Source organism: Astatotilapia calliptera, chromosome 4 (genome assembly GCF_900246225.1).
Source record: "Astatotilapia calliptera chromosome 4, fAstCal1.2, whole genome shotgun sequence".
NCBI lineage: Eukaryota > Metazoa > Chordata > Actinopteri > Cichliformes > Cichlidae > Astatotilapia > Astatotilapia calliptera.
The window spans coordinates 11,966,685-12,104,693 of NC_039305.1; the positions used below are offsets into that span (position 1 = coordinate 11,966,685).

Sequence of the window (138,009 nt, forward strand, 5' to 3'; positions counted from 1 at the left end):
GCCCGTCGGCCTATCATAGGAAGGAAAAATATATGTCAATGCTTTTGCATTCTTTCGGAAATGTAGCTGGGTAATTACATCATTGGCATCGGTCAGCAGGTGTGAATGTGATAGGCTAAGGACTTCTTTCCGCCTGTGTTGTGATAGACTGGTGATTCACCCAAGGTGTACTCTCCCTTTTGCGCATTGTACACCCCCACCGGCCCAATGCATACCTGAATTGGATAAGGGGATAAGAAAATGAATAAATGACTGATAAAGTCCCCTTTGAATGAAACCCTAAAATGATGAGAATAAAACCAAGCTCGCATCAGACTTCAACTGACAGCCCATTTTTTTTTAAGTTGTTAAGCAGTTGTTTTAATTTAAAGATTGAGGACAATCCAGGAGGTGTAGAGAGACACACAGAGAGAGCAAGATAGGAAAAATATAATTTAAAACTCTATTTAGTGCAAGTTCTGGCTTATGACCTGCCCTAAATCCTGACTAAAATTTCTCAAATAGACCATTGCAATATACAAAGCAACTGATTCTCACTGTGTTATTTCTGCCCTAAAAAGTTAAAGTGAGATTTAACTTGAATGCTGGCTACAGAGTTTGAGCTAATGGGTTACCACAGAAACAATGCTTTAGTCACTAATGGATGCAAAATAATGCCACACTTGAATTATCTGTCACCTGTGCATGGCTTGTTGGAGCTCACTTTGTCTGCAACCTTATGACCTGTCACTCTTTGGGCAGAAAAAATTCATTTTCCCATTGATGACAGCTGGATCTGCTAATGACTAACATCCGCCTCCCTCAGGATTGCTTCTTTATCAGAGGCCAAAGTGTGAGCAAAACAATATTCCACTAACTCTGGTCTTCCGCTGTTTAATAGAGGACCCATATTAGGTTTGTAATGTAGTTTGTACCCAAAAGAACATTTTGGCTATAATGCCAGGTGTTATTTCTATCATCTGGAATATGCACTTATAGGCGAATTTTAAATCAAGTTGATTTGACCACGGGGAAAAACATAGACGGAAAGGAAATGAAAGCAACTGTTTCATAACATGGTGACAAAACAATATCTGACTGTTCTTATGTGCTAAGAACTGTCCTCCGGCAAATTCATGCAAAACATAGAACTTTGTCAGAAACAGGAAAACACTGGGGAAAGAGACTTGTTTTAGAAATCAATTTGAATAAAAGTCAGACCAGTTTAGCGTGAACAGGGCTCAAGTGAAGGCAAAACTGCTGTGCTTATTTTCATTTAACCCGTACCATGTCTCACAGAGATACGTTAGTCTTTTTTTAGAGAAATAGAAACAGGAACCCAAAAATAAATAAGCTGCTTATGTTTAACACATTGTGAATTATATATGTAGGGGATGTTACTGAATTATAGAGTTTTTGATGCTGTGCCATGCTCCAGTAAAAGTGGAATGATTGCTCAAAAGGAAAATTTGGGAATTGTCTCATCTACATTACTTAAAATATCAATTGTGTTTGGTTAGAAGTGCAAATTCCTTCTGCAGACAAGCAATAAAGCGGAGTGTTTTACATACTATGGGCAGGTGTGCTATAAAATTTTGATTATTTCAGTTTAACTATTAAAAAAAAGAAATGAATTATTTGGCTGACTTTTATCTGTAAAGCAATCTTTTGTGGGTTTTTGCATTTAGAGAGACTTGCAACTGGATGTAATAGTCTGAAGATCTTCAAATAAAATATGCTTACACACAAAGAGAATGCAGATTTTAAAGTAACCAAATTTAAAAATTAAGATTCTAACTCTCTTTCCAATTTATTGAATTTCACAATTTAAGCCATTTTTTTACACTGCATGTCAGTGACAGATAAGGCCTACTGCAGTATGAAAAATATCAACGTAGGACAGAGTCAGGCTAAAATTAAACACATGTTAGGATTCAGTCACACAGGTCAACAACATCTGCTAACTAAGGAAAAATGTGTTTTGAGTGGTTGGGAGTGGTTGTAAGAGGTCGCTTGTTGTTGACAGGTGAAAATGACTACAAAGGGCTACATGGTGTTACACTGAAACCGTCCTTGCAACTGCTTTGCTCACTAGCAGGTTGCTGTGGTTGGTCCAATAATTTCTATGGAAAATGTCAACATGGCTACAGACACTCACTAACTGCTCACTAAGCAGTGATCCAGTGAAATTGTGAAAATAGTATAATACAAACTAGAAATGATGACTATCAACTAGAGATGGACCGATCCGATATTACGTATCGGTATCGGTCCGATACTGACCTAAATTACTGGATCGGATATCGGAGAAAAAAAAAAAATGTTATCCGATCCATTAAATATCACGAAAGCACCTCACAAAACTTGCAACACGCGTAACTCACCTCAGAACGTTAGCACGTCGGAACAGTATGCATCACGTGATAGAGCGGCTGTGGCATTTGTGACCTGTCGGTGGTCTGGATAGCATGTGGAGCTTCGCTAGCAACCTGGCATTTCATCTCCGACAAAGTTATCCCCGAGAGAAGTAAAGCAAGTGTGTAAGTCCATCTCTGAATGTTTGTAAAGCATTCCTGCGTTAAGCTTAACAAGCGACTGCCTCTTCTTGCTGCTACTTCAATCATGAAACTGCTTAATGATCAGCTGATCGGCTTTTCTGTCGCGACTCCGTCTCTCTGGTTTGTTTTTGGCCCACTTTGCACCAGAAAGAGGAAACCATCGGCTGAACAACAGCAGCACGTTTAAGCTTGATCAGCTGTTGTTAGAATTTATTTAATATTACTTTCTACTCGAGGATCTTTTGTAGCTGACGGCTGGTAACTGTGCAGGGGCGGATCTAGCAAAGTTTAGCCAGGGGGGCCGATAGGGCATTAACAGGGAAAAGGGGGCACAAAGACATACTTTTCTTTCTTATTCTCATTTAAAATGTCTAGCTTTTAATAAATAATTATCTGACACCCAAAGTTTTAATTTGATGTAAAATGAATAGAAGTCAATTACTGTATATAGTAACTATTAAGTCTAATATACCCTAGTAAGCTATAGTACTTTCTCCTTTGGGAAGGTACCATCTGTGCAGTCTGCAATTTTGTTGAAGAAAGATGTTGAATCTATTTAATATTTCTTGAAAAATAATTGATTTCTGTGCATTTTTTTTCACACTGCATCAAATTAAGGTTGATTACGTCGATTAAGCATCATGAGGTGGAGTGTGAGGGGTGGTTCCCTATTTTTTATTTATTTATTTTTGTTGTTCCTGGGAGTTGGAACCCTATTAGTTAGGTTGCTTAATATTTACGCTAAGTACTCTTTAAAATACCAGAATAGGGAGGATGGTGTAGGTTTAAGTTTATTAGATTGATCAGTATTGCTGAACTATGAAATTTTTTTTTTTTTGCATACAGGTATAACAGAATAGCTTTAGTGTAGTTGTTGTTTTAAACTTGAGTATGAACTTATACAAAATGCAGCAAGATATTTAAAAAAAAACAGTTTTGTTGATTAAAAAACACTATATCGGATTCATATCGGTATCGGCAGATATCCAAATTTATGATATCGGAATCGGTATCGGACATAAAAAAGTGGTATCGTGCCATCTCTACTATCAACCAGCAGCCACTTGCCAACTGGTCAAGGAATATATGTTTCCCTAGCAACCAGAGGTTGGAAGGCTATGACCTTAAGTTGAGCTAACTGGATAATGGACAGGTGGTGAAAATAAGCTTGCTTAGGAGGGAAATGCTTTGTTCCTGCTGCCACCACAGGAAAAGAGAGCTCTAAGAGCATACAGTAATCAGCTCGCTATGAAGTAAGTAGCCATTGATGCCACCTTTCAGAATCAACACATGAGATTTAAGATCATGCTTCGTTTACCATCAAAAAAAGCTTCCACGTGAACGCCAATTTGTTTCTTAACATTGCTTCAATAAGTAGTGATTATGTGATAAAATTAAACGTCACTGGTTTATATTTGCTCTTACATCAGCTGCACTGAACCGATCACAGATGGATACCAGTATATGACATCTGCAACTAGTTTAAAAACATGACTTCAACGTTGTCTGCATCATTATTCAGTTGACTTTGATTAAGTTTAAAAGCTTAATTGTGTTAAGGAGCAGGAGCTGCTTTCATTTCCTCCCAAAAGTAAAACAAGTGGGAACTTGATTGATTGTATTGATTGGGGTTTCGGGTAAATATCGGGCATATTTCAATTTCAATATATGTAGAAATGAAGATTCTTACGCTAAAGGAAAAACAAAAAAAAAAGTGTGAGATAGACCTCCTGTGGAGAAACTGCAGATCTAAATGCTTGAACAGTGCTCGCTGTAGCTATCTATGTGAAAGCTAAAGGTAACAGGGTTCATTTTCACGTACTGCTCAGTTATATTGGGCTAATAAGCAATAAGATTACCGTGCTCCAGTAATAGTTTGTGCACATCCACTGATGTCATTAAGCACTGTGATAAATGAAAAGCTGCAGTCAGTCATTTGGACTGAATAACTTCATACTGTACATATGAAAATGGATTTCTCAAAAAATCAAGCAAACACTATATTGGTCTGACTGAGAATATCACCATTTAATGCTGAAGAACATGTCTGTTATTCCACTTTGGATGTGGGGAGTCTATTTAAAAATGGGACCCCCTCAAGTAAAAAGGCTGACGCGCCTTATTAACATAAAAGTTTTCTGAAAACAAAAACAAGAAATTCTGCATAGCTGTTTATCTCTGCTGCCTCAGACTAATGGGCTGTTTTTTCTGCTCTGATTTGAGCTGTTTCAGTGAGAACACAACCTGCTGCTTTTCATCATTATCTTTATTACATGTCACTGCCTCTTTTTTGGCGTCTTTTTTTCTGCCATTAACTGTAAAAAAAAAATCATCTTCACAAGTAGACATACACAAATTAAGCTGGGGTACATAGCTTACAAAAACTTTTGCTTTTACGTGGGATGAAATCTGGCTTTACATACAGTGGGGCAAAAAAGTATTTAGTCAGCCACCGATTGTGCAAGTTCCCCCACCTAAAATGATGACAGAGGTCAGTAATTTGCACCAGAGGTACACTTCAACTGTGAGAGACAGAATGTGAAAAAAAAATCCATGAATCCACATGGTAGGATTTGTAAAGAATTTATTCGTAAATCAGGGTGGAAAATAAGTATTTGGTCAATAACAAAAATACAACTCAATACTTTGTAACATAACCTTTGTTGGCAATAACAGAGGTCAAACGTTTACTATAGGTCTTTACCAGGTTTGCACACACAGTAGCTGGTATTTTGGCCCATTCCTCCATGCAGATCTTCTCGAGAGCCCTTGCATGCCTGCTTTCTATGCTTCTGCACAGCTCAGCATAGTTTTCCATCTTCTAGTCTGTTAAGCATCAGAATAAACTCTTACACTTAAAACATCCAATTCGTGAACCTGTAAAGTGTAAAAACGTCACCAAGTGTTTGAGTTTTTGAAAGTTTACAATCCAAAAAGGGGGGACTGGACGAAACTACAAGCATGGGGAAAACATGCAAAATACTTTCTTGCCCCACTGTATATAATTGCCAAGTAAACAAGTCTGTGTAATGTTTTGCTTGCTTGCCACCTTCTTTTACAATTGACTGATTCTCTGGCCTGCCAGTCACTTTGCTCCTTATATAAGGTTTTTGGTGATTTTCTCCGCCCTGGCTTTCGCTCCTGTTTATGTGAATATCTCTCTTCTGGCTGCAAAGGGCTGCCGGCCGGAGCAGAGAGGGGAGGCATGCAGGCTTAGAGCCACAGTCAGACCTCAAGTGAAAAGCCTGGCTCCCACACTCCATCCCACAAACTTTTCCATAATGTGAAACCATCGCTCATTCTCTCAACTCTGTCGTCATTCCAAACCGAGGAGATCAGCGCTGTTACCACCCAGTATGATACTGGCAGCAAATGAGCTTTAAGAAAGGAAGAAAGGCAGATCACTATTGTCGAATGAAAACCAGGGAAGTGTAATTTTGGTTATTTTTCTATTTAAATATAATTTTGCAGATTTATGGCCCCTCTGTTGTCCACATTGAGTGTCATGAAGCCCAGTTGAGAGTGGTTTTGAAGCACCTTCAGCTTTCAGCACTACCTGCTGTGGCCAGCCAGGCATGGCACAGGTGGTGCCGTGACCCAGTCCAACGCAAGCTGGCAGAAATCCCTCAGACGTAGACAGTGTAGGAAAAATCATCTCCAGCCAACAACGCAGGGTTGATAAGAGAAGGATTCATTAAGGAAATGCACCAAACTTTGACTCTGGGAGGGGCAGTGAGAGGGGATCTAAGTTCTGGTATCATTTTTAAATTATAGTGATAATAGTAACAGATTAGCCACTTGAAAGTGACCTTAAAATTTTCCAAAAACTAAATCCATGATTTCAGACAGAGGTAGACAAAAGCAGTGTTACAATTTCTGGCTGGTGACGATCAGTTTTGCCAGGCGAAATGACAACTTTTCATCAGCTTTAAAACTTCTAATAAAGAATCAATTGTAACTCTAAAAGTTGGAAATATGCTAACCATCATTTTTACTGCCGATTTTAAATTGTCATTGCTTAAACAAACATTAAATAGGTCCATTTGATGGCTGTGTGTTGAAAAAAAAAGATGAATTTAGATAATAATGTCTAAAGAATGATAAGGACAAAAATTATAGTCAATCTGACTCATTCCTCTTTACCTCTTAATTTTAATGGAACAAGCAAGATGTGTGCTTTTATTAACAAGCTTAGTAATTAACGTTCACTGAATGAACAGCTCCTTTTGTGCTGGACTGAAATCCTAATCTTGCTGATATTAGTCTGCACCGTGATTTAAAATCTCATCCTTTTTTCCAATCCAGTCCAGAAGCTGCTGCTGTATACTACAAAGAACCAGGGGTCCAGATGAAAATATTGGATTTAACCCTGTCATCTTGCATTTGTATTTTGGAGAAGAAAATCAACAGAGTGTAACATTTTTGTACGTATAGGTTTGCTTTTCTCTTATGTCTGCGGTCACACTGCTTAAAAAACATGCTGCGAAATCTAAAGTTTCACAGGCTTGGTGTTTTTCAGCTGCTAAGCTGTTTGGATGATCACTTTGGTAATTGGCAGGTCTTCCCACCTTCACCCTCACTGAAGTCTAACACTGTTGCTTGCACTGACTGAGCTGACCAGCCTGTGGAAAAACAGAGATCGCCCATGAGAGGAAGAATCTGACATTTGAAGCAGCTGGCAGCAGAGTGCGGAGAAGAAGAACAGAGGACTGTCAACTACCTTGTGAGAGTCCAGGAAAGCTGAGGAAAACTCTGATGGATCAGTAAGATGAAAGGAGGGAAGAAACTAGAAAAGAAGGGATTTCCACAGCTGGCAGTGAGATGAAATGTAAAAGCGCTTTTTTTGGTTTCTTAGATGTTAAAAGACTGTTGAACTGTGACAGTGCAGCTGGTCCAGGCTTAACAGCGGAGGTATAACAAACTGCAAAGCTCATACGCTTCGGACTAACCGGCCTACTTGGCCATACCCAGTGCATTTAATTTAAATTTCATGCTGTTTAAAGAGTGCAGCCAGACACTTTAATTCAATTCAGTTTTATTTATATAGCGCCAATTCACGACAACAGTTGCCTCAAGGCGCTTTGCACATTATTCCATGCAAATGTCCACTTCAAATTTAATCAAGGCCACATATGAATTACTTGGATGTTTGCTATCCCTCTGGATCTTATCACACACAAAAATGTAATGCAATTAAATTAATCTTTATTGCATTAAATTGTTAACAGCTGCATGCCAGCACTGTGGGGTATGGATATATTGAACCAGAGCTGACATGAGAGACATGAAATCATGCCCGGTTTTAACATGCTTGTTGATTTTTTTTTTTTTTCAACAAATGTTGTGATCCAGAAATGTTTTAAACACGAATAATCTCAACTTACTTTTAGTATGATAATAATAATAAACAATTACAGAGAATGAGGTCAGGTCAGTGTTTTCCTTTAAAGGCTGCAGAAGAGTTTTGCAATTTGTCAGCATCTTAAAGACATAACAGCCTGAAACTTTGACTCACACGTGACAACTTCTGAGACTGACATCTGGAAAAAAAAAAAGTGAAATTAAACATGAAATATAACTATCAAGGTTGTATAGTTTGATTTGGGGTTTTTTGCGTGGATGCTAACTGAACATTAACTGAAACCTTCTTAATGCTGTTTTGGAAAAGACTTAAACCCTTGTCTGTGCCCTTACTTTACTTATATCTGCACAAGCCCAGTTTCTCAGTGTGAAGAAAAGATTATTATTTCAACAAACTGGCCAATGAGAAATAATAAAATATAAAAATGTATATTTTTAAAAAGCCTGTTTGTTCATATATACAGTGAGCATCCTGTTGGGTAAAAATCAAAGATGAAAATGGCTTCTCCTCGTGTTGAGATATGAACCCGCAACATCTGGTATAACAATTCACCTCACTGTAAAATCTCAAATTCTGTTTCTGTTGTCAGGACCGTTCCAAAACATTCAGTCTGTCAGTTCTCAGCTTCAAACCAGACTTTGACATCTCTTCCTCGTCCGCATCCAGAAACAAAGGTAAACGGAGAAAGATGAGAAAGCGATATGTGTTTCTGTCCGTGTGTGCGTGTGCATCATCATCGCCATCATTAGCTGCATCCCCGGTGGATGTCTTCGGGCGCAGCGGTCAGTCTCTACCAGCGATAGAGTGCCTGATAAAGAGAAAACATCAAGCACAAACCGCCGTCTGAGGCTTCAGAGTGATGAAGGGCAGAAAATGGCACAAAAAATAAATAATTTCTAAATGAATCAGTTTATAAAAATAATACAAGTGTAATAAATCAGAGCATTCAATTAAATTAAAAATGTGACAGAAATAGATCATTTTTTTTATTAATATGCTTCCCTATTTATTTATTTATATTTAATTTTCCACTTTTTTTGCCCCATAACAGCTGAGAGAAGAGGAAGAAGACAGGTGGATGAATGGATAATCGATTGATTGGCTTTATTAATCTCTTTGAATTTTATATTTAGCATTTTTCTTAATGCAAATCAATCCGGAGGCTCAACATCCAAGAGAAATGCTTGCTTCTAGAGACCTGAGGCAGCTGGCTAAGCTATCTATCTAAAACTTATACAACTGCTCAGTACTGTTTGCAAGCAAATAAATTAATACTGAAATACATTCATACATTAATATTATAAAAGAAAAAAGTGTTCTATTTTATAAATTAACACCTACACTTCTTTTTAATAATTTTTTATTTTAACTGTCTGACTCTTTCATACACAGCAAAGTAAATCTGGATATACACTAAAAAAGGAAGCAGATGTACTCTTCTTATGCAGTGCATTATCTATCATTACTGACCTATGTCATCAAGCTGCTCTTTCGTCAAGCACCATGACAACCGCACATAATAACCGGCTCACCATTAGATGACTTTTTGCACAGGTTTCACGGGGTCGTGTAACCTGTGCAGCAGTTAGGAATAAGCAAGTTGAAACTTAACCTTTAACCGCAAAAAATAAATAAATAAAAGTTTCATCAAAAAGAGCTGATTTCACTTACGCATTAATCTCTTGGTGATATCAGTGACTTAGCGGGCTGGACTTCTTAAGGAAAGTTTATCTGATTTTTGTTTGACTATACATCATGGAAAAGGCATCAAGCGTGGAGCTGTTGGATCCCGAAGACAAGAATCATCACTCAAATTCTGACACTGATACAGGCAGTGAGTAAACCATAGGACATGGAAAAGATATCAGTTCGTCTTGTAAAGCTGAGCATGATGGATTGTGCATCGCTGTACAATATAATGCTCAGGAAAATAATACCTGGAACGATATTAAATAACATGAACCCACAAACCCACATACAGCTGCTGAACCATGGCACACAACTTTTTTTTTCTCTCTGTCTTTTTTTTAAGCAAAAATTTTGTCTTTGTCTTCACACGAATCTGCCGGCCTCCTGTTTTAAAAAGCTGCTGAGTGTCTAATGAAAGCACGGTCATAATGAATTCAAGTGAATCTAATTGTCTAAGAGGTTAAGTGTTCCTTTTTAAAAGAGGCCTGACAGGATGTCTGATGTGTCCAGCAATAACTGCACTCATGCAGTGAGAGAAGTAAATAAAGAGACAAATTACTGACAAGGGAGTGTCTCACAAGCTTGTTTTCACAATTGAATCAGCCTTGTTTTCTTTTCCATAAAGCCCATCATTTATTTTCTCACTATATTCTCAATCCTGACTAATGAAAATGAGAAAAAGTAACGCTTCTGCCACAGATTTCCTTTCTAATCATTTTCTCCAACAAAACTATGGATCCAAGGGGCCTCTTCCATCAGCTGACATAGCACAAGAGGCAGGGTCCAGTCCATCACAGGCGCTCACAATGTAGAATCACCAATTAACCTAGCATGCCTGTTTTTGCACTGTGGCAGGAAATCAGTGGCAGAATAGGGAAAAACATGCAAACTCTGCACAGGCAGTGGAGAAAGTGCTAACCACTGCACTACTGTCCCGCCCTCACATTCCTTCCATAATATGAAAATAAACAGTCTTGTCTTGAACCAAATCCTTGGGCAATCTGCATAATTACAAATACACTTTATATAAATATATTGGCAGGCTGTTTTTCAGTGTAACACTGTCCCCCAGAGGGCACTGGAGGTTTTGTAGCATGAAGATTCATTTGTCAGGTTCAGGATATTCATTCAAGAGACAGTTTTGAATTTAATGGAAATCCATTTATTACTTTATTAGCCTTATATAACCTTAGGTGATATTTATAGTTGCACAGTTCATGACAAGTGAAGTAGCACAGTGGTGAATGTAAATAATTTAAACCGTCTCCGTTTTTAAGAAACACCACGTTTCGTCACCACGTTTTTGTCTGGAGCTTTGGGTGTTATTACACAAGTTGTTTTGATTATGTGTTATGGATGGAAAAACGTAGCATGAAGATTCTCTTTCCGTCTCGGACTTTTGAGGGTTCCACTCAACCCCAGCTCAGTTTGTCGAGATCAACCTGTGCAGCATGGAGGGCCACTAAAATCCTGAAGGAATAGCCGTGGTCGTAGGAAAACTATCTTATGGCACCCTCAGGTAATGACCATCTCACCAAAATGCTGCTTCAGCTGCTCGAGGAAAATGAAGGTTAAGACTGTGTGAGGGATGAGGCGGATAGCTGCAGGAACAAGACCCTGGACACAAATCAAAGCACTATTTCAGTGTCTTAATACTCTGTAGGTTACTACAGCACATAATTAGAAAGAGCTGTATAAAACATCATGTCTGCGTGAATGTGACATCCACCTTGTAGAACGCATTCGGCCCCAGCTTTGCTGTTTCTGTTAAGCAGTGAGACACACTCTGCAACAAGGAGACAAAACACACAAGAGACATGCCAAGCTGTGTCATTTTCCCCATAACCAATGAATAAAACATACATAACATCAGAGTGATGAGGGCGGGAGAACTCAGAGACCTAAATAAGCCAAACTCTCCTGCAAAACCAGATAACAGGAAAAGTCATTTTAAAGACACTCACCCCATACTGAACTTCTGAATTCATTAATCTTGTTTTAACAACATCCAGTGGTTGACAGAGGATTGTAGCAGAGCCACCCTGCGCAAGAACAGAGGGCTTATTTCAGAAAATCATGTGATGTTTGTCTTGCTATGCTATGACAGATGTGAGTCACTTACTGCAAACACACTCGCCAGGAAGTGAGTGAAGATGTTGTCAGTCAAGTAACCAGTAGCCAGAACCAACTCTTTGGACTGGTCGTAGCAGGCGAGCTGCAGGAGCAAAACACACATGTGCTGCGTAAGTTGGCTCGCATTTATGGCTTTCTGTTTTGTTTCTTTATTTTTTAAAGAAGTGTATAATTTCCAAGAAAATACTTAAAAAAAATATCAGTGAAATAGACCTAAAACCCAAAATGTAGTTTTGGTTTAAATGCTGCAGGCTAATCTGTGTCCTTCCTGCCACAGAACAAGAGCAAACTACACAGTGGATATACAGTTGTGGTCAGAAGTTCGTGGGTACTCAACATGGGCATAAATGTCATGGTGATTTAGGGCCTTTAATGATTTCTTTGAAGTTTTCTTTCTCCAGGGTGGAATGATTGTGCATAGATCTTTAAAGACATTAAAAAACAAGAATTGGATGCACAAGTTTTAATTTATTAGGATTTCCTCCAATCCATGCAGGGTCAAAAGTATACACACAGGCTCAAACATTTACATACGCTCACTTAAATCTTAATAAGTGACGCTGAAGGCCCTACAATGTTTTTACTAACTTAACAACACCAAGGCCTGTTAACATCTCGTTAGTGATCATGATTGTCTCCAACTGGTAGTTTCTCTTTGCCAGAGAAAAAGGAATTTCTTTGACAGCACTTACTGGTCTGAGCAGTATTCAGAATTTTGGCATTTTGCATGATAATTACATGCAGTATAACTTTTAGGATTATACTGACTGATTTTAAAATTTAAAAAATACCAACATTTAAATGTATAGATTTTTTTAATTGAACTTTATGCGTAGCCTCTAAAATATATTTCCCTACATAACAAGCTAAGAAAAACTGAATAAACACAGTTTAATCAGCTGACTATCTGCATATTTAGCCATTACAGATTTATTTATGGCAATAATTGTTGGGCATAAAAATTATAACATTAAGGCCATTATGGTTCTGTCTTACAGTTTGCTGTTACTGCTCAAAAATTCACAGTTTCACTATATTTGCAGTCACTGTTGTCTTGTAGGGCAGTTTATGACTTTACCTGTCCAACAGACACCAGTGCACCTCTCGAAGAAGCCATTGAAGCACCAGAAAACAGTTTCCTCAGCCCCTCTAAAAAGCACATTTCAGAAGGATGAACATTGTAAAGAAATCTTTAGTCAGTATTTGTTCTCTTGAGTTTAAGGATTGTGGATTTTAAACTTGTGACAGAACATACAAAGGAAATAAAAATAAAGCTTTAATGGTACGTTTAATGGTAGAAGCTTTTATGGACTTTACCTTCCTTACAGACACGTAAGAGCCCATCAAACACATGAGCATAACTGTAAAAAGGGAAAAAACTATCTTACAATATGGTTATTTGGAAAGAACTATAATTGTCTGTAATTATGATTCAGGATGTATTCCCATTTTTCGTGCACTTACTTTCTTCTGAACTCTGCTGCCATCTTGACGTCATTCTGCATTCTGTAAAGATGAGAGATTTCAAAGCCGGTTGTCTGTCAGCACGTGCAGCCTTAACACTGATTGTCTTGCTTCTGCACTCTGGGAAAATTGACCATCTAAAATTGGAAGGCTTTTATGCCACCACAACTTTTTTTTTTGTGTAGTTTGTACTTTCCCCAGCTATCTTCCTTTCACTTCACAACATTTCTACAGGTACCTACTTTGGATGTTATGTTAGAAACCCCTTAACCCCTTAACTTGTGTTTAGAAATATATATACACTCACAGACACTTTGTTAGATAGTACCACGTTTGACCCCTTTTGCATTCAGAACTGCCTTCATGGCATTGACAAGATAGCACCATGTCAGTTGCTGCAGATTTGTCAGTTGCACATCTATGATCTGCATCTCCTGTTCCACCACATCCCAAATGAGCCCTGGAGGCCTTTTTGATACAGTGCGTGCTGGACATGTTCAGCAACAATATTCAGGCTGCCTGTGGCATTTAAATGATGCTCAGCTGGTAATAGGGATCCCAACGTTTGCACCACAAGCAGCAGCATGATGATACCAGGATGAATCAATGTTTTCCTGTTGTTTATGACAAATTCTGACCCTACTATCCAAATGTCAAAGCGGAAAAAGTCATCAGACCAGACATTTTTCCAACCTTCTGTTGCCCATTTTTTTTCTTTTATTTATTTTCAATTTTCATAACAATCAAAACACAAAATAGCATACACTGGACATGGTTACATCTGTGCAATCAGTAAGGAGAAATACAAAGACAGAAAAGTATCCAAGTACTAAGAACAAAATAAATAAGGGGTTGTGTAAAACTTAGCAGACGCACAAAAGAGAAAGGGCAACTGTCTGTTAGATTCTGTCCTTTGTTTTCTCTGCAACCTCAATCCACTCTTGCTGAAACTTTCCTTGACAGTTATTATTCCTTACCATCAGTGATTCACAGGAAGCAGTGTCTTTAACCATTCTATGAACTCTGGTTTAGTGTGGCTCCTCCAAAGGCAAAGAATAACCTAAGAAGCACAGGGTAAAACAGCCCAAGCTCCCAGTCGGCACAACTGAGGCAACTCTGGTAAAGGCCTATGTAGCGACTATCCAATACAATGAATTACTTGAAGATCAACAGTCCCTGAAATACTCCGACTAGCCTATCTGGCAGCAACAACCATACCACCTTCAAAGTCGCTTCTGTCACCATTCTTCCTCATTTTGATGTTCTCTTTGAACTTCAGCAGGTCATCTTGATCACGTCTACATGTCTAAATGCACTGAGTTCCTCTCATGTAATTGGCTGATGAGATATTTGTGATGAGCAGTTGGACAGGTGTACCTAATGAAGTGATCCGTGTTCGTGTATCCTTTGTTACTTTTTGGTATTTTTCTTTTTCTATTATTATTTGTTTTTTGGTCATCAAGCACTCGCACAAAAGTACGGTGGACAGAAACCGCAAAACCCCAAAAGTTATAAACAACATTTTTAAAATGCTCAAGATAATAAAACGGCCACTTAAATGGACCAGAACAAACTAAAAATAAATGTAGGCTTTTATTAGTAATATGTTTCATGATTCAGTTTCAATTTAATCTCCATTTAAATGTATATTAAATATTCATAGAATTATTATAACTATTAAAGCATTTTGACAACAAAATGAATCACTTTTATCTCACGGCTGGAATGACAGCAAATTTAGACCTTAAACAGCAATGTAGTGGATGCACTGAACTATAAAATATAAACTATGACTTTTATGTGGTGAACCACAAAAATACATTCGATTCTACATGTGAAGTGCAAACAGATACAAAGACATAAACACTGTATCTCACCTTACATTCACCAGGTCAGTTGGGGTCCCAATGAAACCACCTGTAAAACCTGATGAAGGAAAAACAACATCTTTAAATGCAATTTTAAGTATAAAATGAAACAACATCTTTAAATAAAATGTAAGCTATTTTCCACCATTTACCTCCAAAGGCACCCAGGAGGACTTTCTGGTGGAAAGGCATAGGACCTTTATTTTTTCTCTTCATCTTATCCCTGACGGTCTCGTAAATGGCAAATCGTGACAAAGAATATGTCATCTGGACGAATGAATAAATAAAAACAGCTATGTCAAAGAGAGGAAGAGTGTGCGGCTGATAAAGGTTTTATGGAAATGAGTGTTGTTTTTGACCTGCCGGCAGAGGGAAGCAGTGAGCCCGCTGTAGAGAGCCAGAAAACCCTCTCTTCTCACTACGTTAAGAGTCATCCCAATCATCCTCATCCTCACTTCCTGCTGTGTTTGCAAGTGGACCTGGAAGCAACCATAAGGAAGCAGCACTAAGAGTCAGTGGCACTTTTAGTGAGAATTGGCCTTAGATATATGTAAGGTTCCTGTCTTTAAAACCGTTAATATCTAGTCTGAAAATATATCTCACGCTCTAATATTACCAGCACCATTCAGTCCGCATCCTAAATTAAAGAAAACCAATGCAATAAGTGGATAATAGCTGCAAGAAATAAAAAACTGTGCCACTAAACATACACTACAAATGTTACTATCATTTAAAGCACCTTAAGGAATCAAAGCAAGCCTAATGATTGCCAATATAAAGGCAATTTGGCTGCATAATAGCCAAGTGAAATTCTAAGAAACTGCTAAAATGAATATTGCTACAACACATTATTCCAAATTTTATCATCAGCAAGTAAATAGAAAACCAAAATAGCCAAAATAGACACATCAGTGAGGCCTATCTGGATCTATTTTGTCTCTGCCGAATGGAAGGATTGTGCTCTGGTGTTAATTCAAATTCGATAAGCTCTATAATTTACCTTTATCAAATCCAGTGGATGGGTTACACAGGCTGCTGCACTGGACGAGACCCCACCAAAATACCAACGAGAGACACGGTTCTCCTGCATGCTGTCAGTGAGGCAAACTCTAGAGGGGGAAAAAACCAAAGGGTCGACTTCTCAGAGGCTCAAAGGACAACTTTGCCCGAGGGTGCTCCTTTCATCGTTTTTCCCCTCAGCACTTCTGGTGATGCGTGGCCACAATTCATCTTAAAAGTCGACGGGAGTCATCTCAATGTAAATCTGTATTTTTGTTTCTTTTGAAGCAGTGGACAGACAAATATAATGAGTGTCCCTCTGTACTTACTCCATGTTTGTGTGCCAAGAAGAAGAGGGGTGCAGCTGGTTCATGGGAGAAAGTGTACGTGACCAATATAAAAATAGTAAGCGGGCTTGACCGCTGCTGTAGTTTTGAAATTGTGGCCGACACACTGACATGGAGCAAAGGTCTCGAAGTTTAAACAAATATTTGTCAAGGATAGATTTGTCTAATTATAGCATTCAGACTTCAGGTCATAAGCACAAAAGGTTACAAGGTTACAACATTTTGAACAATGGGTCAGTGATGCACAGCAACATTATTTATTATTTTCATACTTTTCTGAAAGTTTCTACAGCTAATGCAACCGTCTGGGTTGTTGAACATGACATGATTTTAAATGAGTGCTATGAATGACCAGCCTGGCACAGCAGCACTTGGGCTGACTCAGAGGGGGGGCACTCATGACAGATGATACAAACAGCAACTGGATACCCACTCCAAGTTGGAGCAAAGGTAAGATGTGAGCAGACACAGGCAGGAATGGGTAATGACAGCTAGCAATAGTCAGAACTGAGATTTAGGTTTCTGTCTAATGCTTTAACATGAGTTGTTGTTGTTGGGCCTCTTTTAGGGAGCTGTTTGATCAGATTGGGGGTGGTTGCAATTTGGCCTACCGTCTGTGAAATAAATGAGATGGGCAAAACGATAACTGCAAGGTCCAGAATAAAAATGAAGTTGAATGAACAACAGGCTTAACCTTCATGGTTGATAGGATTTATTGCAGGCCTGCTCCATTATTTTCTGCTGGCTGTAGCTACACCGGTTGAGATTGCAATCAAGTCAGACTGCAGACATTAATCTACTGCACATGAATCCAAATCTTTAAGGGTACACTGAGATTAAATAACAAGAACCAACTAGGAGTTAGGTCTATATGGATGTTATATTGCATTGATGCTGGATGTCTGCAGTTGGTGGACCGTAGGCTGACCTCAGTCACTTGAAGTGTAGGAGAGTGATATGCTGCTGCCCTCTGCTTTATGCTAAATTGCTGCATTAAATTGCATACAGCTGGATTTTGTTTTTATCATAAAGTGAGTTAAAATGAAACCTGCGACTGATTTGATGTGGTGACTTCCTTCAGCAGTCCAGGCCAGGCTTGCAATGCTATGACCCAGCCAGAAGCCATCATCACTAACACAGCAAAGTATCATTTTCATTCTCCAGGACAATTTTCTACGACTCTCATCAGGACTAAAGGGTTTTCCCTCCTCACTGTAGGAAAACTGGATGACAAGCCATTTCTTTTACATGTTCTTCACAGAGTTTTTAATCACTTATGTTGCGTTGCTCTTTCTCATGTTTCATCTGTACACATCTGTCTTCATTCTTCCTGCTCTCCATCTGTGCTTTGCATTTGTTCTTGTGACAGATGTAAAAACAGACTGTATTCTCTCTAAGATTTAGATGTGTCACGATAGATTAAGTCCGAGTGTTGACATAAAAACTAAACATGTTAAATTATCAAAGCACTAAAATTTACATTTAGGTTTAACCTTAAAAAAAAAAACTAAAAGCAAAACTCCATCATGATTTGGCACACATACCTTCATCGGGGAATGAAACAGAGTTAATGAAATCACTCGATCCTTCTACTTTCCAGTGGTGTTTCACCATTAGGGATTTCCCATTAATTATATTCCCCCAATGATAAGCTTCTTCCACCCAGGATCAAAGTGGAATATTCCACCAGTGAAACGATATAAGAGCAATCTTCAACACCTGGACCGATACAGGAGCCCAAAAGGATCAATAAGCCCAGAATATTCACCAATCCAACAGGAGTGAAATACTCCACTGTTTATCCTCAGCACTCTTTGTGCTAAAAACACATCAGTTCCCAGGTCCTGAATCCTTCCTGATGCTTCAGTTACAAAAAATTGCTGAGACTACTTGATTAAAACAACTAGCCAACATATCTACTGGGAAAAAGCACTATAAAAAACTGTTATATTAACATTATACTGCCATGATAGCAGGTATGAAATTGAGCCCCTTCAATGTTCTCTACATACTTCTTGACATGTATGTCCTTGCAACCTCTAGTGTCCATAAGTACAAAGCACCTGACTCCTCACCTTCTCCTATAACTATAATTAATCAGAAATTGTTTATATTCTTCAGGTTTTTCTTTTTACAGTCAGCAGTCTGCAGGTGATTTTGTGCAGGGTTAGCAGTTTATGTTCCTTATGTGAACCCCATTGAAGAGACAGATTCTCCAAGAGGAAAAGCAGTCCAACACTAGTTTTAAAATAACTGTGTATAATTTTTCTTCTTTACATGCTGACTTTTGCAGACAAAATAAGATTGTCTACCTACAGCAACTAAATGCATGTAGACATTAAATGGGCAGAATGAAAAGCAGATTTAAAGGACTTTGAAAGTGACATAGCTCGTAATGACAGCTGGGCTGGACCGAGTACTTAACTGCTGATCTGCTGGGGTTTTCTCACACGACCATCTCTAAGGTCTCTTCTGACATCTCAGTGTGAGATGTCAGAAGAGAATGAGTGTCTCCTTTCATCTGATAGGACAGCAACAATAATTTAAACAACCACTTGTTACAACCAAGGTATGCAGAAGAGCATCTGTGAACAAATCAGACCTTGATGCACATGGGTTACAGCAGCACAAGACCACACTGGTTGCCACTTATGCCAGCTAAGAGCAGGGAACTAAAAGTAGAGTTTGCACAGATTCATGAAAACCGTTTTTTGTTCCGAAGGCAAAAGGGGTTCAGAGGAAGGTATACCTAATTAAGTGTCCAGTTAGAGTAAATGGCGTAAATTACTTTCTCTCCAAATCATACATCATCACAGATACTGAAGCTTTTTTCCCTCTTTTAGGAAAACCTACTCATTTCTGTTCATTTCAACACTAAGGTTTACTCAGAAACAAAATGACATGCAAGTGCTGTTATCCAGTGTTATTAAGACCTCTGGTGGACAACCGCAGTAAAGCATTATCTAGTGAAATTCACTGTTCCACTATAAATGTTCAGTCAACACAGCACACATGAAATCTTGATTACACTCATCAAGTTTTCCATAAATTCAGCCACACGACCAATAACACATAAGAGCAAAATAATTATTTCAACTTTAATCACATTATTAACATTTCAATGAGATTTATCTGGACTCAACCCTGCCATTCTCTGAACTACACACAGTATCTGGTGCTCCTCAACATCAGTCATCTGTATCAACCTGGAAACCACAAGATTTAACCTTGTGAGAAGATTAAACACAAAGAATTACAAAGTAATTTCAGCCTCTTTCAGACATGCGCTCCTTCCCATTGATCTGACAGCATCTTGGTGTGGTGATGGTTTCGTGTCCATCAGCACCCTGATCACGCCTCTGGACGCAATAAATTTCAACCGTAGCAACTATGCATGCATCTTTGGCGAGTTACTCAGCTCACAGGAGAATGCAATTAAAAGCAGAAACGTTTACATCGTTTCTAATTTGGAATATGATTCAAGCATTCTTCCTAATTCAGAAGAAAGCTTTTTAGAGCATGCATGTGGGGGGGTAGGGTACAGCTCTCTCTGCAACACCACGCAGCACATGCAGCTCTTTGTAACAATGACAGAGAGAGAAGTTCTCTCAGTCTGTCGCAGGAAGGTCAGATAGAAACCAGAGGAACATTAATGTGATCAATGACCGCCGATTGACACAATGCCATTACTGCAATGTTATTCATTACATGTCTGAAAAAGGCGTTACTCTGCATCCAACCAATCTCCTTAGCTTGTTTGTGACACGTGTATCAGACAAGCGAACCACCAAACAGTGCGGCGGCACATCTGCGAAGGCTGCGTGCTGGAGAGTTCAGTCTCAGCTGTGCCGTCCCGACCTGACGTTGTAAGGGGACGGCGTTAATGTCAGAAGGCATTTGTTTCCATTTCTCTTACGATCCACGTCTTTGTCGTACAAAAAAAAAAAAAAAAAGGGAGGAAAGAAAACAAATAAAAAGAAATAAACTCAAGGATGAAGTGCATGAGTAGTAAAATGATGGCGAACAGTGGGCATAAGGGCAGACGAGATCTACTCCAACTCCACGGTGCCACCTGCTGCCTCCAGGGCTGCTTTTAATTTCTCTGCCTCTTCTTTGGATACGTTGGCCCGGATTTCCTGTGGAAGAGACTCCACTAGTTTCTTAGCCTGTTTCAAATAAAGAGGGCGGAGAAAAAAAAAAAAAACAATTAGTGAAATTAACAAATTTGTGCTTTGAGAAGCTTTAACACTGCAGACAAAGCAAATTACACTATACACAATGTTTGCTTGTAGTTACTGCTCACAATAAAAAGAAAGAAATTAGGAACACTTGATCACCACAATACAACAAATTCATATCAATCTGTCAAGTTAGAAACTGTTGGGAATGCATTTCACCCACTTTGGTGCAAATAAAGGGACAACAGGTTCACTGCAAAGCCAACACCACAGACAACCTCTGTGAGCAAAGGACCCACTAAAAGACGTCAACCCATGCTACCCACGTGCCCTCTGACAGTTTGTTTAGAGGAATGCACATGACGAGCTTGCTGGAGGTCATGTAGTAGGACTGACAATTCTTTGCTCAGAGGAGCAGACACTGATGCCCTTGATATCCTTCTACAGCCCTGTTCAGCCTTCCTTGTGTAACAGCCCACCTGCATCACCTCACCACTCTTGAGAACATGCTGGGAGACATAGCAAACCTACTCATAACAGCACGAATGGATGTGTCATCCTGGATGAGCTGGACTGCATGTACTGTTTTATGCTACCAGCAGTGAGATTTTCATTTGCACCAAAGCAGCTGAAACTGATTCACAAAATAAATTGGACTGATTTTGCAGACTATTATGTAATAATATATGCATATTATTACCTCCAAAGCGTCATCTCATAAACATTTTATATCTCACATTCTAACACCGGCCCACTGCTTTTTGCCAAAAGCTACAATAAGCCCGCTTAAATAGCTCCAACAGTGAGACTTACCTGCACCAGATTCAAGCCCTGGATGCAGTTTTTCACTTCCTTTATAAGCTTTACTTTTTCAGCAGCTTTCAATTCTGTCAATTTTACTGTAAAGTGAGTCTTCTCCTTCTTTGCTGGTGCCACCTCCTCCTCTGCAGCCTAGTTGCAAAAGGAACACAATCGAGGTCATTTAACTGTGCGCACGGAGCCTCGTTGGCCACATCAACTATGAGTGGCTTTAAATTCTTAAGCTAGACATCTGAAAAAGAACAATAATGATGTATGTTGCTACTTAAGCCATTAATGATTTATAAGGCAGTCTTCAGAACTTCCCTTTAAAAACAATTATCAATACCTGAGCTGCAGGAGCAGCTAATGTCGCCATCGCCCCCATCGGCATCATTCCGACACTCTCAATGTTCAGAGTTTTCTGTGGTAAAGACAAACAAGTTATCACTCAACATTTAACACAAACGGACAGCAAGAAGCTCAGACAAAGTGCACTGTGGTTTTAGGTTTCCCACAAACCTTGAGGAGTTCGTTGAGATCGGACACCTCTAACAAGGTGAGGCTGGCTATGTCACTGACAAGCTGCTGGATTTTGGGGGAATACTGTTTGGGGGCTCCATCTAGAGGAGGGGTGGCGATGGCATCTGAAGACGAGGCTGGACTGGTTTTCAGAAGTCTGAGAGCACATAAGGCTGGTGTCTGCCGTTGAAGCTGTTGCCTGGGAAAGTGAAAAGCGGTTAGCTAAACGGCAGACTGTATCCACATATTCAGTATGGTGTGGATCACACCTGGCATCATCCACTGCCATATTTTGACTTTGTCTACTGCTTTACAAAACAATCCTTCTTACATTTAGAGTGCAGACTGCCTAACTTATGCATAATTAATGGTCTCAATTTGCAAACCACCAAATAACCCCTCAAGCTTCTCACTGTGTAAAGACAGTAGCTATTACTATGAGATGGGTTTGCTTTCTTATTTCACCTGGAGGACACTTTTATGCTTATTGCTTTGCAGTTTAACAGCTCAAACAAATTATGGTAATTTGGCAAGCAAAAACCCTGAAATTCCAGTTTTGCATCAGCAAATAATGCTATACAAAAACACCACACCACAAAGGATTTGGCAGGATTCTGCAGGTACTGGCTAGCTTTGGTTGGAGAGTCACGCATCCCTGGTAAGAATAGTAAGAAGAGATTTGTTGTATGTTATATGCGAGATGGCACAAATGGTAAATGGCCTGCATTTGTATAGCGCTTTACTCAGTCCCTAAGGACCCCAAAGCGCTTTACACTACATTCAGTCATTCACACACAGGCAACGGCAAGCTACATTGTAGCCGCAGCTGCCCTGGGGCGCACTGACAGAGGCGAGGCTGCCGGACACTGGCGCCACCGGACCCTCTGACCACTACCATTAGGCAAACATGGGGTTAGTATCTTGCCCAAGGATATTTGGCATGCAGCCAGGTGGCAGCCTGGGATCGAACCACCGACCTTCTGATTAGTGGCTGACCTGCTCTGCCACCTGAGCTACAGCCACCCACAAGCGGTTGCTCAGGGCGGGCAGGACTGGTTGACATTACGGCAAGTACCTGTGAGCTAAGAAAGCAACCATTATATTCTGGCAGTAAGGACAGATTTCAGGAATATTGTAGGTTTATTACAAAAGTACACTCTGCAACACGAATATCCAACTTGAAAACCTTTGGAACACGATCAAGTTTCATGTAAGCAGAATGTACAATAATAATATCAACTGAATTATAACCCTCACAGATGCAATTTATTTACCCGTTCTGTGTTACACCTTCCCTGTTGAGGTTACAATTGCATTATATAACAAAGGTTATATATCAGCTCAATCTTCTTTGTTACCCATCATCGTTTAGCAACCTCGCTATTCTATGAATGCAGGACTGTAATCAAAGAAAGTATGCAGACCTAGAAATGCACTGTGGAAGGGGGGCAGGAAGCTCAGTCCTGTTAGTAAAACTGACAGCACGGTGGTTCTTCATGCCTTCTCAAACATCTCAGACTTGGAATTTCACAATAACAGACGTGGACAGCTCAGCTGAGCAGTTGCTCTTCATTGATTGCATGGAGACCAGTTGGATGAGGGATGTGCAGACGATGCACTTATAGTGTCTGATGGTTACAACAAATTGTCAGGCATGTGGACAACCCACCCCCAAAGCTTCCCATTCTACTTGTGATTACAAAATTTAAGTCCCTTTACCCCCAAACAAACCCCTGGGTACTTGCAGGCAAAAAAATATTTTTAATAAATACAAAAATAAAAAAAAAATAGTTGTGCAAAGGGCAGTCAGCCTCCATGTAACCAGGGCGACACTGGAGGAAACTACAGCTTTGGCTGAGAGGTCCTGATAAGGATGAAGAGAGAGAAGCGCTCCAGGACAAGCCATGGTGGCTTACATCATAAAATCTCCAGCTGACAGTCTGGACATGTCTGTTTTAAGACACAACTGCCTCTTTTACACACATGGCATTGAAAGTCTCAAGACTCCCGAAAAACCCCAGTTAAAACTCTAGTCAGTTTTAACAGGGTAATGTAGCCTATCAAGCTATAAAAAATGTTTTAAAAAAATCACCCAGAGTATTTTTACTACTGTCAAATACCAGAAAAGTCCCATTTGACCAGTGTAGGTAAGAAAAAAAAAAGGTCAAAGCCATGCTTCTCTTAGATTTTTTTTTAAGACGAAGCCATGAAGGTATACTGCGTTTTGTGTCATTAGTCGGACAGCAGGGCTCAATTGGTCACGTTGTTCAAGTTGAAGCCTGCGATGGAACCCTTAACGTCGGCTAACCTACTTAGCACACAGCCGCAAACCACTAAACTCATTTCTGTGCTCACACAACGCGCATCGTCTGTCTTTAGACGAATTAAAAAGACAACATCGTGTTCTCCATCCAAATTAAGCGGCAGCAGTGGCCGGCTCTCTGCCCTTGAAGCCGCAGACACTCGGATACAGGTGTACTCCGCCTGTTACGTACCGATGCGTGCTGGCTGCGACTCGCAGCGCGGTGCGGAGGCAGCGGCTGGTGCAGAACATGCCGACGGTAAATGGAGCCGGTGGTCCTCTCTCTGAGAAACAGACAAATTTATCACACACACGTCTCCTTCCAGCGGATCCTCTGCCTCAAAAGCACATGGCGTCCCCTCTACTCCTGACCTACCCACAATGCATTGCGTGAACTGTTAAAAAACCTCAATTCAACTGCTACGGGAGCCCACAAGGGACAATGAATGTGCGTGAGAGAGCGACAGAAAGAAAGTAAGTTTGAAAAAAAAATAATAATAATAAGAATAAGAATAAGAATAATAAGAATAAGAATAAGAATAAGAATAATAATAATAATAATATGTCCAGTCTCATCTTTCCATCTCTAGCATTATCACTTCAATGACATGCAATGACTCATAGTGCTCCATTATCTGTTTTTCCATCCAGGTGTCTTTACTGCATTGGCAGTGTGGTTGGGATCATTCTAATGCTCAAAAATTAAGCTGTTACAGTCACATGCTTTCCAGGTGGAATTGCATAGTGGATCAACATCTGAAGGGATTTTGCTGTGTTCAGAATTCATCAGCTTTGACATTATCCACAACACCACTGGCTCAGATTCAGCCCGAAACCATGTCAGATCCAGATCCGAGGTCCTGTGTTTGGACTTTCTTAACAAGGCTTAACAAAAGAAAAGAAAAAAATAGTAAATGAGTGAAAAGTCAGAATTGGAGAATTATTGGTCAAGACCACTTTAAAAATGTAAAGTGGACTGGCTCCTTGCAAGCAAAGTAGACTCAAGACTATAGCTGTCCTATTATTTGCTGTGCATGTGCATATGTCCTACCTGTAGTGTACCAATGCTGGGCACTTGGACACTGGGAAGGAGCATGAAGGAAATCCTCTTAACCAGGTAATCTCTCCACCCATCTGCTGCTACTGTCTTCCACCAACATGCCATTCCCTCCACTGGCCTTTATCGCCAGTGCAAATAAAAGGTAAGAAGCATCCGCTAAGAGAACAATGCAATGCATGGGAGTGCAATGCTAGATAAAAGAGGCACACATCTTTTCTTTTCTTTTTCCTTCAGGCCATGCTGCTGTCTCCTCAGGCTGAAAGGAACTGGGAGAGTGTTTGTTCAGTGCTCGAAGATGTGTTGGAGAGCCAGTCACACAGGCAGTTATTTGCTTTAGAGCTTGGTTCTGGAACTGGCCAGCATATCATACGGTTTGCTCAGAAGATGCCCTTTGTCATTTGGCAGCCATCAGACATCAAAGAGGATTCTCTAGAGAGGTTTGTGCCTTTCAGAAAGTGCTTGCCATGTTGACGTGTCAGTATAGTTATGTGTGACAGAAAGATTTACGAACATATTCCAGTTAAATCAATGATCTATTTAAACAAGTGATTTGTTGAAGTCTATGGATTTGACATTAAATCTAAAATGAAGCTCGTACACACCTTGTTGGCAGTATCAAGGCATATATTGCTGCAACCCAAGCAAAGACGGTGCTACCACCTGTTCACCTGGATGCCAGTGATCCGTGGGAGAAATGGGCAGGACTGAGTCACAACTCCTGTGACGTTATTATTTCCATTAATTTACTGCAATACAGCTCCTTCAAAACAGCCCAGGTAGGCCTGGTTGCTTATAAATCAACTGAAGAGCTTGAGATATATCCCCACAGTATTTTATTTACTTATCATTTTCTCAGGGAGTGTTCAGTGGAGCAGGACAGATCCTCAAACAAAACGGCCTTTTGATAACATATGGGGTATGTAATGATAGTTAATTACACTACAAATAAACCTGAACCTACTAACTGATGTCAAATTAAAACATTTCTCAGGTGTATGCTGTTAATGGCATCATCACACCAAGTTGTAATGAAAAGCTGGATGAGGAGCTACGAAAAATGTGAGTAGCAGCTATTTGGTAATATGTGTATGTGGTTGGCTGTTAGGATAAGATATGGACCATGTTTGGTTCTGCTGCATACAGGAATCCAGACTGGGGTCTTCCAGATATCGACGTGCTCAGACAGCTGGCCTATGGGAACGGGATGCGTATGGAGCGGATAGTAAGTCATGTATCTCGGCTTAGAGGCGATTCCACCTCCCAGCAGCATGTCTTTTACACTTGTAATGTTTCCTTCTTTTAGATTGAGATGGAAGAATACTACAAATGCCTCATCTTCAGAAAACTCTAAAGAAGCCAAAATACCAAAAGGACTTTAAATTATTAGTTCACATCAGTTATGAGTGTAAGTCTATAGTCTTTATATTTGTAACACAATTCTGCAATCTGATAATGGATATAGTTGAATAAAAGCTTTAAAAAATAAAAAAACCCTCCTCTGTGTGTGGTTACAAAATACAAGTCGAGGCACGTGGACAGTAAGAACCAGATATTTATTAAATATAATTTTAAAATTACTTCAAAGTCAGATCAGTATGTTGGAATAAAGAAGTTCACAGATGCCAACTGAAGAGTTACAGAAACCACTGATTGGGTGTGTGATACATACATGCAGCACATCATGTTTGCTCTGCAAGCTTTTCTTCACTTCTGGATACTCAAGCAGACTTTTGAAAGAGTGCCCACATGTACTCCCGATGCAGGCATCTGTATATGTGAAAATTACAACTAATAGAATGTAGGCTGGGACTCCTGGAGGAAACTTGCACTTTATTACAGGTTAAATTCATATGCTTCAATTTTGTGATGGCACTTGATGTTCGGCAACACCAGTCGCTTTAACAGAAGGGATGCAAGATGCTATTAGAACTGCTGGACTGCTTTTAGTATGAATATTTTTTTGTTACTAATTGTGGATTTTTAATGATTTAGTTAATTAAGTATAATTGATGAAGACAAAACAACCACCCAGCTAATTTTCTAAACAGTTTCCCGTAACGTGCTAATCCCTGCATCGTCTCTGAAACTATATTAACACACAGTTGAAGCAGCACACAACAAATAAATGCCCCCCCCCCCCCATTAAAAAAAGAAGACTCTAATTTGTAATTATAAGAAGGGATGATATGAAAACTACTGCCTATGCATTAGTGAGATTTTTTCCAGGTGTCTGACTGTGCTGTCACTCTTCAGACATACCAACAGCATCTTAAACAGTGAATACAGATGTTTCTCAGTCACTTCTTAAACTGTTAAAACACGTTGAAATAATTTGCTTCCATTCCAGAAAAGAACTGAAATTTCAACATGCAAATTTGGATTTAGAAAAATGTGAGACAAAGGATGGTTGCATCTTCTTCTCTCTCTCTCTTTTTTTTTTTATTTTTTTTTAAATCTCCTAAATGGTCATATTTTCTGTAACTTTAATACCACTGACTATTTCTGCTCTTCAGTTATTCATTTAATAAGGAGATACTACATACATATCAGCTGGAAAGGAGGAGGAAGAGGGTGAAGGTTCTTGGTTATGGCGCTTCCCATTGCAGCTTCACCCCTCCTGATTTTTATACTTCAGCGGGGGAGAGGCAAGGAGAGCAACAGTTCTGCAACATCATCACAATATTTCACGTTGCCACAAAAATCACAGCGAGGTGGAAAGTGGGAATTATGTGTGTGTTTCCAGAGGGTATCCTCAGAGTCCAGAGAGGGAAGAAAGAGACCAAACAGGGAGAGGAGCTGTAGTGTGTTAGACCCAGCAGCGTGAGGCCCTTCAGTCGAAGGAGATGAGCTGTGCCTCTGCGCTGCCCGGCACGGCTTGAGGTGCCTGCTGCTGCGGCTGCTGCGGCTGTTGCTGCTGCTGCGGGGGGCCACCAGGGGGAGCAACCTAGCAGCATGAATGCACAAGTAAAAATAGGAAGATTAGCCAGGACTGACATTTAAATAACCTAAATAAAAATACCAAAGATAAAAATAAAGAAAGCTTTCATGCGTTAACTGTGAATGACAGTTGAACCAATTAACTTTTAGTCTGTCAGAAGCTTCAAATACATAAATATACAACTGACCTGCTGATACATGGGCTGCTGGCCTGGCATGTACTGCTGTTGGGGGGGCATATTGGGGTCCTGTCCCGGCAATGCTGAAATCATGTTCTGCATATTGTATGGCTGGTAACCCATATAACCCATACCGTTAGTGGGGGGTGCCTGGGACATGGGGGGCATACTCTGCGCCTGAGAGGCCACATTCTGCACAAAACACAGAGAACAGTGAGATGCATTCATCTTTAAACGTTTTTGTGGCATTTCATGTATTAATCAGAAAATTTAAGTGGAGCTTTGTCAGACCTGGTAACCCTGCGTAGGTGTGGGCTGATAGGTGGAGTAGGGTGGACTAGTTGTGGGTGGAGCCTGACCAGGCGGAGGAGCGGGCTGCCCATTAGTTCCTGGAGGTGGGTACATGTATGCATTAACCATATTGGGATCTGAAAGAAAGGGGGGGAGGAAACACAAAACATTGTAGTGAACGATTAAGATTTTAGATCATATCGCTAATTGTAACACCAGATGACCAAAGTTGGTAGATTTCTTGTCTTTTCAGCTGATCCTTTTTCTTGTGAACCTCCTCACCTGTGGTAGGACCAGGCATAGCCTGGTACTGTGCTGGTGCAGTCTGCCCTGGCTGATTCATATAGATGTTGTGCATAGGTGAACCCTCCACAGAACCAGCGGGGCTGAAAGTGCCTGGGTAGCTGGGCGGAGCACCGGGTTGGTATACCACCCCTCCCGCGACATTGGGGGGCAAAGACTGCATCTACATAACAGCAAATAAAGACAGCATTAAAATTTCACCAAAAGATTACAATGAACTTAAAAAAGTTCAAAAACATAAAAAGTCTCCTGCTGAAATCTAAAAAAATGTTTCATTAGCTGAAATTTATTCTTTAGGTTCATATATTTCTGCTATTATTGAGACATTTGGTTTCTGCAATATCAAGTGAATTTACTGACTAGATTATCCTTGGGTTGAGTTCAGTCTGAGGCCAGATGGAGTATAAAATGTGTACCTGGGCATAGGGAAGAGAGAAAGCAGGCATCTGGGCCCTCATCTGGATGGTGTGCTTCTGCTGCTCCAAACGCATCTGCCTCTCTTTCTCCTGCTCCTGGAGGCGCTGAATGGCCAACTGTCTTTGCATCTCCAGGTACTCCTGCGGTCCAAAGAAATACCTGTGAGCATGGTAATGGCCTATTATATCTGAACTCTCATTGAACAGATTCAGTTCAGTACCTGTTTCTTCTGCCTCATGATCTCCAGTTTTTGTGCCAGCTGGATCTGCCTCTGTCTTTCCGCTTCCTCTGCAGCGCGACGCAGTTTCTCTCTGTGTTCGTCCCGGAGTGCGTTGAGAGCGGCCCGAGCATCACGAACCTGAGCTAGCTTGTCCTGCAGCCCTTCATAATACACTGACAAGACACAGATCATCACAGTTCAGAGCCTGGACACGTGGAGAGAGAAATCTATAAACATGGACACAATTACACAAGGCCAACGCTTACATCGCTTCTCATCTAGCTGGTTGAGGATGTCCAAAAGCTGTGGGTGCATGTTGTTGATGGACTGGAAGAGTGAGAGCACGGCGCTGTCGTTAGTGATGCTTCGCCCACGCATGTGGTTGCTCTTCATGCGGTTCAGGAAGGTGGTGACAGCATTCTGCAGAGCCTTCAGAAACTGCTCATGGTTCTCCTCTGATTCGCCATTCTGGTACTGCTGCTGAAAGAGGGGATGAACAGGGCAAACCATGAGCAGGGGCTCATTTGTGTTTAGCTTGATTTTGGTTTTTTAGAGCTCACAACTTCAGCATACCTCCACTATGTTGACAGGCTGGACAGGGACGTGACTTTCCACGGGCTGACTGATTGCCGGAAGTGGCTCAGCCAATGTCACAGGGGCAGGGGCTGAGGGGGTGGGACTCTTGCGAGCCTCTTCCTGTTTTTTCTCCCAATATGTTCTGTTCAGGTAACGGGCCAGCTGGAATGATGTCATATTTCCTTATTAGCTTTAAAAGCACGGTGTAGCATTTCCATTAATCAGCAATACTGCTAACATTTGAGAAGAGCAATATACCACATGTACCTCAGGATCTACATCTTCAGCTGATGGAGCAGAGGAGTTCTGCAATGTGTTTCATAATAGTCAAAAAAGAATGCATTTTAAAATTTGCTTAACAATAATAAAAATCTTTCAAACATGCTTTTAAAATCATGAAAACATGTTTTGTAGAGTATAAGTGATTTTGCTGGAAACAGCCTTACCACAGGGGAAGTGTAGAGGGTACTGACTGGGGGAGCTGAGGAAGTCACTGGGGTGGGATCGGTTTTGGGATACATCGAGTACGAGTTCTTATGTCTCTGCAATTGAGCATTCAGCTGTGTGTCAGCTTTTATTCTATATACTAGCTGAAAACAAACACATCCATACCCAAAAATGAGCATTTCAGCTTAGCAACCCACCATTCGCTCCTTCTCCTCAGCCTCACTTTGAGAAAGAGCTATGGCCAGCTGCAGCTCCTCCTCCTCCTGCAGGGCAGCCTCATCTCTCTTGGGGGGCATCTGGTGAGAAAGAAGAGCAGGAGAAATATATAGCAGGAGAGTCCAACAGCGAAAGCTTGGCTGCAACTGGATCATCTAAATTACAACAAATCTACAATAGAATAGCTGAAAAAGAAAACACTAAAGGTTTCATAATGACCACAAATAAAGCCCAGACATTCAGCTTGATTGAAATGCTGTAGAATTACATTAAGAGAGCTCTGCCTGCAAATCTCAGTGAACCAAAGCAACACTGTAGGAAAGATTGGGACAAATTTCCTCCACAGCAATATGGGAATTAAAGTCAGCTAGAAAACACTGATTTCAAGTGATTGCTGGTAAAGGTGGTTCTTTAAGCTAATGAATGATGGGGTGTACATGACTATTTATTTCCAGTGTGACAATTTTAGCAACTTTTTCCAAAAAGGCTAGAAAGCTGTCTAAAATGTAAAAAAACAACAACAATATAATAACTCGAAAATCATTTAAGTCCTATATTTAACAGGTAACAAAACAAAAACAAAAAATCTAGAAAGACAGTGATTGATATAAAGAGTTTCAAATTATTACCTGTGACTGCTGGGACAGTGGGCTGGTCAGGTACTCAGGTGGCAGTTCAGCAGAGCCTGAGGAAGGGGCTTTTCCTTCAGCTTTCCTAAGTGGAGGAGAGAGGGAGGGGTGGCTGCTAAGGAAGAGGGATCAGGGAGGACAAATAACCTTGTAAATCAGAGTTTCAAGCATGCTGCTTGAAACAACAGTAGCACTCCAAAGAGAGAACAATACAACAAAACATCATGGGAAACACTTTCAAGTTACTCCCATTTGGATTTCGGATCTCCATCCAAACACACACACTGACAAACAATGCTTCCAAGTATGGTACACACCTTTGTTTTTAGTTTGTCGTTCTTATTCACTAAAGTTCTGTTATTTTTGTGTTTAAGTATTTTTCCCCAGTTAACATACAGAAAGCTGCTACATTAGAGAAACAGTAAACAACAACCCTTATCATCAATACATCTGGCTCATCAGCTCTTTGTTCTGTGTATAAATAACAGGAAACAGTGAAGACGCATATCACGATTTCTTGAAGTCGAAGCTGAAATGTCCTAATGTCTGATTTATTACTTCTAGTTGATTACGTCGATTAAGCATCACGAGGCGGAGGGTGGGTGGTTCCCTATTTTTATTTTTTTTTTTTTTTACTGGGAGCTGACAACCCTATTAGTTAGGTTGTTTAATATTTCTGCTAAGTACTCTTTAAAATACCAGAATAGGGAGGATCGTGTAGGTTCAGGTTTATTAGATTGATCAGTATTGCTGAACTATGAAATATTTTGGGTGCAGTGTATTTTTTGCATACAGGTATAACAGAATAGCTTTAGTGTTTTGTTTTTTTAAAACGTGAGTATGAACTTATACAAAATGCAGCAAGATATAAAAAAAAACAACAACCTGTTTTATTGATTGAAAAATACACACTATCGGATTCATACCGGTATCGGCAGATATCCAAATTTATGATATCAGTATCGGACATAAAAAAAGTGGCATCGTGCCATCTCTAATTACTTCAACATTATTTATTGTTGTATGTGCGATGATGTTCATACAAATTTTGTCCAGATTGCCCCCCCCAATTGTGGAAGAGATAGTGAAAATACAGATATATATACACACACATACATATACTATCATCATTATAATAATATTATCATCATCATCATCATCAGAATGTCTGTTTTCTGCTGCAGGAAAAACGGCCTCAAACCACAACTGTTGATATGCTCACTTTGCTTTGTTGCAGCCGCCACATGCTCTTTTAAAGGATCCCACACACATACTCACTCATTCACTAGCTCACGTGTGTGTACACACATACACATTAGCGCTACCTCAATCAAGAAATATAATACTGTCAGAACTTGTTTTATTGCTACTAATTTAAGAAAGTTTTATAATAAGGAAATAACATTTTAATTTATAAGGCATAAATTAAAATGTTATTTACAACATAAAACAAGGCGTTTTATGTTGTTTGCATAACTTATTTGATAATACAGTATTATTTATTATTTTCTTTTGCACTTAAACATTTTTCTTAAGGAATGCTGTCCAATTCCTGTGTGATGTGGGATTCTAGGTGTTCTTTGCTGCTTTCAATCAGTGAAAGGTATGGAGTGCAGGCATATTCTTCAACTACTGTCTTGCAAAGCCTTCCCTGAAAAAGACGTCATTTGGCTAGGAGCGTATGTTGTTCTAAAAAAACGTTCAGTGCCGATAATGCCTTTCCAGATGTGCAGGCTGCCAGGTCCCCAGTACCATCAAGAATGCAACTGACCACTGATAGCAAACCACCTCCTCTTCAGTCCAGAGGATATAATATTCATGTTTTCCAAAAAGAATTTCAAATTTCAATTCATCTGACAACAGAACACTTTTCCACTTTGCTTCAGTCCATTTTAAAAGCCAGCGCTTTTCTTACTTTCTTCTGATGCCAAAAGAAGGAAACTGAACTGCTTTCTGAGCTGTTCATTCTGATAGACATCAGTTAAAAACGTATTAAACAAGCTCTTGTTGACACTGTTTATTAATCATCTCCATTTTATTTTGAGCCTGGTTTTGTATTGCTATTAACTGTATTTTAATTTTCTATCATATTTCATTATAATTATTCTGTTTGCACAGCACTTTGTGACAACATGTCTTGTGAAAAGCCTTATAAACTTTACTTACTTACTAGACAGGCTCACAAACATAGTCTACATGTTTTCACAATCCATGTATTTCTTTTCTTTTTAGAAAAAAAACTTAACTACTCATGTTGCAGCATACTAAGTACTTCCTGATTTTAGCTTGACACGTCCAGCTAAAATCTTTCTGCATTGTCCTGTGAATTACCAGCTGCGAGTGAGACAATTTAACGACTGCTTGGAGCAGTTGACTACACAGCATGTTTCACCCAGTGTTACCAGCAGTCTTTCAGTATCAGCTGCCAAACATGTGCAAACATGCCTCAGAACACGTTACACAGTCGCAGACATCATTTGCATACGTTTACATAGTTTATTTTTAAAACCGGCATTATCTTCATATATCTACATACCATTTTTTCATTAGAAGTCTTTCCGTGTTTTTCTTTAATGGTATTTGTTCCAACTTCTCAAAACACACTCTCACTCATTAGTACATTTTCATCACTACCCTTAATCAACTTAACGTGCTGCACATCCTTTCCAGCTTTATCTTTTTGTCTAGGTAGTCGATAAAAATTATTTTCTCGTTCCTTAGCGCCCAGCCTCACATACAGCTCACTCTAAGCCTTTTCCACCTCTGCTGTACCCCTAACATCCTAGTACTCTTGTCTACTTTACTCATCTCCCCTACTATCCCACTTTTCTTTTGCTTCCCTCCTCCTTTGAATATTTTCCTGCACTTCCTCATTCCACCACACATCTATTTGCCCTCTTTCCTCTCTCCATAACACATTCTCTGCATTTTACCTCAGCACCACAGCTGCACATATTTAACCTATCATTTTTTACAAGTCATATCACAGCTACATATCATTTTTACCTTGAATAAAATCAATCACGTGTTCATTGTGTTTAATCTGTTGCACCCTAGATAATTGTGAGACATAAACACTTGTACTATCCAGGGCCACCATGTTACACACAGCCTGTTCTTCACACTAATTCTAACATTTTAATCACCACATCTGTGGACTCACTTGTTAAGCAGCTCGAAGCAGGGCTCGCACACACGCACTTCCTTCTCGATCCCAAACTTTGGAATAGTGGAGTACTTAGACGAACACTTGCCGCAGAAAATCTGACCACAGGCTCGACAGTGGTGCTGGGAAAGCACAGGACACAAAATGAGGTTGATTTCCACACATGCGCCGTGAGAAGGTACCGCATACACGCAGACACACACTCACACACTCACAGCATCAAATGAATGAAGGAAACCATAAAACCTCCAAGTGGCCTAGTTACAAGCAGGCCCGGCCTACCTTTCTTGTCATAACGCCAAACTGGACTCTGCACCGGTGGCACTCCTCAGCGTCAACCCAGTCAGGGGCCTAGATAAACAAAGCAGACATCACATTACTCAACTACTTCTCAATGTAAGGGGCACATGCCACAAAAACATAACTCTCTTCACACATCAGTAAAACAAGAAACACAAAATATCTTACTCTCTCAGCAGCAAACATGGCGTCACTCTCCTTGAACTCGGGGAAAACGTGACCTGCAGACAAACAAAAGCAGAAAATCTTTTTACAACAGCTACAAAAAAAAAAAAAATCACAAAGAGGCAATAACTTCTAGCTGCTGATGTACCTTTTGACAATGAAATTTGAATCAATAAAATCAGTTTTTTATCATTACAAATCATCTGAACTGGTATCACCCAGTTTTAAGTGGCCTGTTAGAAAACATTTTCTGGGTCAGTAAGCTTTCAGAGATCCTTTGGTTTCATTTCAGATGTGAGCACTCGGCTCGTTCAAGCTTACCTTCCACTTTCATGATCTGATAGGTGTCTTGAACCACTTTATATTTGGGTTCATTGCGGAAGGCGTGAGCCCAGGCCTGGATCAGGTAAAGGATCTTGTTTCTGACATTTGGTTCCGTCTGTTTCTGGAAGTCAAGGAATTTACACACAATTAAAGCAAAAAGGTCTACTTTCCCTGTTTCTGAATTCTACTGTCAAATAACACACTGAATTCATCAACACTGTGAGGTGGGAAGTCCCTTGTTTTCATCTGAAAAAAAAAAAAAAAAAAAGACTCCTGTCACAAGGCAATGACATCACCAGGAAGTTGAAACCAGCATGAGGTATACAGCCTGTGTCACATGATACAGTTAGGATCCAATCAAATATTGCTAGCTCATGCTGTAATCCAGTCAGCTGAAAGAGTGAGCAGTCATAGGAGAGGGGGAAAGCTTATGAAGCCTCCAGCCAAAATATATAATTGAAGCACTGTAAAGACGCTAAACCTGTTTTTTAAAAAGTTCATTTAGTATCAACTACTTTAATATCAGACCACTGTGTGGCTGCTCACTTTAACATCACTCTAACATGTACACCTTTGGGAATCTGGAGCCTGTGTTTGAATAAAGGTTTGAATAAAGACTAAAACTCTTCATTGATTAAGCCAAAGCAACCACTCCGCCTGACCTCTGCCAACAAATTAAGCTTCACAGTAAGAAGACAACACAGGCCATCTCTGAATGGCATTGAAAAGAGTGTGGTGGGAACTGAGCAGACAGGGAGTAGATAAAATGAATGTCACCTTAAGTAGCTCCTTCAGTTCCTCCATGGTTTGCTTACTCGCCACCTCATCGTGCACCGTCTGGCCACAGTTCTTCACCACTGACTCCAAGACCTGAAGGGTGAGGCTGCATTATTCTCAACAACCCAACGCAAAAGATGCCAAGTCTACTATTGCCCACAGTTAGGTGACAAAGCAAGAGAACACACCAACCAAAGCAAAAATCAAACTATGTTTACAGGCAACAGAGATTTTGTATTTTTGATTGTATACTTTCCACACGTCTTACCTCAAGTGCATAAATCGCCACGTGTGGATTTTTGTCATTCAGCTTCTTTTTAATGGCCCCAATGGCATATTTAGCTCTGCAAGGAAAAAAAACACAGATATCGCTTAATGCAGAATCATTGGCATAAATTCAATAAGCAAACTCTCAAGTATGTTTATTTCAAAAACATTGAAGACAATAGTCGAAGCTGTATTAAATCTTCAGCTGCTGGAGGATGTGACTGTAGAGGGGAAGAAGACAGAATCACTCACTGTGTGTCTCCCTGTCGAATGAGATCACAGATCTGCAGGATGGATTCCCAGTCAGTCTCCAGAAGCAGTTGACTGGTGGCTTTATCTGCATGAGTACAGAAAGCTTTAACATGCATGTCTGTCAAATGGCATCTACAACAGCAGCTCCACAAAACTGCACCGGCAGTTACACATGAACAAACGCTTCTTCCACATGCTTTAATCTTTATAGAAACATCTGTACTCCTGCTATTAACGTAGGACTCCAGATCGATCTTTGTATGATATCAAACTATTACCACACAAAAGGTTTGAGGTGTCAAACCTTAATGATATAATAGAGATCTACTTATTTATTATATCATCATCAGCAGGGATAACTAAAAATATTTTATTGCTACAGATGCTTCCGTGAGTTCAGCTGTCAGAAAGAAAATAGCCTTGCATATGATTCAGGTGTGCCAAAGCGCTGCAGTCCTGGGTCTGACATTTGTTATGCCCTGCGGAACTGTGGGGAAAACAGGAAAGCACTGATAGCACGAAGTGATAATCCTGTTTGGCATATGATTGCGATGCATTTAGTAGATGAAACCTGGTCTTGATTTGCATTTCTAAATACAAGTGGAACCTAATCCAACTTTCAGCACAACAAACGACCTGTTTGCAAATCATAAAATAAAAAAAACTGCCCAATTTTTAGGAACCAAATATCATCTTATTACATGTCAAACTGAAGGATGTGTGCTGTGAATTCAGCAATCACCCACACATAATGGTGGTTTAATTGAGTTAAATATATTTAAAAAGATTAAATGTTTTAAATACACATGACATCTGCTATAAAACTGCGAATCTGATCATAGGTTTAGAGGTGTGCATTACTCAGTTCAGACTTTTTTTTTAATTTTTTTTATCTGCTTCTATACTTTGAACGTCAGGTAAAATTTATGCTTCAACAACAACAATGATTCTGACTACAGGCAGGGGGTAAACAACTGCAGAGGTGGTGCAGGTGTAGTATCTCTGCATCAAGTTCAAGAAAAAAAAAGGAGATGAGTGTGCTTTTTAGAAGGGACAAAGACTAGCTTCTGCCCCTGCAAATCAGTAGAACAACTGTGGAAGTGGTCACCAGCTTTAGTGTACATCTCACTGAAAACCCTATCTGGTGTCACAACATTTCCGTCCTGGTTAAGACACCAACACCAACGCTTCCACTTTTTCAGGAGGTTGCAGTACGAGGAACTTGTTAGCTCAGTCTTAAACCTATTCTGCAGATTTGTGGGGAAAGAGTGTCCTGAGGACGGCAGAGAAAACGCCTCTGCTGAGGGCCTCCCCATCACTACAGACATTTACGCCAGCAGATACAGGAAAAGGGCCTCCTCTATCTTGAAAGACCCCACTCACCAAGCACATGCAGTGTTTGTTCCCCTCCCCTCAGGCAGGAGGCCACAGAGTATCAAGAGCAGAACCACCATGCTTTTAGACTGCTTCTGTGTCTACTTCTCCTAGCCAATCGTAACAAAGACACCAATTGTGCATTTGCAATATCCTCCATACCCTTAAAAAATGATTATTCATTCTCTATGACACTGTAAATATGTTTTCTCTTCCTTGTTTCTGTATATTGTTCTCTTGTGTGTTCTCATTGTTGCTGGCGTTAAACAGGGACCTGAGTGCTAAATTTAGTTTCAACTCATGTGAATACACACGTTTGAAATGGAATAAAAACCCTTGAATCCTTGAGAAAAACAAGTTGGGACTGCAAAGATAAGTTCGGCAGGAATTATATTTAATGGATTCAAATTCTGAAACCATTTCCATCACTGGTAAGAAGAATCAAACACACGATTTATAACCTATTTGATGGTTTTAATACAAACACTTTGATATTTAGGCCTCAAATATCAAATTATTACTGGTTACATTGGCAGAGTAGGCAAAACTCTCCAGCTGAACTAAAGAGACCTAAAATGTCTGAAAATTGTTTAATAGTAATCAATATGCACAGCTGCGTATTCATTTGACACTTCACAAAATAATTTGACATTTACTGGGTGTATACATTTTTCATCCAGGTTCGCTAGTTAACCTGCTCATCTTTGTAGCCCAAGAAACTTGTTGTTGCATAACTGGAAATTCACTTGGGACTCGTTTTAAACCAAGGTAACTGTTGAAACATGCTATGACAGAGACGCCTTGTTTTCTATGATTAGTCATGGAGTAAAAGCAACTATTAGCCACCTGACGTTAGCGTAGGTCTATACGTGGATCACAAAGTATCCCAGTCGCTAATTATAGACATGTGTCAGCGAACTAATCAACCTGTTGTGGTCTTTAAAAAAAAAAACTCAGGACAACAGAGCGCCTCACGAATACCAGCGTTGTGTTTGTCTGCCTGGTTTCCTTGGATATGGGGTAGTTAATGTGTGAAGTAACAGCTAATCGTATATTACCGTGTATGAAACGCACAGGAACACAACAACAGCTTTGGTTAGCTTAACTAAAAGCAAGGCGATAACACTGGACCAGACTTTGAGTTAAAACTGTTCGCTTCAGCTAACTTCTTAGCATTTCTTGGCCTTCGAACAATAGCAGCGAATTTGTTAGCAGGCTAGGAAAAAAAAAGCTAGCTGGCCTGGGAGCCACAGCCCGATCGACTGTCAAAACAATACGCTGGAAAACATCGCACTCTGCCTTATAGTTGCTTATTTTACTCTCAACTTACGCATGTGCTGTTAACTTACCGAGAAGCCTTTCAAATGTGCCTCCACCTTTTCCCATGTTAAAGTCAGAGTCTCAGAGTGGCTGTCGAGATGACTTATTTAATTAGCGGATCCCGATACTTTCACAACGGAGGTTAGCTGTTAGCCACGGAGCACAGCTGTACAGCAGGTACAGCCTCCTCTGACTTCCCACTTCCGTCGCAGAAACAGCGACACGCATGAAATGTCTCCCTCTCGCGGCGAGTATGCGCAATTACGGGTGCATTTTATTATTATTTTTAATTTATTGAATTTATTTATTGATTTATTGATTGATTTATTGTTAAGCGAAACCTTGACATGATGATTGCCGCTTTAGAAATCTAAATAAAAATATGCATTATCAGCAAGTCATTGATGAGATGTGTGGTAGGAGTGACAGATTGGTTTAAGGTGAGGGTGGAATTACAGTAGAGACTGGTTCTGAGGCAATACTGACAGGGCAGCTCATGTTGAGCAGTTTATAGACAAGGCTGACATGATTTAGACACGTGCAGAGGACCGATAGTGGCTATATAAGACAAAGGATACTGAATATGGAGATGCTAGGCAGAGGGAAAAGAGAAGATTCTTCGCTAAAGAAAGCAGCCAAAAGAACAAGAAGAACTAGAAAGTGCATTTTCTGAAGAAACTGCAGTGTGAATGCTTGAATCTGAATGTATGCACTGAAATGAATTAATTGCTGAATTTTGAGTTAAAAATGTTGAATGATAAAAAAAAACAACCCCGAATTTAACGTGAAAACAAAAGTGCTGAACTGCTAAAAGCTGAAGGTTACACAGAAGAAGAAGTTGGAAAAAAGCTGAAAATGTTTTAATTGTAAATTAGAAAAATCTAAGAAATGAGAAAAGAAACTTTAGAGTCAGAAAACACCTGAATGAATATTAAAAGTTCATATTCTTTGAATCACTGAATGACTAAAATGTGAGCCCTCCACTTGGATCCACACAGTTTTAAAAGGTTTACATCTCTGAGCTTTTGAAAGACACGGTGTTGGAAAGAGAAGAACGATGGATACGTTTTGAGGGTAAAATGATGGCTGTAGAGCAAACACTGTGGACACAGCAGCAGCTGAAAGAGAAGTGTTTAAGATGAATCTTGGCAGAGTGAGAGAGAGCTCGTTAAGCAGGCAGGCGTGAGCCTGGTTGCTATAGTGACTGCACCCAATGGCTCCATACACGGACACAGACATGCGCCTCACTTTTGCTGCTTAAAATGAACAGAAAAGTCAGCCCCAAACAAATCGCTCCCAAATGAAAAGTACAAGTCGTATTGACGAAATTCTTTCACCGTGAGCGACAGCAATGTCTAGTCTACTGAATTCTCAGTTTTCATGCCTGTGGAGTTTATTATATGGACGTGGTGACAGTGTAAAGACACCCTGTACTTCTGATTTTCAAACGAACCTTCTGAGCCATTTTAACATTAGAGTCTATGGAAGAGTTGGAGGGAGGAGGCTGTGCATTGGTGACATTTATGAAAGAACCATAACACCTAGTACAATAGTAAACACATTGGATGAAAGAGGACAGCGATGGCTACGTTTTGAGGGTAAAATCATACCTGTATAGTAAACGCTACGGACACAGCAGCAGTTTTAAAAAAGATTTTAAGATTAATTTTTTTGCTCCTCTCACTCTAGCAGTTGAGCTGTCTCACTCTAGCCCCAACATTCCGTCCCATACACACCCATTATAAACTCTGAAACGGGTGAAAAGAAATCATGAAACTTAAACTGGAACTGAAGAAAAAGTATAATAGATATTGAAAAGATAAATACAAGTTGGATAGTTGAACGTCTTGTCTTCGTTTTAAAGTTTGAATGGTGGCTCTATGTCAATGTATGTGGAAGTAGATACAGTTTAAAGAAGAGTAAGTTGAATGAGAATTTGAAGCGTCTCTCCATTGAAATACATGGGAAATTTTTGTTGAAAAAAGTTGAATAATTTTAAAAATATAAATGTTAAAAATGAGAAAAATAGAAGCAGTCATGTCCAAAAGAAGAGGAATCTAACGGTGTTTGAATGGTTTTTCTAAGTTGAACGGTTTTGAAGGAGATAGAGTACAAAAAACGTACGGAATAGATAATAAAATAGTTTAAAGATTAGAAGAACAATACTGTGAATGCTTTTCAAGCATTCACACTAATTATGCTCTTTGATAAAGCAAATTGAACTTTCATAAGTGTAAAGTGATGTGTATTAGTTGGTGCTCAAGGCACAATAACATCCAAAAATGTAATTAAACACCCATGGCAGTTTTGATTTTCATGATCATCTTTCTGCACTCCAGGACATTTTGACATGCAGTAAATCACTTAAAAGCATGATCAAAATCCTCCAGTTTTATGTAACGGTCTAACACAGACAAACAGTGAGTTATTTCTTGATACCTTCTATCTGAGTAAGAGTTTGCATGTAGGAATCTGACTTTGGCAGCAGGGTGATGATGATGATGTGATGATCACAGCAGCAACATCTTGGGTTCAAATCCACAGGCCAACTGGGGCCTTCCTATGTGGAACTGGTGACCTGTCCAGAGTGCACCTAAGACAGATGGGCTCCAGCCAGCCAGAACTTGAATCGAATAAATGGAGGAACGATGAATAGAATCTGACTTTAAGAAAGTGGTTTTAAATTATGTTAAAACTTGAACATACATATGCGATTATGAAAATATCTTTAGGAAAAACGTTTCTTTTTTCTTCAATTCATTAGGCTACATTTATTTTAAGGTTATGTTGACTTTGGAAACAACCAAATCCCAATATCATTTTTGTTTGTTTGTCTTTATTTCACATTTTCTGCACATGTACCCTTGATTTTTACAGCCTAAGGAAAGAGAAAAGAACTATACCCCACTTCACACATACTACAGCACTCACACCAAAAGACTTCACAGACAATTATCAGTGTTTGTATTTACTCAGGGAACTCTAGAGCTCTAGAAAGCAGATCTGAGATGAACTGGACACACATCAGTGTTGCCCAAAGTCTCAAATGCATCAGTGAAGTGTGCAGTTATCGCCTCCTTGTAAATGATACACTCATTAATTCACTTTCATGTAATCAACTTCTGTGTTAACTCTTTGTTACTGTCATTGTTAAGAACTGCATTGACACCATACCTCGAAGCCACTTTGAAGCACTCCATTCATTATTTACAATGTAACTAGTGCACTCGTCTCCCTCTGTTGTCTTCTTTGTAAGCATACAGTAAAATGCCACAGACTTACAGTATTCACATCATTACTCTACCAGCACTGGTAAAGGCCTACTTAGGTCATGTGTGAGTCACTACCTGGCACTTGGAACACTAGTGGCTATTGTTATTGTGGTGCTGTAATGCTCTATAGAGTGGCATTGTGTTGCTCTGTCTTCTGCTGTCACAGACAGAAAGCAAAGGAACTGATAGATTAATGCATGCCCGCACAACTACGATTATATTTACAGTCACCTACAGTGCAATCAATCAGGTTTAAGAACAAGGATAATATCTCATGAATAAAGATGGTGCTTGGAATTGTACTACATGAACACATGCAAAGACAGATAGTGATTCAGGCTCAATCTGGTTTTTGCTTGTTATCATACAGTTATCTGCTGGAGCAATGTGTGATTTTATTAGAAGAAATAGCAGGATCTTTATGAAGTGAAAAAAGGATCATGTATTTTTCTTTGTTCCCGCCGTATAGAGTAACTCAGATAAGGAAAATGAGATGGAAGACAGGACAACACACACACACACACACTGAAAAATATGGCACCACATGCTAATGCACACACATCTCCATTGTTCTATTGTTCTTCTCCATTCAGCAGAACCCCTCGTAGTGTTTACATAAATGACTCAAAGGTTTTTCCTTGTAAAACAAGTATTTTGAGGAGCTTTAATATATGTAATGGTACAAATGTAAACACACACCATTTTTCCTCCACAGAGCATACAACGTTTATTGTATTTAACTGGCAGACAGAGAAAGAGTGTTATTGAAGGGTATCAGGTATGACATAATAAAACAAGTTCAGTTTTCAGCCTCCTGTGACTTTTCTCAAGACAACAAAAGAAAAGTGACACTTAATAAAAAATAATTATATGAATCAATGTCAAGAGGAGAAAAGACAGGTTTGACATCATTCGGGGTGGATTTGTGGAAGGCCTTCAGACATTTTAGACATAACCTTTGACTTGTGTGGCAGGTGCCCTGCGTGGACTGCTCTCTCCACTGCTGAAAGTGGGAGAGCCTGGGATTCCGGGAGGACTTGACCCCGCATAGAGCAGTGACCCCCCAATTAGAAGCAAGGCTGATGCCCCCCAGCCGATGTAAAGGGCAGGGCCGAGCTCACGCTTGTGTGGAGCTGCCACATGTGGATCATAGAAATCCCTGATGATGGAGTGGGCAGTCCAGCAGACGGGCACAAGGTAAAGAAACCCCGCGATGGCAAAAAGGGAGCCAGAAATGCGAGCAATGCGGGCTTTAAGGCTGTTTACGCCGATGCATTTAGTGCACTTGACTCCTAGGACCCCCAGAGCCAGAGCCAGGCCACAGAGCAGGATGGACAACACAGTGAGGCCGCGGGCGGCCTGCATGTCGCTGGGCAGAGCCAGCAAGCTATCGTACACCTTACACTGGATCTCACCTGTGCTCTGCACTATGCAATTCATCCAAAGGCCTTCCCAAATGATCTGAGCTGTCACTATGTTGTTACCGATGAAGGCGGTGACCCGCCACAGGGGGATGGCACAAACTACTAACCCACCCACCCAGCCCACGATGGAAAGGATCAGACCCAGCAACTGCATGCCCGTGGTAGCCATGGCGAAAGACAGATGGACTTGTCTCTGATATATTAGTCTCTGCACAGGCCAAACTTATAGTCCCACAAAGAAATGTGACAGTCTATATTGCTCGAAATGCCGTGGTCCACTCCGCCGTCTGTGGATGATGGCGTCGATGAGGTCAGTTTGATGTGGATTGATATCCTAAAATTAACAAAACATAAAATAGTCGCACCAGCCGGGTTATTCTCTTAGTAATCAAACAAGCAGTGCAAGAAAACTCTCAGAGACACACTGGATATTACATCACATGCTGTTGTTATTTACCACAACAACCACTAGCATAACATTAGTAAAGTATGAAAAGACTATTGGAGCATATAGTTATCATAAATATTTGGAATCAGGCTGGGAGGCCTGTTGGATTCCAGTAAGAACTGCAGAGAATAGCTTTCTTTGACATGACTGTGGGTGTCGAGCTACGCCTTGCCGGGTGGTGGATTATCTCAGAAAAACATGAGGAGACTCGGAACACAAGCAGCTTTCATGAAAGCCTGTAGAGTGGGCCAGGAGAACCTGTGTCTTCTGTTTGTTACAGCTACAATTTTACTAACACTGTTTATACGATCCATTCATAACAAGATCGATACATATGCAGCAGGACATTGAGGACCAATGGGATGCATTTTACTATTTAGTTCAGTTATTTAGTTTGAGTTTTGACTCCAGTAAAACTAATTCTTAAAGATTATTGTGATGTTTGGTGCAGATGACAGTGGATAAACCATATTAAAATAACAGAGGGCCCTGGAATATTCCCAGATCTCATTACTAAAATGTCCATTTCATTCCTAGGAAGTTTTGCAGATAACACAATGGAAGAAAAGCCACTTCCAGTACATACATGTGTTGGAAACTAACAAACTAACAAAGCACATCGCATAAATTTGCTCTTAAGCCATAGTGAAGACATTTCTGACATTTGGAAATGTCCAAACAATATTAATGAAATGGTTATTATGAGGAATATTTACCTGAAATAGAGGTCGCTGAACTTTCACTGCTCCTCCCGGAGATGATTCACAGTTTACGGTTTGCCTGAAGCTCCGTAGGTTTTGTAGTTGAGCTGTGAATGCCTGAAGTTGTGAATGACAGCCCTGAGAATTCAGTTCAGTCAACAGGAAGGCCAGAGAGCAGGGGAGGCTCTCTGTCTCTCAGCTCCAACACCCAGGACAGGACTGGAGATGGGGCTGCCCTGCGAGATGCCAGTGTGTCTGTGTGGCGGTGGGCTGAAGCACGCACTTCTGTGCACGACTGTGTCGGTGTGTGAATGCGTGAATGTGTTTGAGTGTGTCTCCCAGTGCCTGGTGTACGGGCACAATGCCCTGCTGTTTTACTGTGCCCTCCCCCCCGCTTTCCCTGCTTCTCGTCAACCTCTGTCCCAACCCTGCAGCCCCGCGCATCCATCCAACTCAGCAATCCTCTTTTTTCTACTTTCACTCACTTGTTCATTTATGACAGCCATCTATTATTTACTGCCACACTTTTTTCTTTTTTCAGTCTGTTTATGCGTTTCATTGAAGTTTTCAAGTGTACTGACGTAGTCCTTTTGCACCATCTTGTTCAGTAGCCTGCTCTGACAGGGAAAATGTGGCTCATTGTTCAATAGCTTTGTAAATAAATAAACACATTAATCACGCTAGATAAATATTAAGGAGATAACAAGAACCAACAAGTAACTCTTTTTAAACTGGAATGAGGTTTAGATGTTGCAAAAACTTGAGCAGATGACTAGAGGAGCTGCATTTCTGCCTCCATGCATGCGACCAGGACTGAAGAATGGATGGAGCCGATCTGTGAACTTATCCGTGAAGGTCTGAATGTGGACTCCAGAGTCTGCGCAGTAGAAGGACACACGACCTTCGTTGTAATCCAGAAACACTCCAAACTTCTTGGGTCGTTGGTCTAGAGCCAACTGGGTGACAGGAGAGGTGTTTGCAATGTACTGGCCTCCAGCTTTCAGGCTTAAGGTCCAGAAACCATTTGCAGGGCACACTGTGAACTTGCCTTTCCTGTTTACGGACTGTCTGGCAACACCTAGGGCCCATTCTATCTTCTCCCCAACCTCCACTTCCCAGTAGCACCTCCCGCCAGTGAAGCTTTCTTTGGCCAGAACATTTCCCACTCTGTCAAACCTCTTGGGGTTCTCCGGTACTTCCTGAAGCTTATCCGTGTGCCTCACCTGCTTTCTGTCATCTGAGACCCAAAGGAAAGGGTTTGCTGTTTTAGCACTTAGGTTAACATCCACTAAAAAGAAAAAAGAGCAAAGAAAGGAGAAAAAGAGCAAAAAGTCAAGAATTAGTCAAACAGTGCTCGTTCATTTTCAGCTATTCACAACAGCTGAAAATTCATGCAGTTAAATTTTGAACTCAAAATGAAGCTGAATTATGGTTATATTTTTGATATTATCCACAAAAATAATCTTCAATCCCTAATCATTTTTGTAAAGTTGATAAAATGTATTTCTGCACAGCGAGAACCTTACCTGAGTATTTCTCGATTCTCTTAAGTTCTAAAAATGAACAACAGGGGGAAAAAAAAGAATGTCAATGAATTTATCTTTTAAGATTGATATGATGCACGCAAGATTAAAACAGCACCACCCACCAGCTTTGGAGAGTCTGTTGACTTCTAACTTTATTTGTTCCAACACGTCTGACAGTGCTCTTCTGGTGACTCCAATACAAGGATCAGTTTCTATGGTAACCTTGGACCAGTCCTTCATCTCACAGGGCTAAATAGCATTCGCAGTGTTGGAAAGATTTTACAATTATGCTTCAAATCACATCATCATCATCATGCATTTGGCAGTAGATGGAGATAACTTACCTTGGCAGGTCGCTTCAAGTCGTCACTCTGATCACCAGAGATCTGAGGGTCCGGTTCTTTGGTCTCCTTCCTCAGCTCCTCAATCTCCTGTTCGATCTCTTTGACCAGTGTTTCTACCTTGCTCTCCTCTTCTCTCTGCCTCTCCTCAATTGCAGCAACAACAGCTTTATGGCTCTTCTCCATAGCATTTACAAGTGCAGAGAAGATCTTCTGACTCTCTCGCACCTCTCTGAGGTAAGAGTTCTGATTGGACAGCAACATCATTTAATGATGTACAGATCAAAGGAAAATAAAGAAAAAATATAAATTATGTTATACATGTTTAAATTTTATAGATATTTCCACTCACCTTTTGTAGCCCGAGAGAGTATTTCAGTCTTTCTATCTTCTGCACCCTTTCCTGAATCATTTGGTTAACATCTATAACCTGTGAATGTGCAAACGATTTGCATCAGCACACAAAAATACACTAGATTTATTAGATTAGATTACCTGTTATTAGATAACAGACAAAAGAGTACCGTTTCCTCATCTGGTGGTTTCTGTGGTCGAGACTTCCTGTAGTTTTCAGATATGTCTGCCAGTATGTGGTTGACACTGAGATCAGGCTTGTCTGTGAACAGTCTCCTGCAGTGAGGGCAGTATTTCAACTGATGTCGTGTCCAGTATTTGGACAGGCAGGACAAGCAAAAGCTGTGTCCACATGGTATGGTTACGGGGCTGGTGAAGATGTCCCTACACAGACAGCACAAGAAGTGCTTTTCAGGGAGCAAGCAGATGGTAGAGGCCATGATCTGAAAAAGAAATTATGTCAGAAAAAGTAAGAAACAGAGCTTTTTCCTGCTGTGCATATCGAAGTCTTTTAAGGGAGTGTTGTGTTTGAATAGTAAAGCAAAGACTAAACCAAAAATGATACCTAAGAGTAAGTGAGAAGTGCCAACAGAAGTCGTTTGATAAACAAATGCAATGAAACCATCTTGTTAACAGTCCAAACTTAAAAGTACTATAAAGTACTATAAAGTAGATTTGTGTTTTTAACACATAATTGTGTAAATGCTCAATCCTGCATCCAGGATTTTACTTGCGCACTATGACGGTACACAAGTATCAAAAGTACTAGTCACTGTTACTCATATTACAAGATGCTTATCGTATGTTTTATGAATTTTCAAGTGTATTAGTCATACATTGATTGGCCACTTTGTTAGGTGAGTCCGTTTAATTGCTCGTTAACATAAATATCTAATCTGCCAATCACATAGCAGCAACTCATACATTTAGGCATGTAGAAATAGTCAGAATGATGTGAAGTTGAAACTGAGCATAAGAATGGGGAAGAACGTAATTTAAATGACATTCGATGTAGCATAGTACTTGGCAGAGAATCACCCTGGGCTACTGGGGTTTTCCTGCACAACCATCTCTAGGCTTTACAGAGAATGGTCTGAAAAAGAGATTGTATCCAGTGAGAGGTCAGAGGAGAATGACCAGACTGCTTCAAGGAAGGCAACAATAACTCAAATAACTACTTTTTACAGCCAAAGTATGCAAAAGAGCATCTCCTTGAAGCAGATGGGCTTCAGTAGCAGAAGACCACACCAGGTGCCACTTCTGTAAACCATGAACAGGAAACGGAGGCTACAGTTTGCACAGGATCACCAACATTAGACAATAAAAGACTGGACAAATGACTCTCAGTTTCACTTTGCTGCCATGTTCAGATGTTAGAATCAGAATTTGGAGTAAACAAAAGCATGGATCCGCACTCCCTTGCATCAACAGTTCAGGTTGGTGGTGTTGGTGCAATGACCTGTGGGATATTTTCTAATCACACTTCAGACACCTTAGTACCACCACAACCCAAGATTTTAGACACAGATACTTAAGGTTTGACTTTAAAATCCATGCTTATTAAACAACAGTAAAAATTCAGGATTCAGCTCACATTTCGCGTGAGAGAAGGCGGATTTACTCATGGCAGAAATATTTTCACTGGAATTCAGGGCGTCATGTTTTAACATTGTGTTCTCATACAGAATGGATTACTCTCATTCTACACAGACTAAAGAGGCAGAAACAACTGGACATGATTATACTTTAATGCCCTGCTGTTGAACTTTACCCTGTTATCTCTTTCTATCTCTGCGTGTTTTGATTGCCACTGTCACAGCCAGTGTGAGCACCAGCAGATAGATAACAAACAGAGGCAGCAAAATATGCAGTCAAACTGGTATTTGCCAAATAGTTTTCTTGTGTCATGAGGAAGCTACTACTCAAAACAAAAATGAACTCACTAAATTCTCAAGATCGTTTTAATGTAATGTGCAATCCTCAGTTCAGACTCCCTTGTACTCCCTTGTAACATAGGAAACAGTTTACGATTATGCAACATGGCCATAAAAGATTGAGAGGACTAACATGAAATCAGCACACAGGTAACTTTGTGAAAACAGACACGTTTGTTAAAAAGTATTAAAGGAAATGTGATCTTACCTTTACTTAGTCGATCTTTTCTGGGTAGGAGCGGTGTCTGTATGGCTTGTACTTGTTAATTTAGTTAATAATACACAGAAACTTCACTGGTTCACACTGAACAGGTGTACTGAGGTATGTGGATTGTCTAGGAAAGTGGCAGCGCTTTAGACAATGGCGTGTTCAGCTAAGACTCCGCCCTACATGTTATTTGAGTTGCACTTCAACTAATCCACAGCAAGGCACCAGGAAGAGGTGGAGGTTGAATAAAATATAAAGTGTTCACACAAATCTGCTATAAATGTGCTAAAATCACAGCTTCATTTATTTATAATAGGCCTATTTATAGTTTAAACTGGTTGTCACAGTTTGAATTGATGCCACTGGAAACCTTTCAAGTTTTCTGTCGAAATAGTCTCGTACTACACGTATGTTCTTGAGATGAAAGAGGGCTTAAGACGGCTATCTAGTTTGTTATCAAGTAAGTCAGAAAGCTACCTAACCAGAAGTTGGATACAAAGAGTAAGTTTTTTATTTTCATCAGGTCATCAGTCAGTTCCCTATGTCATGTACGAGGAGCTGCAAAGAAGCGGTTAATAAAGATTGAGTTGAAGTTCAGTCTGGCAGTCGGGGCCATTCTGTTGTCCATATGCTTTATTGCCACCTGTGCTGTTCCCCCTGCTGATCCACCCACTGCACCACCTATGATCCCATAGAGAACCATCCCTCCTGGGCCCTCTATAGACCCGGCCAGTGCACCCATCACAGCCCCCACAACAAAACCCGTCCCCAGGCCTCTGACTAGGGACGTCCTGAGCCAGCTGTTGTCGATCTCCGCTTGAGCTCTAATCTCTGCGCCAATATTAGCCGTATAGGCATCCTTCTGGAAGTACAGCTCCTCTTCCATGTATTGCTTTTCCATCTCAGCCCATGCCTTCTCTATCTCTGCTGCTCGCTGCTTCCTAAGCTTATTCTCCTCCTTCTTTACACAGTCCTCTGCCTTCTGGAAAGTTCTGCTGGAGAAGTAGCCTCCTCCTAACGAGGCAACCATCAGCTCTATCTTCTTCAACAGCTCTCTGTCCTGACTTCGATCTCTCCAGTTCTTGTTGAAAAGGTGAAAGCGTCCACCGTACTTCTCGATGAGTTCTCGCAGATGCCAATCTGTCTTCTTCACCCTATCTTCCAAGGCAGCTCTATTCTGATTTCCTTCATAGGCCAGGAGGACCATGGCGTGTCTCAGACAGTGTCTTCCAAAGCGTTCCCTCATCAGTCTGGAGGTTCTCACATCATTGGGGGAGATTTTCTCCATGTCAAAGGCAACAAGAAATGCATGGGGACCAGGTATACATAAGCACTTGGACCTCCTTAGCTCCATCTTCCTCTTAGGTTTAGATATATCCTTATCATAGATGTTTGGTCCATTGATCACTGCCACTCGTCTACCAGCCAGCTCACCGTTGTTCTTTATGCTGCCAGAAAGGCTGGTGACATCCTTAGAAAACACCTGTCTCCCAAGTATGGAATTGGTTAGTAGGAACTGAGAAGGTCCACTGCTACCAACCACCATGAGCCTTAATTCTATGGCACCACCTTTAAAAATGAAAAAAAAAAAAACAGAAATTCAATTGGGATCAGATTGATAAAGATATATTTTTTAAGTGTGTAATAAACTCAGAAAACAATAAAAAAAAATGTCAAAAGAAGCTACAATATCAGCAATTAACATCATTAACATCATATTGTTTGTGTTTGTCTTATTTTATACTTTTTCTGATATCAATGCAATGCAAAGCATGTTTGAAAAGGGCTGTGTGTGCATGTGTCTGGTTCATCCTACTTTCTGAACATAACTTATGGTACATGTGTGCAGTAAAATCTAACAGTAAGTAGGGTAGTTTGATTTTTATTGTTAAAGTTAAACCCAAGGTTCAACTCCTCCTTCTCCACCTTTAGGTATTTTCCCACAGTCCCTGCCTGACATGCAACTTGAGAATATTCCCCTTTGTGCCTTTGTGCCTAGAGCAAAGAGAAACCACATCAAATCCTTTCTTTGTCATGTTTTCATGGTTAATGGAAAGCCTACCTTTCTTCCTTGTATCCATTTGGCAGCTTCACATCACAGATTCAGTAGTTTGTTTGTTTGTTTTTTAATTTGGAAATTATTAAAACCTTTCCTTGAACCGACTTCACACATTTGAGTTCGGTGAAAATATATTCCTGTGTGTTTCTCGTCTCTCCCTCTGTCTGCCTCACTGTATCTGCTGATTAGATAACTGGTCACTAGATTTTACATTAAGTGGAAAATGACCTCAGGGCTGGAAGCTGGCAGTGAACATATTCACATTTATTGACATTAATATTAATCTATGTGTAATTAAAGCTTTAGATTTATTACTGATTGAATGTATGAACACTGTCTTATTTTGGAAATTATATTGCAGTAAATTTTATTATTATTAATCCTTTATTTATCCAGGTAAAAATCTCATTGAGATTAAAAATCTCATTTCCAAGAGAGACCTGGCATCATGGCAACAAAATGAGAGCAGGTATACATGCATGCGTTATTTGTTTTGATTTGAATTATCAAGTGAGGATCACACTCATCTGATGATGAGTAGCACCGACATGGATCCATGATTGCAGTCATATCAGAATGATGAAGACATTTATTGCCTATAATCCTGATTTATATTTTTAATCTTTAGTTAAAAATTAATCCGTTTTTAAAGCAGCTGTTCTAGGCTGTGTTACTGTCTGTGTGCTAGGCTTCGGAAAAATCAATATCTCATTAGTTAGTTTCATCGTGTGTTAGTGGGACACACATTTATTTTCCAAATATAGACTTGTGTCTTTATTTAATGTATCAGCTATGCTCATAAGAATTCCCACATAATCTACCAGTGGATCAGCCCAACCATACCCTTGAAAGTCTCTAGGTTGTCTTGACTATGGTTACATGTGTCGGTCCACTGAGTTGGTGCCAGATATTTGTATTATTCAATTCAATTATATACATTGCCAAATCACAACAACTCTAGCTTTAAAGCGCTTTATATTGTAAGGTAAAGACCATACAATAATACAGAGAAAACAGAGGAAAACCCCAGCAATCATATGAACCCATGAGCTATGGCTTTGGTGACAGGAGAGGAAAAACTTCATTTTAGGAAGAATAAACCTCCAGCAGAACCAGGCTCAGGGAGGTACAGCTATCTGTCGCAACCAGTTGGGAGTGAGGGTAGGAAGACAGCATAAAGACACACTGTGGAAGAGAACCAGATATTAATAATGACTCATGATTAAATGCTGAGTGATGTATAAACACTTAAAAAGGTAAATTAAGAAGAAACACTGAGCATTGTGGGAATCCCCAAGCAGCCTTCCCACAAAGGGAAGGTTTACATTAGGACTGAGGGTTATCTGATCCAGCCCTAACTATAAACTTTAAGCCTTAAAAAAAAGTTTTAAGCCTAATCTTAAAAGTAGAGAGTGTGCCTGTCTCCCAATGTCTCAGAGCAGAGTGCTCTGTAGAGGTGATAGAGTACTGTGAGGTTTTTAAGATAAAGTGGGGGCTGAGTATTCAAGACCTTTTATGATAGGATCAGAATTGTAAATTCGATTCTGGATTTAATAGAGAGCCAATGAAGACAAGCTGTCTCTTTCTGGACCCTGTCAGAACTCTTGCTGCAGCATTTTGGATCAGCTGAAACCTTTTCAGAGAGTTTTAGGACATCTTGATAATGCTGAATGTAGTTCAGCCTAGAAGTAATAACAAGCAGTTGAACAGGTGTGCCCAACAAAGATTACTTATGATTCATAGGCTCCTAAATAAACTGCATCATTTTCAATATAAGGCCCATATAAATCATATTTTAATCAGAAATAGCCTCAAATCAGCCTCTAAATCATAGAATACGTACTAACAATACTATTCACCTTCCAGCATGTTGTCAAATTTGAACCATTTTAAACTTTGACAACAGCAAAAATACCCTACGTGTTATAAATATTTAATACTGTTTGATTCTTTTGCAAATTTTATATATAGTGAGTCTATTTGGGGTCAGATTTGACCTGTATCTATCCAAATGTATTTCAGATTCACTACCATTAGTAAAATCAAGGAAAACTATGAATTTTAGGGACTCTTGAAACTTCAAAACTGTGTGTGCCTTGTCTGTTATGGGGTGGTGGTGACAGAGTTCAAGGGCCACATTTGACCAGGTTAGTGCAAAGAAAGAATAGGAGTTATAATATATAACCCTACATGACAAGCAGAGGTCAAAGAGTGCCTTGATGCCAATGATTACCAATTTCACTTCACAGAGAGAGGGTTCCTGGTTAAATCCTGGCTAGGGCCATTCAGTATGAAGTTTAAAGGCACTTTGAGTGGTTAGAGTGGAAAATGCTATATAAATATGAGTGTATTACAGTTAGACCTGAAATGTCAAAAAAAAGAAAAGAAAAGAAAAACAAAGAAATAATTCATTTTGATAGTCTCATAGTTACATAACACATGTGCAAGTCCCACACAAGCAAGGAGTTCATTAATGTTGCGATAATAATGATAACTGCAGATGGTACTTACAGAGATTTGTTATGACATAACATTGATCGTAGTGTTTAATGGTTGTAAAGGTCATACATGGTTATATAATAAATCCCAAGAGTTCAAGGAGTTTCTTTCCATTTCTACTTTAGCGTTAGAATATATTTAAATCCTTACCGCTGCAACGTTTTCACGTTTTGGGTAAAACTGGAAAAGATGTTGTGTGAAAATACATATTTTTCACCAAAAGCAAATGTTGCAAACCTAAAAACCTGGCTGACCCTCTTGTGCTTCGGGTATTTCTTACTGTGGTAAAACAGCGCCCCGCTGTGGCCAAACCGGGAACATGAAGAGGAAATCGCTCCATGTATTTCCGGTTGGAGCGACTTGACGGCACCTTCAAATAGCGTAAATACAAAGTGAATTTACGCTATTTTGTAGCTACTTTGTTGTCACAGAAACGCATACCGTTTGAGTGATGAAGCCGGGTATTGAAGTAACCTCTGGTTCGGGTCGGAGAATGTAATCTCCCGTGGCGAAACAAACGCTGTCTCCAAAATGATGAGACGCACATTAAATGCGGTCAGTCGTGTCCTCCCTCCCCGACTGCAGCACTTCTCGGTCGGAGAAGTAACCGAAGATGTGTCTGAATGTGCGGCTTCTCCACAAATCACAGAGCGCGCGTCTCTTTATGTGCACGTGAGCTATAGCTTCTTTTTCTGAGAACATCACGCGCACATGTATCCGTAACTGCATGTTGACTCACCTGATTTAAGCATAAGTGGGCTGTGTCATGACTATAAGGTTCTTCCTCCCCCAGTGGCCTTACTGTCTCAGGAGGTGCTCCTACTGCAATTTCAATAAGTACATATCCAAAGAGAACAATGACCATATCATGACTAAGTGCCTTCAGATGGAGACTGAGACACTGCTGCGACTCAGTCAAGTATCCTGGTATGTGCATTTATTAAACCTGACAATCAGTAACTGTAAACTGCAGCTGAGATCACACTCTGGTTTTCATTTGTAGCATCACCTCAGTGTTCTTTGGAGGTGGGACTCCAAGCCTGGCCCACCCCTCCATCTTTGCTGCGATCCTCGAGACTGTTTCCAGGCAGGTGAATCTCTCGGATGAGGCCGAGGTCACCCTCGAAGTCAACCCCACTCCTGCGGGAAAGTCCAGGTTAGAGGACTATTGCCGTGCCGGGGTGAACCGATTTTCCATCGGGGTCCAGGTGAGCGTAATCCTCGGGTGCTCATGAAAGCCCATGGAAAAGCAGGGCCTTCCAGCTGTTTTACTCAAAGCATTTAGTGGTTGGTTGCAACGTTACACTCAAGGCCTATCATTGTGTTCATGTTTTTTTTAAAATTCCCTCTTCTGTGTGATGACATTTATTTAAAACGCACTTTTTGAAGTTTAGTCCTGTCAGGTCCAAATCACACATCTAGGGTACCAGTGCTTGTTTCTTTTGCTCTGCATCATAGACATGAAATTGCATGCAATGAAAATTGCAATTTGGATTTTATATTGTAGATTTCAGTTGGAACAGAGCTTAAATGTGTTTTCAGAGCTTAATCTTTCCATCTGTCTATCTCCTGACTCGATAATATTGGAAAAATAACACAATTCAAAAATGTTGACCCACTTATATGTATTATGAGGTGATGTAACTCTGAAAATTGCATTAATAATTTGATTCTGAAAGGGTAAGGTGAGAACTTTTTTCATTTTATGGAACAACTCTGATCAAACTTTCTATCTTCAGTCTTTGCAGGATGATGACTTGAAAAGTCTGGGAAGAGACCACGACTCCCACAAGGCTTTGCAGACTATCGAAGAGGCCAGGAGGCTGTGCCCTGGTCGGGTGTCGGTGGATGTCATGTTCGGACGTCCCAAACAAACCGTTGAATCCTGGGAAATAGAGTTGTCTGAGCTGCTGAGGGTGTGTGATGATCACGTGTCTCTATACCAGCTGACCCTGGAGCGAGGCACTCAGCTTTTTAAACAGGTTGAGTGCGGTGCAGTGACGATGCCCTCCGAGGATGTGACAGCAGAAATGTACCAGCGCGCCAGGAAGACTCTGCACCAGCACGGCTTTCAACAGTACGAGGTGTCGAATTTTGCAAGACATGTAAGTCTTTGCTGTAACAAAACCGTACTTTAACGCTTCACCTTATCATGCATCCGTTTTATACACAAAAATGATATGTTAAATCGAAGGAAGGTTCGGAGAATGAAAAGAGAAAATAAATAAAAGAAAAACACTTCCTTGGTACACTTGTTTAAATGCTTATTAACACAAATACCTAGCCAGCCAATCAAGTGGCAGCAACTCATTGCATTTAGGCATGTAGACACGGTCAAGACGACCTGCTGAAATTCAAACTGAGCATCAGAATTAATAGAAGAGCGCTGATTTCAGTGACTCACAATGTGGCATTGTTATTTGTGCCAGACAGGCTGGTCTGAGTATTTCAGAAACTGCAGATCTGCTGCGAGTTTCCCACACAACCATCTCTAGGGTTTACTGAGAATGGCCTGAAAAAGTGAAAGTACCACTCAGCAACACTTCCTTGGTAGAAAATGCCTTGTTAATGTTAAGAGGTCAGAAGAGAATGACCAGGTTGACTTGAAGGCAACAGTAACTCAGATAACCACTCGTTACAGCCAAGGTTTGCAGAAGAGCATCTCTGACTGCACACCACACCAAATCTTCAAGAAGCATGCCAGATACCATCCTGTCAGCTAACAACTGGAAACTGAAGCTACAATTCCCACGGTCTCACCACAATTGGATAATAGAAGATTGAAAAATGTTGCCAGATCTGATGATTCTCAATTTCTGCTGCAGCTTTCGGATGGTAGGGTCAGAAATTGACATAAACATGAAAGCATGGATCCATCCTGCCTTGTAGCAACAGTTCAGGTTGTTGGTGGTTTATAATGGTGAACGCCACAGTCTATGTGAGTGTTGTCACTCATTGTGTCCATCGCTTTACGACCAGTGTCGTCATCTTCTGATGACTGCTTTCAGAATAACGTGCCATATCACAAAGCTCAAGTCATCTCAATCTGACTGATAGTGGCTTCACTGTTTACAGTTCATGCAAAAAAAAAGTCTTCCTTCACTCTTAATTGTAAAAAAACAAAATCCGTACAACAAACTACATGTTCAGTCCTCTGTTTTATAGGCATCCATATTTTTCTTGTATAATTTAGAGTCATCGGATGTTTTCGAGGTTATTGAGCGAGATTTAAATGTCCAGTTCTATCGAAAACCAAAGATTTATATTGTTTTTCCCCAGCAGAGTCTACTAAGTTGTATTTTTAAGCTTCTTTTTAACTTTGTGTTTGGTTTTCTGTCTTCATTAAATCTCCGTAATATGACAGTTTTACTATTCTCCCTCATAAACACTCAGTAAATGTTTTTCTCTGTGTAATGTAGAACTCAGTGAGTCATCACAATATCAGCTACTGGAAAGGCAACCAATACATCGGTGTCGGCCCAGGTAATACTTAGATGTAAAGCACTAAATCACTCCGGTTATGCTCCTGTTGGAAACTGTGCTTTTTATATTGTTGTCTCTGACACAGGAGCACATGGGCGGTTTGTTCCTCTGGGGGAGGGAGGTGTTGTTCGAGAGGCCCGGACCCAGACTCTGGAGCCTGACGTGTGGATCCGTGAAGTGCGGCATTGGGGACACGGGACGCGGAGGCGGCTTCAGCTTGGCCATCTTGAATTGTACGCCGTTGCACTTCCAGGCAGAGACAGATGCCCAGAAATGCTCTGAGCATGTGAAATGTAGCAGTGAAGTCTGAGACAGTCCACAGTGTAATTTATCACACTGAGCGTTGAGGCCGTGGCACATGTGCTTGTTCTCTCAAACATTCTGTCCTTGTGAGATGCTATTATGAGACTTGTATTCAGGCCTTTTACTCTTTCTGTTCTGTCCTTGCTGTTCTGTATTCAGTTTAAGTTATGAAAGATGTTTGCTTGGCAGATTGGAGGAGGTGTTGGTGATGGGAATGAGAATGACTGAGGGCATTAATCATAAGGTAAAGCACACAAAATAAATCTTTCATTGTATTTTCTGTCACGGCAGATAATGTTCAGTTCACAGACACTTTTTTTTTTTTTAAATTATGTTAACAGCACTGGGAGATGTTCAGCCCACAAACTGGCCTTGATGAAGTTTTTGGTGAATCCATTGTCGTCCAAGAGTTGCTCCAGAGCGGACAGCTGATTCTCGATGACAGGTGACTTATGATGTTTAATTTTCTCTTTAAGTTTCCTTACCTGTGCGGAAGCCAACCTAACAATTGTTTTTATTATTTGATAATATTTCCCTTATTATATAACTGTTTGGTGCATGAGGTGACAGAAAATAAGGGGAATAGTCTGTTCTGATTTCCCCAGCACACGGTATTTAAAACGTCTCTACAGCTTGAAGGTTAAATCATTTGTGTCTTTTTTTTCTTTTTTCCTTGTCAGGGGTCTGAGGTGCTCCTGGGAAGGACTGGCCTTACTGGACAGCATCCTTCCAGCTCTCCTGGTGGAGCTGGAAAGACAAATTTCCCCCAAAGCCTCACAGGGACCACTCTGAGTCTGCTGGCAGACAAACCAAGAACACCTCCAACCTTCAATGACACAAATGTTTATAAAGCAGATACGCTCGTGGCTGTCAAAACATATAAAAACCAACAGTTTTGTTTGGTACACCTTTTAAACGTGTTAGTGAAGGCTCTTCATCATTTTCCATACCATTGCAAACATGACTTTATCTTTAATGACTGCAGCCCAGCAGCGATCGAGCATATTGTGTTATGTCCGTGTTGCCTCTCCCACCGGTTAGAACGAGTCTTGGATTTAAGTCTCCAGATGCTTTCATGCAGTCATTACTACAACGGATACACTTTGCACTAAAGCTTTAATTGCTGCTGTTGCTGTCGTTTAATCATAATTATACCTCTGACAATAAACAGGAAATTATTTTGGATTGATGTCATAGTCTTTTGAGCAAATGTACACGGTGAGTGGGAAGTTTTAGAGGGTGAACAAATTATATTATACCAAGTAAAGCCTCCGAGTAAGCAATCATTTTGTTCTGGGACTTGATTGATATCACTGCAGGTGCTGCATGTCTTCTCAAATCCCTGGAAATCATACCAGATGGATGAACATTAATTTCCTGGTGAGTAAAGGGATACATATATATATATATATATATATATATATATATATATATATATATATATATATATATATATATATATATATATATATATATATATATATATATATATATATATATATATATAGCTTTAAACTGATCCCAGCTCACTTGTAAGTCTCTACATTTCGTAATCACTGTCGAGTTTGCCTAAAAAAACCTTTGAAATGTGGTACTCCTGGAGAGAAGTGAGACATTTGTGTTGTGCATACAATAAAACTCCCCCTCATGAGAGAATAAATAATAAATATTTAGTCCATTTAAAAGGATTGAGTCTTATCTCAAGGAACTTCACTGTCATGAGACATATTCAGACATTATTATTTTTCCATGAACTAGGTCTGGAAATACAGATCTTTATGATTCAACTGTGTATTGAAAACCCAGCTAGTGCCCTGTCACTTAAAAAGTACATGCGGGTACATCGGCACCTTTTAAACCTTGTTTGTAGATTGAAATCTGGTGACTGGAGGCATGTTGAGCACCAGTTTGAGATGATTTAAGCCTTAGCAGCCATTAGAAGATGGGTTCACTGTGATCAGAGGTACTTAAATCCCCTTTCGTTCCCATTCTGATGCTCATTTGTGAATGTACCAGACAAATTTGTCAATAAACTTTTAGTTTATCTTTCCAAAGTGGGTTTTATTGATCCACTTCAGTTTTACTGTTTGGAGAGGTTTATTTTAAGCAAATATACTGAACTTCTTGTCAGTGTCAGTAATATTAAATGCCGAGTTGAATAATCGTTGTGCTCTCTCCATGGTGCTGATCTCACTCCGTCTCTCTCCTTTCGCCCACCTTCCCCTCTTTAATAAATCATGCGCTATCACTCATTGTTTCCTCCAACTGCCATGGTGACACACAAGCGCGTACACCACCTCGGCTGATTAATAGGCATTGTAGCACTTCTGTACTTTAAGCCATTCACTAAGCCGTGGGCGTTCTAAACAAACCGTGCAAAAACTCTCGAGACTGACAACAGATACTGGAAGATGTTGAAGGTCTGCGTTTGAATCATCCACCCATGGCTCTGAACTCCCTCCCACACTCGAGGTTTTTACATCATCACTCGAAGAGAATTGACTGCTTACGTCAGTGTGCGTAATCTGGCCGTGCCCGTCTCTTTGTGAAGAGATTCTTAAATTTTTTGTAACAAACGGAAGGATGGAAAGCAAGGACACAAAACACGCAAGATAGTTGGAAATATTCAGCTTTTATTACAGGGTTATAGAACAGGGATATACAAAAAAAACACGATAAGAATGCACTGGTCCAGCCAGGTGCTACAGAGTATAACTCTTTACGTATACCATATTGCAGCGTACTACTACAATTTGTTTGTCGAGAAGTCTCACAATTCATTGAATCTGACACTTCTCGGGTTTGTTGTGTTTGGTGCTTGATCCAAGCACGAGTTGCAGGTCGCTGTTGAAGCTCGGGCGGCGCGCCAGAGGGTCTACTGCGGCACAGGGCGCAGAGAGTACCCGCGTACGGCTACCCCTCCTGCCTCGCTGGCCGACGTACAGCGACCGGTAGGTGAGGATGGGTATGACCTGATGTCGCAATGGACTAGTCTCGTGAGGTAGTCCACCCAGAGAGGCAAGGGCTCTGAACATCGCGTCCAGCCCGGTGCCGGTTTTAGCAGAGGTTTCGAAGAATGGGATATCCTCGCCGAGGATTTTCCCCACGTCTGGCCGTCTCACGACTCTCTCTGAGTCTAAGTCCCCTTTATTACCGCATACAATGACTGGCACTCTCACTGGCTGTTTTAATTTCAGCAACTTTGCCTTAGCAGCTTTGATTTCGCTGAGCAGCTCACAGGCTTCACTCAGAGATTCTCTGTCATCCAAACTGAAGACGAGCAGAAAAATGTCACCTGGAGAGACAAAGAACATCAGATGTAAATTAAGGTAGTTAGCATTCATTTTCAAAATATAAAAAAATAACATCCCTTAAAAACAGATTTAATACAGCACTGATTCCTAACCTGTCAGGATGGATAGTCTGCGTTTGGCAGGGAAGTCCCTCTCACTTGCCGCATCCAGAAGATCGACCTGGTATGCCTCTCCTCCTATGTGGAACAGCTTTCTGTGGAAGTCTTCGATTGTGGGCTCATAGCTCTCCTCAAAGTCTTTCCCCATGAACCGCCGGAGAATGTTTGTTTTACCCACTCTGGGCGCACCAAGCACAACTATTCTATGACAATTTCTGGGCTTGGTCAAACGCAACTCCAGCAGGTCCACGGACCTCTTCGGGAGTCGATCAGCCGACACTTGCCGATTGCCAGAACTTGAGGATCTACTCACAACTATCCTCGTATCCTGCTGTCTCCAGCACCCCTTAACCTTTTTGACGAGCCCCATGCCTGTCGCTATGTTTGAGACTTTGGGGTGCTGGAGCACTGGACCGAGTGAGGTGCTCTGAAGATCTGGGTGCGTAATGCTTGATTGTAGATGCCCGGTGAGAGAGTTCAACATTTCGAGAATGCCATCAACGGGAAGATAAAACTTCTCAGTTGTGTTCATCTCTTGTGCTCTTTCAAGAGTCTCCAGTCACCGAGAGGCAATCACAACCTCACCAACCCAGTTGCTTTCCCATGTGTCCAGCAAAACAGAGCCGAGTGTCATCTCTTATACACCCACAGTTTCTGCGTCAGCAGGCTCATTCAAAATGCATTCCTTTTATAGAAGCGCGGAGCCCCCCACGGCCCCCGCTTGTGAAAAATATTCCTTTGGAGGAAGACAAAAGTGCTAGATTGGTCTAGAAATATACAGTAGACTTTTTTCAGTTGGTGCATTGCAGCTTTCTGAAAGTTATCCGGATTGTTTTAAATTACGATCTTACTTTGTTGGGGGGGGGCACGAAACACTCTGATCTGTTCTGGCACGTTTCTATTTTTAGCATTTGACCTGCAGGTGCTTCCTGTCTAATTCTGGGTAAATGTTTGGTAGACAGAGTACAGATAATTGCCAATATCATGGACAATTGAGGTGTGACGTGCGAGCGCAAATTAATTTTGTTTATCCTCTTTTCCTGAAACGCTGTCACGGAGACATTAGCCATTTGCCGTATATATATTTATATCTGTTATTTAACAGTTCCACAGTGTTTTCATAACAAATCCCACTTAACAACACATCCCTGCACCGCCCGACATAAATCTGTGCATGACGGATTTTATTATTCCTGAACTGTGATCGCATACTCTAGAAGTCCCTTTATTTTCTGAATTCCTCACGACTTTTTCGAGTGTTGAAGCTTGAAACAGAGCAACTCTTTGCTTTATGAATCATAGATGACCTGGCGATGAGTCCTCTGCAGAACCTCCGGAGTCAGAAAGCTGATGTTATTTTTCCACGGTACACTAACATATAAATCAAATTTGTATTTCTGGAGGAGAGATATGCTGATGTTTTAGGGAGAAGGTGAATCACTGGAGCATACCAAATCATTTGTGAGCTCAGTGCAGAAGTTAGAACATGATACAAAGCCTTTTTTTTTTTCCCTCCATCAAACTATTCTCAAAATCCAAGGACACTTTGAATGGACAGCCCACATAATGGTTTCTTTCTTGAACCTGAAAAACATGCAGTTATATATACAAGACTAGCTGATCGCCATGGAGATTGCAGTCTCACTCTAATAAGTGCACTTTAGTGCTACAGCTGAAAACCATGTTGTGATGAATAATGTATAAGCAGCCATAGTAGCTGATAATGTACTAGTAGATGGTTGGTTTCTAAATAGGTGCTATCAGCAGCACATAATGGAACATTGATATACTTTTAGAAATACTAATGGGGTGCAAAAGTCTGAGAGAGCTCGTGGATATATTAGCTAGTTTGCGTTTTTCGAAATTATATTGTAAAATTTTCCATTAACAATAACAGTGAGCTTAATAAAGTGAGCAGAAACACGAATCCACGTATTTTAGTGCATCTTTGGTTTTGATCAGAGCATATACTTGAGATTCGCATTGTGCAAAATTTGCAGATTTTCTTTTTTGTTTTCAGGACATAAGAAGGAGACAAAAACACTGCCCCTAGAGGGCACCAGAGACAAACAGATGAAGTTAGTTGATTAACCAGTGGAAAGGAATTGATTATGGTTATGCACATCATGCTGCTTTTGTTGCAGCAGCAATTAACTAAAAGTAAATTATTATTCCAATTCATACACATTACAGGACATTACACCCATTTTCAACCCTGCTCCTTTGTCTTGCATGGCCTCTTATTTTAGCTGTTGTTTTTAGCATTCTTTGCTTGATGTAGCAGTTTACCTAAACAACAGCCTGAGCCCTCCTTTGTCAGAGTTCTTAGTCAGAGTGTCTTATCCTTCCTGGTGTGTTCCTTTTGTGATTGGTCTGGTCTGGATGCCACTTTAGATTGCTGACTCTTTTACTACATGCTAAATGTAGTTTGGTGCTGTCATGCTCAAATAAGCAAGGCTTTCCCTGAAAAAACAATGTTCCTTGAGAGACAGCATATGTTGCTCCAAAACCTATTCAAATTGTTTATTATTATTGTTTAATGGACCTTTCACAAATGAGCAAGTTATCCATGCTGTTTGCAGCACCGCACATGATCACAGATGTAACCTTAGAACTGTGCACTGAAAACAAGGCTCTCTTCTTTAGCTCTGATGTCACAGCACCCAGCTTTTAAAAAAAATATGTTGCTGGTACTGAATTAAATTAAGCATATATTTTTTTTCAAATACTTTTAAATATGCTGTCAATAAAAACAGAATACAATGATTTGCAAATCTCATAAACCCACATTTTATTCACAATATAATAGAAAACATATAAATGTTTAAACTATAAAGACATTTGACATTTTTGTGAAAATTTGAGCTCATTTAGAGTTTAATAGCAGCAACATCTCTCAAAAAGTTGTGATCAGTGCAACAAAAAGGCTGGAAAAGTAAGTGACATTAAAACGAAACAGTTTGAGGAACATTTTTCAACTAATGAGATTAACTGGCAGCAGGTCAGTAACATGATTGGATATAAAAAGAATATCTTAGAGAGGCAGTTTCTCAGAGCTGAAGATGGGCGGAGGTTCACCAATCTGCAACAAGCTCTGACATGCAAAGAAGAAGCCATATGTGAACATCACTGGGACACACTGCCGTCTTTGTAACATAAAATACGGAAACAAGACCAAGGGCTGTCGGACAAGAATGGAACAACATTCCTCTCCCAAAAGACTGCCATGAAATTCAAAGTGGAGCTAATATTGTTCTTATAATTGTACATTTGATATGTGTTCTATGTTCCACTGTGAATAAAATATGTGTTTATTCTGTATTTATTTACATTTTACAGAGTCTGGTAACTTTTGGGAATTAGGCTTGTGTGCCAAATTCTTAGTTTTAATAAACTTTATGGTTAAATTATATTTAAATTCTTTGCATTATTACACTATACATTTTTTAAAAATCCAGCTTTTTGTTTGATGAAATAGGATGTCATGTTAATATCCCTGAGACTTACTATAGCTATAACCACCATAATCTAAGTCTTCCTTTCAGTGTAGTAATTTACATTATACACACTCACAGTAATGGAGGTGTCCCCAGGAGGTATAAGACTGTGTTAATAGATTGTCTCCAGAAGTAACACATGTGCACACACACTTGAAGTCTGATTGCCTTTCTTGCATGACGTCATCATTGGCCGTCCTCTCTCCTCCCCCTCTGTTTTCCCAGCCCTCGCCTGCATGTCCCCCCTGTCCTGACCTCATCACGCCTTTGTTGGGGAACAAAGAATGTTCAGGCATCTGTTTTGAGGAGAAATAAAGACAGAGAGGAGGAGGGCTGAAAGAGGTATATGAAATGAGCTTGACTGACTGGATCAGTGAAAGTGAACAGGGCGGCTGCAGCAAGCAATAGTACATTCCTACACACAGGGCTGGGTAGTACACACTTATTTCAGAGATATATATTATTTTTAAACCCCAAATCATACGTCATATCGCTTGATGACATTTTAATTCCTGTGCACTTTGCCCTTCAGTTGTCTTCAGGAGTGTTTTTGTTGTTACAAGGTTGAGCTGGTATTTCCTGTATATCCTGCTCAGTCAACCACAAGACCCGCTGCTCTCTCGCCAGCAGCTTCTCCCTTTAGTTAGATAATCATTTTGCACTCACTGTATGTTCATACAGACACCCTCAGATTACACTGTGCATTTGTCTGAGTCCAAGCCAGAGTGAATACAGAGCAGATTGAGGTCTTAATGCACAAGGATGGGAGTTCAGACAAGAACCCATTAGTGGTAATAAATAAGTAAAGAGCAGAAATGCATGGAAGAAGCTGGTGGGAAGGAAGTGTAGTTCTTTGTACACTCCCCCATGGGAGAGCATGTTCACTCAAAAAGTGTTGCAGCGCTGACTTTCTGTGAAAAGATCCGTGCCTGGCTTAGATTATTTGTTCTTATCTCACAGTACAAAATTGTACATCGGTCTAGCTGTGTGTTTGCACCACTCGCAAATTACACACAGTTCTAGTTGTTTTAAGCTTGTGAATGTTTGTGGCAGAGAAAAAGAGAGATTCCTCAGCATGTGCTGTGATCACCTGCTTCAGTTACGACAGATGATTTTCCATCAGGCAGTGAAAGAGTTAAGTCTGACTCTGCATGCACCGAGCAGGCCTCCCTCCCTCCCCTTCTCTCCATCCATCCATTTTTACTGTGTGTGTTCGCGTGTTTATAGGGGGCTGTGCCATCTGCAGGCTCAGTGCCTGGATTTGTGATAAGCACACACAACTTAGTTTGATAACAAACTAAACAGCAGCTTCCGCCTCCGCGCCGTAGTTTGGGATTCTTACACGGTCCGTGCGCTTCTCGCTGACTGCTTTGGGCTTTAAATATCTTTCTCCACTAGTTCTTCTCTGTGCGACAGCTACGGGATATGCCGAGAGGCGGAGGCGTTTCTTATTCTACCCAAAGCTTCCCCAAGTTGGGACCCCACTGACGCGCTATGACATGAAGGTAAGAGGGAAAGTGGACACGGTGGAGACGATCTTTATGTTTTTCGTGGTTTCTTTTCGTTTTATCGGGGTTTTAACTTTTAAACTCGGAAACAAGGCTGAGTCACGGTCACATACTTCACCTACCCGATCATCGCATTTGACGCAATAATGGCCCCGGTCTTCCTAGTTTGGGACAGAAAGAGCATGCCAGGAAAAGAGCCGCGCTTTCCCCCAGCGGGTCAGTGATTTTTCTCACGGCTGTAGCCCGCAGTGAAGAATACCTGGGCGGGTATGTAGGCCCGATCTGGGAGCAGTTTTATTTGGGGCGGGGGGTTGCGTCCTATAAGTGCAGATAGATCGCGTTCTTTTAATTTAAGCAGGACTTTTTTTCTTTCTTTCTTTTTTTTTTTTTAATTGTTTAAATCCTCCAAATTTGAAAATGGTCAAGTCAAGGTCAGAAATGGAAAATCAGTTGTGTTTTTGTGCGTGTTAATGTTTTGGGCCTGCTTCTCTTCCTGGCTGTACTTTGAACTTTGTGATAATTAACGAAATCGAGGTGCCAAAATTTGACTTAAAAAGAATTTATCGTCTTCATTTTGCCACATTAACAGAGGCAGAAATCTGTCCAGAGAGACTTTAACTGACTTCTGTTAAACATTTCTCCTCTGCTAGCCCTCATAAAACCACCTTTTCCTTTAAACTGACTTCCACTGACAGAAAGTTATAGGAAGAACGCATTTTCTCTTATTTTCTGGGCACAGCTATGTAGTTTCAAGAAGGGCCTAAGCAGTGAACCGGGCCTGCATTGATCACTGAACCTGCTGTTCTTTGAACCAGAAATAGACTCACTCACTCCCTCTTATCCTGGTACAGTCAAAGGTACAGCTAAATCTTTTGAGAGACAAAAGTAGCAGTGTGCTCATATTTCGTGTAACACAATAGATTTTCAAGCGTAATTTTTGCTGTTTTACTTTTTTTTTTTTTATTGTAAGTCCTACTGATGTGATTGGGCTGTCACTCATCTTTGTACTCCTTTATGTGGGGGAGAGGAAGCTTATCAGTTAGCTTATGATTCCCCTGACTATGTAAGACAAAGCAATCCAAAGTTCAGGACAAAGTGACATGTACTGTAAGGCATAATTTTCTGTAACTGCTGCAGAAAAACATTTTGGTGATTCAGGCAGATAGACATATGCTTACATGTACAGGACACTGGGTGTTTCGTTAGTTATGGGAGGCCCACCACCGCTGTCATGATGATGTAACCTGGTCAGACCAGCAGGGGAGGTGGAGCCCCTCCCTTTTCTCATAATGCCCAACACCTGCAGATTAAACAGTAGTCCCAGATACAGTGAGTTTGGTATGACACAAAACTGTGCTTTTATTAGCAGCAAAAGTGACGAATGAAATAAGATATAGCAAATATTTGTCAAGCTGGTGGCTGCCCGCTTAGGAACAGTGCACTGCATGCCTTAAGCCATCGCCCATGTCTTCAAGTAAATTCGGGGAAAACCAAGATCAGGTGTTTTTTTTTTTTTTTTCACTTTGCTCAGAGGCGTGGAGTTATTTCTCTCCTTCCAAACACTAATAATGGGTGGGAAAACATGAGAGCTAGGCGAGTTCACTAATGCTGCTGATAATTGCAGACAGAAGATGATGTATAAGGAGTTATAAAGCTGACAAGTTATGTGAAATTCTTATTTTACATATGCATATGCTTAAATCATGTTTTTATTCTTCCAGAAGGAGCACACTTGTGGACACAGCTGAAGTCACCTTTGGGCCTTCCCTTTAACCGCATTTTTCCATTAAGCTGAACAAGCCGTTTTCCTTTGAAGCAACACAGTGGGCTGGCCTGCTGCTGCTAGATTTTCTTCCTCTACCTGTTAAACACCGCTGCCATCATGCAGACATCATCGATCCGCCGCCAAATGAAAAACATGGTCAACAACTACACCGAGGCCGAGATAAAGGTTAGAGAGGCCACCTCCAACGACCCCTGGGGACCCTCCAGCTCGCTCATGGCTGAAATTGCAGATCTGACCTTCAATGTTGTGGCTTTCGCAGAGGTTATGGGTATGGTCTGGAAGAGGCTCAATGATCATGGCAAAAACTGGAGGCATGTTTACAAGGCGCTCACGCTACTGGACTATTTAATCAAAACAGGGTCTGAGCGCGTAGCCAGGGATTGCCGGGACAACATATACAGCATTCAGACACTGAGAGACTTCCAGTACTTAGATCGAGATGGACGTGACCAGGGCCTCAATGTGAGGGAAAAGGCTAAACAGTTGGTGGCTCTGTTGAGGGATGAAGAAAAGCTAAAGAAGGAGCGAACCCAGGCACTGAAGACCAAAACACGCATGACAGGGGTCACAAGTAGCTTAGGTTCGAGTCCCTTACCTCCTCCTTACCCAGGATACCCGAGTGATGAGGGCGTCAGGTGCAGAAGCTCTCCTTCCTCCTTCCACTGTGAGTAGCAGGGGCTGTTGTGTAACTACAGACTATATATTACATTACTCAAAGCACACAGTGTTGAGTACTTGAATATTTCCTTTTGCACGGGAGCTGTCATTTTTCTGAATCACTCACATGGCAAGTCACAAGTTAAAATGGTCATGAGTTCATCTGATAAGTTCCCTGAACTCTTATGTGATGAAGTAAATCAAAACCTGTTTTCAAGGTAGTTTCGAAAACACTATTAGTTTTAATACTCACGCTCCACCTTTCCGAGCCTTGACATGCATAAACTGACTGCGATTTCGTTTCAGTTTTGCTCTCTTCACACTGTTGGGCATCTGCATTCCTTTGATTGTCTGGCAGCTAAACTGGATTTATGATAGAGAAGAGGCCCAATGTGTGCTTATTTCACTCCAACACAGGTTTACAGCATGTTTGCTTGAGGTGATACTCTGTCATCTGCCACTTAAGTGTTTAGGTCATTAGATGGGTTGATGATATAAGACTGAAATTTTCAGTGTGCGACTGAGGAGAGATGGTATCACTGACTTCATCAGCTACAAGTGACAACTCTAACTGGAAAGCTAAATGCATCATTTATAAATGTGGTGCTACTGGTCTGTACTATACTTTGGCAAATGTGTGGTCTTTGTGGGGAATGTTGTTTAAAAAGGCCGTTAGTAACTTTTGCCCTTGTGGTGTCTCAAGGGCAGATGTTTATCTTTTTATGTCTGTGGCTTGCTTCATGAGGGAAAAGTAAATACAGTATACCCGCAAGACGGTATATGACTGTATTTTCTTTCTTTCTTTTTTTTGTTCAACAGATTTTCCACCTAATACAAATTACTAGCATACTTTTCTGAGCAAGAATGAGTGCCAGCGGAAGCACATGGCCAGTGTCCAATTCCTAGCTCTGGTTCTGTGGTTCAGAGATACTATAAAAATAGCATGGTTTATTTGAAGGAGGCTTTCCTATCCATTCCAGAAATCATAGCAAGGAATTGGATAAAGAAACCCCAGATGATTTAGAAAGCCCCACCAGTCCTCTGTTGTTGTTTCTCTCTAGCTGATTTTAATTATAAAAAGGGGGGATATTTTGGTGATTTCCAGAAGATTCCATGATAATGATAATGATTAGTACCGTGGGAGGGGGTCACCAGGTTGTCAGCAGCTAATTGCTAGAAAGTATTCCAGCTCAGACGGGGGATATTGAGGGGCAGTGCGGTGGAAAAGATTGGTTTCCGAGACCTGACTTTTCCAGCGTGTGGCCTGCTTCCCTCTTTTAGCCCTGTGACCCACAGCCTGGCACCCAGACTGGTAAGCTGCCAGCTCCCCCCGACCCCCTTCCCTATTCCCTCTCTCAAATCTGGACCTGAATCCTCCAACTGGCCCAGAGGATTCGGGGTAATAAGGTGGGCCCCACTCCAATCCATCCATTCCTCTCCCCCACCACCAGCCGAACTCTCCACACAGCCACACCATTGTTCTCAGTGCAGGCAGACTGTGGCAAGCAATGTGATCAAAGGCACTTAACAACAGGCAATGGAAAATTAACATGCAAAAACAGTGCCAGCTCGTTTCTGACCTTAAAAATCACCCTAAAGTGTTTCTTTCTTGGCTTTGCATCCCCTTCCTCCCTCCATCTGTTGATGTTTCTCTCATCCTATGGCTCCCCATTCCTCCCTAAAACCCACTCCCCTCTGCTCTTTCTCTCCTCAACTAGCTCCAGACCTGGAACAAGCACGGCCAGCAACCAGTGGCGAAGAGGAGCTACAGCTGCAGCTGGCCCTGGCTATGAGCCGAGAAGAAAGTGAAAAGGTACAAAAACACACAACACACTCGCTCTTTCAGTGAGCACAAACCTTTCACGCTTACAGGCACATGCGCCAGACAGAAAGAGGCTTCTTCGCTTTGTTGTTGACATTTTATGCTGTAGTAAAACATTAAACAGCTGCCCCAGTGGTGAAGCGTTGCTCCTGACTGTGTATTTTCCAGAACTGTTGTCAGAAAATGATATCATCAGCTCAACCTCTAATGTAGCCAACAATGACCGAGCAGAGTGAGGAAGCTGGGAGCGAAAGAGTGAGAAGCCAGACAGAATGTGTGCATTGATCCACTCTCAAGCTTCCACAGCCCGCCCCGGTCTCCATGCCAAGGGCAGCTTTGCCCTCGGAGACTTCCTGCTTCAGCTCCTGTAGGAATATATTAGAGTGCATATCAGTTTCCACTTCAGCAATCAGACAAATCGGCTGTGATTTTTGATAAGAAATCCAAGGCATTTGATCTGTTTCTCTTCTTTCCAGCATAGCCTATCATTACAGCAAAATCAAGCATGCTTTTTTACCATTTTTTTTGATTTGCCTTCCTCCAATTCCCTCATGTGTAACTCTAGCCACCTCCTCGAGTGGATATCGATGAGCAGACCCAGCTCCAGATCGCTATGAGCCTCAGCAAAGAGGAGGCCCACCAGGTACATGTATACTGGGAGGGATGCAGCTACCTTTGCATTTTTTCTTTGTCCCTTGGTTTAAACATTTAACCCAGTATCACATTCCAGTGTTTTTCCTTCACAGAAGCAACTGCATGCCTACTCACTTTCTCTCCTTCCTACAACTGAACTATCCCCCCTTCACTCACTCACTTTTGAACAGCAAAGAAATATGCAACTTTCTCTAAAAATTAACCAATTGTGGTTTCATCCTTTGTTTTTTCTTATACTAACCATAAGTTGTTTCCTCTGAGTACACTTGTATGAGACACACATCTCAGGCTCTGACCTGGTGCTGCTGACCTTCTGGTGTGGTGCCAGGGAAGGGCAAAGGACTGGCTCCTTCACATTGATTGGGAAACCTGTTAAATTTGCTTGTGAAGTACTGTGAGGATGCCCAACTTTATTTCTGGTAAAATGGAAGCTGACTGTAAATCCCTCCTTGGTTTACACTTTCACAGCCAGTCCAACGCGCTCCTGCTGCTGCCCTGGATATGGACGAGGAAACTCAGCTCCAGTTGGCCCTGAGCTTGAGCAAGGAGGAGCACCAGCAGGTAGAGTGTCCTGGGGAGTGGGTGAGAGGACTTGAACCATTTCCTAAGCACTTTTGAAATAGACAGTAAGAACTGTCGTGACATTTTTCACAAGTTATTTATAAAAAATGAAGGTGCAGGTGACCACACTTGTCACTTCAGTTTGAATTACAGTGCTGTGCAAAATCCAGCAAAGAAAAACACACAGTGGAACACTATTGGTCATGAATTAACCTCCACAGAGCCCACACCTCACCATTATTGTAACAGTGTGAGATCATCTTGACAGAGAACAGAAGTAAAGACAGCCAACATCCAAAGAAGAAAGAAAGCTGCTATATATGCTGTATTTCAAGCCATCTTATTCCACATCTTAAATAAATAAATCATAAATGAATACATTACTATTTTGCCTATTTCTTTATATCCCAGTGATATATATATATATAAGGAAATTAAATGTGGGTCAAAACTTTTGCACAATACTTTATTTATAATGTAAATTCAGACTTGCTTCCTGAATAGCTCAGGAGAATATTACCTGTTTAATTTCAGTCCTCTGTTACAACATAAGCCATTATATGATCAGTGCCACTTGTCCTAAATCATCCTTTCTCTCTGTATTTTTTTTTTTAATTATATTTTCCCCCATACAACCTTTACAGTACCTTATTGCCACACTTTCTGCTTCCTTTTCTTTGCCTTGTTTGAAAAAGTTGTATAACGTTCACTTTGTTGTATTATCTCGGCAACCTTTGGACCCCCGCTTCCTGTCTCACTCTCTTTGTCTCTTTCCTCCCCCTTTTTTACCCTCTCTGTCTACACTCCTATATAGTAACACAATAGAACTGCTCTGTTAGAGATCACAGGGATGCTCTGCTTTCTGTCCTCTCTTTGGCCAGGGAATTTTCTGGTTTCTGCCAACTGTGTACATATGTTGCATAGGAAAAATGCAAGCCATCTATTTTTCCTGTGCACCGTCACTGAATGAGAAATATAGTGTGATGTGACAATATGTGACCCGTAAAGGCTTACGTGTGTCTTTTATCTGTTGAAAGGAGCAGCTCAGCCGCCAAGGAGATGAGTCCCTGCTCCAGAAAGCTCTGGACGAGAGCAAACGTGAAATGGAGAAAAAAGGCGGGGTATGAAAGCTTGAAACATAAGCAGTAGTATATGACTATGAAAACATTCAATAATACTGTCAAAATATATGTTGAAATATAAACTTTTTCTGGTTTTGTTTTTTTCTTTGATGAATTTGGTCAGACGGCCTTTATGGACCTGGTAGATGTTTTCGCAGTACCCACAGATCTGCCTCCCAGTGACCATCGGTGGAATAATGCCTCACACCAGGCAGCTGCTGGGGCTGGAGGTACAGACCATTGGGACTCTTTCGGTGAGCCTTGAGTTGGCTTGGTCATGGTATATTATTTTAGATGGAATCGTATGAAGATGAAGAATCTTTTTTTTTTTTTTTTTTTTACATGAAACTCTCTGCTTTTTGTACCTACAAAATAATTTGAACTGCTCACCGGCTAACACTCTTTTATTTGTGTGTTAATTAAGAAGGCAGCCGCGTTCCAAGAGCTGATTCTCCATGGATGGTACCTCCACCTTCAAATAGCCCTCCCCCACCGTGGGAACCTCCAGCCAACCCCTGGGATCCACCACAGGACAACGTCTCCAGCCTCAGTCCTGTATGGTCTTTGCCTGCAAATACAGGTGAGTGTTTTCACTTACAAGTAGGGTAACTAAAATAAAGACGTCACCTGGATATCTTAAAAACTACCTATGTTCCACAGAAAGTTAAATAGCATTTCTGTCATGTTTTTATCCTCGTCAGGAGCTGATCTGTTCACAGCGCCTTTAGGAAGATCAGCACCTACAGAACCTGCTCCCCGAACTCTAAGTCCCTCAGGTAAACAATACACTATCTGCTATTCTTGTTCTACTTTTTGTACGTTGGTTCCACTTGCAGTCTTACTTGTCTTTCTACTTTTCTGCTGACAGATGCTGATCTGTTTGATGACGCTATGGATGGTGGTCAGGTGAACGGGGCTAGTGGGCGAGAGGACAGCCCTGAGCTTTTTGACCTTTCTCGTCTTCGAGAAAGCCTGAATGACCCCAGCTCTCGAACATGCCGGACACCCGAGTCCTTCCTGGACCCTTCGGCAGCTTCCTTGGTGAACTTGGACAGCTTGATCCCAGGAAACCCATCAGCCAAGAACAAGAACCCGTTTTTATCAGGTATGTTTTGTATTATTGACTGCAGGTGCAGTCATTGCACTTTGTTATTGGACATACAGAGTAGTTAAAACATTGTATTCAAATCAGCCAGGTGCTGGTTGTGCATAAGATGAGCACAACCACCACCTGGCAGTGTTAATCATTTACCAGTGTGTGCCATGTACTGGTAAATGCAGGCGAGTGATAATCCGCTGCCATGTAACGACTGCAGTAAAACCCCCACGTGCAGAGTGCTAGATATTTCCATTTTTCCATTTATCCTTGCTGGTATCTGTTTTTTGTGATCTCCAGTTGGTTTGTGAATGAGAATTAAAGTTTTTTTTTTTTTGTTCCTGCCTTTTAAATCTCAGATGAGTTTTGGGAACAGTGTGTGCTTGAAACTGTAGCGTCATGAGAGACATAAAGAGGTCATTGACTCATCAGGTTCAAGGCTCAGTTTTAGAAAAAATAAACTTTGAATAGGTGTTAAAAGTAGACTTTTTCTCTTTATTTCTTTTCACATAGGCCTGAATGCTCCTTCACCCAGCAATCCATTCCAAGCAGATCAGCCGAAACTAAGTCTAAATCAAATGGGCACCGGCTCCGCCTTGACGGCTCCCCACGCCACTTCTCTTCCATACAGTGCCTCCTTGCCGCTGCCTACAAGTCATCCGGGTGCCAGCATCCCGTCGTCACATACTCACCCCACCCATCCTGGACTGGACTTGCCAGTGAGGCTCCCTGAGCCCTTGTTGCCTTTCTCTTCAGCAAGTGCTCAGGGATCACAGGCCGCACAGAGCAGTCAAAACCCCTTCTTATGAGGACAAACTAAACCGGAAAAAATATTTTAGAAAAATGGAAATTCACTAAATTGTCCTCTTGAAATATTGCTCTAACTGCACACCAAACTACAGCCCAATGGACTTGTATGAAAAACCTATTCTTAGTTGTTTTTATATTCTTGTAATGCACAATAACCTTTAGGTAGACGCAAGCTGAATCTGCTCTTCACTGCAGCAACATATCCTGCTCCTCTTTTAATGAACAGACTACAACAGAGATAACACTTTTTTTTTTTTTTTTTAAATCTAACTACCAAGTGTCAAGTACAATTTCAAGGTCATACCCTACAACGTAGAAACAAAAGGTCTGATAATATTTTGCTGTCAACAAACTAAGCTGTAAGTAGAGGGAAGATGCATTACAGGTTTAGGTGGTCACTGCTGATTACACATTCTCGGTATGTGCACATCTACCTGTTCGCTGCTTGAAGTACTGCATCATACTGGTATATGGCTGGAACAGAGCTGGTGGGGAAAAATCAGTGTATACCAGTCTGCTATTATGAAATTCAAGTGGCGAATGAAGTAATAGTTTGGGAGGACTGTGAGCAAATAATTCATATGAAGTAACCTTAAAAAATGTATGAATATGAGTTTATTCATTGCTTGCAAACCACTGACTTCACCAAATATAGGAGTGTATTTACAACACTGCTCAGTTCTTCACATGGGTTTATTCACTTGCATTTACTCATTTCCCTTGGTATCAATACATGCCACATGAAATCATGACGACTCAGGAACACACTCAGTATCACTGTCTCATAAGCAGTTTGCGCCCCCTGCTGGTGGTGAAGTCACCAATATAAGATAACCTTTATTAGTCCCACACGTGGGAAATTTGTTTTGTCACAGCAGGAAGTGGACAGTGCAAAAGTTATGACGCAAAAATTAGAATACAATAAGAATAAATACAGTACACAGCTGTACAGAATAGAATAAAATAATATACTATATACAGTAGAATAAAATAGAATAAAAATATACAATAAGATAAAAATAGAATACGAATGCCATATACAACTGAGTAAAAATACAACGATGCCAGAAAAGATTATTGCACTTAGTGTTATTGCATATGTATGGATGTGTGTGCTTGATCAGTTAAAGTCTTTATTATGGAGTCTGACAGCAGTGGGGAGGAAAGACCTGCGAAATCTCTCCGTCCCACACCGTGGGTGCCGCAGTCTCCCACTGAAGGAGCTGCTCAGTGCTGTCACAGTCTGCTGCATGGGGTGGGAGATGTTGTCCATATTACCTCTTACATTGCATCACTACCAGAATAAACAGAAAAAAGTGACAATAAGCCAAAAAAGAAACACAAAAAACTGCTCCTCTCAATTAAAACATAACATCCACATACACTGAAAACAAAGTTCATACACAAAATCCAAATTTCATTAAGAAAAAAAACATATACAAAGATAAATACTGAATGCCTTACATGAGAAAATATTCTGTAAAATCTTCATAAAGTTCTATAAGAGTTGTTACTCATTTTTTTTTATTTTTTATATTAAATCTGAAGTGAAAGAGCTTTTTTTAATTTCAGACAGAGTTCACGTGATTTACAGCCATGGAAAACAGCCATAACAGAAAACAGGAACTCTTATAAGTGACAGTATCAATCAGGAATACCTCAGATTCCCACTCTGCGTCGAATAACAAATGCATGAAAGTAAGACCTTTGCAAATGAGACAATCATTTGATCCTGTTATACTATCACTTCGTCCTCTTCACTCTGCCTAATGTACAGTTATGTCTTTGTGCTACCAAAGATAAACACTCTTACACGAGAAACACACCATGAAAACCTCAACAGAGTAGCATATAAGCTGATAAAGACCAAAAGGCAGAACATTTTTTGTATAAACAGTATCACTATTATAAGATACAAATACAGAAACTGGCACGCACGCACACACACACAGTCACTGGCCACTTTATTAAGTATACCTCACTAGTTCAGGGTTGGACCCATTTTTCCTTCAGAGCTGTTTTAATTCTATTTAACAAGGTGCTAGAAACATTCCTTGGATTTTGGTCCATACTGACTTGACAGTCTTATGTATTTGCTGCAGATCTGTCATATGCACAACCATGGTGTGAGTTTGCACCAGACTTTGAAGGTGCTCCACTGGATTGAGATCTGGTGACTCTTGTGGCCATTTGAGTACAGTGAACTGATTGTCAAGTTCATGACTGGAGCTTTGTGACATACTGCGTTATCCTGCTGGGTGCAGGGTACCAAGAAAATATCCGGCACACCATTACACCACTACCAGCCTGATCCTCTGATATAAGGCAGCGTGGATCTATACTTTCATTTTATTTATGCCAAATTGTAACAATACCATCCAAATTGCTGGGAGAAACTTACACTCACTGGACCAGGCAACATTTTTCAATTCTTTGATGTCTAACTTTGGTTAGCCTGTGCAAACTATAGCCTGTTTCCTGTTCTTAGCCCCTCTGGTCTCCTTTTCCTCTGATCATCTACAACAACAAGGCCAGAGAACCCAGAGAACTCGGTTCAGCAGATCATCTTTACCATGTTTCAATGCTTAAACTAATTCAGTTACTGCCATGTTATTAGCTGATTAGATATTTGCATGAAAGAGTAATTGTGTACCTAATGAAGTAATCAGTAAGCGTATGTCACTTGACTGTGACGGACTCCAGCCAGCTCATCACCTCTTTAAGTCCCTCTCCAGATCTGGCACTGACTTCCAGTGTTGTGATTGGCTGAGTCGCAGATGCAACAATGTCATCCATCCTGAACAGTGACTTTATCTCTATAAGGCTCATAGTGCAAGGCATGTCCCTGGGGGAAAATATAAAATTGGAAAAGAAAATCAAAAATTTCCTAGTGGTATTATTAGCTTTCCTTATTACATACAAATTGCATTAAACCTGCTAGAGATCCTGTACAATATGGTAAAACACTAATAGAGACTGATGTGTATTCTACGAGTGTCACCTCTTGTTGAAGAGAATAAGCACAGAAGCCTTGCTCAGAGGCTCAGCTGACAGTACTGACAGCAACTGGATACAGGAGGAGGATATCTGAGCAATGTTGGCCGAATCCACCATGAACTATGGAGAAACAAAAGAAATCTACTCAAGTACTTCAATTTAGTAAACCCATATTGAATATTACAAATATAAACAGCATGTATACAAAGATCATACAATGACAGAGGAGCAGTCTTTGAAGTAACTGGGCCATATAGGGCCCATGCAGCCTCCCAGCTCTCTCACAGTCACCTTCTTCTTCTTCACGGTTAGATCTGTCAGATTGGTTCCTACCTACAAAGAATGAAGACTGGAGATGGAGAACTTACACGGATAAGGTGTCAGAGACTTTGAACTGTCCATTAGTACTTACTGTGGGAAGAGTTGAAGGTGGTGTCCCCAATTCATCTAAACCATGTACGATAAACTGTAAATGAAATCTGATAGGAAAATCGACTGGAGACAGCATTGCTATCAGCTTTAAAGAAAAACATTTTGAAATGTTTACGCAATATTTTATGAGCTATGAAAGTAGAACTTGAATATTTGTTATGAGTAAGGTTGGTGATGTCACAGCTGAGAGACTACTGTTGACTTGTCACCTCACAAATGAAATCACGTCATCTGTTCAGATGACAGTTTATTAATAATCCACCAATTTGGGCTAAGTTTATATGCGATGGGCCCCATGCATGTAATCTAGGCAACTGGAGGATAGTGTTTAACTTGTGCTGTTGCAGATCACTTCCCTTTCAATCTCTGAAATAGCTATGTGAACGAGAACTGCCTCCAGATAAATACTGGAAAAACCAAAGGGCTGGTGGTGAACGTCCACAGGCACAAATATCCTTCTCCACTTACGAAATGGAGAATGTGGACTATATCAAAAAAAATGCTATTTACCAAAAAGGACAGAGCAGGCTGTATCTGGTAAGTATGCCAAGGACTTTTGAAGTGCAGGAGAAGCTCCTGAAGACTCTGTGGTTCCAACAGCTATCTGTAATGGTGCTGGTCTGTTGGGGCAGCAGTATCTCTACTGGGGTCAAAAAGAATTGAAACAGGTAGACCAAGAGTGCCAACGTGATGCCCTCTTGACATCTTGGAGGTAGTAAGTGACAGGTAGCATGGTAGCTAAACACATCCCACCCCATGCAGGACACTCTTACCGCACTGAGCAGCTTCTTCAGCGTCAGGCTGCTGGACCCACGGTGTGTAAAGGAGCAATATTGGTAAATAAGTGGTAAATGGCCTGTATTTATATAGCGCTTTACTAGTCCCTAAGGACCCCAAAGCGCTTTACATATCCAGTCATCCACCCATTCACGCACACATTCACACACTGGTGATGGCAGGCTACATAGTAGCCACAGCCACCCTGGGGCGCACTGACAGAGGCGAGGCTGCCGGACACTGGCGCCACCGGGCCCTCTGACCACCACCAGTAGGCAACGGGGGAAGTGTCTTGCCCAAGGACACAACGACCGAGACTGTCCAAGCCAGGGCTCGAACCGGCAACCTTCCGATTACAAGGCGAACTCCCAACTGGATATTGGAGGTCTTTTCATCCAGCAGAGCCGCAGCAGTAAAACACATGTATACTTACACATGCACACATTGGGGACTGATAAATCACAGTGTGCAACTGTTTTCAACACTCCATCTTCTATTAGCATCATCTGGGGCTCTGTTTTTTTGCTTCTAGGCATCTAAAGATGTTATTTTATTTTATCACTGCGACATATATGTACACACATTTAAATTATACTTCGTCTATCTTGTACATGTTTCCTATTGTTTTATATAATTATAATTATTACTGTTATTATCCACTTTCTGACCATTGACAATTTCACATTACAGTACAGCACTAATTTCTGCTGTAATGTGAATTTCCAAACTATTGGACTAATAAGGGCTACCAAAGCTTAAATATTGTAATAATAATCTCTCTTACAGATCTTATTATGAAAATGAATTTGTACACATACCGATGCAAAATAAAATAACACTGGGTATCGACATTTGGCAATTGGGAAAGGCGATATACAAACCCTGGTCGTCCATTACTTAGCAACTTAAGTACTACACAAGCTCATAGGCTAAATTAGTTAGCTAATTAAGCTATTTGGTAGTATTTCCTTTTACGTCAAAGAAATTCACATGGCCACAAAGGATATTTTGTAGACGTTTGAGCAACAACGTCTTTCCAACACCGGTCGCTCCGAGGAGTAAACACATTTCTTTGCTGGTCATGCCGGTTTTTCCGCAGTACCATAGTTAAACTCGTAGCGTATAGCTGTAGCCTCACTTGGCACCATGGCGACGTTCACGTGACCGGACAAACGTCGCAACTATTGGACAAAGTAGAAATCAATCAACCCAGACTTGTTTATGATTGGCTACTACTCAATCATTATTTACATAACGGAAGAAAAACAAGATCCTGCTTCGGGACAAAGTCCTGGTTGGCTGCCGCAACGGAAACTGTCAGAAAGACTTTCATACCCGCATTTGCGATGCGTAGGTGGTTTTAGTCCTGCTGTAACTGTCCTGGAACTGATGATAAATAATCATGGAAGCTAAGTTAAAGAGGGAGTTGGGGACAACCATGCTGAAATCAGCTGGTCATGCTGGAGGTGGATGCATCAGCGAGGGACAGAGTTATCATACTGACACTGGGAAAGTGTTTGTAAAGATAAATCACAAGAGTGAGGTATTTGTTATTGTTAGTTTTTCATTTTCTTTATCTGTTGTGTCATTCAGTTCATGATCGGCTTTCGGCGTGTGCTCAACTCGGGACTTAAATGAATGGGACATGATCCAGCAGCTGCACCACACTACTGTCCGTGGACTTTGTGTAGATGTTGTGGAGTGGAGAACAATGCAAAAATTCACATTTACTGAAGCTTGTGTTTACCAGACCGTGTTGTCCTGTCTTTAAATTATCCAGGCCAAACTGATGTTTGATGGAGAAATGGCCAGTCTGGAGGCTATTGTAAAGACAGAAACCGTGAAAGTCCCCAAGCCCATAAAGGTGATTGAGCTTGACACAGGAGGCTCTGTATTTGTGATGGAACATCTGGACATGAACAGTCTTAGCAAGTAAGAGAGCTCTTGACTACATTTTTTTCTTTAGTGCAGATTAAAGCAGAATTTGGGCAGATGAATTTAGTTTTAGAAACACTGAGCAAAATATTTTTTCAATGACATACTTGATTTTTAAACACAATGAGCAGGTACTCAAAACAGCTAGGAGAGAAGATGGCAGATCTGCATCTTCACAACAAGAAACAACTGGAAAAATTAAATAAAGAGCAACAGACAGTGGGTAATTCAGTTTAACTTCATCTTAGGATGCCACAATGTGGATAATACACACACACACACACACACACACACACACACACACACACACACACACACACACACACACCAATGAATAATAATGAACTGTGTCAAATTTAAGGTAAAAAGTTTGTGATTACTGTTTATTAATATTACGGCTATATATGCAGGAAAAGGAGCGGGGCAGTCAGATGTGGCTGCTGTTGAAAAATTTGGCTTCCATGTAACTACATGCTGTGGATATCTGCCACAGGTAAAGCCAATGTATATGTGTCTATATACTGTGTCTGCATTCTAGTGGAGGGTGTACAGTATTGATGTCTCTAAGTTGTGTTACAAATGTTTGGTCTCCAAATCTTCAAGATGTTAAAGTGAATTTCAGCAGCATCACAGTTTTTTCTCATTCTTACCTCTCCAGGACAATCAATGGCAGAGTGATTGGGTTCCATTCTACACCCAGCAGAGGCTACAGCACCAGCTTAACATGGTGGAGAAATCGTATGGAGACAGGGAGACCAGAGAACTATGGGCTGAGTTACAGGTGCAACCTCCCTTTGATCCTGTTTGAAATTAAACATATTTTGCACAAGACATTATGATTGTATCAGCATTGTAATGTGCATGTTGTGTCTCTTATTTCCAGCTGAAGATCCCTCAGTTCTTCAAAGATGTGGAGATAGTCCCTGCTCTCCTACATGGAGATTTATGGGGAGGAAACGTGGCAGAATGTGCAGACGGCCCAGTCATCTTCGATCCTGCTTCCTTCTACGGCCACTCTGAGTTTGAGTTGGGTATTGCCGGGATGTTTGGTGGCTTCAACAGTGCTTTTTACTCTGCATACCACAGCAAGATTCCCCAAGCACCAGGATTTGCAAAGAGGAACCAGCTTTACCAACTCTTCCACTACCTGAATCACTGGAACCACTTTGGTGGTGGTTACAAAGGTTCTTCCATAAGAGTTATGAAGACCCTGCTGAAATAAACACACTCACAGGCACTCTTAGAAAGCATTGCAGTCTTACATTGAAGTATTATGCGATTTTGCTTATTTGACCAAAAACAGTGTGTGAAGACACTAAACAACACATCTAACACTTTAATGTCTTCTGTACTGTGCAGAAAATACTGACCTAACATAGAAAAAACAGTTGCATCCTGCCAGCTCATCTGACACTTTCCTGCTTCCTAATATTTAAAACAGAATCTGCAAATAAATTCTGTATTTTGCACAAGGTGTTACAGTGAATTAAGTGTAGTTTGTTTATAGACATAAATTAAACAAAACTTGCAAATCAGAAGTCTGTACTGCACACCAATGACTGAACTTAAAAATTATTGTTTTTTATTTATTTATGTTAATATTGAGGAATCCTTTATAAGCAGGTAGAACAAACCAGAATCTGACTTTCACTATGGATGCAATGTTTTATATTTTATCTACATTATAGTAGAATGGCTACGAATGGAATAAAGGTTGGCATACTAACTACACCTACAAAATATCCCTGTATAACAGTGAGTCATTGCAAGCCCTTGTTGTGCATGGTATAACCATTATTAAATCCTAAGCGAATCCATTGTGTTTTTCCAGACCTGCTGAATTTGTTATTTATCTAGTGTGAAAACCTTTACACACTAGATTTACACACCTTAATTCCCTGTGAATGGAGGCATGGAAAAGAAAAACAATCCCATTTGGATAGAAATGTTTCATCATTAGGTCAACTTCACAGCAGCCCAAATAACTGTTTAGTAAAAGGTTAGTAAACATATCCTGCATTAATACGGTCTAGAGAACACGTGACCTGGGACTTTAATTTCCGCCCCTGTTAACCACGTGAGCCATCTCGCTTGCCGTACCGGGGCGGGGTACGACTACAACAGCTAGCTGCATCGTTATAGACATCAACAATAGTTGTGTCCAGTGAAGTTTATGTAATTTTGAGAGCTGCCATATTTCGCGCTTATACTCTCTGAACCTCCTACGCATCTTATCAGTATATGTTTTAATTCAATTCACCAGTTTCCTGGAATAATTTCCACCTTTCCGCTTTTATTTGTTCTCACAAATGCTAATATTAGCTAGCTAAACCTGTCATAACTTGCAACAGATACTCGTGCTAAAGGTCTGCGATAATGCCTCTATCGGAGACGGAGAATGGGTTTTCCGGTGGTGAAGGAGGAGGAGAGGCGGACGCTATTGTGCAGACTTGTGTGCTGGGCAGCTTCAGTGAGAGAGGCGAGACCACAGCCCTCATCTCCAGCCTGCCGGAGGTCCACGGAGACCTGGGGCCAAGGGAGTCTACTACAGAGAGGTTCCTAGGTGAGACGGTCACAAATAAATCAGCTTCCCCAAGATAAGCAATTTTAAGTGATTAGTTTGGAGACGTGATGGTCTGCTAATTTCTCCCTGCAGTAATAATGAACAGATATCAAGAGCAGCCTCATCTGCTGGACCCTCATCTAGGTACACTACAACAGCTAATTTACAAATAAAATCACTCAGTTTATAAAAAGTCAAAGGAGCTTGCAGTTTATAAAAACACTTCCTTCCTTATTTTGTTCCTTTTTTATTTTAGAATGGATGTTAAATATGATACTGGACTTTATAAGGAGTGAAAAGTCTCCACCTTCGTTGGTTCATTTGTGTTTCAAGTTCCTCTACGTAATCTGCAAGGTCAGTTTTCTCATTAAAAACCTCCTGACTGCACTGAATAAAAGCCGCAATGTGATTGCACTCACGCATGTCTTATGCAGCAGATTCACTAATCCTGCACGTTGTTTGTTTATTTCTGGTTAGGTCAGAGGCTATAAAATTTTCATGCAGCTTTTTCCTCATGAGGTGGCCGATGTCCAGCCAGTTCTGGACCTGATGTCCAGACAGGATCCCAGTGACTCTGAGGTGAGGCTTTAGTTTAAAGGGAAAAATAATAGCTTCACACTGATGCATCAGTTACATATACCTATAGGCAATAGTGTATATTGTTTTGATCTTTATTTATTTACTTGTTCCAGACTTGGGAAACTCGGTACATGTTGTTGTTATGGCTGTCTATGACCTGCCTCATACCCTTCGATCTTTCTCGTCTGGATGGCCACCTCGAGTCAGATGGTGGTAAGGCTAGAGAGCCTATCATGGATCGCATTCTAGCTATTGCCAAGGTTAGTTATACCAAAGTGATATGATGTTTTTATGTTTTGGCATAGCCATTGCCAAAGTCAAGAGTGCTGTGGCCTACTTAAAAAAGAAAATCGCATGGGGCCCACTTAGTCTTAAATTTTTAACTCAAATCAAAATAAGAAAGAAAGTGATGTGTTTCCTTGAAAAACTTATTTAAAAAACATAACAAAGGCTGTTGGTTATAGATAGCTAATGCTACTCAGTCATATGTAAAGTGCTAAGGCCAATGTGTGACCCACCTTCCACTGAGACACAAACTTCAGTACAAGAGTAGTGAAATTAGGTCAGAATAAGGAGTAAACCATCTCATATTACCAGTTTTTTATATACATAAACTAATTTTATAGAAATATTTAACTGTACATATCTGAGAGTAATTTTAAGGTGAATTTCTATTACTACAGTGCCTTTGCATCCCGCCAGGGGTCCCGGCCCACACTTTGGGAGTCGCTATGTAGTGTTGCGGCTTGATTTTTGATGATATATATGCCTTCCTGTACAAACTGATCCACCAGAGATTCCTTAACAAGAAAATCCAGCAGTGTGATATTGGCACTAGATTTAATCTTGTCATTTAAGATTTTTGTCAATTTTTTCAAATTTGCATAATACAGTATGTGTTTGTGTATTTTTAAACAGTATGAATAATCGCACTATTTTTTTTCTTCCACAGTCTTATCTAGTTGTGAGCGACAGTGCAAGAAATGCTGCATCTGTATTGGTATCAAAGTAAGTGGACAAATACCACACAGACACTTAAAGTTAAACAGTGTTTTTAGTAACATACCTGAGAGGTAAACATGCTCCAGTCCATGTTTTTAAATCTGTCGTGGAGTACACAACCTACTCCCATTGGCCACACTTTGATTGTCTTCGCTAATGGTTTCACACGATTGATGAGTGGTGAATATTCGGGGGAGAAACAAAGAAAGGTGATCAGACTGTCCCAGGTGGGGGAGGGGCGTTACCGTGTAGGCTCCAGCAATAGGATATCCATCCATCCATCCATTCGCTTCCGCTTATCCTTTTCAGGGTCGCTGGAGCCTATCCCAGCTGTCATAGGGCGAAAGGCGGGGTACACCCTGGACAGGTCGCCAGTCTGTCGCAGGGCCAACACATAGGGACAGACAACCATTCACTCGCACATTCACACCTAGTGGCAATTTGGATTATCCAATTAACCTATCCCCACAAGCTGCATGTCTTTGGACGGTGGGAGGAAGCCGGAGTACCCGGGGAGAACATGCAAACTCCACACAGAAAGACCCCGGCCTGATGGGGGAATTGAACTCAGGACCTTCTTGCTGTGCGGCAACAGTGCTAGCCACCGTGCCACCGTGCTGTCCTGGATAAGGATAATCTTTATTAGTCCCACACATGGGAAATTTGTTGTACCACAGCAGAAAGTGAACAGTCTGAAGTTACAGTAGCAAAAATTAAGAAAAACACTGGAGTAGGATAAGATAATAAGAATAAGATACTATATACTATAGAATAGAATAAAATACTATATATAACAGAATAAAATATGTTATCAGAAAAGGAATTGCAATTGTATACACATTGTCCTGTGTTGTCCCCTCTTGTGTGGCAGGAGACATGTTGATAAAATTTAGCTAATACTGTCTTTAGGTTGGAGTGGTTGAAGTCACCTGCTACAATAAATGCAGCCTCAGTGTGTACAGGTTGTTGTTTGCTAGTGGCCGCATGGATTTCGCTCATAGCAAGCTTATCATTAGCATTAGGTGGGATATATGCACCTGCATTTGGTTGAATCTGAGCAGAGTGTAGTAATATTGTCGAGGCAATATTTCTGTCAAAGCCCTTGAGTTAAACCTGAAAGTCTGCAGTTCAACCACATGTTGATTCTTTGACTTAAAATCTTTTTAGTGATTTACATTGTTCAAATTCTTATGGACTTTATTTTAAACGTAGTTTTTTATGATCTAATAATGTTTCCCCCTGCTGTTTAATAAATTATTTCTGGTATTTGTTCCATTAGACATCTGTGTGTTGGAGTGGAGAGTGTAGCATGCAGTATTAGATTTAAGATATGGTGTGTGTTTCAGGTGCTGCTGACATCATAGTCACTTTCAGTCTAGTGGAAACCAGGGTATTTTTCAAATGACCATAATCTTAATTATTTTACAGTGTGTTGCTTCAAAGCTAAGCTAAAAAACACAGTTACGATGTTTTTAATTTTGCATCTTTATGTTTGTGAAAATATGTTTTTTACTGAAAACCATACAAGATCATTACTAAAGCATTTTGCCCCTGGTTACAAATATATCTCAGATTCGAAGTAAATTCCAACAAACAATTTAAAACTATTGATCTGTAATCAGGTCTTTATCCAGTAGAGGGCAAGATTGCTCTTGTTATATTTAGTGTCAGCGATTTGGTCTTTCATGGTGTTGTCTTATTTTACATGACTCTGCAGGTTCGTGACTCGCCCTGATGTGAAACAGAAGCGCCTCGGAGACTTTTTGGACTGGAATCTAGCCACTATATCCCAGACCAATGATCAATCATTAAGAAACATTGTGGTGTTGGATGGTGCTCTGCAGTCTCTGGTAAACATATGCGCTCACACTCAAGCCTGTATGTTGTGTGCATACTTGTCTGTGTGTGTATGTGTGTTTGAAGACAGTGTAGTCTGTGTGTATAAAAACCTGTCGAGGGGGACTTACAAGAGCTGACATGACTGGTATGCTTCACACAATAGCCTGTGTGGTTTTAGCAGGTGTGTTATGCACCTGCTGCATGTGTGGGATCTCTTGCTTCAAGTGACTTAATTCAATTTCATCTAATGATTTAAGAAAAACGTTTCTTGTTTTTTTTTTTTTTTTTTAAGACAAGTTTTTTCCCATGTTTCCCATGTCATTGATAAGCTACGTTTAGATCACTTTGTCTAATCTAAGGTGATCTAATGGATCCCACAAGCATGCACATGAATGTTGTATAATTGGCACGTAAACTTGTATAGCATGTTTTTAAAAAGCGTCGCTTTGCACTTAATGTTTGCTAAATGAACCTGGAGCCAAGGTGTTGCTTAGGGCATTCAAAACTGGCTCTGTGCATTTAGTCTCAAGACTTCAGAACTCAAGCTTACATGTTTTTGTGGTTAATGGGAGATGCTTAAAAGTGCAGCTATGTACCAGCTGCATTAAAAAAAACAAACTATGTTACAGGCAAAGCTCTTCAAGCATGGAAAACGAGATGACCTCTTGCAGTATGGTAGGTTCCTTTTCTTTGTTCATGCACAAAGTAAGAAGCAAGACTTTGCTCTACAGCAGGGGTAGGCAACTCCAGGCCTCAAGGGCCGGTGTCCTGCAGGTTTTAGACATCACCCTGTGTCAACACACCTGAATCAAATCATTAGTTCATTCCCAGGCCTCTGGAGAACTTCAAGACATGTTGAGGAGGTAATTTAGCCATTTGAATCAGCTGTGTTGGATCAAGGACACATCTAAAACCTGCAGGACATCGGCACTCGAGGCCTGGAGTTGCCTACCCCTGCTCTACAGTCTCATTTTGGGGACAAAAATAAATAAATAAAAAGAATCACTGACATGCTGTCTCTTGTATAACTGGCATGTGATTGTTGTTTAACTAATTGTTTAATAGCTTCACTACCTGGAAAATATTTCAATCTAAGTATTAATTTCCACAAACTTTTTATATTCCTGTGTGTTCGCTCATGTAATAAATTTAATAAATAAATTTCCTCAGCTCCTGCAGTTCTACAGTGTCTGGAAAAGAAGCATCTGTCAGAGAGCAGCGAGGCCATGCTGAGGAAGCTTGGTGTCAAATTAACCCAGAGGCTCGGCCTTACCTTTTTAAAGCCCCGTTTGGCCGCTTGGAGGTCAGATTTAGTACCAGCTAGTTTTTAAAATAAGCAGAAACACAGAAATGCATTTTGTGTGTGTGCTTTTTTGTAATATGCAAAATTTTCAGGTATCAGAGAGGCAACCGATCCTTAGCAGCAAACCTTTCCATGTCCCAATCGGCTGCAGACAGTACTGGTGCGACCTCTGAAGTGGAGACAAAAGAACAGGAGGAGGACTACGACATTCCCGAGGAAGTGGAGACTGTCATTGGTAAGTTTCTGCTTCCAATTAATTTAAAATGTTTGTCCTTACAAAACATTTAAAAATAATAATAAAATAAAAAAAATCTGATTTGCATGTTATTCTACAGAACATCTGCTATTGGGACTGAAAGATAAGGAAACAATCGTGCGCTGGTCTGCAGCAAAGGGGTAACAAACCTTTTATATGACACTTGAAAAACCTGAACTGTTTATAAAAACGCATCCATGTTGCTGCTTGTCTTTGGTATTTTGACATGTCAAAAGCAGATCATGAGAAAGAGTTGTTGTGTTACAGTAATCTATGTTGTTTAACCCCTCAGCATTGGGAGGGTGACTGGAAGGCTTCCCAAGGAGCTGGCAGATGAGGTGGTTGGATCAGTGCTGGACTGCTTCAGGTACATTCATGCTTGGGGCATTTCGGCTCTCTCTGTTACTTACCCCTCATAGAGGGGCAATGTTCTGCGTTTTGATATGCTTTGCATGTGTTTTGATCCTGAAGCTTCCAGGAAACAGACAACGCTTGGCATGGAGGCTGCCTGGCACTTGCTGAACTGGGTAGAAGAGGACTGCTGCTGCCTTCCAGATTGACAGATGGTAGGTGATTTAATATCTCAATACTTAATGTATGATACACAGACTACTGTAAACAACTTTTATTATTTTATTAAGCATCTTTATACATATGACATGACATTTACAGTTGTCTGCTTTACAAAATTGTTCAACTTTTAGAAAACTTGCAAAATTTGCTCATCACCTTTTCAAGTCATTTCTGAGATTAAAAAAAAAAAAGAACAGTGTAACATTTTACATTTTTAACCTTGTAGCAGTGCTATTGGCTAAAACAGTCAAATCTTTCAGTGCTAAATCAATACAATAAGAAGTCCATTATCAATGAGGCTTTTAGACTTTAGATCAGAGATAGTCCTTATTATAGTCAGAGTTTAGTTGTTAGCAGCAACGAGATCTCCTCCTCAGAACCCGTCCGGGCGCTTTTACTCTCTTGGGTTTATGGCATTTGTTTTCAGCCTTTCCACTGTGTGGTCTTTTGATTGCTGTTGCCTTGGCCCTGGTCGTTTGTTTGCTCTTCTCTTGATAAACAGGACTTTTAGCTTCTGTGGAATCTGTCAAGGGCTCGTCTATAGTACTGAAGTCACGTGAAGACGCTGCAGAGCTTGCAATGGCTAGCTGACAGAGTGCTAGAGCTGCAGTCTGCCTCTGGTCACAAGGCTCTTCATCCAGCTTTTCAATGGAGCTCTGCTGAAGATCTTCTAAAGTGCTTGTTGGAGAGCTGCATACAGGGCTGGTCTGAGAAGTTCTGAGGCTGAGGTTCAGGGGCGACTCATGCTCTGTTGATTTCACTGTGTCTGAGCAGCTCAGTCTGTCAACAGACTGAATGTTTTCCTTGTCTTGGTTTCTTGTTGAGAGGTTGAGGGGAGCCATATCATCTGTGCTGTCGACTTCATGACGCTCTGATGAAGTTTCAGGATGTGGATCAGAATCAGACATGAAGGAAAATCTGCTGTTCGCAGCTAATCTGAAACGGAAAGGCCAAAACCATAATGTACACAACATAACAATATAATAATAGAAACAAAAACGTTTTTAAAATTAATACATCCAAAATTTTGAATTTTGCTTACCCTCTGTCTACGTGCTGAGCTGACATTTCTGCACACTCCTCTGGTCTTAAGTCATTTTTGATGTGTTGCACCGCTGTAGACGTGTTTCCTAGTTGTGGGCCGATCTGTGACTCACTGATGTTGGTGTACTGCAGCGCCTCGATGTCTCGCTGGATGATGTGAGCTTGGCTGGGTCTGTCAGGGGATCCCAGAGCTGAGCTGCCCTCTTTGGGACTCAGCCTTGTTGCCTTGTCTCCACTTTGCCCGTGGTGGCTCTCTGCTTGTGTAGAAGTGTGTGGGTGGTTCAGACTGGCACGTGAATGTATGTACAAGTCATAGTCTTTATGGCCAAAAGTTGGGCCATACATATCCAAAGGAATATATCTGTGTCCTGCAATTGGCATAGAAAGCTCGTGGGGTCTGTACAGAGTGTAAGGCAGAGGGTGCCCTGGGTGAAGAGGATGGCAGTACCTGTATGGGAAAGAGGGAAATGGGGAAGTGTTAGCTGGAGTCACTGGTTGTTGTACCATAGGCCTCTGGGGATCCAGAAAATCTGCCTGAAAGGAAGGAGAGTTTGGCTCATTCACATGGTGATTTCCTGGAAGATAGTAAGGTGGATATAGGGGCCGATCAGGCTGGAGATAAGGAGAATATTCGGGAACCAAGAGAGGCGCGAATGATTTTAAGGGAATGGATGATGAAACCGTGCTCCATGGGAAGCGTGGGTGGTTGAAAGTGGGAACAGGAGCTTGCAAGTCCTCGGTCTGCTTCACAGGTGTCTTGAAAGCTTCTGCTCCGTCACGGTTGGGTGTGACAGGTGAGAAGGCAGATGGGCGCGTCTGATCCTTTTCCTCGTTGCTTTCCGTGCTCTGTGTCTCTGAAACCATATTTGGATTTGCTGCACTCTGACTGTCCTTGATGACTGGACTGTCACACCCTACATCGACCTTTTCTGTGTCATCTGTGCTCTCAGCTTTCTTCTCTTCAGCTCCCTGCTTCTCTGGAGTGTTGTTCTGAACTGCTGGTTGGGCATTTGTTAAATCCTTAGTTTTAGGAGGGATTGCTTTTGCCATTGCCTTCATCTGTCTAGCTGTTTGCCCACCTTTCTGTGATACGAGGGAGATGGAGTTTTCACACAAGTTGTATTTCATATGGTTGAAAAGATGGGACTTTTCGTTGCAGGTGAATGGGCACTGGAAGCACTGGTACTTGAAAGGCTTGCCTGGTGGTCGGGGAATATAGTGGGGTCTTTTTGGCTTGCGTTCTTGAACAGTCTCCATCTTGATTCTGAAAGAAGAGTATAGCGTGTCGTAGTTGGAGATTTAGTAATGGTTTAGATTTTACTGAAGTACCTCTATTCTAAAGTAAACATGCCAATAAATCGGCAAAAAAAACAAAACACACCCGTCTTACAAAAAAAGTCACAAATGTCAATGGACTAGGCCAGTTGCCGATGGCCAGTAAATCCATCCAAATGCCCAACCCTACTCTGTACCAGATTCCCAAGCTTGCTGTCAAGTAATGAGCCTGCTCAAGTTGTTTGACTGGTTACCGTAAAAAGTGGTTGATTTTTCGGTGAGTGTTTCTTCAGCTGCTCAGCCAGAAAATCTCTAGCTGCACAAAACACCGAGCCCTCGGGCTAATGTATTTCTGCAACTTCACAGTGCTTTGGACACCAAACAGAAATATACCCAAATATGTAAAGTAGCCTACCATATGCAAAAATGTTGCCACACGTTTGCATAGATGCAGTTCTGTCCTAGTTTCGTTTTGGTTGATTGACGACAGCCTGCAAACACCTCCACATGTTTCGCACTTTCACTCGACAGTCGGTTTTGCGATTGCTTTGCTCATCACGCCTCTAATGTTAGAGAGTCGCTAATCCACTAGACAGTTAGACTACACACTTTCTAGCACAAACCTCGAGGGCATGTAGAGACAAGCTCGCTCCCTCTCTCGCTCTCAATCTACTAAACTCTGCGCTGTCGGCGTGGGAACCACCAGCCACCTGCTTCCCATGACTACACCTGCGGGATGAATTTATCACTTGATGAGCTCACCAGCTCAGGAGACGCATGAGTATTGGAAGTAATTGTTTAATAGTTTTTCTTGTGATACAGCGTTCACGCTAGCTGAACAATATCAGCAATTAGTAAGTCTGCAAACGAGAATGGCATCTGTAGCACTTCAGGCTTCTGAAACGAATCATCACCTAAAGCTGTAAGTTCAGTGTTGGTGGGCGGACTCAGAGGAACCTGCTTGTCATGCGCTGTTGCAAGAAGTTGCCACTCGAGTTTCTGTCCCAACTGTGGTAGCATGCAAAACCACTCCCTTCTTAAGAAGTAAAAGTCTTTCGAAAGTCTTCTTATAACAAGTCTTTATTTTCATTATAATACAGCTTTAAAAAAACAAAAACAAAGAACAAAATAAAGGATCTAAACTTACTTGTTTTTTTAAAATAAATCTGGATGGAGTGAGATCAGGTAAGTTTAGTTTTTTAAAGATGATATTCTTTAAAGAAGGCTGTCTGTCTGCTGTCTAAATAAGTATTTTAGACCTGGTTAAAAGGTTGTCTGCAGAGCTCAGATATTTACCTGTGGCTCAGTTACTGCAGCCTGAGCAGGGACTAATTAGGATCAAGAGGTAGCAGGTGCACAGTTATCCCTACCCTTTATGCAGCCAATAAAAATGGTTAGAAACACCATTACAAATCACAGTCAGTCTTATCCATTGGCAAAGAAATGCTTTGATAGAGTGCTGAAAATAAGTTTAGTGTTAATAAAAGAAAGACAAAAAAAGAAAAAAACAAAACAAACCCTACCTTCTCTAGCCAAAGGGTCAGTATCTTATCCTCTTTATCCAGTGGGCTGCTCCACGCTTCACGCCGCACGGCACTTTCTGGTCAGGACACCTCCGTCGGTACGTGCTCGGAGTTCAGAGTGGGTGAACGTGTGTGTGATCATGAATGTGTTTGATATTTGTTGTGTGGTGAGTTTCTATCTCTGAGGAGTTGTCTCACCTGTGGGTGGAGCTTTCATCTAAACAGCAAGGCCCTCGGGCAACACTGATGTACCTGGTATTAGTCAAGCCTCAAGCAATGATTTACATGTGGGGGGGGGTTGCAATCCTTCTTCCCCTTTCTGGTTCCAACTGAACAAATAATGTATATGAAGTTTTAAATAAAGTTTAATAGCAGGCAGGCCATTTATTCTCCTATTAGTCCTTTTTATTTTCTGTTAAAACAAATGTTCTGTTATTATGAAACAGATTTATTTTGATAATCATCCTAAATAACATGCACTTACTATATTGTTCATAATCTGACCTTGAAAAGTCTTATGAACTGGTGCTAGCTTATTTTCATGTTGTATTACTCTCCTTTAATCTGGAATTGCAAAAGTCAAGCTTTGTGAAGATAAAGTAGTGATCTTTGCTTACCAAAAACATTTCATGCAGTTTGTGTAATATATATTTTGGACATTTCTGACAACTTTTCATCTCACTGCGGTGTCTGCTTGCAGTTGTGCCACTCATTATCAAGTCCCTAATCTACGAGGAAAAGAGAGGAGCGTGCAGTGTTGGTTCCAATGTGCGTGATGCTGCCTGCTACGTCTGCTGGTCTTTTGCGAGGGCTTATGAACCCAAGGAGCTCAAACCTTTTGTCACTCAGATTGCCAGGTAACCTTCCCTTATACACATGAAACACTGCTACACATAGGCAATGATGGGAATAACGGCGTTACAAGTAACGGTGTTACTTTTTTCAGTAACGAGTAATCTAACTAATTACAATTCCTATCGTTACAACGCCGTTACCGTTACTAACAAGAAAATGCGGCGCGGTCGCGTTACTATTTTTCAACAAACAGACGGTTGAAGCTGTGTTTAGCTTCCAGCACCTATAATCAGTTGCACGGAAGTAGCTGTAAGTAATCTGGGCGCTACAGCTTTAAGCAGCGGCACGCTCCCACGGGCGGCAATCACTTTCTGGCCGACGATCACTTTTTTGCACAACACCTGGAGCTAAGGGGGCAAAACAATCGCATGAGTGCTGCTGTTTGACTGAGGAAGAATAAAGTAGTTGTGGTAACCCAATCACATGACCACTTAAAGATGACAAAGCAACAAGGTGATATATACCAGTTTTTAAATTGTGTTGATAGGCCACGTAAAACCAGAGTCATGATAAACAATATATACGCATTTTTCCTCAATAGTTTCATCACGTTTACGGTCTAAGGACAGCGCTAGCAAGCACTCTCTGCTTATGACCAAAAAACAAACAAACAAAAAACACCTCTTTCGAGTTGGTGGAAAAATGTCGACCAATCAAAAAATGATATGGCAACCTGACATTTGGTTGTTTACGAATAGGGGGAAGTTTTAGGAGTGATGGCGAGAGAGAGAGAGCAGGAAAAAAAGAGAGAGAGCCAGTTTTGAGATGTGAGAGATTTGTGACGTTTAGCGTGTTTGGAGTGTGTAGTTAATGTGTTGTCTTGTGTAGTTAGTGTGTAGTGTTGTGGATAGTTTTGTGTTGTGTGTCCGAGCAATGAGGTGACTGCTATCTGCAGGTATCAAACTGTGATGTTCTCCTTTATAGTGGACAGAAATTATTTTTTTGGAGTGACACAAATAATTTGTGTGGCATCTTATTGAATGCAGAACAGCTGATTGTTCTGTAAATAGTTTGAAATGTTTTTTTTTAAAAAGGGTAAAAGGTAAATGGCTGCAAATAACTTGTTGTTTGCAAAACTTGTTCATATGATTTTAAAATTGGCAATTTATATTTGCATTTAAAGTTATGAAATATGATTAAATAAACATGTTTGTGGTTGTTACAGTAAAAGACCTTTTCTACTTGGAATTTATGTTTTTTTTGTCTGATTTTAGATCAATTGCGTTAATACAGTATATCAAAATGAAAACATAACTGTAAATTCAAACACGTGAGGTTGTGCTGAAAAACAATGATACCAATCAAGGCAAAGTAAATAGTTTTTAACGGTGAAATGTAGAGGAAACATCAAAAGTAGTGAAAAATGGCCAATTATACCCTGGACCCCAGAGGGTTACATTTTTTTTTAAAGTAAGGCAATAGTTACTTTTCAAGTAATTAATTACTTTTAGAATATTGTAACTCAGTTACTTTTTTTGAAGAAGTAACTAGTAACTATAATTAATTACTTTTTCAAAGTAATTTCACTTGTTATAGAAAATGTATAACAAACCTCATTTTGCCAGAGGAAAAGTATTATCGTTATTCCACTAGTAAAATGCAAAATAATTACTTAGAGAATTATCTCCAGTTTCATTAGATTCCTTCAGTACCTTGCTGCGGTTTAATATTCAAGCAAAGTCAGCATTTATCCTCCTGAGCAGTTTAAAGTTAATGCATTTAAGAATTAGAAACACCTTTCTAATTAATATAATACAGTTGAAAATGGAGGATAGAAATTTTGCAAAGAACCAGCTGAAATCAAGAGATCGGTGCACGTGACATGTCAAGTAATCAGTCAAGTCATTTGATTGCAGCTGTTAGGAGTGACATTATCATTACAATTTGCATAGAAACTGCAAGGTGTTTTTACTGCCTCAAACCAGTTTTTCTGTGTCATATCAGTCTTGCATGTCCCCACACAGGCAACATACATCGCCATTTGATAATGTTTTCATGTGTTCAATTTAGAATAGGCTACAAGTTTGGATTTTTATGTTGTAAAAATCAAATAGATTCAGTAAAGCTCCAATTGTCTGAGGCAGTGGGTGGGAAAAGTACTTTTTTGTTGTTGTTGTTTTTAAAGCAAATGCACAACATGGGCTTTATATGCTAAATAAAGGCTATAGTCCTTTTTTTTTTTTTTTACATAGAACTTTTTATATTACGTTTCGGTTTTGAAATGAGATCCAGTATCTAAAGATCTGCATTCCTGGTTTGCAGGACGTTGACATTTGGAGTATTATCTAGCATATCTGCTAAAGAGCACATTTTGCTCTGTTTTGGTGTTTGACTGAAAAACAGAAGGTTTATAGGTTTGGTGCAGAAAGGTTTATCTCAGTATTTTTTAACCCTGGTGCAGCATGAAGGGAAATTTATTTTAGAAAAACAAGGAACCAAAATCTGGTCTTTTCCTACAATCCTCATCAAATTTATAAAAATGATTTTTATGTTCTGTTACCTTAGACTGCATTATCTCTATTAGAAGTGCATTTCTTTCTGCATGTTTTCCCCTCATGTTGCTGCAGCAGCCGCTATGTTAAACTGCAGGCATTTAGTTAAGACTTCATTTGCATGCAGCATGCTTATACGGGCATGGCAAGAAGTACTGAAATCGTTGTTTGTTTGTTTTTACATGAACATTAACAGACGGTACTTGCTGAGTAAAATGTTTTATATGCCTCACTTTAAAATCAGAACTAGCTCTAAAAATAAAAACCAAGATCGGGAGATTTTCCCATCTAATGAGCAACCATGCAGAGAAGTACGACATCACCCATTGACATGTGTTCAGTCTTTGTTAATAGTAACGGTTTATCTCATCCTTGAGCTCTTTTTCTTGGTGTGCATGTATGGACCTGTGGCCTGTGACTGTGCAGACCAGCTCTGCAGTGTCAGTTTGAACCCCTGCAAATTATCATCAGCAGTCGCGACAACACCCTCCCTTTCTCTAGCCTACAGGACTGCCAGGTTTCGCCTGCTGTTGTAGGTTTCGGTCGCCGTTTGGCAGCAATGCTAAGACAAGCTGGTTCCTGCTCTATTCATCAAAGCTTGATGACATTCACAGAAAACTCACTTTTGTCAGTGGCTTGGGGGCACACTCATGCACTTGTATTCTTACTAACTTAAATAAATAAACTATATACTAATTGTAGCAGTGGTAAAAGTAATTTAGAGTAACCTTTATGTCTAGAGTTCAGCCAGGAAGTTTGTTTTCTAAACCCTCAGGGTGAGGGCAGTTAGCATAGCCAAATTGGGCAGCTGGTAAATCTCCATGCTGGGATCTTGCTGAAGCTGGGTACATGAAGGGAAAAAGGACAACAGCAGTCAGTCTCAGCCTGTCACAGGTTGGCCCCCACTTAAACGTGGTGTGGGGATATTTAGGTCAGAAGGCAGTCGTGCTTAATCATATTATGGTTTACCGTCTGTGCTGAGAATCTGTGGTTCACAATCACAGTTTGCAATAATGATGTAATTGAAACCTAGCATCTGACTCATCTGTGCGCTCATAAGAATCTGTACACTGTTGGTGAAGATTGAGGTTAATTTCACAGGAATGGGGCAGTCTAACATTTATATTAGTATATTTTTAATTCCATATGCATAAAAACTGTATTTAAGCGTTAACTACAGAATTTTCTAAAATTGAAGTATCCGTCAAGCAGAAAAATTATAAAAACAAAGTACAAGAAGGCTGATTCATCTTTACTTAACGCCCTGTGACAAGAAAAAGTTATTACCTTCTCCAACACGTTTGGTGGCGGTTGAATGTATTTAACATATACTTTGTGTCTTTCTGCAGTGCTTTGCTGATCACTGCTGTGTTTGATCGAAATGTTAACTGCCGCAGAGCTGCATCTGTAAGTTCTCTTTTCGACATCCCATGCTTTCCTAACTAAGACATACAGTTACAGGACAGCAGTTCATTTTGTCTCTTTTTGTCCCAGGCTGCCTTCCAGGAGAATGTCGGCAGACAGGTTTGTGACCTCAGTATTGACTACATGAACATTGTGACTAACAGAATCGCTGTGATTTGAAGCTTATTTGTTGCCAAATATCTAGCTCATGCTCAAACTTGCCTTGTTAGTGAGAACCTTTTAAGTAAAGAAATAGCCTCCCAGTATGGCTGCAGGGCACCAGCAAAAGCTTGATTTGCAAGTAGACCTCGAGCAATAACTCTGTGAGATCGTTTCTTGAATTTGGAACCTAACTGTGTGTTTTCTATCTCATAATCATGAGCTCAGTGTTTAATAATATGAGCAACCTTTAATTAATGAAATGCAGTAGAAACATCTCAGCACTTTCTTGGTTTCTTGTGTCTCAATAGGGGACATTTCCTCATGGTATTGACATCTTAACAACAGCAGACTACTATGCAGTTGGTAATCTCAACAACTGCTACCTGAACATCAGGTAAGAAACACTGCACAAATCACAGTAGCCTAAAAAATAAATGTTGTAAACAGGTAATACATTTTCTTTTCACACTGGCACAGCACAGAATTAAATCTCAGTTTTTCCTAACATTACTGTTTATGTGTGTTGTCCCTAATTAAAAATATCTTATCTCACTATAAGTGACAAGCAAGAAAAAAATCATTCGGGCCAAAAGTGGGTTGTGTACTCTCTCTCTGGAACAGCGGTCCCCAACCTTTTTTGCGCCACGGACCGGTTTATGCCCGACAATATTGTCACGGACCGGCCTTTAAGGTGTCGCGGATAATTACAACAAAATAAAACTAGTACCGGTACCGAAAAAAAGAAGATTTATTCATAACACACGTGAAAAGACCCAGGAAAACAGAGTTAATGATAAAAACGATAACAAAATAACGCTGAAAACCGATAAAAACCCTGAAAACCATACATTTCACACCCGAGCCTCAACTCTTGCGGCCCGGTACCAAACGACTCACGGACCGGTACCGGTCCGAGGCCCGGGGGTTGGGGACCGCTGCTCTAGAAGATAGACCCTGCCTCCCACTCTAAAAAGAGAAACCTGTCCAGAAATGTCATAATCTTGGATTCTTCTTTGACTGATGACAAAATAAGGTCACACTTTATTATGTCTATAAGAAAATGACACTTTTTTCCATTTTATACTATAGTAAACACTTTCCTTATTTCTTGATTAATCAGTTTCAAGACCTTTTCAGTACAGCAAACTGGTCTTTGTGTGCACTGCAGTCTTATTCAGAGTGAAATAGACAGTAAACCATGGCATGCTTCAGGGAGTGGCTACCTTGTGATTGACAAGTTGCCACAACACGAGCACACCTCATCTTTGCTATGTCAATGGGCTCCACTCTTCACTCGCTTCAAATGAACCTTTTACATAAAGTGTACAGTCCATCATCACATCATCACATGACCTTGGGTTAAGGTAACTGAGTTGTAACGGCACCAAAAATCTTAATATTATAACCCAGTATATACACATACACATTTGATAAAGTGTATATTGAAGCCAGTGCAGAAAAACTTTAGCCTTTACAAGAATCTGCACCTTTGGCAGGAATGTGTCACCAACTTAGTAAACATTTAAGCGGTGAAAACGAATAAAGATGCTAGCCTCAGGGCATGAATGAATACAGAACGAGGAAGGAACATAGCACAGTGATAGCAGATGTGATTTAAGTGTGGCTAAACTGATGTTTGCATTCTATTGGTTACCAAAACATGCATAAAACTGTTATGTGTGTTGTTATTTTTTTATTACTTGTCTCAAAGTGTCTATATAGCAGGTTTCCCAGAGTACACCAAATCCATGATCGACCATTTAGTAGCTATGAAGATCAACCACTGGGATGGGTAAGTACTTGCATTAATAATGCTGCCAAATGTGAAAAGGACACTGTTTTGTTTTCACTTATTTATTTATCTATTTATCTTTGTGTATATATTTTGCAGTATGATTCGAGAGCTTGCCACTAAAGCTCTCCACAACTTGACGCCTCAAGTGCCTGATTATATGGCAGCAACAGGTAAACAATGTCACCCTACCTGTTCCTCAGTCAATGTTTGTCTTTTAGTTCAACTGCTAAATGCTTTATGAAACTGAATGAAACCTTCAATTAAAAATAAAGAGTGGAAATTTTATACTCCCCCTCCCTGCTCGGTTTCAGTTTTACCGCAGCTGTTGAAAATGGCCGTGGGTATTGATCTCCATGGCCGGCATGGAGCCATCCAGGCTTGCGGGCAGATCACACATGCTCTGTACAAAGTGGGCCTTCAAACCAACAGGTAGGCTTTATATACACATGTTACGTTTCGGTGTTGTCAGTGTTTTGTTTTTGCGTGACTGTCATGTGTTTCCTGTTTTACTTTGAAGGTCTGTTGTTATCTTAGTGTGTTCAGTTTACGTTTCCCTGTCTCGTCAGGTCTAATTTGCCCCAGCTGTGTTTCCCTCCTGTTGTCCATTTTCCTGATTGCTCCCTCTATGTATTTAAACCCTGTGTTTCAGTGTGTCATGGTCGCGATCTCCCCCGCGTTGTAAATAGTTTGGTGTGTTTGTTGTAAATAAATAGTCTGTTGTAAATAAATAGTCTGTTGTAAATAGTTGAGAATGGGTTTGTTAATATTTTCGTTTGAGACACCTTCGTTTTGGGATTTTGGTGGAGGGCCTTCGTGGTTTTATTTTCCTTATCTTTGTTTTTCTACGTTGCACCCCGGTTGCCTAGGCCGGGGTGTAACAACACAATAAAAGTAGCATTAGCTAGGGTTGGTCTAGAACTGAAACTTCTTTTTAAACCTTAATGTACACGGGTTAAAAACACTTTTTAATCAGAGTAAAGCATTAAGTCAGTTAAACTTCTGGCATATTAAAGTGGTCGTTTAAGTAGCAGAGGGGGTTGTTGGTTTGATTCTCATGCTTTGGTGTTAATTAAATTAACAACAGGTGCACTAGAGGGGAAACAATGACACAACCCCCAACACAGGAATGGTTTTACAGACCACTTCTACATTTTGCTAGTTTAAGTGTCACTACTGCTAGCATGAGGCCATACCTCACTGGACCTTGCAGAGGTTTCACTGATAGTCCTCCAGGATGGCGCATCAATATGTGCCACTGGCAAAGGATTTACTATATCACCCAGCACAGTCTCAGGAGCATGGAGGAGTTTCCAGGAGGCAGACAGTTACTGTAAGAGAGCTGGACAGGGTCGTAGAAGGTTGTTAACCCCTTAACAGGACTGATATGTGCTCCGCCTGTCTGCTTGTGTAAGAAGGAAGAAAATGAGCACTACCAGAGCCCTATAAAATGACCTCCAGCAGGCCACTAGTGTGAATATCTCTGACAAAACAATGAGAAAAAGCCTTCATGAGGCTGGCCTAAGGGCCTTACAGCCTGTAGCACCCCGTGCTCGTAGCCCAATTAGCATTTGCTATAAAATAGCACATTTGGCAGGACCGTGTGCTTTTCACAGATTAGAGCAGGTTCACCCTGAGCACACATGACAGACGTGAATGGATCTGGAGAAGCCAGGGAAAATATTGATTCCTGTGACATCATTCAGTATATGGTGGTGTGTCATTGATGGTTTGGGGAGACATATCTATGGAGGGATGCACAGACCTCTACAGGCTAGCCAACAGCACACTGACTGCCATTAAGTATCAGGATGAAATTCTTGGACTCATTGCCAGACCCTATACTGGCGCTTTGGGTCCTGGCATTCTCCTGGTGGACAAGAATGTCCGACCTCATGTGTCCAGGCAGTTCCTGGAGGACGATGATACCCTTGACTGGCCCCCACAATCACCTGACCTAAATCCAGTAGAGCACCTTTGGTACATTATATTTTGGTCAATCTGATGCCACCAGGTAGTACAAGATCTCAGTGATGCCCTGATTGAAATCAGGGACGAGATTCCCCCAGGACTCTATCTTTCATCTCATTAGAAGCATGCCCTGATGTTGTCAGGCATGCATGGAAGCACATCGGGCCATACAAATTTCAGTAAAATGGACTCCCTGAATATGGCATCTTTTTGTTACTAACACATTACTGAGTCCTTATCAATATAGATAACCCATAGCGATTTGATGTGTTTTCAAAGTGTCCATGTAATTGTTTTAGCAGCGTGCTTTGACAGTGCCCTGTAAGCCTTTGGCACATTAAATGATGGCACTATTAAAATCGGGCTTGTATTTGTCCCATAGGACTGTGGTGGACATGATTTCTCCAGAATGTGTGGATGCTTTAAAGAACATTCACCAAATGGTAAGTGCATGAACTTAAAAATAGTTTCAAGATTAACTTCAAATTAAACAAACTTTGCTCTTCTTGCTCATTTAAATTTGTTGGCCCACTTTCAGCTACACGACCGAAAACAGTACAGGTATGCTGAAATAATCTGTTTAGCTTTGCAGTATGGCAGATCAGTAATATATTACTCGTATTACAATTATGTTTATTTTGTTACATAGGGGCTTTGGTGGAGAGCTGATGAGACCAGCAAGTAAGTTTACATTCAAAGTTGGAATTTAAAAAATAGTTGCATGACATGCTGACGATTCCTGATTGTTTGTTTTTTATTTTTTCACAGTTTGTAGTCTTATAGAAAAGCTGTCCCTGTCCAAAATGCCTTTCAAGAACGACCCCATCATTAGTAAGGCAGTTCTTTACAGCACTGAGGTTTTGCTTTTCTTTTTTTTCCCAACATCACAGCTAACAGTATGTATTATGTTACAGCTGGCTGGCAGTGGATTATAGACGACACCATAAAGACTCTTCATCTTGTTTCTAGTGGAGCAAAGGATGGCATTATGGTAAGCTTAATGCCTTTTCATTCTTCTCTAATGTTGAGGTCATTCCAGGAACCAGTGAGAATGATGATGCTCATTTTTATACGTCAGTTATATCTGTTTATTGTAACCAATCAATAGAGCAAAACACAGGTATCTGTAGTATAAGGTAAAGTGGTTGCTCCACCAGAGTGTGTACTAGTTTGGTCATTTTCAAAGCTGTGGAATCAAATACTGTCACCATTTGTTTATTTGTGGACTATTTTCTGTTTTCTACTCTCTGGCCTTCCCTTTCCTGTGTCTGCAGGCTGCACTTGTATCAGCCTTGTCTGCCTTGTGTGAGGAGTACTACCAGGCCAGTCCAGGCCAGGCTGACCCACAAATGCAAGGTAGCTTAGCTATGGTTTTCTCATTATTCTATAACCAAATATGGATTTCATCTGTATGATTTGGTTAATGTCTGTAACATGTCCGTGTCCTTACATGTTTAGATGCTCTGGTGTCTCAGTACACTGAAGGGCTTAACAACCCACAGATGCTCACTCGTTGCGGATCTGCCCTGGCCCTCGGCTGTCTGCCAAAATTTATGATCCATGGCAAATTGAAGCAGGTGTGTTTGAAGTGTGTCCACACTTTCATTTTCAAGCTGTTTTCCATCTAGCTGTCTCTGCATTTTAGGTATAAATTGGTTTGTGTGTTTGCAATAGATCATTGAAGGCCTTCGGCAGCTGTGCGCTGAAACCCAGAAGGAAGGGACTTTTACTGAGGCGAGGAGAGATGCAATCACATCAGTAGCTCAGTGAGTATTCATATGCACACGCTTATTGCCTTCTCATCTTCTATCTGCATTTTTTTCTACCCTGTTGTTTCTTTGGTGTGTATTTTTGCACTGTTATGTTTGCTTGTCTGTCCTCGGCTCTTTGCCTGCTAGTTTAAACACGTGGATATGTAGACAGTGGTGCTAAAATAAACAATTGGCCGACTATACCTGCAGGACCTGAAGGGCATGTCTGGCCATTTCTCCGATAGCATCTTTCCTCAAAATTCAAATTTAATTTCTTTGCTGTGGTTTGTGTATATTTCTCGTTGTCCTTTTAAATTATGTTTTGATTTGCAAACTGTTTTTCATTTTCTCCACCAGAGTGAGTGTGAAAGCAGGCGCATGTGCTGAAGGCTCTCCGGACTCTACCCTGTGCTCTGCAAATGTAGATGAGGTGTATGGCACTCTCCTCTCCAGTATGGTCGATTACACCACCGACAGCAGAGGGGATGTCGGGGCCTGGTGAGTGAAATTGCTCCTCAAAGGCACATATGTTCTTTTAACCGCCTCGGGGAGGAAGAATTCTTCCCCATTGAGACGTCTGGTCTTCTGTCCCTCCACAAAGGGACGTGCCCATGTCACAGGTAGCTCCAGGCCACGGTTACCGACACGCCTGGAATGTCACCAGGCTTGTCACTTGTCTCCAACATGGGATGGGCTGCTTGCTTTACACTGTCTAGTAATCTTGTTATTTTCTTCTTTCTCTTGAATCGCTTTTCTTCCTTGTTTACCTGCAATCTTTTTTTTTTCTTTCGTAATAACACTGAATGAAGACAGTCCTTCCCTTATTTTCATCATATATAATCAAGAATTCACAAGTTGCTTGTGTTTAAGTTTTGAATAAACACCCTGATCAGCATTTCACATAAACAAATTGTGCCCTTTAGCCATGAAACTAATTTGACTGTAAAACTGCAGAATCCTGTAAAACTGCAACGGTCTTCTGTTGTTTATGCGGCTGTAGCTCAGCAGGTAGAGCAGTTCAAATACTGACTGGAAGGTTGGTGGTTTGATCCCCTGGTTTGATCCCTTGATGAATCCATCAGAGGGTGAATGTGTGTAACATTAGATAGAAAGCACTTAAGCATAGAAAAAAAAGTGATTGAATGAGTAAGAGTGAATGGGTGAATCAGGCATGTAGTATAAAGCGCTTTGAGTGCCCAGATGGAGTAGAAAACGACTATATAAGTTCCAGTCCATTTAGATTACCTTAAAAAAAAGTAATAGATTGATAGATTTAATAGAAAGTGGTGGGGTTTATTCAAGCCCATGCCATTTAAATATACTGTGTGTGTCACTTGCTCAGGGTCAGAGAGGCGGCAATGACTAGTCTGAAAGATGTGACTATGCTGGTGGCTAGCAGTGCTCCAGAAATCCTTTCAGCAGACATGTGAGTACGAATCTTTAATTATTTAAATATGTTCTGTTTTTTCTGTATGTTCTAGGCTCTCCAACTTTACTTTTACTGTTTATTGTTGTCATATAAATTATATCCAATGTTGCCTTTGAGCTTCTTGTAGTTCAAGATCTTTTTTCTTAAGTCTTGATGGCAGCAAAACTTGTATAAACACAACTGTGAGAGAATAGTGATAGTGCTCATTGTCTTTATTTCACACTAATGTATGTAGGGTGAAATGTATGATGTGCTGCCTGGCCCAGCAATCTGCCGAGAAGATTGATCGCTACAGAGCCCACGCTGGCACCATCTTCCTTCACCTCCTTCACAGCACAGATCCTGTAGTACCTCACATTCCCCACCGAGAGGAGCTGTTGGGCATTTTCCCCATGTGAGTCACTACCACAGTTAACCAGTAGCTTTAGGAGCTTTAATAATTGCTATAATTTTAACCAGCCTTTTGTGTTTGGTCGGTTTTGGCACATGCACATGCAGTTTAACAGTGTTTCGTAGATGACAGCTTTATTTGCTGATCTGTGACCCATTTGCTCTGTGTTTCAGTGAGACCACAACCACTCTGAACTGGAATGCTCCATCTCACGCTTTCAAGTATATCGCCCAGCTGCTGGGATTGTTTGAGTATCAGTACCACACTCTGCTGGGGCTCACCGTGTCTGTGGGAGGAATCACAGAGTCCACAGTAGGTGGAGAAGTTGAATATTGTCAAATCTTTACATTGTTATGTGCAGATGGGTGATAGTTTTAATCTGTAAACGTCTAAAAGGTTGGCAGTGAGGGATTTAGAGATTTTCACCTATTGAGCTGTAAAGTTTGATCACCGGTAGGAATGATTTCCTGCTTCTGTGGCTGTCCACTACCCTGAGTCTGCTCCCACAGCAAAGGGGATCGCACTGGCTAACACAGACTCGAAAGACATCATCCGGTAGATGTTAAAGAACTCAGTCGTCTCAGAAAAGAGGGACAAATTTAGCACCTCTTATTGTGGGCTTTTGTGTTTTTAATGAAGTCCAGTAGATGTTTAATGATATTTGTGCGTAGAATAAAGCAGTGGCTTATTATAGAAATGTACTTTTCAGCATTAAACATCCCACAATAAGATCAACACACAATAAGATTTGTGTTGATACTCAGGTTGAGTTTAGACCAGCAGGGGGAGCTTTCAGTCTGATGCACTCTGATCTCGTGTCTGACGTATAACACCTGCCTTTACGGCAGTCCATCGAGTCATTGATACCAGCTATGTTACTCATCTCCACCTGATTACGTCTTGTCTTTTTTATGGCCAAGCGTGAGTCAGACTTACCTACAGATTCAAAATGGGAACATCCCATAGGTTGTATCTGGAGTTTAGCTAATTTCCTGTCCTAATATTTTACTCAACGTCAGTCGGGAGACTCAGCTGGGGTTGATCAAGTTTCCCCCCTTCGTCTGTTATGACCTAACCTGTTAAAACCAATCACTCGGAGGAGAACTTGCACACACAAATTGGAGCCAGTTAGGTTATTTCTTAGCTTTTAGTGTTTATAGATGTACTAAAGAAAATAAGTTTAATGCTTGTAATAGCAGCAGTGGGGCCAGTAAAGTCAAACTTGTCTTCCAGTGGTGGCCTAAATATATTCCCCAAGAGGCAATCAAGCTCTCGTCCTGGTCTTCCAGTGGTTTTTACTGCAGATACATCCTCAGAGATGAGAAGTAGTGATATGTTTGCACAGGGTTGCATTTAGGAAACTGAGCCAAGACTGCATCAATCCATGGGCCAAGAATACTGTTCTCACACCACAGGCACATATTCACACAGGCCAGAGAGACATGAAGCATCTACCAACTTTCCAGGAATTGTGTGGACGTAGATGGCCCACATGACCCTGAAAAAGAGCAGCCACACAACAGAAAAAAGTTGGAGGCGTAAAACAGAAAATTAACCACTGAAACATTAAAAACTGTTATTATTATGTGTATATATGTGCATTAATGTGGATGAGATTTTCAGCCAAGAGTTTCTTAGTAACTCTGTTTATAGGGCATTGTGCAACTATATTATGTTGCTATCTTGCAAATGTCAAGATTTGACACTTTCTTCGCTGTGGTCTGATAATATCTGATGCTTTTCTTTCCCAGGCTCCTCAAGTTTGCACTCGCTCAGCAATAACTTCACAGTAATTTTAATATTATAGTCCAGGTTTCTGTTTTTTCTCAGTTTTTTTCTATTTACATTTCCTACCTTTGCCTTTGAATGACAGGAAAAGAGTCGTAACACGGCAGTGTTTTTGTACTGCATGTACACGTACTCTTGGGTTGTCAATCTGTCCTGTCTTATTGAATTTATTGTCTCTTAAACACCGTGAGACACTTTTTTCCATTTGGAACAAGCATTAAACTATAGACACGGACCTTACAGTGGCCAAAACTTGGGTGTTATTATGTATGATCAGTTAAAATGATGTAGTTTTATATACAAAAAGCTCAGACTTTATCTTCACTGTGACATCATACTGTTTTACAATAACACTTTATTTATTTTTTTATATATATTTACTAGTTTTTTCTGTTTCTGTTTAGGTGCATTTCTCTTCCCAGTCTCTGTTTGACCATCTGAAATTGATTCAGAGCGATAGTGCTGCTTTGGGACAATTTGGAGAAACGTTGCTGAGGATCTTCAGAGACAATCTTCACAATGACAGGTACGTGATGATGTGAGGCTTTTTTTTATCTGTCCTGTTTTCAGTACATTACACTTGTAAAAGCTGCATATATTCTCTTTTCTTTTCCTTTTAGAGTGTCCGTTTCCTTTCTTAAGATGCTCAATCAGATTCTTGCTAACAGCTGCTTCGAAATATTCACCATGCAAGAGAAGTGAGTGCTGTGATTTGTTTTTCTTTCTTTGTATTAAACTAAATGTGGATGTTTGTCAGAGCTAAACTTTTTCTGCCTGTGTTTTCTTAGTCATCCGTTCTGTGTGGACCTTTTGGCCCTTTGCAAAGAATTCAAGAAGTCCAAAGACATTTCCAAGCTGCGAGCATGTATATCAGTGTAAGTCTCTGTCTCACTGATAAATGCACACATGATGCAAATCGCTAAAGCTAAATGTATGTTGACTATGCCGGTTTGTGTTTCCCAGTTTATGTGGGCTGATCCAGTTCCAAGGTGAGGTGAGAAAGAAGGTTTTGTCCCAGCTGCTGCTGCTGCTCTGCCATTCATTTCCTGTGGTAGGTTTACTTGGAGCGTGCACCGCTATCCTTGAAGCAGGATTGTTGGGTTTTTTTGATCAACAGTTTCATCCAGGTGGAAAGATCTCAACACCTAATTACTGTACATTCAGCTTTGTTTATGTTTTTTGTATATTTATAGCCAGCTCTAAGGAAAACTAGAGCCCCATCACGTTGTATTTTTGAGTGGACTAAAGGGGACCTATTGTGCTTTTCCTTATTTTGTCACGCTGTTACAGAGTGCAAAATTGGCTTTCAGACTTCTCTAAACACAGTTTCTAGTTTCTTCTGCTCTGAAAAGCCCTGGCAGTGAGCACATAAGCCCCACCCACCTGCTGATCAAAGCTTTTGTTTGTGAGAAGCAACCTATCAGAAGGAAGGGACCTCAAAGCAAGAGGAGCTAAAACAGCTTTTTTTCCTCCAGACAGTGTATCAACAGAACTGTATTAGTATTAGATATATGAATCCTTTTGAACTGTGAATCATGCAAAGCTACTCAAGTAGAGTCCAAGAATAAAAATAAATGTGAGCATAACGTGCTCGCTTTTAATGAATGGATAAATTGATATGCATGTGGCTTTGGACACATGCAGGGTGATGATTATTGTCATCAGGTCTAGTTCTCAGTTTATATGTTTGGATCAAGCATAGCTGATTGCTGGAATAGCTCTTGACTCTTGTTCTAATTTGTATTTCTCACAACTGTAGATAAGAAAGACCACAGCCAGCCAGATGTATGAGATGCTTCTGACCTACGATGATGTTGTTGATCCAGAGGTGTTGGATGATGCCATGACTTTGCTAAGTGACACTAACTGGTAAGTAGTCATACTGGAGGCAGCTGTTAAATAAACTGACTATAAGCAGTATGTAAAACGTTGCCATGCTCCTTTCCAGGGAAAGCGACCTCGCCACAGTTCGGCCACATAGGAATCAGCTTTGCGACTGGTTAGGAGTCCCCAGGCCACAACCAGTTACAAAGGTAACCATTTAGCGTAATTATTGAGAGTTTAGAGCACAAGGCAAACAAATTGAATTGAGTTGATCCTAACTGCTGTCTTTAATCAGCAGGGCCCTGTCCAGGTTTCCTGATCACTCACAGGAAATGAAGAACACCCCATGTCAGGTAGCTCTTCTAACTGCCAATAAAACACATGGAAACAGTCGAAATACAATAAATGTATAAAAGAAATTACTTGATTTGTTGTGTTGTTATTACTAAGACACACCTGCATAAAGGTTATATCTCTATCACTTTGCGTGCGTTCTGGTTACAGCCTAATGTCACTTTGGTTTCAGTAGAGCTGTTTACTTGTAATCTGCACCTGGAATGACACAGATAGATGAAACTTAAACTGTAGTCTGCGTACACTCCAGGGGGATGTTTTCATTTAGCCATGTTGGCACACACCGTGGAATCTCACTGAGGCCTACGCAGACCTACTTTTTCTGCATCGGTGGAAGTGCCAAGGGCTAGAGGAGTATCGGGGCCTGATAGCAGAGCCTCCCTGGTGCTCTGTGGTACAGAGCCTTTGTCATCAGAGGCTGATAGTAGCCACATTGTGTCCGACACCTTCCTTCACAAAGATAGAATTGTTGCATTATTTTCAAATTACGTGCTTCTGATTGCGAGTCACACAGTGTAGAAACTCCCTAAGCTGGTAATCACTATATTGCATTACATTTTTTTGTGCTGTGTATAATATGATTAATGTAACTAGATTTATCCTTTCTCGTGGAAACTGATCTGTATTTTGACCTGTTTAAAATGGATAGAGAAAAAAGTTTTTTTATGATTTGCTTGGCTCCGTGTATTTCAGCAAGGCTACGTGTGCTGCCAGATCATTAGTGACATATTTTTTCCAGTTATTCTTTCACGGATGAACTCTATGATATTCTAAACAGCAGTTCCACGGCACAAAACCATGACTGGAAAAAAAAATCCCCTCGTGGTGGTTTATGTAATCGAAAATCAACATGACAAAATCAGGAAATATAACATGAAGTTTGAGGTTATTTTATATGAAAGCCATGCTTCAGCTGTTTCCATTAGCTTTATATGTTTCTTGAATCAGCAATAATGGTGCCAAAGCCGTTCAGTCACTTCGGCTCATTTATAAATAGGTCTATTAAATATGACATGATTTGTCTCATAACGAGTGAGTAATAACTTCTGAATTAGTGTCTCTGACAAGTGGCCGTGCCTCGTATCCTGCTCATTAACAAGGCCACATTCATTCTTACCCTCCACGGGCGTTGTTGAGTTTGTCTGAGTAGGCCAATATTGCCGCGGCCCATAATTCGACTTTAATTAATTCCCAGCCAGATGGAAATTCCTGTAGTTGCTAATGAAAGAAATGTTGTTTCTCTCAAGGCGGATTGACCGTAAAGAGAGCGGCTTTGCTACAGTGCTCAGGGTAGAGAGGAATGCTAATAATTCTAAAAGGCTTACAGTGCGCCGGCAGTATCCATGGTAATTCTTCACATACAATGGTGGCCTTTTTTTAGAGGAGTGGAGAGGGGAGGGAGGCGTCTTCCTCGTCGATTCAGTTTGGTGCGACATTAAGAAAGAGCTCCTGTGCACTTTCAGCTGTTCAGGTTATTATTAGACATTTTATCCAATGCAGTTTGCTTAGATTAATGATTATGAAGCGATTTGTAGGTGTGTCTGTATGTAACGTGGTTTGGTAGTCTGCCTGAAAGAGTTACTCATAAATGGTTAAACATAAACATCACCAGATCATCGCAGAATTTCCCTAACGTAGATAAGATTTCGATCGCTCCTCAGCCCCCTTTTTTCTTTTCTTTTCCTGTGTGTCGTGTCGCTGTTCCCTGCAGGAGGACGGTGTGAGGGCGTTGTGCGCTTTTTTTTTTCTCTCATCAGTAATGTCAGGCTCTGTTTGAACACTTGTTATGGCTTAAAGAAAACAGTGTGTTTCTAATTTACCTCATGATCCAGTGATTGCTATCAACATCACAGAAGCATGTATAATCAAAATTCACTTCCCCTCTCACAATCAATGACTCAACTGTGGTGAACACAGAGGCGAGTGTTACGCTAATTGCCCTCTGGATAACCTTTTGTTTATTCATTTGGTTTCTTGACCTGCTCAGTACTTTTCTGGGGTAAAAGGAACTGGACGGCATATAAATGTCTTTCAGTACAAGCATGCACTTCTCTTAGCCAGCGCGGCGTGGATTGAACCTGACGTCATAGTACGGGTAATTGATTTTATATTACTACTGCAGTACAATACATAGAATATTAAATGTCATATTTAATGGTTTAAAAAAAATCTTGTAAATCCAGTAGTCCCATAAAGCAGTTCTGCTTGTTGATTTATACTATTGCCATCAGTGGCCTAATAACCACATAACCACCACGCGGCAGAAGCCATTTAATCTGGAGATTCATGGCTCTAATTTTGGCATTTATGCAGTTTAACTATCTATTATATGTTCTATGGATAAAGCTTTTACTGTGCTTTCAGTGTGTCCCAGCCCTGAGATGGTGCTAAAGTTTATTATTTCCAGGTGTTTTTCCTGTTGGGTCCTTGTGTATATGGCCACCTGGTGAGGGAGCAAAACCCTCCTCCTGCTTGTTAGTCAGCTTCATTAGTGAAGCCCAGGCTGTAAAGGGCCTAAATTCATCAAGCCACTGTCACAGGTAGTGTTCCTTTAAGTTCAAGCCTCCAGAACAACCTTTAATATATTATAAATGCATACATTGAGATGGAATTTGCTTAACTAGAAGTGATAGTTCTTTTATTTTCTAAGCTGCTTCTTCTTGTTTCGCTTGCTTCCTTAAAGGGTTGCCACATTGGATTATCTTATCCCTAACATCCTTTTCTATCAACCCAACCCACTGCATGTCTTCTTTCACCTCATCCATGAACCTCCTCTGTGGACTTCTTATTTTCCTCCTGCCTGGCAACTCCATAGTCAACATCCTTTGTCCGGTATATCCACAATCCTCCATGTGCTCAAGTCTAAATTGACTTGACAAACAAAAAGGCTTTTCTTCCTTTATTTTTGCTTTCTGTTCAGCAATATCCTCCAAACTGTGTGCTCAGCCACGTCGTCCTCCACAATCAGAAAAATTCTGTGTTGCTTGCGGAAAAAAAGGAGAAACGCTGTCCCAAATGTCATAAAAGTCATGGATCGTGAACTTTAAGAAAACTTTAGGAAACTGCAGAAGTAAAGTTTAGGTAGAAATGACAGAAGACCTAATTATATGACTGATAGAAATAGCAGATATACGATAATCATAAGATTGATAGAAATAGCAGAAATGCTATAATTATGAATATGACAGCTGATGCGGTCTCCCTCCAGGAAACCACCGTCTTTATACGTTTTCAAAAAGCCATAATCAGCAGCACACCAGGCATGCGCTCTCTGCCGAGGAAATTACCACGTTGTTTGGAATTATAGTCATTTGGATATGGAGGCAGTTGGATACGTTTGGGAATGTGGCTTAATTGCTAAGCCTGTGTCCTTTTTGTAGACCACAGGTTAATGGGTGGTGTGTTTTTATATCGACAATGCTTACATGTGCTTGTAGATAATTTGGCTAATGGAACGGAAAGGTGGTATTTTTAATTCCCTCATTTGTTAGTTAGAAAACATTATCTTATAGATTTTTTTCCATAAAATGTTCATTTATTTGCTTGTATAATAGACTCTTGGTTTTTTTTAAAGTGTGACCAGCTTATTCAGTAGCACGTGAAAGAGTTCCCCGGGCTCGTGTCTTCTGAATACTGACCGCCCTTGTTAGAGCATGCACCATCCAATTAGCCTTCCTTCCTTATCACTGCTGACCTGGAGGAGGCTGACAGCTGTTATCGGCTCCAGCACCTCCCAGATTCCCCATTCACTATTCATAGTGCGTGTGCAGCATTTCTGTGCACTTGCATCCTCACAAAGAACTGTGTTTGTTTATTGTTCAACTGTACTTATCTGACCTGTGAGCAGTGAAGGACAGTTACGATTCTTCTCTTATTGGCTAAAAGTGCAGGTCAGGAGCTTGTGAGTCACATATGTTGTTTGGGTTAAAATGATATCAAATGACTGCTGAGAGTTTCTTGTTGCCTTCTGAGCGATGTCCTCCATCCACTGTTTGTTTGATTAAAGAAGTTCAGGCTTGCTTACTTAACGTCACTTAGAATTGTCAAGGTTTTTCTGTCCGATAAGATTTGTTGTGTATTCATAGTTGCTTGGTTATGAGTATGATGATAAGACTAAATTTAGCCTTGAAAGAAAAGCTTTTTTGCTCTCTCACTCTATATTGAAGCTGTAGACCCATTAACACATTTAGTGCATACAACAGTTTTATTGGCTGGCCAAAAAGTTTCGGCTTATGGCCTTCTTCATAATCATAAAACATATTACAGGCAGCATTTTAAGTAGGATAATTACAGGGCTTGAAAAAATACAAAACAGACAATCACAAAGACCAACATGCACATTGGTCATTGACGCACTAACAACGATGGGCTTTGATCTTGCGGTTTAGAGTCGGTCATTGTTCCTGGCCGCAAGCTGAAGTGCACTGGTAGGGCACTGAAGTTGTTATATATACTGCATGTGCTGCTAGAGATTTAATTTGTTGCGATCTTATCGTCTTCCTGCAACATGGAAGTTGGTGAAGCTGTGCCACAAATCTTAACCCTGTCTCTGCTCTTTATTCTGATCACATCTGTTGAAGCTGTGGTTTTTTTGTTGTCTTGGGGGTTCCCTTTGCCAGTACTTTCCATGTGGTTCTTGGTCTTGAAGCAAGCAGTTTCAGCCCCGCTCCAGTTCAGATGTAACTCCTCTTCCTGTTATCGTTCTGGCCTTGAATGAACCTCAGTTATTCTCTGTGTTTGTGAGCATGTCTTCAGAGGTTGTCCTGCTGATGCTCTGTGCTCTTGAAGAGTGACTTCATGGAGACAGCTCAAACTTCAGGGGTCTGGCTCGCCTCTTGTTTGGACGCCGGCCAAAATGAGCTCATCCATGACAGTGCTTCCAGCTGCTTGGTCGTAGGAGTGCTGTTCTTCCTTGACCTCCTCACCCGGCAACGACGCCGTGAGGTGGTGCGTCTGTGACACGGTTCCCAGAGGCTCCGCCAGGGACTGACCACTGGCAGCCTGCCGCCCCCTCGGCGCCTGCTAAGCAGCGCGGCCTCAGGCCTCCACTGTTCCCTACGGAGAGGCCCAGTTTGTTCTGGACACACGCCAGCGCTGAGCGGTTGGGGGCAAGGCCAGGTCAGCTCTCAGGGGTGGTCTTGTAGTCCATGCGTGCGAATGTATGTGCGATGTGTTTGGAGCCACGATGATTAGCTTGTGTTTTGTTTTTGTGTGATTCTGTTATTTTTTTGCTTTGGTTTTAAGCTCTCGGGCCGTAAGATCTCTCTCTGTCTTTGTCAAACCCCCCAGCGTGTCCTGGGAATAGCGAGGAGGAACAGCACACAAGAGATTATGCTTCTAATTCATTCAGCTATTTCTATGAAGATAAATGCTGAAGGGGTGCGGATCCTGAAGGAAGCTTTTGTCAGTTAGGGGACACAGAGAATTGCTAGTTCCAGCGCTGCTACTCATGCTACACTTTCTTTTGATGCCGCTGCATAATATCAGCATGAGTTAGAAATCTCTGGAGCGTATAAGGTATCAGCAGGCCTGAAAGATATCCCCTGGGAGGAAGATAGCTGCATTGGACTGTGTGCTGGGCTCTGTCACTCAGTCATCTCCTGGCCTAACACAGTCAATCTGGTCTCAATCTGTAGCAGAGCACACGAGCAGGAGGGGGGCCAGCCAAAGGTCAGAACCTGAGAAGGAGTCACCCGTCCCCCCCCCCCCCCCTTCCTTCTGATCCACTTCTCCATTCGTGGCCACCTCCTCCAATGCTTCACCCACTTCTGCCTTAGCTCACCATTTGGAATCCATTATCCAACCCGGCTGGAGTTTTCTGATAATTAAAAGGAGACGTTCTCGATGTTCCCTCTCAGATTAACGGCTGTTCTCTGGGATCAGCCGTTGGCAGGGCGAAGACTGCAGGCAGACTAGTGCTCATCCAGAGCTGGGAGCAAATCCTAGTGTACATACATACATAGTGTGCTCACATAGTGTGAGCGAAATCCATTCGTTTTTTTAAAGTTAGCACTTTTGGAACTGGGATTTGCAATATGTTGGAGAAGAGAGTGGGGGAGAGGTGTTCATCTGGGGTACGTTAAGGCTGCGGTTTGCAAAAGAAAGCTATCAAAAACATCTGTCACACAGCGGCGAGCTTATTCTGAACTTTGGGGAGGGAGGGGGGGGGGGGGCAACTCTGAACTCAGTTTAATTGTAATTCAAGTTTGGCAGCGGTGCTGCTCAGCACAGAGGTCAGACACACTTGGTGTTACATTCTCATCAGACCATCCCTCCAAAAGTGCACCTGGTCAAACTGAGTTCATCACCCATTTCTGAAACTGTGTTTGACAGCTCTAACTTTTATTACAGAGACTTGGCTCAAATCTGGATTTGCATTCTGTTTCTCTTTTTTTACAGTTGATGAAAACTTTACCCGTTATTCAAATATGCACGTGGCATGAGGATAAAGAAATCCCTGATGGCAGCCAGCATTTACACAACCCTTCTTTCCAGATACATTCATTTGGTTAAGCAAATTCATTTGAAAAAAAAAAGTCTAATAAAGTTAAAAGTTTTGGCTAAAGAGGACTTCAACTGATGCAATACAAGATGCGCTCCCATGCACTAATGAACTTGTGAGGCTTTTTCATTAGTTAAAAAACATATGAATCACATCAGATAACACTGTTTCATGCGTTATTAGTTTCAGCTAATGAGTCATTTTCCTCCTTATCTATGAGCACATCTGTTGGACTCAGTTTTTTTTTTTTTTTATGTGTGTGCATGCAGCAAGAGATAGTTCGTACTATTATTTTCCTGGCAAATTTAAGAGTTACCAATTTGGAGTGTGACCTCAGTCAAAGGCAGTCACTTGTTTGCTGTTAAAGCATGTGATTAAATCCTAATGACAGTGCAGCCGATTTGGTCTCTCTCGGGGTAGTTTAAGAAGCATAGCTGGTCTTGAACTTGTGACATGCAGCTAGTCTTGACAATTCACAGCTGCGAGGCCCCAAAGATCATCACAGGACTCTTAAATCAGATGACATGGTAGCCGGTGTGCTTTTTTTCTTTTTTGCAGTCTGTTAACAAGCCTTTCTGCAGTTTATTTATCCCCCTGTCACGTGATTTTGTAAATATTCAGGATGCGCCTTATTTCAGCAGCAGCTGTATCCTCTGATCGGAAGTTATAGAATGTAAGCTGTCGTCACTTTATAGTTGCAACACAGGTCGAGTCTTTTGAAATCGGTGACACAGTCTTGGTAAGAGCAGGGTTGCAAGAATTATTGCTCATCTTCGTGGATCTCAAGGGCAGATCCAGGCCACTTCAGAAACAAACGGCTTTTGTGGTTATGTGGATCTGCTGAAACGTAGAATTAGAGGCAGCATCAAAAACTCAGAGCTCTGTGATGATCTAGTTTTATCTGCTGGTGTGATTTATTTATTTATTTATTTTTAAAGGTATTAGATATAGTTTTTTTTAGGTTTTCTGCACCTTTACTCAGTTCTCAATTCCGTCTTATTTGCTCGGAAGTGAAAAAATACGAGTTTCAACATTTGCAGTGTGGTTGTGGCCAATTTTGTCTTGTCTGGTTAACCTCAGGGGGACAGATTAGTTTCTCGTGTTGAAAAGCTCTCTGCATCTCTGTTTGTTAGCAGCTTCCACAGTCAAAAATGGCAGAGAAGCATTTGTTTTTATTATAGCCTTTTCTGTCATTTGCTTTAACCTCGTCTTCCTGCAGAAGTCCTAATTACAGGGCTGGTAGTCATAGTGTGTTGGTGTATATGTTCTGTGCGTAACCCCTGCTTCTCTTAAAGTGTTTCACCTGTTCATGCATCATTTCCTGCCAGCCTTCAGGGATAACATCCGGGGCTGCTGCAGTGTTCCAGACATGTGTGGCTTATTAGCATGATAAATAATCACACTAGTTGCAGCATTGTTGTATATTTTATATAAACTCGAAGCGTAAACTTCAGAGACGCTGAGCCGATCAAAACATAGAGCTTGAATCTAGCTTGAATTTAGAGTTTGCAGGCACATTTTCACATGTTTATGTTTAAATTTCAGAGCAAGGAGTGCTTTTGAAATCATTCATGTGCTGAGAAATCACAGGCTGGCAGCACAAGTAGCAAAGAGGGTTTTAAACCGAGGGGCCTCTTGAGTCAACGATGCCATGCTTCTCTCCCCCACAAGGAAGGCCTGCTGCTGGAGTCACGAGCCAACATCAGCAGCCTAATAAGAAATTGCTTCTCTGCTCCAATCAGAGGAATTCAAACATGTGTGCAGGCCAGCCGCCCTCCCCTCTATTCCACTATTTTAAGAGCCAGACCAAGGGGGGTGGAATTACACTCCAATATACTTAATCATTTCCATCAGTGATGTGGGATACAAAAGCCCTGCTCCTCCAGGGCTGTTTCCAAGAGACATATTCACTGTACACATAAATGTCCTGGATGAATTAAGTGGAGAGATCGCTGTGCAGCTACTACTTGCACAGAAGCTTTTGAAATTGTCAATGATGTGCGTCACGCCTGCTTTAACCGAGCAGTGTGCGCAGAAGAACTGCAGTGCTGTGGAAGAGCGATAGCAAGAGATTTGGCGATGCAAAAGAAAGGGCAGTGGACGCGGTCGCAGCGGTCTACCAGCAGCTGTCATCCTAAACGAGTGACTCAACTCTAGGAAGTGACTTTTGACATACAGTATAGAGTAAAGGAAGTGTGCACAAGTGTGCCGTAGTCTGATCAACAGTTTACCAGCTTTTTCGCTTTTTTTTTCGCACATTTAGCTGCGTGTGCCCAGCGTCAAAGAAGCAGTGTTGTCACTTATGGCTTCTTGGTCCCCCCCCTCCGCCCCTCTTGTTTTTTTTTACTCTTTTCTTTTTGTTTGTAGTGGTCTTATCATATTTTTCTGAGGTCCCTCAGAGAGACAAGAAGATAAAATTGCAGGATGTGGGATTCCCCTCCTGCTCCATATGAAATAATCATCCCTCTTCCCGCTTCTCCTGTCATCTATGTGGTTAAGGGTGGTGGTGGTGGTGGAGGGGGGGGTTTCAGAGGAAGGAAAAAGCGCGTGCAGAAGCACAGACGAGCTTGCACGCTGCGGCGAAGATCACAAAGACTTTGGCAGGAGGTTGGCTGTGATGTGGCGGCCCTCTGATACACATGGGCACCATTCTGGCCGTGAATGGGAACAGTGGAGTACTGCTCACCGGAAAGCCCCAGCCTTTCTGATCCGTCACACACACACACACACACACACACACACACACACACACACACACACACACACACACACACACACACACGAGCACAAAAAAAGCTCTGGCTCAAAATTTTCTCCACCTCAGAGCTGCTGGTTCAAAGCAGCCTTAGCAACTTTGTGTTTAGAGGATTGAGTCCGATTTACGTTAATTGGACTAAATCTTCGTGTCGTTAACGCGGATGTTGGAAAAACCAGAAGATTCACCAGGTCCCGTAACCACGGAGTCATCACTGACGTTAAAGGTGCAGTCAAGCCGTCACATGATGTTTTGATTTTCTTGTTTTATTATTGTCTGACAACTTACCGGTAACCTATCCTACCAGTGCGCCCTCTGACACACTCTGCATTAGTTGCGGTGGAAAGACAAGTCTCTGCACGCGGATGAAACAGTAGCCATGTTAGCAGTGTTTATCATGATAGCAAGAGGGTAAACAAACACTCGAACTCCTTTGAGGTCCTCTTTTATTTTTAAACCTCTGCATGCTCTGCTTGTCACCTACAGCAGCCTGAAAAAAAAGCTTTTGACATGCAAGAACACCAACTGACATCCTGAAAGTTTGAAGTTAAGGTACAAGTTCACCTGAGGTGCAGTTGGCTCATGAATGTGGGTGCACCGAAAGCATCACAAAGCCATAACTGCTACTGATGCAGTAATGGATGGGAAACCGCCAACTGATTCTTAACTGTGAATAAGTGTGAAAGTCACCAAAGTGCAGGTGAGATAAAAGGTTACAAGAAAGGAAGGAGGGAGTTTTTACTGCTATTTTTTTTTCTTGTAAAGTTATAGCTTTTATCTTTGTGGTTAGATGTGGCTTTAAGCAGCGTTTTTTTGTTGCACAACAGTCAGCAGCACACATTTCAAAAAAATGAAGACAAGAACAATGCTTGTATGGATCAACACAGAACACAACAGAGAAGATAAAACAACAAAAATGTCTAACAAATAAAAATGAGTAGACATTGTATATGTGTGGCTAATCTGTAGTGAGAGTTGATAAAAAAAAAATAGGAAAGTTAATAATCAAAAAAAGACATGCAACTGAAAAAAACTTTAAAAAATGGTACACGGAGTTGTTCAGTGGTTCTAGTTTCGGCCATCGTGCAACTGTGCTGCATAATGACCTGGAGAAACCTGCAGTCAGCTGAGACTGAAGGAGGAACCTGGGTTACCGATGAACGGACTCAACCTGGGATTTCTGTACCTGGATGATTGAGCAGGCATCATGACATGTTAACCTGAGCTTTTCTGCTCTGAGAACTGACATAACATCCTTAAGCCACAAAGAAATAACTGGATGATCAGGTGACTACCAGAGAAGCAGGATGCAATGTTTTTTTAAAAACATGAAAATAAGTAAATGTATCATAAGAATTAGTTATCTTATAGCAGATTAAGCCCAGCTGTGTTGTCCAGCTGTGGAGATCTAGATATTTGTGTGACATACAGGGACTGAACCACAGAGAGGTCAGGGGTGGCCACCGCCCCACCCACATGCAAGTAATTGTGAAGCCCGTTAGAAGCTGCACACACACTAAAGTCAAAGACATTCAGCTACTTCCACTGAGTGCAGGCAAAAATAACTGCTGGCAACTTGGGCGAGCCCAGAGTTAACTGAAACTACTGCCAATGAGAGCACAGGATACCTTTGACTGAGATATGATAGGGGGTTACCTAGGCAACCGGAGCCTGGAAAGACTGCTACCAGCCGTCAGCTTCAGCTCAAAGTGATGCATGATAAGCAATTTGCTTCCTACGTGGACGCCTCTATTATATTATTTTTAACAGCACGGCCACCCATTTAAATTCCAGTTATTCACAAACCTTATCAAAAGTTTCCATCACTGAAACGGAAAAGCTTATTTATGTGGAAAAAACATAACAAGAAAGCAAGAACAAGGCATCAACTTCTATCCCGCTCCAGTATAATTAATTAGCCCAGCCTTTCCACCTCCAGTAGTTTCGCAACCAAACAGGATTATAGATTGATGTTATTCTGTAGTAAGTCTGCAAATAACATTTAACAGTAATATTATCTGTATTTATAACATTCAATAGGCTGCCAGTACAGTACTCTTCTTGCTGAGAGGCAACAGTGCTGACCTCTTGTTAAAAATTGCTGGAAATCAGAGTAATTTAAGTACGGGTGCTGAAGGCAATTTTAGCAACACCTGAAACTGTATCAAGTGCTGAATAACTAAACTAGTAGAAAGTAAGAGGAGACAGATGTAGCTCTTCTAAAGATGACAGCTAAAATGCCCAGCTCCTGTAGAAACTACTTTTGAGTCACTCCACTGTGAAGTTTACTTTTTTAAACTGCTTCTTATTAGACCTTGAGCAACACTTAATAAAGGGAAGCATGTGTAGTCGGTCATTCCACAGAAGTGTTTAGATAGGGTTAGTCATTAACAAGGAGTTATGAGTAGAGTCAGCTTTTGTTTCCCCAGAAAAGCAGTAGCAGCATTATGGCTTTTCAGCTCTGCTGTTTACAGTCTGTGATGCCCTTTGACTCTCCCCTCCTTCGCTGACCCCCTCCAAATCCTGTATTTATTAAACAACCCCACCACCTGTCTGTGCAAGAGGAATGTGAGTGCCGTCAGGGCCCAACAACCGCCACCACCACCATCAGCACCGCCACCGCTGCTGCTGCCAGTTTCTGCTTCCATTTTGGTGGAGACAGGAGAGGGAGGGAGAGATTAACCGCTGGACTGCTGTGGTTTTAGGCCTGCCTGACGGACCATGCAGACTGCTGGTTCTCTCATTAGCCTCCCTCTTTTTCCTTCCAAAATCTCTCTTTCCCCTTCATTGCTCCGCGATGTGCCAGTGGGTTTTTGGAATACTGAAATAGCCTGTGTCTTGTTTTATTTGTCAGGCATTCAGTGAGAATTCCCCCTCCAACCCACAGCTGGCTCAGGAATGTTCTCTCAAGTCTCCACTCACTTCATCACCTCCTTGTCCCCCACTCGCTCTTTATTATTTCCCTCCTCTCCTCCTCTCCTGCACTGGCTCTCCGTTGTCCTCCTCTCCCCACATTTCCCCACATTTTTATCTCTTTCCTTCGCCGTGTCCCTCTGTCCGCTTGCCTTTTCAGGGATGGTCGTTAGCAAGGGGCTGACATGGGGAGAAGAGTCGACCGGTGCCAAAGCTCACAAACTGCTCGCTGCAAACACAAAGGGTTGCTGTGGAGATGGGCTCACATATGGCTAAATTGGATTTGCTCACTTTGTCTACCCGCTCACTTTTATTATTTCTCTTTCTGCCACTGCCTCTTGCTCCCCTTAATGTTACTTTTCCCTCCTGTGCCATCCTGTGAAGCTCATTTATTTTCCTCATTCTGGATGTTAATCTCCCAACTGTCTACTTTAAAACTTTTCTTGCCATATTTTAACACAGATACACTAAATAACAGGATGATAAAAAAAAGAAAGTATTTATATGTGAAGATCTGTTCTGTGTCCTTCACATCTTATTAGATATAAAACTCCCTGAAACAACTGTTAAATGTTTACTGAGAGTACTGAGGATGACTGTTTTAAAATAAAACAATAGTGTAAGTGTAACTTTATTTAGATTAATATGCACCAATAGACTGAGGTGAGTTTACATATATTTCTGTCTCGGGTTTGAATGTATCACTGCAGATCTTTGCAAGTACAAATGCAAATAATTTATCGGCATCACTGCATTTCCAATAATTTTCTCTGTAGGTCTGTTTTTGGTCTTCACGTATTTCACCTGATCTTTTCAGCTTTTTGGTGCATGGCACTGTGTGTGCAATGCACTTGTAAAGCTTTTTTTTTTTTTTTTTGCCAGAGTAACTGCCTGAGTGGGGCCAAAAACAACACTCGCTGAGCAGTGGGACTCAAAGAAAACTGTAAAGTTGTGGGCTAGAAAATGAAAAACTGAGCTGAAAAGATGCTATCGCGCTTTGCATAACTGCAGTTGGGTAATAATTCTCTGTTGGGAATCTTCGTCACATACAAGTGGGCCTTTTATTGATGTTAATTTAATTTCTTTAAAGAGATTTAAGCCTCGAAACCTCAGTTACCCCCCCTCTAGCGATTTTATGCCTTCTCCAACCAGTCGAGCTGCAGTTTATATCCATATCTGCCCAGACTCGTATAAGGTAATCGGTGAAGACACGAAGAGATTTATTTAGAAGGCAGTGCTTCAGATATGGACGTTGCTGCAAAAGAAGCTTCAAATTCTAAATCGTGGAGCAGCAACAAAGGCCAATCCACAGGTCCAAGGTGTGTACCCAAGAGCTTAATTTAGAAAAGTTACAAAGGGCTTCACAGAAAGAAATTTAAGGAATCCACAACATGGTTAAAAAATCTTTTAAAAAAAGACAAGAAGCACTCCGAGAGCACAAACCTCACCACGACAGCTCACTGTCACTCTCTTGAAGCGTATAGTTATTTCCTGCAGAAGATTAAAGATTTAAAAAGTAGTAGTGAGGTCAGAGGTCAAATGTCACATTTGACCTATTTGGATATATTGGATACAAACAAAGGCACTAGACTTTTAAGCATAGTTTTAAAGCTAAAAGAGATATTTTATGAAAGTTTGATCTTATCTGACCTCGAAGAAGAGGACAGATCCAAAGTAATAGTGAAGGTGCTTAGAATTGTTCCCTCTATGACTGTATGTTGTTAATATAAATACGTTTTTAATTGCTCTATATAGCACTATTATCACATTAAGATCAATCTATTAAATATGAAGCAGAGGTCGGAGGTCGAATGTGACATGATATTTCAATCATTCTCTGGTACTTTCCATATGTTGACAATATACACCCCACTTGTAATAATCATGCTTTTAAAGTACAAGACTTTTTGTCATTTTTGAACTAATAAAGAATTAAGTTGACTTTAAAGACCTTGGTGGATCTACAACAAATTTTTAAGGGATATTATCACCTCACTCTAGTTTGATAAGAATAGTTAATAACTCGGGGGAAGCATGGCCAGTAAATGCTTTAGATCTGCCAGTACTGAAGCAATAGGGTCATATTTTTTCGTGCCAGTTAAAATTGGTATCCTGCTGCAAAAAATAGCACTTTTTTCATTTTTAGATCATCAAGCTAAACGACCGATGAGCTCGTGCCATGGCAGGGCGACCTTTTTCCTTCCGTCCACAATTTGCCAGAATTGCTTCTCCTCCTGCACGAGTCTAAATTTAATCAAGGTCACGGTAACACTGGTTGTTCTCAACACATTTTCATTTTCATTAGTTGGTGCAAATGCAACCAAGCATTTACAAGGAAATGTATCGCTTTCTTTTTGTGCATCGCACATAACAATCACCTGTAAGCAGTAGCAGCATGAGGCGGATGAGCTACTCCGTCACTGACGTTGTGGTTTCCTGTTAGATATTTCTGCGAATTCTTTAATTTATATATTTAGTCATAGCAGGCATGTAATTTTGTCATTTGAATCCAATTCAGGCCTAATTTAGAGAAACTTCTATAAAGAATTCCTGAGACAATGGGAGAGAAGCGATGGTAGAATTGTGCAGATGTTTTAAAAATGTTAACATATTCCAGAAATACCTTCCTCGAGCAGATTTTCTCCTAAATTAGTCAGAAGTTGTGTGGCAGCATAGTTTTGAATCCTCCACAGAGAGCTATTTTGCTAGCTTAAATACCTTTGACATGCCAAGCTACCTGCGCTCAGCTCTACGGAAATCACCAGCCAGCTTAAAAGAGATCGCTCAAGGGGTGTTACTAAGTAAGCATAGCTGTTATAAACTACAGCCAAAACCTGTGACCCCTGTCTGTTTCTAATGATTTACAGCAAGAGACTGCAGTCGCCTTCATTTTCCAGTCTTCACATGGGTAACAAAGGGAGCGTTGTTCACGACACAGAGAGCATAGTTTTATAGATGGGCTTAGGTCAATGTTAAGGTGGTTTAGTGAGTGTGGTTTTTTTTCTCATGAACATATAAAGCATCTGGGCAATGTTTGTCTATACCAAGTTCCAGACCCACATTTGATGTTGAAAGATAATAATCCACAACACATCGTGGCCTCTGAAGGAGGTTTGATTCCGCTCCGCCACATATAAAGTTTTATCCTGCTACAGCATCTTCAAGAGAGTGATTAACACAAATTCCTCCACGGAAAATCGCTCAGAACAACTATGAATGGATTCCTGTGGGGAATAAAAGGTGGCTGTGGGCTTTTGTGGACCATATATATTCTAATGCTCCACCGCCATGCCATGAATCCATTGTTAAGCTCTCTGTCTCCCAAACACAACAGCAAAGCAGAGCATCATGAATAATACGGCATCTAATACCTCATGAAATATACATTAGTTGAAGTGCTTTCAGAGCTTTGTAGCACATCATCCTTCATGATTCATACGTGCTTTCTCTCCCTCTCTCTCTCTCTGCGTATGAGGGAGAGAAAGCATGCAGCGGCACTGTGCCGGTCGAAGCACTTGTTGATGCTGAAGCTAAAGTGAACCAGATGTACTGGAGGGGGATATGCTGCGTTGCTCCTCGCTGAGGTAATTCTTGGGTTCTGTTTGGAGTTGGTATATCATTTGCATGCTCGCACGGGTGTAAACTTTAAAGACAAACAGGGAAGCGTTTTGTGCAGGTGTTAAAGAAGTTGTTATTCTGCTCGGTGTTTGGCACGATCCCGTGCAGGAGGGAAAAATAGTAAAGTGAGAGCGAGAGAGAGAGAGGAAAAAAAAACACTGGAAGCTGTACTTCCCCTATAGAGTTGCTGGAAAATTTGTCCCAAGGAATAATTCATACTAAGGGTGGTTACAGTCCAGCCACAACCTCCCCTCCTCTGAACCTGTGAATCACAAGCAGTACACAGAACCACAGCTCTGTTAAATGTGAAGGGAATAAGAAAAGCTTCTTTATGGAAATGGAAATGGACTGGCATTTATACAGCACTTTCCCAGTCTTACTGACCACTCAAAGCACTTTTTAAACCATGCATTCATACAACGCTTTATTCCTACACCAACCTATTTAGAATCACCAGTTGACCTAGCATGCATTCATAAATTACAGAGATGTCAAAGAATTATATGGCACACGTGGGAAAAAGATGGTAAATATGTGGTGATGTCTTTGAGAAACTTTGTGTCAACAATTTCCCTTTCACACGTGAGACTGGGCTAAAGCTTTTCTTGGAGCATATGTTGCCAGAAACCTTGAAGGTCAGATCATTAGTTGGATAATGTATGTCCTTGTGCCCAAATGGTCCCAGACACAAGACAAAGGCGTTACTCCCGCGTACTTTCCAGGAGGGAAAACTGATACTCTAGACCTTGAGTCCAGATCAAGGCGTTCGGGAGACTTTGAGTCGTTCTAACTTGCCTCGTTCATGCATACCTTAGTGTATGTAAACACACATAAGACACAAAACACAGACTGGAATGTCAAGATAACAAATAGTACGTCTTACTTGCCACACGAGGTTCCTCCTTTGTGTCTGAATACTGTTTGAGGTGAACTTTGGTTATTTCATGTGTCCAAAGTGTGTTCAGAGATTTGAAGGTCAGAAGTTGGTTAAACCTTCTAAGCAAAAACAGAAAAAAGTAAAGTTTTCAACTTTAAGACCGCCATAATAAGCACTAACAATCAAAACTGCTGGTCTCCTGTATATATAGTCTGTGCATGCAGATTGTCTTCATCTGCAAGAGTGATGTACATGAGTTTAACTTACATGACTTCAAAGAGGATATGAAGAACTGAAACTACCAAAATCTAAATATATATATACTTGTGATAACAAAGTAATAAAGAAAGTAGTAATTTAATTCAGTAATATGCAATTTAATGCGATTATAAATAAAACTATAAATAACTGTAAGGATGTATCATTTTATCTTAGCATTTACTTCCATAAATATACTTTTTTCACCTAATGTAGTTCCTACTAATGTAAATCTGCTTTACTGTGCAAATGACTGGGCTGTCACCCACAACAGAAAGAGCTGCAGCCTGTCAGGTTATTGATGGGGAACTTTAGTAATCGAGCTGAAATTTATATCATCAGAGGTACAGTTAAAATTGAAAGGAAATAAATGAATTCATACAAAAGCACATTATTAGATAGATTTGGGAAATTTGGTCCCAAATCTATCAATTAGCCATTAGCTGCTCATTAAAACAAATGTCTAAACAGCCAATCAGATGGCAGCCCCTCAGTGCATTTAGGCATTTACGTTCAAACAAAACATCAGAAAGGGGAAGAAAGGTGATTTAAATGACTTTTAAAGAAGCATGATTGTTGGCTTGTTTCAAAAACTTTTCCAACACTACCAGAGAATGTGAAAAGGACAAAATGAGTGGAAGTTCTCTGGAGTTCTCAGGTGAGAACAGCCACACTGAAAAAGACCCAGTCTTTAGAACCAAGGTAAGCAGAAGAGCACACAACACCTTGAAGCAGATGGGCTACAGTAGCAGAAGACCGTACAGGGTCACACACACACACACACATCCGTGAACAAAGAGAAACTTTATAGCAGCTGCATAATTCTGTCAAGTCAATGTGAGCCCAAAATTCCGAGGAATGTTTCCAGCACATTACTGAATCTTTGTCATAACAGTCCTGAAGGCAAAAGTAGGTCTAATCAAACACTAGCAAGGTGTATTAGTGAGTGTGCACTACCATGTTTCCCCTCTCTATCCCCAAGAAATTGCAAAAAATAGGCTAAATCTTCACACTGTCACACATTCTGTTCTGCACCATCTCTCCTCAGATTATTCAGATGTCAAGTTCAGCACAGACAGCATGCAGGTTCATTCTTAGGTAAACACAGAGGTTGCAAAGCGGAGCCCTGCTGTCCTGGTTCATTGTAGGCTGGTGACTGCAGGCATGCTTGGACACATCAGCCCTGGATCACATTGCTTTTGTTGGGACTGTCCGAGGTCTGCTCTGCTCCTCGTGACATCAAAGGACCATGTCAGTGTGAGTTAGCAAAGATGAGAGGCCGTACAAGCGCAACTCAGTGGAGTGTGATCAGCAGGGCTCACAGTGCACACTCTGGACAACACCGTGTTGTGTTAGCAGGCAGGGTAATCACGTAGCACTACAAAAACACTCAAACACAGGAGCTGCAAGAAAGAACAAACAGGTGATGATCGGGGTGGAGAAAGGGATAGGTGGAACATTTGGATGGTGGCAGAGAACACTCTATGAGGATAGACTCCGTTCACGTGGTCTAATGACTCACTAAACACACATCAGAACAAAAACAGGCTGCTGTGTTATCTCCTGTATGTGCTACTGGACTGGATGTATGTACAACATTCAGCTATTTGATAAGAGCTACAATAGGACAGAGGTGAAGCAGGTTAGGAGAGAGGAAGGTGGAGGTCAGGAGTCACCACACAGGAGGCAAAACATCCTCTGCAATACTCCCAAAAATCACATCCCCTAGCATTGCTGCAGCCAGACCTGAACATCCTTTTAGCAGTCCAAACACGGCCTTGCTCTTCCCTGCACACCTAGTCTGTAGCAAATAACACGGAACGAAAAAGTCATCTGTGAAAATGTTTGGATTGTTATGTCTGAGAGGCACGCCTGTTATCTCCCGGCTGTATAATATTCTTATGCGCTGCTGGTGTGGTTCTGTAATAAAAAAAACCCCCAACATTTAACCACTTGATGATTTTCATGTGTTAGTTTCAAAAGAAAGAATTAAATATTCTGCCATTAACTGGGGAGAATGCTGTGAAACCGGTGCTTTGAAGGCAAATGAAATGCATGGTGCTCTTGAAATGACATGTTGGATGAAGTTTCTCCTTATTTAAAATAAAGAGAAAGAGCTTAATGCTTTGCATTGTCTACTTACAGTATTATCTTTAAGAGTAATTTAACATTTCTGTGTGCAGACAGCAGTTGTTGCCCTTAAGGTTTGAACTGCTGTGAGCATGTGCTGTTTTTTTCTTCTTCTTCACAGTGCCAGTTCTTTGGCGCACAGAAAGAGGTGTTTTACCGACAGGTGTGACTCCTGACCCTATCCTCTGTCTGCATCTGTCAACACATCTAACCCCGATGTCTCAGCTCAGGCGTGGAGAGACACGCTGCACCACCACCGGCTTTGTCTGCTCACCTGCTCGCATGGATAAAATATCCAGTCTGTTGAGCAGCAACAGCTCGCGCTAGTAATTGCTCTTGATTTTGCACCTCGGATTCTTCTGCAATCTTGTCTCAGACGAGTTAAAAAAACATAAAAATGGGAGGGTTGAACAACAAGTGTGTTTTTCTGACTGCATGTATTCCATTCTGAACCGCCCTTCGGTGAGTAATGAGGAGGGGACTGATCGTAAACTACTTGCTGATGTTGAGCAAGAATTTGTACACTGGAGATGATGTCAAAGCGCAAATATCTTTTTGGCAATTCACCAGTTTCCTTAATTTATTTTCTGGACAGCAAGGTTAATCTTTACACAAAGATAACATTTCTGGCAAGAGTCCTGAATGACACAAACACACACAGGCATACGCGTGTATACTTTCATTCAACCGGCAGATGACTCCAGATGTTTCCTAAACAGATGAAAGGCAGGGAAGCTCCTCGCCAGCCTGCGTTAGACTCAACGAACGCTCGGAAGCCGGCCAGCTGGAAACACCCAAGCTTCCATACTGTTTCCTTCTCAGTGGTCCCTCCCTGCTGAGGGCCCATGGTTGCGATTTATATCCCCAGGAAGCATCCAGGCTTGTGAGGAGGACGAGGGGTCTGACTCCACTGTCGTTCAATAAAGCTTCGCGATAAGAGGATATAAGTGAAGAGAGGAAAAGAATAAAATGAAAAAAGAGAAACACAGTCTCTAAGAACACACTGCAAATGTGCTTGTTTCAGTATGTTTATTAATGTAGTTAGACTGGCCTGCTTTTTGGCAATCTCGTCTAAGTATTTCTCATTCTGGGTTTTAGATTGGCAGCAACAAATTATTAAACTTTTCCAACAGACTTGTCTTTCACCACAGATCCACTTCATGGAAATGTCAGGATGTTATTAAATCTGCCGCTGCAGCTCTGCAGACCCTGTGGTCAAGACGTAGGCTTTACACATGAAAAAAACAAAACAAATGGCAGCTTAGCGAGGCTCCAGCCGCAGCTCGAGGTGTGTGAGCCACCCACGTTTTACCTCATTGTATCTGAATAATGCAACATCAGTGGAAGCCACAAACCTCTCAAAATGTCACTAGGAGTCAAAAGTGGGTGTGTCTTTCACCTGAATGGGAACAATTATGGTGTTACCTCAGCTCATACAATGGGCCCATTGTGAGGAGTATAGCTCCACGGGCTGCTGGTGGATCTGAGGCTTGGCAAGATGAGAGTGGGATGGGGTTGAGGTGCGGAGCGAGCCCACCGCTGAATCGCTTGCTTTGTTTGCAGACATATCCCGGGATTTTTTTTGATCATATGGTTGGAATGGATGGGGGACTCAAAGCTGCTTAACTCTGCTTACAGTCTGGGCTGCGCACTGCGTCACACAGGTGTGAGAGCAAGTTTAATCTCGCACCGAATCCCGTTGTCACTTTAGAAAACCGTCCAGATTTGGCTTTGGGCACACAAAATGCTAGTAAAGAAAAAACAGTATTATTTCACAAGTTTTTCAATATTTTACAGACGTTGTGTATAAACATCTGCTGTTTGATTTACTGCAGATGGTGAAGAAGACGCAGCCTTTTGTGTCGTGGACTCATTGATTTAGTGATCTGTTCCACACGCTGTGCTCATGCCTCCTTTGTGAAGGTGTGTGTCACCTGCTGCAGCTCTTTCAGCTGGTTGTGATTCACCTGCGTAGATGCGTGTCTCATCATGACGGAGTCTCCCGTGTTTCAACAGGTGTCTGGTAGGGCAACAAAGTGAACTCCTTCACATGGGGGCATATTCAGCAAACGGCTAGAGCGATGGACGTGTTAAAGAGCAGCTGCAGTTGATGTTCAGCTGATGGGGTACTTGTTAACTTGAACATTTTTTGAAATCAACTATTATGGATTTAATAGCAGTGAGTGCCTCAGATATTTTATCTGCCTCCATCAAAACTGTGTTTACACTTTGTTTTCCTCTGCTTTCAGCATCTCTGATATGCATCCATACGTGTGACCTGCTGAAGCGTGTCTGTGTGCTGGGTCATGTGACCGTGGAAGTGTGCATGGAGCGTGCCAGCTTTGAATATGCGTGAGGCAGGCTAAGTGCTACAGGTGTGTGCGTCAAATGCACAAACCGGCCGGACAACTTGCTGATTCAGCCCTGCGGTGCTAAAGATGTCTGTTTGTGTGTGTGCGTGCAAGACACTGAGCCTACTTAGCACGGCTAAGCTGGGCGGGCAGAGAGCGGAGTAGAGGACAGACAGCAAAGCACAATAATAAGGTCACAAAGCGCAGCCTCCATGCTCGGCTCCCATGATCCCTCAGCTGATCCTGCAGCTGATCTGACAGAAACAGCCTCCTTGTTCCACTCAGTCAGCACATCAGCCCCTTTCAACTTCATCCAGGTTACTAAATACATAGATTAATACTCTCGCTACATTCTGCACCACCTGCTTAAACCCTAAAATATCTTAATGTGGACCTTTCAGCAAAACCTCAGACTAATTCAGGGCGAGTTTAATCGTTCTGGTGCCCTTGAAGGCAACTTAAAACGTATCTGAGCATTCATGCGGAGGCCTTCAGCATAATCATTTGTGCATGCCATATACCTGTTTGAAAGGAGAATAATAAATTGTTTCTAGATGCCTTTTTCTGGGGATGCCAGAAGTTAGTTTTTTACCAGCAGATCCTTTCTATTTGTGCTCTATGAGTACCCTCTTTTCTCAAAATGTCTCATGGTTTCATCACAGACTCTGTTGGCAGGAGTCCTGACATGACCTCAGGTGTACTGGAACAAGATACAGCCCTAACAGGTTATTTGAGTGTTGGTCTGCGCTCTTCATTAATGCCACGCTTCAGGCCCTGGCGTGCCTGTGTTGTTTTTGTTTCACATGACACGATGAAACAACAGAAAGGTCGAAGTATTTAGCAACAGCTTGGAGTATTGCAAAAAGATAGAAAGACTATCCATCAAAACAGCGAACCAAAAACAAGACTGTGATGAAATGTGGTCATTTTATACGCTGGGACAACAAGCACACTCGATACTAGAAATGTAAAAGAAAAAAGAAAAGAAAAAAAAATAGTGCGAACCACTTTTTCACACTTTTAAATTTAATAAGTGGCATTTCCTTTAAAACAGATGTCAGTTTCACTTTTGCAGGGCTGCTGGAGTGATAACAGTTTTGCAACACAAGTCAGGAAGAACAAAATAAATGAGGCAATGCTCTCCCTACTGACCCTCCTCTAAGCTAATAAACTGCAGTTTCAGGAAACAATTCAACTCAGTTTTATTTATGCAGCCCCAATTTCCAACAACATTCAACACAAGGCGCTTTATACTGCAAAGAAAAGATCTTACAATATTGAAAAATACAATATTACAAACAAAGTCTGAAATATTTTAATGCTTTGTCTAAGTATAATCTCATCAAGCATTAGAAATAGAGCATATATTGCACAAATGTACCAAAATAAACTGCCCAGCTACTGGATAAGTACATTATATTTACTGAACTACTTTGAGCTGAATGTATAAATATGGGTATTTATGCCTGTAGCCTCATAATTATCTTTTTTTTTTTTTTTTTTTTTTTTTTTTTTTTTGGATCTTTAGCCATCAGAATTGTTGTCTTAAGGCCAAGAAAGATGCCAAGCGGATTTATTTCACCAAGTGGATCATCATGGCCTTGCCATATTGGTCCATTTGATTGATCTTTATTATAATTATGTATTTATTTTATTTTCAGTTGCTACAAACGGGACAGACATGACTGGGGGATAGGACAGGGAGAAAGAATGAAAGAAAGAGAGGGAGAGAAAGAAAACCAAAGGGGAGAAGAGACGGTGAGAAGGGGGGGAAGAAAGAAAAAAAACAAAACAAACAAAACACCTGGGTCATCTGTATGGAGAAAAAAACAGGAGAGAAAGCAAACAACAAAGAGCAACATAATAAAAACAGCACCATCACAATAAACTAGCTAGCAGTAGATATCAGTAGAAACTAAATACTAAACGATATTGTGCCGCACGCAAGATAGACAGCGCACAATGTGCTTTGAGGCAGCAGCCAAGAAAGCTGTAGTCCGCGTCTGTGAATACCCGTGTGTACACCTGTGTGCATACCTGTGTGGATCAGCATGCTTGTATTCCAAAGGTTTCTCCATGTTACGATCTGCTAAGGAGTGTGGGGAGCCACAGCCCCGTCCTCCAGGGTATGAAGCGGGTATGGAGGAGATCAAAACTCCAGACATCCAGAGGCCCCCAGAACACAAGAGACCAAGGAAGACCAACAGAGGGGCAGCCGCGCCACTGTCCCAGTAAGAGCTGAGGAGAGTCCCAGATGAGGGCTCACTCAGCAGCCACCGAGCAGAAGCCAGGGGGAGTTGCAGTGACGCGCCCGTGAGCTCCGCCGGCAGCCAGCTGTGCCTGAGTGACCGAGCCCCAGGCCGAGAGGCCGAGGGCACCCCACCTCTGAAGTGGCCCGAGCGAGCCCCAGGCTCCAGGCCCCGATAAGCAGCCGCCAAGGAGTGAGCCGGTGTGTACCCGGACGCCCATCCCCAGACACAAAGAACCACCAACGCACCGATACCTGAGGGAGTCCGCCACTGGCAGGGGAAGTGGTGGTAGGGGAAGATAGGCCTCCAAACCTTGGAGGGCCTGAGATGTCCCCAGAGAGGTGGCGTTTGATACCCAACCTGACATATAGACACAGACATACAGGCACACACAGACTCAAACATCCATTCCCACCCTCATGCTCTCATATGCACTTACTCCACACTCAACCAACGTGGAGACAGACATAATGAGACGCTGTACACACGATCACACTCCCCAAGCGTACTCTACGAACCGGGTCTAGGTACCCTTGCCCCTGGAGGGGGGAACTGCACCCAGACCCAGGTGGTGTTACCCTTTTCCCTGCCTCATAATTATCTTTAAAAATGAACTCATGAGCGCACTAAAAAAAGCTTTGCAAGCTATAGCTGGTGGAATAGCCTCGAATTGCTGCCCATATAAATACATCATAGGGGTATAGCCTTGAGGAAAAAGGATACTGTCTTTATTTTCCACTTCAGCCTTCAGGTTCTTAGACTCTGTATTTCCTGACCCTTAGCTATCGAGTCTTGTCATCACACCGGTTATGATGAATCAGCAAATGAACGAGTAGCACCTTCATAGTTGACCACGCCGCTGTCTGAACTCCTCTCTTTCTGAAATTCCAGCTTTTGTTCCGATGGCAACGAAGAAAAAGAACAAGTCGACAAGAGTTTCCATTAGGAGCCGTCATACTTAGTTTATCCCAACACTTGACTGATTGTTTTGTTCTACAGCTTGATGGCTCTTTCTCCAGGCAAACCATGTGCTAATACTGTATATAACTGTGCATGTGGATAAACACAATAGACTAACTGTTCTCCTCTTCTACATTTCCCCTTCTCAGTCTCCTTCCCTTTGTAAATTCACAAGCTTGTTATGTGATCATAATTGTGCTGAAAGAGCTAGGCCTATTGGACGGCAGCGTGGGCTGTGTAGCGGTGGAAGAAATTCAGATCCTTCGCTTAAAGCCGGGGGTAGGAAGGCAGTTTTTGTGGTTTTGGGGCAAAAAAAAATTTCCATTATAACCTTTCAGCATAATGTAACTAAAGTGGTCTGAGAGGAAACGCACTTCCTACTTATTTTGTTTTAAGACTTTAGAAAATCTACCCCGTGATGGGAGATGTTAGTTGGTCACAGTTCTTTCTGCAGAGAAGGAGCTTTTCAGTTGTCTGTTCTACGAATGCAGATTTGTGTGCATGTCAGGAACACATACAGGAAAATTTGCCACTTCAGCATCAACAACTGGCTCCCCCCCCCCCCCCCCACCCCCCCCACCCCCTACACACACACACATACACACACTTATTAGAGTCTAAAAGAGATGCTGACTGTAAAAAAAATATGCAATGTGTAAGTACTGGTGAAGTGCAACTTTCATTAGATACACTATACTGTCAAAAGTATTCGCTCATCTGCTTTCACACACATATGAGTGACACTTAATTCTTAATCCCTAGGCTTTGGTATCTGTCCACCTTTTGCAGCTATAACTGCTTCAACTCTTCTGCGAAGGCTTTCAACAACGAGTGTGTTTATGGGACTTTTTGAACATTCTTCCAGAAGCACATTTGGGAGGTCAGACGCTGATATTAGACAAGAAGGCCCGGCACACAGTCTCTGCTCTAATTCATCTCAAAGGTGTTTTATCAGGTGGAGGTCAGGACATTGTGCAAGCCAGTCAAGTTCACACCAAACACGCTCATCTGTGTCCTTATGGGCCTTTTTTGTGCACTGGTGCGCTGTCATGTTGAAACAGAAAGAGGCCATCCCCAAACTGTTCCCACAAAGTTGGGAGCATGAAATTGTCCAAAATGTCTTGGCATGCTAAGACATTTAGAATTCCTTTCACTGGAACTAAGGGGCCGTGCCCAACTCCTGAAAAACAACCCCACACCATAATCCCCCCCTTCACCAAACTTTACGCTTGGCACAGTCAGACAAGTACCGCTCTCCTGGCAACCACCAAACCCACACTCATCCATCGGATTGCCAGACAGAGAAGCATAAGTCGTTACTCCAGAGAACACATCTCCACTGCTCTAGAGTCCAGTGGCGGCATGTTTTACACCACTGCACTTGGTGATGCAAGGCTTGGATGCAGCTGCTCAGCCATGGGAACCCATTTCGTGAAGCTCTCTATGGACTATTGTTGAGATAATCTAAAGGCCACATGAAGTTTGGAACGGACTGACTGAGCAAAAAGCTGGCGACCTCTGCGGACTTTGCACTATGCACAGAGGTCTACCATTTCATGGATGACTTGCTGACGTTCCCAAACACTTCCATTTTTACTTCCGCTTTTTTATAGTTCCACAAACAGTTGACTGTGGAATATTTAGTAGCGAGGAAATTTCACAACTGGACTTGTTGCTTAGGTGGCATCCCATCACGGCATCATTCTTGAATTCACTGAGGTCCTGAAAGTGAGCTCTGCGTGCGTATGTATTTGATTTTACACACCTGGGCCATGGAAGCGATTGAAAGACACAAATGCAACAAAAAGTTCTCATAGACTGTTACAAAAGATGGACATGTTGTCGGATCTAAAAAGTGAAGCTAAAGATTAAATGACCCAGTTCTTCACTTGATTTGTGACCTTTGGTAATACTTCCATGATGAGTTCATAGTCTCAGGTGCTACCATCAAATCTTACTGAATAAAACATGATATATTGCGTAAATTCTGAGATTGTGTGACCCTGTATGAGCATAAAGTATACCTCGGTTTTAATCAGACCTGTCCCTCACTCATCACATCCAGTTTCAGAACACCAAGATACTCATAAACTGTTGAACCTGAGGCTTAAAGATGGGACTTAACTAACCACCAACATACACAGTCTACCGTTTTAATACGCTGTTAGTGAAATTAAGATTGATTACAGGTTATGAAGTGGACTACTCATGTGAACTTGCTGTAACACCCAACAAGGGAATCCAGCTTATGCTTTTGTATTTTACCCATGACAGGACGTCTTGATTGGCTGTTAGTCAATATGTATTCTACACTCATCCGCTGATGATGACACATCTTCTGGTTATGCTAACCGGTCTTAGCATAACCGACCAGCAGCTACAGCTCTGGATAACGGGCGATCGTGGCTCAAGAGTTGGCAGTTCGTCTTTTAATCGGAAGGTTACCTGTTCGAGCCCCGTCTCGGACAGTCTCGGTCGTTGCGTCCTTGGGCAAGACACTTCACCTACCGCCTACTGGTGATGGCCAGAGGGGCCGACGGTGCGATATGGCAGCCTCGCTTCTGTCAGTCTGCCCCAGGGCAGCTGTGGCTACAACTGTAGCTTGCCTCTACCAGTGTGTGAGAGTGAATGAATAGTGGAATTGTAAAGTACTTTGAGGGTCTCGAAAAGCGCTATATAAATGCAATCCATTATTATTATTAGAACTTTCATGTTTATGTAGCCATCAAAGCCATTTTGACACAGTCACTCTTTATAGTAATTGAAGAAAGTACCTATAGCATTTAGTTTAGGCAAGGTTGCTGCTTGGATTGAACCTACAGGAGGCAGGATGCCCCCTTGCTTGCAGTGACTTTACCTAACATGTATCTGTACTGTTCTCACATAGGGGCAGTTGGACATTACACACACTCTGGACCAGGAGGCTGGCAGGTTAGAGCCCATTCAGTGTAGGGGTTTGTGTTCTCACGTGCACCTCTGTAGGGTGACATCTGGAGAAATTCAGGGCTGTGGCGCCTGTGTGTAAATGCTAAAGTAAATAAAGCTGTCAAATGCACGTGTAACAGTAAGAACTACATTATATGTCTCTAGTGTTAGGTCATTTGCAGTACTTTAGTAACTGTACCTAATCATTTTCATCACTGTAGCTGTAGCTGGCTTTCTTTTGTTTATACACGGCTTCAAAAAGTAAATCAGCAAGTGTGTGCATGGTTAAGTTGTCTTTGTTCACTTTTCACCCTAAACCACATGGCAAAAGCCAGGATGCATCTCCTCAAAGATCGCATTCTCTAAGTATAAAAAAGAAAGCCTAAACCAAAAACATAACTTCAACAACCATCAATCGACAATACCCAGGGAGTTTCACTAAACCGCATCTGCACTGTCAGATCGCTGCATCTCTGACTGCACAAAGCAGACGTGATGTTAAAATTCCAATAAAAAAAAATCTGTTTTGCTGTACTGGCCTTTATGAAATCAATATTACTCCAATCTTAGAATGTGCTGCAGAGACTCCAAGAGACTTAAGGATTAGGCGCTGCCCAGGAACGATGCCAGAGTATGCGGGTATAGACAGAAAGAGCCGATCTCCTTGTGTGAGCCAGAGAACTTAGGAATTACAAAAGAAGGCGATCTTGCTTCTTCCCTCCCACCCCCACAGTTCCTGAGTCTATCATGGCTGTCACCTAGCATCAGCGAGCCTAAAGGCTGAAGCTTTTTGTGCCCAGCATCCTGGACTGATCATGCAAATCGAAGAATGAGCGCACCCATCAAGGAAGCTCTCATGCCACAGGGCCACGAAGAAGAAGGAGGGATGTGGGCCAGAGGAAGCCATGAGAATCCGATCACTGAGGCTAATCTGGCGAGCGGAAGTCGTCTTGCCTGTGATGGAGAAAAGGTGGTTTAAACATACACTTATACAGTGGATTCTGGGGTTTCATTGCCAAACTTGGCTGTAAAATGGCTGACTGCACACTTAGGACTCATCCATATTTGATTTCTGTGAAATCTGAAGAGAGAAGAGTTAAATTCCCCTTTGTCTGTGCTGCTACTTTTACAAGAATGTCCCCCGCAATCTTCTTATGCACCCTCAGTGCTGTGGTTGCTCAGGTCTCTCTGTGCTGCAGAGATTATAAAGGTGCTGACAGCTGAAAGTGATGAGAACAGCTTGGAGGCATCACTGGCTGATTTGC

General features: G+C 41.1%; 14 protein-coding genes and 2 long non-coding RNA genes across 35 annotated transcripts; 6 read left to right on the top strand and 10 right to left on the bottom strand.

Moving 5' to 3' along the window:
- Positions 1-10,727: 10,727 nt before the first annotated feature.
- Positions 10,728-16,506, bottom strand: slc25a10a (solute carrier family 25 member 10a). The gene is made up of 11 exons (XM_026164744.1): positions 16,054-16,506; positions 15,413-15,532; positions 15,206-15,320; positions 15,063-15,111; positions 13,186-13,227; positions 13,039-13,082; positions 12,800-12,870; positions 11,711-11,803; positions 11,553-11,630; positions 11,318-11,374; positions 10,728-11,205 (listed from the first exon to the last, which is right to left on the bottom strand). Exons 1-11 carry the CDS (start codon positions 16,141-16,143, stop codon positions 11,104-11,106), a joined length of 861 nt encoding a protein of 286 aa, XP_026020529.1. The 5' UTR covers positions 16,144-16,506; the 3' UTR covers positions 10,728-11,103.
- A 2,977-nt stretch (positions 16,507-19,483) lies between these two features.
- On the bottom strand, positions 19,484-24,620 carry mrpl12 (mitochondrial ribosomal protein L12). The gene is made up of 5 exons (XM_026164746.1): positions 24,393-24,620; positions 21,898-22,096; positions 21,725-21,799; positions 21,391-21,528; positions 19,484-20,565 (listed from the first exon to the last, which is right to left on the bottom strand). Exons 1-5 carry the CDS (start codon positions 24,449-24,451, stop codon positions 20,449-20,451), a joined length of 588 nt encoding a protein of 195 aa, XP_026020531.1. The 5' UTR covers positions 24,452-24,620; the 3' UTR covers positions 19,484-20,448.
- Positions 24,621-24,769: 149 nt separating this feature from the next.
- On the top strand, positions 24,770-26,723 carry LOC113020625 (methyltransferase-like 26 B). Its single transcript, XM_026164745.1, has 7 exons — positions 24,770-25,401; positions 25,494-25,696; positions 25,873-26,035; positions 26,116-26,175; positions 26,251-26,318; positions 26,403-26,481; positions 26,563-26,723. The coding sequence occupies exons 2-7, from the start codon at positions 25,497-25,499 to the stop codon at positions 26,608-26,610; spliced, it is 618 nt and encodes a 205-aa protein (XP_026020530.1). The 5' UTR covers positions 24,770-25,401; positions 25,494-25,496; the 3' UTR covers positions 26,611-26,723.
- A 70-nt stretch (positions 26,724-26,793) lies between these two features.
- On the bottom strand, positions 26,794-39,662 carry hgs (hepatocyte growth factor-regulated tyrosine kinase substrate). 5 transcript variants are annotated; one of them, XM_026164741.1, is made up of 20 exons: positions 39,449-39,662; positions 36,726-36,810; positions 36,475-36,550; positions 36,207-36,299; positions 35,427-35,544; positions 35,109-35,161; positions 34,923-34,991; positions 34,638-34,762; positions 31,475-31,589; positions 30,827-30,925; positions 30,629-30,724; positions 30,450-30,488; positions 30,180-30,344; positions 29,873-30,086; positions 29,607-29,779; positions 29,386-29,526; positions 28,949-29,132; positions 28,667-28,803; positions 28,385-28,567; positions 26,794-28,203 (listed from the first exon to the last, which is right to left on the bottom strand). In XM_026164741.1, the coding sequence occupies exons 1-20, from the start codon at positions 39,483-39,485 to the stop codon at positions 28,090-28,092; spliced, it is 2,316 nt and encodes a 771-aa protein (XP_026020526.1). In that variant the 5' UTR covers positions 39,486-39,662; the 3' UTR covers positions 26,794-28,089. The 5 variants fall into 5 exon arrangements, with proteins under 5 accessions (XP_026020526.1, XP_026020528.1, XP_026020527.1 ...); XM_026164743.1 differs by having other exon boundaries at positions 29,873-30,083; positions 31,475-31,559; positions 35,427-35,550; XM_026164742.1 differs by having other exon boundaries at positions 31,475-31,559; positions 35,427-35,550.
- A 3,679-nt stretch (positions 39,663-43,341) lies between these two features.
- Positions 43,342-44,291, bottom strand: cldnk (claudin k). Its single transcript, XM_026164754.1, has one exon. It carries the CDS (start codon positions 44,282-44,284, stop codon positions 43,637-43,639), a length of 648 nt encoding a protein of 215 aa, XP_026020539.1. The 5' UTR covers positions 44,285-44,291; the 3' UTR covers positions 43,342-43,636.
- Positions 44,292-45,994: 1,703 nt separating this feature from the next.
- On the bottom strand, positions 45,995-49,691 carry btr02 (bloodthirsty-related gene family, member 2). 2 transcript variants are annotated; one of them, XM_026164749.1, is made up of 7 exons: positions 49,628-49,691; positions 47,656-47,928; positions 47,484-47,561; positions 47,135-47,377; positions 46,913-47,039; positions 46,791-46,817; positions 45,995-46,552 (listed from the first exon to the last, which is right to left on the bottom strand). In XM_026164749.1, exons 2-7 carry the CDS (start codon positions 47,923-47,925, stop codon positions 46,008-46,010), a joined length of 1,290 nt encoding a protein of 429 aa, XP_026020534.1. In that variant the 5' UTR covers positions 47,926-47,928; positions 49,628-49,691; the 3' UTR covers positions 45,995-46,007. The 2 variants fall into 2 exon arrangements, with proteins under 2 accessions (XP_026020534.1, XP_026020535.1); XM_026164750.1 differs by lacking the exon at positions 49,628-49,691 and having other exon boundaries at positions 47,656-48,595.
- A 467-nt stretch (positions 49,692-50,158) lies between these two features.
- On the bottom strand, positions 50,159-55,046 carry LOC113020630 (uncharacterized). 2 transcript variants are annotated; one of them, XM_026164753.1, is made up of 2 exons: positions 54,925-55,046; positions 50,159-51,196 (listed from the first exon to the last, which is right to left on the bottom strand). In XM_026164753.1, the coding sequence occupies exons 1-2, from the start codon at positions 54,935-54,937 to the stop codon at positions 50,172-50,174; spliced, it is 1,038 nt and encodes a 345-aa protein (XP_026020538.1). In that variant the 5' UTR covers positions 54,938-55,046; the 3' UTR covers positions 50,159-50,171. The 2 variants fall into 2 exon arrangements, with proteins under 2 accessions (XP_026020538.1, XP_026020537.1); XM_026164752.1 differs by lacking the exon at positions 54,925-55,046 and adding an exon at positions 51,690-52,047.
- Positions 54,431-59,156, top strand: rsad1 (radical S-adenosyl methionine domain containing 1). 2 transcript variants are annotated; one of them, XM_026164747.1, is made up of 9 exons: positions 54,431-54,857; positions 54,979-55,112; positions 55,189-55,393; positions 55,925-56,290; positions 57,605-57,668; positions 57,754-57,901; positions 58,161-58,215; positions 58,313-58,416; positions 58,652-59,156. In XM_026164747.1, exons 1-9 carry the CDS (start codon positions 54,717-54,719, stop codon positions 58,761-58,763), a joined length of 1,329 nt encoding a protein of 442 aa, XP_026020532.1. In that variant the 5' UTR covers positions 54,431-54,716; the 3' UTR covers positions 58,764-59,156. The 2 variants fall into 2 exon arrangements, with proteins under 2 accessions (XP_026020532.1, XP_026020533.1); XM_026164748.1 differs by having other exon boundaries at positions 54,437-54,566.
- A 1,427-nt stretch (positions 59,157-60,583) lies between these two features.
- On the bottom strand, positions 60,584-62,019 carry rasd2a (RASD family member 2a). Its single transcript, XM_026163682.1, has 2 exons — positions 61,378-62,019; positions 60,584-61,266 (listed from the first exon to the last, which is right to left on the bottom strand). Exons 1-2 carry the CDS (start codon positions 61,913-61,915, stop codon positions 60,749-60,751), a joined length of 1,056 nt encoding a protein of 351 aa, XP_026019467.1. The 5' UTR covers positions 61,916-62,019; the 3' UTR covers positions 60,584-60,748.
- Positions 62,020-66,076: 4,057 nt separating this feature from the next.
- Positions 66,077-75,569, top strand: epn3a (epsin 3a). 4 transcript variants are annotated; one of them, XM_026164761.1, is made up of 11 exons: positions 66,077-66,385; positions 68,110-68,838; positions 70,550-70,644; positions 71,219-71,296; positions 71,776-71,868; positions 72,906-72,989; positions 73,114-73,243; positions 73,414-73,569; positions 73,691-73,765; positions 73,858-74,094; positions 74,599-75,569. In XM_026164761.1, exons 2-11 carry the CDS (start codon positions 68,271-68,273, stop codon positions 74,892-74,894), a joined length of 1,812 nt encoding a protein of 603 aa, XP_026020546.1. In that variant the 5' UTR covers positions 66,077-66,385; positions 68,110-68,270; the 3' UTR covers positions 74,895-75,569. The 4 variants fall into 4 exon arrangements, with proteins under 4 accessions (XP_026020546.1, XP_026020548.1, XP_026020549.1 ...); XM_026164763.1 differs by having other exon boundaries at positions 73,114-73,219; XM_026164762.1 differs by lacking the exon at positions 66,077-66,385 and adding an exon at positions 66,605-66,655.
- A 136-nt stretch (positions 75,570-75,705) lies between these two features.
- arl16 (ADP-ribosylation factor-like 16) lies at positions 75,706-80,242 on the bottom strand. Of its 6 annotated transcripts, XM_026164772.1 has the most exons (7): positions 80,109-80,242; positions 78,305-78,360; positions 78,109-78,225; positions 77,897-78,012; positions 77,611-77,740; positions 76,171-76,189; positions 75,706-75,722 (listed from the first exon to the last, which is right to left on the bottom strand). In XM_026164772.1, the coding sequence occupies exons 1-6, from the start codon at positions 80,182-80,184 to the stop codon at positions 76,187-76,189; spliced, it is 498 nt and encodes a 165-aa protein (XP_026020557.1). In that variant the 5' UTR covers positions 80,185-80,242; the 3' UTR covers positions 75,706-75,722; positions 76,171-76,186. The 6 variants fall into 6 exon arrangements, with proteins under 6 accessions (XP_026020557.1, XP_026020556.1, XP_026020555.1 ...); XM_026164771.1 differs by lacking the exon at positions 75,706-75,722 and having other exon boundaries at positions 76,117-76,189; XM_026164770.1 differs by lacking the exon at positions 75,706-75,722 and having other exon boundaries at positions 76,117-77,412.
- A 129-nt stretch (positions 80,243-80,371) lies between these two features.
- fn3krp (fructosamine 3 kinase related protein) lies at positions 80,372-82,778 on the top strand. Its single transcript, XM_026164766.1, has 6 exons — positions 80,372-80,644; positions 80,882-81,033; positions 81,168-81,259; positions 81,447-81,529; positions 81,695-81,817; positions 81,920-82,778. Exons 1-6 carry the CDS (start codon positions 80,504-80,506, stop codon positions 82,256-82,258), a joined length of 930 nt encoding a protein of 309 aa, XP_026020551.1. The 5' UTR covers positions 80,372-80,503; the 3' UTR covers positions 82,259-82,778.
- A 147-nt stretch (positions 82,779-82,925) lies between these two features.
- On the top strand, positions 82,926-109,274 carry tbcd (tubulin folding cofactor D). Of its 2 annotated transcripts, none has more exons than XM_026164755.1 (39): positions 82,926-83,599; positions 83,693-83,743; positions 83,856-83,953; positions 84,077-84,178; positions 84,292-84,438; positions 85,131-85,186; positions 86,898-87,030; positions 87,649-87,694; positions 88,190-88,322; positions 88,415-88,557; positions 88,658-88,718; positions 88,871-88,945; positions 89,050-89,144; positions 93,694-93,850; positions 97,690-97,747; positions 97,835-97,864; positions 98,215-98,300; positions 99,618-99,698; positions 99,798-99,871; positions 100,013-100,130; positions 102,052-102,112; positions 102,208-102,230; positions 102,319-102,350; positions 102,438-102,500; positions 102,584-102,660; positions 102,944-103,025; positions 103,128-103,246; positions 103,344-103,435; positions 103,778-103,918; positions 104,763-104,846; positions 105,085-105,243; positions 105,414-105,552; positions 107,433-107,554; positions 107,649-107,726; positions 107,817-107,903; positions 107,992-108,079; positions 108,788-108,897; positions 108,977-109,061; positions 109,148-109,274. In XM_026164755.1, the coding sequence occupies exons 1-39, from the start codon at positions 83,413-83,415 to the stop codon at positions 109,169-109,171; spliced, it is 3,597 nt and encodes a 1,198-aa protein (XP_026020540.1). In that variant the 5' UTR covers positions 82,926-83,412; the 3' UTR covers positions 109,172-109,274. The 2 variants fall into 2 exon arrangements, with proteins under 2 accessions (XP_026020540.1, XP_026020541.1); XM_026164756.1 differs by having other exon boundaries at positions 109,151-109,274.
- On the bottom strand, positions 89,175-93,381 carry znf750 (zinc finger protein 750). Of its 3 annotated transcripts, none has more exons than XM_026164757.1 (3): positions 92,994-93,381; positions 90,194-91,459; positions 89,175-90,087 (listed from the first exon to the last, which is right to left on the bottom strand). In XM_026164757.1, the coding sequence occupies exons 2-3, from the start codon at positions 91,450-91,452 to the stop codon at positions 89,502-89,504; spliced, it is 1,845 nt and encodes a 614-aa protein (XP_026020542.1). In that variant the 5' UTR covers positions 91,453-91,459; positions 92,994-93,381; the 3' UTR covers positions 89,175-89,501. The 3 variants fall into 3 exon arrangements, with proteins under 3 accessions (XP_026020542.1, XP_026020544.1, XP_026020543.1); XM_026164759.1 differs by lacking the exon at positions 92,994-93,381 and adding an exon at positions 92,767-92,987; XM_026164758.1 differs by lacking the exon at positions 92,994-93,381 and having other exon boundaries at positions 90,194-92,579.
- A 19,569-nt stretch (positions 109,275-128,843) lies between the features above and the next one.
- On the bottom strand, positions 128,844-130,284 carry LOC113020011 (uncharacterized). Of its 2 annotated transcripts, none has more exons than XR_003272133.1 (3): positions 130,227-130,284; positions 129,685-130,006; positions 128,844-129,185 (listed from the first exon to the last, which is right to left on the bottom strand). It is a non-coding gene; the product is annotated as an uncharacterized LOC113020011 (long non-coding RNA). The 2 variants fall into 2 exon arrangements; XR_003272134.1 differs by lacking the exon at positions 130,227-130,284 and adding an exon at positions 130,090-130,154.
- Positions 130,119-131,551, top strand: LOC113020010 (uncharacterized). Its single transcript, XR_003272132.1, has 3 exons — positions 130,119-130,182; positions 130,276-130,385; positions 130,509-131,551. It is a non-coding gene; the product is annotated as an uncharacterized LOC113020010 (long non-coding RNA).
- The last annotated feature ends 6,458 nt before the right edge of the window (positions 131,552-138,009 follow it).

Excerpts from the sequence above, each read along its gene's own strand:
- cldnk (XM_026164754.1), bottom strand. The coding sequence starts at position 44,284 with ATGGCTACCACGGGCATGCAGTTGCTGGGTCTGATCCTTTCCATCGTG.
- epn3a (XM_026164761.1), top strand. The coding sequence starts at position 68,271 with ATGCAGACATCATCGATCCGCCGCCAAATGAAAAACATGGTCAACAAC. Across the intron at positions 70,645-71,218 it reads GCCGAGAAGAAAGTGAAAAG|CCACCTCCTCGAGTGGATAT; the intron begins GTACAAAAACAC and ends GTGTAACTCTAG. Across the intron at positions 71,869-72,905 it reads GCAAGGAGGAGCACCAGCAG|GAGCAGCTCAGCCGCCAAGG; the intron begins GTAGAGTGTCCT and ends ATCTGTTGAAAG.
- rsad1 (XM_026164747.1), top strand. The coding sequence starts at position 54,717 with ATGATGAGACGCACATTAAATGCGGTCAGTCGTGTCCTCCCTCCCCGA. Across the intron at positions 54,858-54,978 it reads GCGCGTCTCTTTATGTGCAC|TGGCCTTACTGTCTCAGGAG; the intron begins GTGAGCTATAGC and ends TTCCTCCCCCAG. Across the intron at positions 57,902-58,160 it reads CAGCTTGGCCATCTTGAATT|ATTGGAGGAGGTGTTGGTGA; the intron begins GTACGCCGTTGC and ends TTTGCTTGGCAG.
- hgs (XM_026164739.1), bottom strand. The coding sequence starts at position 39,485 with ATGGGAAAAGGTGGAGGCACATTTGAAAGGCTTCTCG. Across the intron at positions 36,300-36,474 it reads TGGCGATTTATGCACTTGAG|GTCTTGGAGTCAGTGGTGAA; the intron begins GTAAGACGTGTG and ends CTCACCCTTCAG. Across the intron at positions 35,162-35,426 it reads TCAGATCATGAAAGTGGAAG|GTCACGTTTTCCCCGAGTTC; the intron begins GTAAGCTTGAAC and ends GTTTGTCTGCAG.
- btr02 (XM_026164749.1), bottom strand. The coding sequence starts at position 47,925 with ATGGCCTCTACCATCTGCTTGCTCCCTGAAAAGCACTTCTTGTGCTGT. Across the intron at positions 47,378-47,483 it reads ACTCTCTCGGGCTACAAAAG|AACTCTTACCTCAGAGAGGT; the intron begins GTGAGTGGAAAT and ends CTGTCCAATCAG. Across the intron at positions 46,553-46,790 it reads GAGAATCGAGAAATACTCAG|TGGATGTTAACCTAAGTGCT; the intron begins GTAAGGTTCTCG and ends TTTTCTTTTTAG.
- mrpl12 (XM_026164746.1), bottom strand. The coding sequence starts at position 24,451 with ATGTTCTGCACCAGCCGCTGCCTCCGCACCGCGCTGCGAGTCGCAGCC. Across the intron at positions 22,097-24,392 it reads GTCGCAGCCAGCACGCATCG|GCAACAGCTTCAACGGCAGA; the intron begins GTACGTAACAGG and ends TCACTTTCCCAG. Across the intron at positions 20,566-21,390 it reads AGGGCTTGAATCTGGTGCAG|GCTAAGAAACTAGTGGAGTC; the intron begins GTAAGTCTCACT and ends TATTTGAAACAG.
- arl16 (XM_026164769.1), bottom strand. The coding sequence starts at position 80,184 with ATGACCAGCAAAGAAATGTGTTTACTCCTCGGAGCGACCGGTGTTGGA. Across the intron at positions 78,226-78,304 it reads CACCTTCAACTCTTCCCACA|GTAGGAACCAATCTGACAGA; the intron begins GTAAGTACTAAT and ends CATTCTTTGTAG. Across the intron at positions 78,013-78,108 it reads AAGACTGCTCCTCTGTCATT|TTCATGGTGGATTCGGCCAA; the intron begins GTATGATCTTTG and ends GTTTCTCCATAG.
- tbcd (XM_026164755.1), top strand. The coding sequence starts at position 83,413 with ATGCCTCTATCGGAGACGGAGAATGGGTTTTCCGGTGGTGAAGGAGGA. Across the intron at positions 83,744-83,855 it reads TCTGCTGGACCCTCATCTAG|AATGGATGTTAAATATGATA; the intron begins GTACACTACAAC and ends TTTTTATTTTAG. Across the intron at positions 93,851-97,689 it reads TTTGTCACTCAGATTGCCAG|TGCTTTGCTGATCACTGCTG; the intron begins GTAACCTTCCCT and ends GTCTTTCTGCAG.
- LOC113020625 (XM_026164745.1), top strand. The coding sequence starts at position 25,497 with ATGCTGCTGTCTCCTCAGGCTGAAAGGAACTGGGAGAGTGTTTGTTCA. Across the intron at positions 26,036-26,115 it reads GCTCCTTCAAAACAGCCCAG|GGAGTGTTCAGTGGAGCAGG; the intron begins GTAGGCCTGGTT and ends TCATTTTCTCAG. Across the intron at positions 26,482-26,562 it reads GGATGCGTATGGAGCGGATA|ATTGAGATGGAAGAATACTA; the intron begins GTAAGTCATGTA and ends TCCTTCTTTTAG.
- znf750 (XM_026164757.1), bottom strand. The coding sequence starts at position 91,452 with ATGGAGACTGTTCAAGAACGCAAGCCAAAAAGACCCCACTATATTCCC. Across the intron at positions 90,088-90,193 it reads GCTCAGCACGTAGACAGAGG|ATTAGCTGCGAACAGCAGAT; the intron begins GTAAGCAAAATT and ends TTTCCGTTTCAG.
- rasd2a (XM_026163682.1), bottom strand. The coding sequence starts at position 61,915 with ATGAACACAACTGAGAAGTTTTATCTTCCCGTTGATGGCATTCTCGAA. Across the intron at positions 61,267-61,377 it reads CAGACTATCCATCCTGACAG|GTGACATTTTTCTGCTCGTC; the intron begins GTTAGGAATCAG and ends TTGTCTCTCCAG.
- fn3krp (XM_026164766.1), top strand. The coding sequence starts at position 80,504 with ATGGAAGCTAAGTTAAAGAGGGAGTTGGGGACAACCATGCTGAAATCA. Across the intron at positions 81,034-81,167 it reads GACATGAACAGTCTTAGCAA|GTACTCAAAACAGCTAGGAG; the intron begins GTAAGAGAGCTC and ends CACAATGAGCAG. Across the intron at positions 81,818-81,919 it reads AACTATGGGCTGAGTTACAG|CTGAAGATCCCTCAGTTCTT; the intron begins GTGCAACCTCCC and ends TCTTATTTCCAG.
- slc25a10a (XM_026164744.1), bottom strand. The coding sequence starts at position 16,143 with ATGCAGGAGAACCGTGTCTCTCGTTGGTATTTTGGTGGGGTCTCGTCC. Across the intron at positions 15,533-16,053 it reads ATCCACTGGATTTGATAAAG|GTCCACTTGCAAACACAGCA; the intron begins GTAAATTATAGA and ends GGTTGCTTCCAG. Across the intron at positions 13,083-13,185 it reads GCAGCAGAGTTCAGAAGAAA|TTATGCTCATGTGTTTGATG; the intron begins GTAAGTGCACGA and ends CCCTTTTTACAG.